We start from the raw sequence: 144,179 nt of genomic DNA on the forward strand, positions 1-144,179 counted from the left end.
ACTTCAGATCATGGCGCAAAAAATGAGCCCTCATACCGCCCTGTACGTGGAAAAATAAAAAAGTTATAGGGGTCAGAAGATGACATTTTTAAACGTATAAATTTTCCTGCATGTAGTTATGATTTTTTCCAGAAGTACGACAAAATCAAACCTACATAAGTAGGGTATCATTTTAACCATATGGACCTACAGAATAAAGATAAGGTGTCATTTTTACCAAAATATGCACTGCGTAGAAACGGAAGCCCCCAAAAGTTACAAAATGGCGTTTTTCTTCGATTTTGTCGCACAATTATTATTTTTTCCATTTCGCCGTGAATTTTTGGGTAAAATTACTAATGTCACTGCAAAGTAGAATTGGTGATGCAAAAAATAAGCCATAATATGGATTTTTAGGTGGAAAATGGAAAGGGTTATGATTTTTAAAAGTTAAGGAGGAAAAAACGAAAGTGCAAAAACGGAAAAAACCTGAGTCCTTAAGGGGTTAAAGAACATTTTGGGGTTAGTTTTACTCTCTTTGTCAATTAATCTTTCTGTCTCTATTTTTGCGGCTTTTATCTGTTTTTTTTTTGTTTGTTTTTTTTTTTTTTTTTACATATTTTACATTTTTCTCTATGGCTTTTTAATGCTTCTTCCCTGCTGTCCTACTTTAGTAGTTTAAATGCTTCATTTTTGTCATTTATTGTCCCCTTAAGATTTTTATTCATCCATATTGGTTTTCTTTTATTTTTGACCATTTTATTCCCATAAAGTATATACCTCTTACAGTGAGAATTTAAGATATTTTTAACCCCTTAACAATGCAGGATGTATATTTATGTCCTGCACCGGCTCCCGCGATATAACGCCATATCATCATAACGTCATATCGGGTTGATCCCAGCGGCCAGGACCCGTGGCTAATACCGGACAATACCGGCAGCTCAGTCGGCCTGATCGGGACCACAGTGGTGAAACGGACAGGAAGAGGATCCCTGCCTGCCTCCTGCGTGTCGAGTGGCGATTACACTGATCAATGTCATGCTATTGCATGCCAGTAATGAGTGTAGGAAATCAGTGTGTGCAATGTTATAGTCCCTTATGGGGGCTTTATGAAAATAAAGTGTTAATAAATGTGATTTAACCCCTTCCATAATAAAAGTCTGAATTACCCCCCTTTTCCCATAAAAAAAAACTATGTAAATAAAAATAAATATAAAAGCCTTCAGGGGTCTGGGCACGCTGGGAGTTGTAGTTTTGCAACAGCTGGAGTCACCCTGGTTGGGAAACACTGCCATAGCAAACCTGCAGGAGCTGTCCAGCGCTCTGGAACTCAGCTCTGGCCACGTTAGGGTGAACAAACCCCCAGCGCGTCAGGCCCGATGCTGACATCACTATGGCACATGCACAGATGATCCTCCGGAGCGAGGACCAACTGCACATGCGCCCATCACGGCATCCGATTCGCCAAAAGCAGCCCAATCCGCATTCAGCTTTGAAGAAGCTGAAAGTAAGGAGGGTGCGCGCTGATGACTGAGGATTCTGTCGCGCGGGAGGCGGGCACGTACGGAGCGAGGGGCAGGCCGGCCTCCAACACAACACCCTCCACGGTGACGTCCCGATGACAAGATGGTGGCGGGAGAAAAGAAACAAAATGGTCGAGGCAAGGCAGGAAGCAAATGAAGAAACCAGCTTCCGGGTCTGGAAAAAAGGTAAGTAAAACACCACATACAGAACCGTTAGCAACATGAAAAAAAGCCATAATAACATATAGCCACAGTACTAACTAACTGCCAAAAGTAGGTTAAGGCAGTGGAGAACCCCTTTAACTACTGGCTCAGGAATAGGAGCAGAAGGTGGGTATTAATGGAACTTACTCTGGTTGGGTGACAGTTACAAGTGGGGTCAGTGATGCATCAAGAGAGGCATAGAAGCTCGAGACAAGAACATGATTTTGCCTCGGCATAAATCATAAGTCAGACCACATATGGAGTATTGTGCCCAATTTTGGGTATATCAGAAGGACATTGCTGAACTGGAGAGGGTGCAGAGAGGTTGACAAAGGTAATTAATGGTATGGGAGGATTACAGTACCAAGACAGGTTATCAAGCTTGGGGTTATTTAGTTTGAGAAAATACGTTTTAGGGGCGATTTGATCACAATGTATAAATATTTGAATGGAGATCACAGAGATCTTTCTAGTGATTTTTTTTTTTTTTTTTTACCTAGGTGGGTAACCATGACAAGGGGGCATCCTCTATGTATAGAGGAAGGTTTCACCCTTCTCACAGTTGAAAATTCTTTACTGTAAGAGTAGTGAGACTACGAAACTCTCTGCCACATGATGTTGTGATGTCCTACTCAATACACAAGTTCAAGGGGGACCTGAATGTTTTTCTAGAAAAATATAATTTTACATGTTATGGATACTAGATTTATTGGGATAGAACATTGTTCAAAGCATTTATTCTGATTGCTATATTGGAGTCGGGAAGGAATTTTGCCTCTGTCATGTGGCAATTGAAATCAGCCTCATGTTTTTTTTTGTTTTCCTCTGGATCAACACAGTTGAGTTTTAAGTTGAACTTGGTGGACTCTTGTCTCTTTTTTAACCTTACAAAATATGGAAATATGTATATATAAACAATGAAAATTAGGTTTAACATGGTGATGTTCTCTTCCACTGTACTATTTAGCCAATAAGTGTGTTGTATGTATCAGAAGGAGCATAAAGGCTTAATAAATATGGTATTTCAGCACAATTGTGCTAGAAAACTAACATAATTGCATTCAGTCTGAGGCTCTTTGGTGAGACCATCAAACTTGCATAGGGAGATTCATAGGTCATGCAAAGCCATCAGGTAAAAAAAAAGTATATAAAGGAGCAGTATATCAGATATTAGAGATAGGTTTTCTATAGCAGCATTAATAAGTAATCCCTAGGTCAATTACCGTACCTTTTACCATTACCATTATACATATGGCAGTAGCTAGGGCTATATTTATCATTGGGCACTCGTGTGGAGGCTCTTTAGTAAGTAAATAAAAATGAGAATTTCTTTTAATGTAGCTGCTGCTGCCATGCTATGACCTGGAGAAAAACAAACAATTTCCCCCTTTGGGTTGTAAGCTGTAAATATGGCCCTGGCAGTAGCATACTATAAGTAAGTACCTTCTATGCAACAAGTTCTAAAGGACTAGTTAACGCACAGGATAAGTAAAACTATTCAAATTAAGATGTCTGGGAAGTAAATCTGTTGCAGTAAATAAGGGTACAGCTTAATCATTGGAGATTTATGTTTTGGTTTAAAATAGAATTTAAAAAATGTTTCCATGTATCAAACCTTATATTCCTCTGTGGACCTACAAAATATTTATGTCTTGTTTGTACATATTTCTCTTGGATAGACTGTAAAAAAGTTCCCTGCAGCAGGGAACGAGCAGGTTAGTCTCTAGGAGGCAGCCTCATGTCTACTGACAAAGCCAATGTCAAAAAGTGCTTCCCGATCTCATCTCTACTGCTTTTTATAGCTCACCAACAAATGACAACCTATCCAACAACACATAATCTTTGGTTCCACAGAGAAAAATGATAAATTACTGGTCTCAAATTTGCCTTTTAAGTGAATGTATGACCTATATATTTTAATGAATGAGGAAAAATACTCAAATATAATCTGTTTGTATTTTAAGTGTCATATTAACAATAGGAATAGTTTTCTTGGCATCCTCTTCGACCTGTGAAGAAGTCATTCCATTTTATTCCTGTCTGCAATAAGGAGGCCATTTCTGGAAAGTGATTGGTACAAAACAGGTTTTTAGAAAATGTTAGCTTATTAATGAAATACTTGTATTTCAGAATTATTTTTTTTTATCATTATACAATAATAATATAATAGAAACTAAAATGAAATATTAGAAACCAAAAATTCTTAAAATATGTTGTAAAATATTTTGTAAATTGTCAGATTCAAAAACTTTTTATATGTTGTGCATCTTGGCAAAACATTAACCTTTCTAATATACTTCATTAGAAATTTTATTTCCTTTTAATAGAAATCATGGCTTACAAATAACACTCCAAACCATCCAGAACACAATCCTGTCGGGCTGCAGCATCATCATTGTCCAAGCTGAAGCAAAGGCATGGTCAATGTCCAGTAAGTGAGGGTGGACTAGAATTCCTCTGTTCTCACTCCTGTCCTATCAGACTGTAGCAGAGAGGAGGTTGTTACAGAGCAACCTGCAGGGATTGGATGAAGAGACCCAGAACTGAGGGAGGAAGATGAGTCATGCAGAGGGACAAAGTCAAAGTACAGAATGATAAACCAAGTGAGCAACAAATATTTGAGAAGAACTATAGTTGCTAGAGACATAAAATTATATGTACATGACCAGGATTGGGTACTGAGTAACATATAACTTTTTTTGTGGGACATGACAGGGTTTTTGTTTATGATAACCACAAAAGAGAGAAGAATCCGGCACTGACACTTAATGAAACAGTGGTGATTTCGTGAAATAGCAATAGGTGTTCTAACGGTCTGGGTTTCTACGGGCGGTGCTAGACGCTAAAGAAGTAAACATGGAAAATGTAATCACAGAAAGATAAGCGTAGCGACTCACCCTTTGGTAGAAAGTTGTCAGCTGCAGATATGTCACTCCGGTGGCATCCGATAATCAAATGGAGGTAGGAGTTGGGAGGCAGAAGATGTTACGGGGGAATCAGGCATCGGGCCACAGCCGTATTGCACCGTAGGGGCCTGACAAAGCACCAAACCTGTGGCCCGAAGCCTGATTCCCCCGTAACATCTTCTGCCTCCCGCTCCTACCTCCATTTGGTTATCGGATACCACCGGATTGACACATCTGCAGCTGACAACATTCTACCAAAGGGTGAGTCGCTACGCTTATCTTTCTGTGATTACATAATATTTTTGTTTATTCCTCCTAAGCTTCTAAGAGCCATAACACTTTTATTTTTCAATCCACAGAGCCATATTAGGGCTTGTTTTTTTGCCGGACCAATTGTAAAGTGTAATGACATCTTTTGATTTATTTTTATTAATGCACAATACTGACCCCTATGTATGTGATCGTATTGCAGGGTGCTAAGGGCCATAAATACTGACCATATACAGAGTGATATTAATAGCAGTAAGTGGTTTAGATATATTGTAGTGTAATATGAACATAAAGACACTACCTGATATATTTATAGTATTGATGGGATTATTTGTTATCACAGCCACATCCAACTACTTTTATTGTCATCTACAATGTACACAATAAAATGTATATTGATATAATATCAATGATATCAAATAAAATTTGGGTACCTAGGTTAAATACAGTAGAGGTTGTCCTATGTGAAATCCACATGATCAGAATGTTTTTGTCTATTACCTTGTTTAATTATAATATCTATGTAATGCTGACTTCCGCTGACTGTTGCCACTCATCCCCATGCCCTCCTTTCCAGCAGCCATGCTTGTAATGCTGGCTGGTTGCTCTGGTCAACCTACATTTATTTTTAGTGCCTACTGCGTGTTTTTTCTTGACTTATCTGCATGTCTTCTCATCACTGCCTCCAGGTCTTCCTAAAGGGTACTCACTTATGGTGCTGGAAAAAGGCCAGCGCCTGTACTCCAAAATATATTCCCGCCAGTCATCTTTATCGTCACCATCTAAGGATCTCACTTCTGTCTCTTCCTTGCCTGAGTGTTATTGTGGTTCCATTGTGTCCACAGCAGAGGTGTGCTGAATCTGATACTGTTATCCATGTATGACCTGTGTCAGTCTCTGCTGACTTTGTTCCCTCCTGATCCTCCTGTACTTTATAGGGCATTTTAAGCTCAATCACTCCACACCCACTTTGGAACACATTTGCATAAGCCCTACCCTATTGAGATCTGTTTTGAAAGACAATTGCTACAAAAAAGAGATATTTGTGAGGTTGTTGTCTTCCCATCACCATCTATGAGTATTCTAGACGAATATTATCTTTTATACTTTCCGAAGTTTTCCCCTAAAACATTTAGTTTTTTTCTTCCATGCAGCATGGCTATGACACTGCCATATCTTCACGACAAAAGCAAACAGAGGCTTTCGAAAATGGAGAAAGAGTAGAAAATAATAGAAAGCAATATCCATAACTATTATGTGAAGTTACCATAGATCTGAGTTACATAGCTGCTAACACGGCTGCCATAAATTGCTCCTCACTGGATCCAGCTCCAACAGGAGAAGAAACAGCTGCCATAGTATAAAAAGGCACAACAGACAGAAATGTTCTCAGGGCTGCTCAGTTTTCATTTTAACTAGTTTAAGTACACTTAAGTTATAGAAGAATTCTTCCCCACCACCGCCATGAAAAACATACAAGATTACAATATAAAGACAATTTTATTGCCATTAAGCTCTTAAAGACTCAAAATTATTCTTATTTTTTATGTGTCAGTAGGATCTCATTTTCTCCTCCTGATGAAAAATCTGGTCATAGGCATCTTTCATTAAAAATAAAATTATTTGAAATAAATAAATATATAAAATAAATATCATATACATTTCATAAATAGTTTTCATCCTTATGCACAGTATCTATGCTTGCATCTATATAACGTTCCTTGAAAACAGGAGCACTGTGAGTTCAGGGGAAGGGGATTCCACAGATTAATATCTTCAGTTGAGCATTAACCAAATGATGAACAGGTCACCATCAGGATTGGTGGTGAAATCCTCTCTTTTATTAGTTTTCAAATCTTCTGCCATGGGAAGGCAATAGTTGTGTTCATCACCCATCCTAGTTGGTTACAGAAGTTGACATATGTATCTAATGTTCCAATAAACAACATTATTAACACTTGAAGAAGTAGCCTTAAGTGCCTATATCACATACATACATATATATATATATATATATATATATATATATATATATATATTATATATATGTGTGTGTGTGTGTGAAAGGTTAGTGGGTCTGTGATTTCTGGTTATATAAGGCACTAGATGGAGCACACTAAGGTTGGACTTCAAATCATCCTATTTGCTCCATATGTATCTATTTGTGTGCCTTAGGGATGTTTTTATGAAGCTGAGCTGAGCTGCTAGAGGGGTTGATACCATTTGCCAACCTTTATAGTAGTGTTACACACAAGTCTACTGTAACGTGTGCATGTCATCTGTATCATTCTCTATAAGCTCCCTACAGCTTCTAGTCGTGTGCTAATGCTTGTGGAAGATTTCAGTGATAGTTCACAGTCGTTTAGAATTTTACATGTGAATTTCTAACATGAGTTGATTTTTGGTTACATTATTCATAAGCCACAGGGCAGTGCAACTGTTTGCCATTTTGTAAGCCCACAGCACCAATATACCATGTTTCAAGGGATTCCAAAAAGAATCCCCTTTAAAGATTTTTTTTTCATTTATAATAGGAACAAATATAATGATCCCCTTAAAAGGATAATGCTCTCATACATTCAAGCACAGTACCATTACTCTCTGTCTAAAGCCTTCAGTACCAAAAAGACCACAAAGAGCCATTATTGCTGGCCTTTTATCTACTGAATGCTTTAACTCAACCAATGTCAGGAATGCTTATTAATAGTGGGTTCCAAAGACTGGTAACCAGTGGTATACGTTTGTTGGTAGAGAATGGTACAAAGTACCTATTGTCTTATCTATATTTACAAAAGTAAGTATCTCTTTTATATAAAAAGGAAAAGTGGTCTATATTGTGACGGCCATAACTCTTTTCTTCTAGAACACAAACCTTTTAAACAGGTCCTCTAACAACGGTTTAAAAGGATTGTGTCTTCAGGCCAAAGTAGCATTTCAAACAGCGCTCCAGCCACTGTAAGAGTCCCATGTATATACATTGGCATCAGTAGGTAGCGGAACATCACCTATAGTGAAAAAGGTCTCTGTACATAACCGGTATTTTAGAAGGATCCACAGGCCTTGGAAGAAAATGTGTGAACTTCTGGTGTCGTTTAGTCCTATATCCATCTCTTGGAGATCCATCTTTATTTAGGGCCACATAGAACTGTCTCTCGGTGTCTGTATGCTTATACAAGGTGGATGCATACGTGTTGTACCAATTTTCTTCAAACTGCTCCCGAAAAACACACTCCCTGTTCAGCTTTTTCTGTCAAACAAGAAGAAAAAACATTAATGAGATTCAAGTGAAGCTCAGTATTTATAGTACGGAACATCTTAATAAGAAAAAAATGTGTTTAACCCCTGAAATTTTGTTGTACAGGATACTCCCCCAAACGATTGGATTGAAAATAAATGTCATGTGAACAGAACAAAAGTGTCCAATGCTTATTACGGTGACAGAAAACCTCTGTCAAGTTCTTAACCCATTAAGGACGCAGGGTTTTTCCGTTTTTGCAATTTCATTTTTTGCTCATCACCATCTAAATATCATAACACTTTCAATTTTGTACCTAAAATTCCATATTATGGCTTATTTTTTGCGCCACCAATTCTACTTTGCAGTGACATTAGTCATTTTACCAAAATATCCACTACGAAGCGGCAAAAAATTTGGGGGCTTCTGTTTCTATGCAGTGCATTTTTCGGTTAAAATCACATCTTATCTTTATTCTGTAAGTCCATACGGTTAAAATGATACCCTACTTATATAGGTTTGATTTTGTCGTTCTAAAAAAAAAACATAACTACATGCAGGAAAATGCCGGGCCGGTATGGGGGTCATTATTTGCGCTGTGATCTGAAGTTTTTATCCTTACCATTTTTATATTGATCGGACTTTTTGATTGATTGTTATTCTTTTTTCATGATATAAAAAGTGACCAAAAATACGCTATTTTGGAGTTTGGATTTTTTTTGCGCGTACGCCATTAACCATGTGGTTTACTTAATTATATATTTTTATAGTTCAGACATTTCCACCTGCGGCAATACCACATATGTTTATTTTTATTTACACAGTTTTTTTTTATGGGAAAAGGGGGGGGGGGTGAATAAAACTTTTATTAGGGAAGGTGTTAAATGATCTTTATTAACTTTTTTTACACTTTTTTTTTGCTGTGTTATAGCCCCCCCCCTGGTTGCTATTTCACTGCACATACCCTCATACACAGATCATTGCCATACATTGACATGGCAAAGATCAGTGTAATTGGCAGTCCATTGCTCAAGCCTGGATTTCAGGCTTGGAGCAATCAATCGCCGATCGGACGCGACGGAGGCAGGTGAGGGGACCTCCGCTTGTGTTCTAAGTGATCGGGACATCACGATTTCATCGCGATGATCCCGATCAGCCCGACTGAGCTGCTGGGAAGCTTTTACTTTCAGTTTGGACGCGGCGATAAACTTTGAACGCCGCATCTATAGGATTAATAGTGCGCAGCACAATGATCAGTGCTGCACGCTATTAGCCCAGGGTCCCGGCTGTCATTAGCCGCCGGGACCGATCCGGTATGATGTGGGGTCACGGCGTGACACCTGGCATGACACGTCACGGCGTGACCCCGCGTTTTATACCGGGCGCAGGGCATACAGGTACGCCCTGCTTCCTTAAAAGGTTAAAGGGGTACTCTGGCGGAAAACTTTTTTTTTTTTTTTTTTCAAATCAACTGGTTCCAGAAAGTTAAACAGATTTGTAAATTACTTCTAATAAAAAAAATCTTAATCCTTCCAATACTGACACCTCTGTCCTTGTCAGGAATTGTCCAGAGTAGGAGCAAATCCCCATAGCAAACCTCTTCTGCTCTGGACAGTTCTTAAAATGGACACAGGTGTCAGCTGAGAGAACTTTGGTTAGACTGAAAAAAAATTTCCTCTGTAGAATACAGCAGCTGATAAGTACTGGAAGGATTAAGATTTTTTTTTATAAAAGTAATTTACAAATCTGTTTAACTTTCTGGCACCAGTTGATAAAAAAAAATAAAAAATTCCACCGGAGTACCCTTTTAAAGGGATAGTCTAGCCTTTAAAAATGTATCTCCCTATAGGAGCACCAGAGAAACCAAAGTGCTCAGGTTTCTCTAGAGCACACGTGTTCACGGATCGTCACACTGTGCTCAGCCTATCACTGGCTGCAGCGATCTCCCACCTCGGCCGGTGATAGGTTGTGCGCAGTGTGACGATTCATACACACGAAATAAGGAAGAAGACCGGACCCAAGGACCGAACAGCTGTAGCGGTAATACTGGGGAACGGTTGAAGGCGAGTTAAAGTTTGTTTGCTTGTTTTTTTGCAGCCTGGGCAAAACAGACTCGAAATACTTTTTAGTAGACTACTCCTTTAACCTCTTAAGGACCAAGGGCGTACCTGTAAGCCCTGAGTCCGCTCCCTTTCTATAACACAGGGCCACGAAATGCCTCTAACAACAACTGGGACCCGTGGCTAATAGCGCATGGCACTGATCGCGTTGCCGCACGCTATTAACCCATTAGACACGGCGTTCAAAGTTGATCACCGTGTCTAAAGTGAAAGTAAACTACCCCCAGATAGCTCAGTCGGCTGTTCGGGACCGCTACAACGTAATCGCGGCGTCCCAAACAGCTGGAGCACACAAGGAGGGCCGCTACCTTCCTCCCGTGTGTCCGATCGCCGAATGGCTGTTCCATGCCTGAGATCCAGGGGGCTATAACATTGCAAAAAAAAAAATTGCAAAACAAAGTGAGAAAAAAAAGTGAATAAAGATAATTTAACCCCTCCTCTAATAAAAGTTTGAATCACCCCCCTTTTCCCAATAAAAAAAAAACAAAACAGTGTAAATAAAAATAAACATATGTGGTATCACCGCATATGGAAATGTACGAATTATAAAAATATATAATTAATTAAACCGTACAGTCGATGGCGTATGCGCAAAATAATTCCAAAGTCCAAAATAGCTTATTTTTTGTAACCTGTTATAAAATGAAAAATTGAATAAAAAGCGATCAAAAAGTCCAATCAATAAAAATGGTACCTCTAAAAACTTCAGATCACGGTGCAAAAAATTATCCCTCATACCGCCCCATACGTGAAAAAAGTTAAAAAGTTATAGGGGTCAGAAGGTGACAATTTTAAACGTATCAATTTTTCTGCATGTAGTTATGATTTTTTTCCCAGAAGTACGACAAAATCAAACCTATATAAGTAGGGTATCATTTTAATCATATGGACCTACAGAATAAAGAGAATGTGTAATTTTGACAGAAAAATTTACTGCGTAGAAATGAAAGCCCCCAAAAAATTTTCTTCAATTTTGTCGCACACTGATTTTTTCCCCGTTTCATCGTAGATTTTTGGGTAAAATGACTGATGTCATTACAAAGTAGAATTAGTGGCTCTAAAAACAAGCCATCATATGAATTTTTAGGTGGAAAATTGAGTTATGATTTTTTTAAAGGTAAGGAGGAAAAAATGAAAGTGCAAAAATGGAAAAAACCCTGGTCCTTAAGGGGTTAAATTATCCCACAGACTTGAATAAGGGCCACTACGAGACCATGTTCATACACAGTAAAACTGGCCATTAAATACTCATAAAAACTTTTTACCACAATTAGCGATTTTTTAACAGCTACAAAAAACGCTGAAAAAACAGCATTTGCAACTGGCTGTAACTGTCTATACTAATGTTAACACTATAGTTGTGAACAGTGATGCACGGTCCATGGATCCTCTTCTCTACTAATCTATAAGATTTTAAGGTGTATTAGATTAAGAAATATAGAAATGAAGGTGGAAAAATCTAGTTAGTACTGTAATAATATTTGAGTGTTGTGAAAATGTGGTAAAAACCATCTTTCCTTAAATTTTTTTTTAATTTCTATCTGTATACAAGGCAAAATTAAAAAATAAGTATATTAAAGGGCTACTCTGTCCAAAGGATAGAGGATAAGATGTCTGATCTCGCCTACAGCATCCCAGACATCCGGTGACTGGCGATGCGGGGCAGAGGCTTGTGACCTCTCTGTTATGCTCCGCTCGTGACCTCACGGCCTGCATTGAGGGGGCGTGGCCGTGAGTTCAAGAGCAGAGCGCGGACATGACGTCACGAGCCTCCGGCGATACACCCGATGCTCAAAACGAATGTCGGGTGCAGCAGGGAGATGGCGGGGGTCCCCAGCAGCGGGATTCCCGTGATCAGTCATCTGATCCCCTATCCTTTCAATAGGGGATGAGATGTCGAGGGGCTGAGTACCCCTTTAAACACACACACACACACACACACACACACATATATATATATATATATATATATATATATATATACACCAAATAATTAAATTGCTAGTTGATATGTGTTAGAATAGATTGTAGTAGGTCTTAGAACCTAACTCATTAAACTTAATGTATGTAATTTTTGTAATCCGCCTTCGCTTCAAATATGTCTCTTAAAGGAGTTGTTTTAGGACATAAAACATTTTATATATACATGGGGTGGTGTTAAAAATATAAAAACAACTCATACCCCCCGATCCCCCACAGCTCCTGCTCTGATGTTCTCTGGTCCCTGCTCATCACCGCATCTCCTGCTTCCTAGATGAGCTCAGCAGGAAGCAGGAAGAGGCGGTGATGAGTAGGGACTGAAGGACATCATAGCAGCAGTTGCGGGGGATTGTAGGAGGTATAATTTACTTTTTACTTTTACACCACTCCATCCATATATAAAAAATTTTATGTCCCCAGACCCCATTAAGTCATTGCAAATGATTGCTGTGTTGCCTATCAGGTGGGGTTATAAACAGACCTTTGAAGGATCAGTATAAGTTGTAGTGCATGTGAGTCCAGGGTAATTTTGACCCTCTGCTTCTCATATGCAGATTGCATGAACATTTTTCACAGGCCTTCATAAAAATGAAAGAAGCAATCTGATTAGTTGCTATGGGCAACTGGGCAAGCTTTCCTCTGCACAGGTTTTGATAAATCTCCCCCATAGTGTGCAAATGGTGTTACAGAGGCTATTGAATCTGCTGTGCGTGAGTAACACCCTGCTGCAATTGGTATTTTTGTGCTACATAAAGTGTGTGTTACCCCAAGTTTACAGTTGTTCTGTAAGATATTTGTAGAACATTTGCTCAGCAAATTTATCAGTAGGGAAGTTTCATGAACGTTCCTTATTGAACCTGTCATCTAAGTCTCTGTATAGCAGCAGCCTGAAGTTCTCTGGTTCCACTTTTACTAGAACCTGGACTGGCCTTTTTTTGCTACAAATATAACACAACACATATAATTAGCGCAGTCATTGAGCATTTTAAATACATCTTAATCTATGGGAAAGACAGATGTGATTAATGTTTTAGCGTGACTTCACATGGAAGAAATGCTACTTTCCGTATGTTTCTTTTTTTTTACAAGCCATTTGGGGCCACATAGCCTTAGGGACCCTTGATGGATTTCCAGCAGCTTTAACAACCAGACTGATCCCTGCCTAGCCTAGGACTGAAGACACAGAAACACAGTCATTTATGAAGAGAAGAATCTGCAGTCCATTTGTCTTTCCTACCTACCCAGTACGGGTTTGTGTACCTTTCCTGTTCAAGATATTGGCATGACGAGGGTTAAATGTATAATTTTCTTTTCCTGTGTTCTCCCAGCTGGGCTTCTGGGAAGAAAAAAAAATCCTTGACTTTTTCCTTTGGATCAAGAATGTTTCTCTTTTAGCGTTGCTAATTGTGTCTTTGATCATTTTAATAGGAAAATCTCCACCTGTACATAGATTTTTTTTGAAGATTGTTCCCTTATGCCTTGGCACAGACAATATATGTTTTCAACATGAATTTTACAGCTTTGACATAAAAGAAGCTGGCTTGCAAGTGACACATCGCAGGGCCAGCTCAAATCCACAGAGGGAAGAGAGCAGGCTATTGTAGAAACACATTTTTAATCATGAAATGACTACCATATGTATATACGTTTGTGAAAAGCAAGAGAGCGCAGCAGAAAAATCTACCTTCTCCTACAGAAAAACCCATGCACTGTATAATACAGAATGAATATCTACAAACAGCCAAATGCCGCCCTGCATAGGGGATTTTTCTCCATTTGTGTTTTTTTTTTAATATATAATCTGGCAAGAATAAAACTGGAAGGTGAAATATAATGACTTATTTGGCAGAAGGTGATGAAAAAGGTACAGTAAATTAGGAAGAAAAGTCCTGCTTTCCCTTAGCACCTTAAGTAGCTCAGGTTGTGAACTTGTACGGGCACCATTAAATAACCCTTTTTGTGCCAAAAATAATCCTTTGTGAACAGTAGTTTAGCAAAACCCTGGGTTCAATGAAGGTAAAAAAGAAAATCTAAAGGCAAAGAAATATGAGAAATACTATTTGTGCTGCACTATAAAATTACAGAACATTAGTCTACAATTGTGAGACAGAAGCTAGTAAGGGGGGGCTCCTCTTCTGGAATGACACTTAATTTTATTGTTTAAATATCTTTTATTTTCTTTACAACAGTGGCTTGAAAAGCTTGGTGGTTGCACAGTAACATACATGGTTGAAGAACAAAATTAAAGGGGTATTCCAAGTAAGAAATTATTATTCCCTATTTACAACTGCTGGGACCCTGTGTGATCTCCAGAACAGGGCCCTGAGTCTCTGTTATGAATGGAGCGGTGTCACGCTATATCGGGCTGACGCTATGTCTATGGAGTTATCAAAGAAAGGTGAGCATAAAGCTCAGCTCTCTTCAGCAGCTCTATAGAGAATGAATCCTGTGTGGACCAGGATAAATATTTTTAACGGTGAACACGCACAACTTAAAGCGGTCTTATTATTGGAACCAGGGACTGTGAGATGCTCCAACAGCTCCACCATAGTTGCTTTTGTACTACCAACAAAGTATGGCCACTGGAGTTACCACAATTGGTTCACAAAACAAATATACACAAACAAAAAGAACCAACTATGTAAAATCATATACCTTTATTAAACATATATCATAAAAGACATACACTATAAAAAATAGAAAGAACATTAAAATCTGGGCACATTCAGTGACAAAAACAGATGACTGGAGATGGTACAGGAGGTACAACACTACATGGAATGCAGAGACAGAAACAGGAATATGATACAATAGACTCTCAGTAAAATGAAACCGTATGCATACGAGAGAAAAATAGAACTTTAAAGAGAATCAGAGAGAAATGATCATAACATGAAAAGACATCCTGTATAAATGAAGCTGCAATACAAAAGAGACAGCAGTCACCAAAAGACTATCCACCATGCATGCTACCACCTACCAAGTCCAACCCCAACGTACATTTCGTGTTGTGCTTCGTCAGGGGGTGTCGTTGTCCCTACAGTGCCACTGTGGGTCTTTTGGAGGCCCAGCATTGCATGTAGAGATACTCCAGTCACTTTGACTTAATCTGCCCTGAACCTATATGGGACCTAACTTTTGTTGTACACAAATACTTTTTAAGCGTACTGTAGCGCATTGTCCTCCCCTCATAAGTACATACCAGATACGTACATCTAAGTGGTGTACTATTTTGTACCTGTCAAAGTCTCGAGGGCCTATATACTGTGAAAGGCAAGGCAAAAGTACTCACCGTCTGGTGTTTTACACAAATACTTTTTTAGTGCCCAACGCACTAAGTATGTCAGGAAGAGAAGTGCCAGGATGTGCACAGAGGAGTAGCAGAGGCCTAAATTCATCAGGCAGAGGTCGCAGCAGACCCGGTATCAGCTAGCAGTCATGTCTTGACCAGCAACCCATCTGCCGTCATCAAATGGTTAACACGGTCATCCACTTCATCACAAGTGACATCTGACACCCCCAGTCAACAGTCGGTGGGTTCCTCAGACACAACTCTCAGTTGGCATGGCCCACGAGCAGTCCCTGTCCTCCCTCCCCCACAGAAGTGTTTTATGCTGTGTATTCAGCTCCACTTTTTAGTGAGGACAATCTAGAGGACAGTCAGCAGTTATTGCCCATCCAAGAATTGGAGGAGACATCCGCCGCTTCCTACGCTAGGCGGGCAAGTAGTGATGAGGAGAGTGACATGGGAGGTGGTGTTGCGAGCATTCAGGCTCCTGAAGCAGACACTGTTGAGGAACCTGAGGAGGACATCAGTGACGTGCAGACACAACTCGATGATGATGATGAAGCCGATCGCAATTGAGAGGCGGATGCAGAAGGGGCTTCATCAACATCAGGAGAAGAGGGTTGCAGGTTGCCCATGAGGCAGCAGCTGAGCCAGCAAGGTGGTAGCATAGTTGGCAGTCAGCATGGTGGCAGAAGTGGAAAGTCTGGAGCCAAACGTCCCCCTGGTAGACCACTTGCTTTGCCGCAGCCTAACTTCCCAGGAGGTAGTGAAACAGGGGTTCCTGGAGTTGGCAGAATCAGCAGTCAATCAGTATGGACTGTTGGTGGGAAAATCAGCTACTCGGTGGTGTGGCAGTTTTTCATCAAGCATCTGGAGGAGATTAACCTGGCCACATGCAAGATGTGTTGGCAGAAGGTGAAGCATGGCCAGGGTCGCAATGTGGGCACCACTGCCCTGCATCAACATATGCAGCGTAACCATAAAGCAACCTGGGAGAACCGTGGCTCTGATGTGGTGGTCAAGCCTGCTGCATCCCCCAGTGGCACGCCGCTCCCTGTTTCAGCCAGCCAAGGCTCCACCACCTCGGCTGAAGGGAGCTGTGTGTCATACCCATCTTCTGTCTCTCCAGATGCTCCTGCTCCTCCTACTTTGAGTCAGTCATTCCACCAGCAATCCATCTGCGAAGCCATGTCCAAGAGACAACAATATGCGCCCACTCATCGAACGGCGCAGAAGCTGAATTTGCTCCTGTCCAAGTTGCTGGTGCTGCAGTCCCTCTCTTTTCAAGTGGTTGACTCTGCACCTTTCAGAGAACTGATGGCTTGTGCCGAGCCGAGGTGGAGAGTGCCAAACAGCAATTTCTTTGCGAAGAAGGCAGTACCAACCCTGCAAAATTTTGTGGAACAGAAGGTGGGCCAGTCCTTGAGCCTTTTGATGTGTACCAAAGTGCATGGCAGCACAGACGTGTGGAGCTGTAACTACGGTCAGGGACAATACATGTCCTTTACAGCCTACTGGGTGAATGTGGTTCCTGCACAGCCACAACAACAGCAACTTGGACAGGTCACGCCGCCTCTGCCTCCACGCTCTCAGGCTGTTGGTCCTGTGAAAGTGTGCAACTCCGTCTCCTCCTCCGTGTCCTCAGCCTCCACTGCACGGACAAGTCTCAGTACCCCTCCAGCATACCATGTGTGCAGGGCACAGCGGTGTCATGCTGTTCTTCACATGGTTTGCCTTGGCGAACGGAGTCACACAGGGGAGGAACTGCTAAAAGTTATTCATCAATATATCGAATCGTGGCTTACTCCACAAAAACTGGAAATGGGAACAAACATCGGGAAGAACATCTTGTCTGCACTGCGACAAGGAAGCCTGAGACATGCACCCTGCATGGCACACGTGTTCAATCTGGTTGGCAAGAGGTTTCTGAAGTTTTCCCCCATCTGCAAGACATCCTAACAATGAAAAGGAAACTTTACATGCACTTCAGCCACTCATACACTGCAAAGCACACCCTCCTTGAGCTGCATCCCCCAACATAGTCTGACGTTTCCACACGTTGGAATTTGACTTCTAGGCAGACAAACTTGATTTGTGGCCACAATTAGCAGAGTTTCCCTGGAAAAGCTGTCCTGCCCGGCCAGTAGTGTGCCATTAGAGCGGGTGTTTAGTGCGGCGGGGCCATAGCAACCCCAAGGAGAACTCAACAGTCCACAAAAATGTGGAGAGACTGACCCACCCACCAATGCGTGATGCATCAGAGTAGATTGACCATGGTGCCACACCAACACTTCACAAATTTGGATAGTGCAAAACATGTTTAAGGGGCTGCTCCCCAGTTACAGACATTCCATGCCATCAGACCACAAGTAAGTATTGAGGATATGCATTAGCTAAAATGTAACTTTTCTTAGGATAAACTATACGTACTCAATTTTTTTTTTAAATCAAACAAAAGGAAAGGTGTGCAAAAAACACCATGTGCCACCTACACCACCAAGTATTGATGTGATGCAAAGACCTCTAAAGGTGCAAGGGAAGAACGTATGGTCCATTGTAAATCGGTGGGGGTAAAAACTTCCCCTGTAAGACCCTATTCTCGCATTATTAATTCCCTTCTTTGCAAGTGTTACTCGCTCTAAAAAGGTAAACATAGAAGACACTTCGAAAATGCAGGATTAAAGGTGCTGACCAAGGAGAAGAAGCTGGAGCCAGGTAGGTAACGAACAGGTTTATTCCCATGCGACGCGTTTCACCGCGCTTACGCGGTTTCATCAGGCATAGCACACACTTCTCAGGAAGGGGTTTATATACCCACAATGTAAAACACATATTACAATATAAATATATACACATACACGTAATGCATACATATATATAAAAAGACAAAGGACATAAAAAACTATATAAAAAATTTATTAAATAAATAAAAAATCATGCAAAAGTATATCAATCGAAATGTCGCAAGTTGTGTATACTGGTATAGGACCAATCGGCTTATTGTCAGATTGTTGCCTTCTCCGCATACTGCACCACTTCTCAGTGTAGCGGGGCACGGGAATACATATTTATCACATCGATAATAATACTCACTATAGCCTATGAAAAGGGACTTAAACAACTATATATAAAAAATAGTAATATTAATAAAAAATTATGCCTCAAAATATCACATAATATATATATATATATATATTTTGGCATAGAACGGGTTAACTTTTTACAAATTAATACTTTATCCACATACCGCATTACTTCTCAGTATAGTGCGGCATTGAATAACATATTATCACAACGTGTAAAAAAGAGAGGGCAGCAAAATCTTCACTTCGCCCTAAAAAGGGCAGCCCCACAGAGGAACTTCTCCCTATTTCCCCCTACAAACACTGCCATCTCCTAGGATTTTTAGGTGGAATAAGAGAGAGTTTCCTGTGTGGGGCTGCCCTTTTTAGGGTGAGTAACACTTGCCAAGAAGGGAATTAATAAAGGGAGAGTAGGGCCTTCAAGGGGAAGTTTTTACCTCCACCTGCTACAATGGACAATACGTTGTTCCCTTCCACATTTTCGAGGAAAGTGTAACTCGTCTTAAAAAGGGCGGCCCCACACAGGAACCAATCCCTATTTCCACCTAAAAACCCTGGGAAATGGCAGTGTTTGTCGATGGAAATAGGAAGAAGTTCCTGTGTGGACAAGTAACATTTACCAAGAAGGGAATTAATAATGCGATAGTAGGGCCTTACATGGGACGTGTTTACCCCCACTGCTGAGAGGCACAGGCTAGAACAGGTGGTAGCAGCACGATTCTCACCAGAATGGGTTCTCAAAAAATGTTAATAAATTCAAATTAAATAAAATAAAAATTACATGAAAAATCTATTTCTTATCTTTAATTTTGAGGCCATATGGTCTCCCTGCTGCCACATCCAGATGCTATGCGGCAGTTATTCTAATAGCGATACCTGTAATCTGCATGTCATACTGAATAACAGTATTATTTCACTTTCACAGCACACACCCTATGTGTGTTAGGACAAGGCAAAGTGTTCTACACCCCTATCGAGGCTCTCTGTAGGCCAAAAATAGCAATTTTTTTATAGCGATTTGCCGCAAATAAATTTGGAACCAAACAAAATTTTTCCGGAAAATTCAGCGAATTGGCCGAATCGAATTTTTTAAAAATCCGCTCATTTCTAGTTGTGACACCGGACACCAATGACATAAAGTCTAATCATTATAACAGAATCAGCGGACGAAGCTCCCTAACAGAGCATTAAATACTGATGTGAACATACCCTTAGAGTTAAGTTAGGAAGGATTAGATATTTATATATTTGGCAGGTTCAGGAGATCCATCACCTCCAGTTCTGCCTTTACAGCAGCAGAGGCAGGTAACTTGCCTGCCCACAATATCCTTAGACAGCATCTATTCTATGGTGGTTCTACAGCAATAGCCTAGAGCCATAGTTGAGCACTGTCTGTTATAGCATACCATAGTGGAATTGGTGTATTTACTTTCTATAGTCTGGTGTACCTCGAATGCACTTGGAGTGCATTTGCTATAACCCCATTAAGAGACTCTGTTACTATTATTATTGCCGCTACAATATGCTGATACATGTTTCTCTCCTTCAGCAATTGTTTTTGTTTATTATTAACAGTTTTCTAATATATACAATTACTTATATGTGGATACATGTACTGCTTTGGAATTAAACACATTGATACTTGCCAATTGACATCACGCTAGCCTGGTACACTAAGACATCCTCTCTATCCTTTTGGTTTGCTTTGTGGACATTTCTAGAATTTGATTTCTTTTTTTATTGTATGGATAGTAAACAAGGAACCATTTCATTGACTAGGAGCACCAGAGATACTTCTGCTACCAAAGTTCCAGTGTACATATTTCTAAATATACTCTTTGAGATATACAAAGTCAGCTACATTTACAAAGTCACTGGTAGGTATTTCTGTTACAGTGGTAGTTAACCTGAAACACTTACAGCTCTCCAACTGTTTTTGTTGCACAATGAGTTCATACTAGTTAAAGCACTCTTGTATTAGAGGTATATATTATGTAGTAAAAATTGCAACACTAACAGTTATAGTCCTTTTACTTGACATTATTCATTTTTATAAGCAGCTAATGTTAACAAAAAAATGTGTTAGTTATAGTCTTTCTTGGGTCTAAAGGAGTACTCGAGTGGAAATTTTTTTTTTCAAATGAACTGGTGCCAGAAAGTTATACAGATTTGTAAATTACTTACTTACTTATCCTTCCAGTACTTATCAGCTGCTGTATGTTCCAGAGGAAGTTGAGTTGTTCTTTTTAGTCCTACCAGAGTGCTCTCTGCTGACAAAGCAGAAGAAGTTTGCTGTGGGGATTTGTTTGTACTCCGGACAGTTTCTGATATGGACAGAGGTGTCAGCAGAGAGCACTGTGGTCAGACTGGAAAGAACTCCAGAAATAAATACAACTTCCTTTGTGGCATACAGCAGCTGATAAGTACTGGAAGGGTTAAGATTTTTAAATAGAAGTCATTTACAAATATGTTTGACTTTCTGGCACCAGTTGATACATTTTTTTATTTATTATATATATATATATATATATATATATATATATATATATATATATATATATATATATATATCGTTTTCCACTGGAGTACCCCTTTAAGACTGTGTATGTACCACAATCTTTGTCTAATTATTTAATATCACAAGAACCTGGGTGTGTAGATTGTTTACATCCACTGACTATAAACAGAGTAAAATGCAGACATGCATTGCTAAGTATTACTATTTATGATAGAAGGGTTAAAGGGTTACTCCGGTGGAATTTTTTTTTTTTTAATTAACTGGTGTCAGAAAGTTAAACAGATTTGTAAATTACTTCTATTAAAAAAATCTTAATCATTTTAGTACTTTTTAGCAGCTGTATGCTACAGGGAAAATTCTTTACTTTTTGAATTTCTTTTTTGTGTTGTCCACAGTGCTCTCTACTGACACCTCTGTCCGGGTCAGGAACTGTCCAGAGCAGCATAGGTTTGCTATGGGGATTTTCTCCTGCTCTGAACAGTTCCTGATATGGCATCAGGTGTCAGCAAAGAGAACTGTGGACAACACAAAAAAGAAATTAACAAAATAAAGATTTTCCTCTGTAGTAAACAGCTGCTAAAAAGTACTGAAAGGATTAAGATTTTTTAATAGAAGTAATTTACAAATCTGTTTAACTTTCTGGCACCAGTTCATTAAAAAAAAAAGTATTTATTAATTTTTAAGTATTTATTAATTTATATTATACAATTTTAGAATTTTTTGTTACTAGCCACCAGAGGCATTGTTTGTATATGTTCTGTAGATGTTACATAATCCATAAACATTTAGCTTACCTTGTTAATATGAATAAACAAGACATTTCTATTTGGGACATCTAAAGCAACATATTTGCAAAATGATTATAGAAACCTAAAACTTTGCATAGAAAATTAAAAATTTATTTTCTATGAGCTAGAAATGTTACTTGGTCTGGGTCACCTTGCAGGGATTAAATAGGAGGGTATATATATTTTCAACTGAACAACAAAGTAACGATTTCCAAATACCTACAAATGAACATCCCTTGGCCCTTGGGCATAACCCAATTACAGATCTTTTATCAACTTAAGAGATCGAGATTTATTCAAATTAACAATGTGATTATCCCAAGTCAACACTATTAAATGAAGTGAAAATTGGGTGAGGCTGTACTAACTTCTAGCAAAAGGGACATGGTGTTACAGTGCCTGGTTTCTGACGTTTCAATCTGCCTCACACTAGAAAGGATTTTAATATTTATGATGGTGCTTGGCATTGCTGCATGTATGCCACAGTTTATCAACAAGATAAATTGGGCTTATCTGACTCACAATGACTAACATGTAAGCAACATGCTTATTTAGGTTACAACACCTACTTGCTGCGGCCTATTAGGACTGTACTATAATATCCAACATATCATAAACAAAAGGCTTGTTTTGTTCTTGTCAGGTTTTACTATTCTAATTAGCATATTACATAAATAGCCATGCAGACCAGAGCCAGATACTATCATCAGACCTGACTGTGTATCATATATATACTAGACTGTCAAAACAAACAAAATGATGCTTCGTGGAGACCTTCATCCTCTTCTAGAGATTTTGTTAGTGTTTTGTCATAGATGCATAATGAGGTTTATGAGATACATGGAGGGGCGTGTCTGCAGTGGCGTCCTGCAGGATTCGGCATGGCGGTTCCTGGGGACTGCCTGGCCCCATACAGAAAATTGCGGGGGGCTCCAGCGTATGGACCCCCCGCAATCTATAACTTAATCCCTATCCTTCGGATAGAGGATACGTTATATTCCACTACAGTATTCCTTTGAATAACTGAATGATCCAACATGTCTTTACCCATCTTCATCTGCTTCAGTGATCGCCAACCTGCAGCTCTCCAGCTGTTGTGAAACTACAACTCCCAGTATGCTAGGAAAACAGTCTGGAGACCACTGATATACTTTATTAAAATGACAAAATCCCACTGTAAGAAGAATTTTATCAAGATCAAGGTCTCCCTTAGTTGAGGATATGGGTGTGGGCTGTTTATTGCCAAATTAAGGATATGATCTGTCTACTCATGATTAATATTTGGGACACTGGCTGCTGTCCAGCCTCGAATATTTGCTAAAGCACATGAACCCCTATGTGGCTGGCACCTGCGATTTATGCTCTCAGTACATACAGGCACATAATATTCCTTTTGGAAAGTGTTGGGGAGATAAAACTGCCTGAGCCAAAAATCTGGCCTTACATGACATGCACCACATTATCAAGATGTTTAATACATTTTTTCACTTTGCTTGTCAAAGGACCAGGGCTTTCTGGAATGTGGGTGTGGCTTTGACAGGAAAGGGGTGGGGCTTAGATGCTGCAAGACATGCATTTTTACACATATTTTTTTAATAAAACTGTAAGAAATCTGGTACATTTGCAGACTGTCTAGTCTACACTGTCTAGTTTACACTGTCTAAAATTAGGCACTTTTTATTTATCTCCCCCTGCATGTTTACTTATATCCTTGTTGATATTATCATTTACTTCTGGGTTTGTAAAATTGTAAATTTTGCAGATGTTCATACTCTTATTGATGATATGTCCTGTGTGTGCAATGACAATAATGATATTGATGCAATTAATAGTGGACTTCCAACCGTCAAAATAATTTCTCCTAATGGGCCTAAGGAACCTCAGTCTGATACTGTTTTCCATGCCAGGTTGTCATGATGTTTTCATTATGTATGACGACTTGTAATGCTTTCACATCTATTGTTTGATAAAGACACCTCATGGTATAAAGTACTTTCCAGAATCTGCTCATGTTCCTTAAACATTTTAAAAATGTCATAGTACTAGAACAAAACAATTTAACAAATAGGACAAATCCATTTAATGAAGTATAGAACTATAGAATTTTATTTGTACTCTACATCAGTTTGCAAGTATTCTGTTATAGTGGCCAGTATTAATAAAGAGAAAGTCCTCAAACTTACCGACCCATACAGTTCTCCTCTCTCATTCATGCCCAAGTACAGTCCAGAGTCCACACCACGGATGCTGACAAGACCAACAGCCAAGCTAATAAACTCCAAAATTCCTAAGATAAAAGATAAAAGAGCACAGAGTAAGCCAGTTCAGAATGCTGAAATCCAGTAAAGTACCCAGGACAAGTATGGCATATCATATTTTTATCATTTACAATTTTCCCAGCCTTTAATAGGAAACAATAAAAGAAAACAGAAAACACCAGAAAACTCCTTCAATAACATCTTCATTGAGACCGTATAATTTAACATTATTTTATTTGATATAGTTCAGTAGCTTATCGCCATATTATATTTTATTTGGAAATTTACTATCTTGGAGGAAAAGCAATTGACAGGCATCTGGCCATTTCTAGGTCAGTAGTGGCTGTAATAAGTCCTTGATGTCTACTTTAAGACAAAACCTCCCTGTCTTGTGCGTTACTGTCATTTGAAACAACTTTTTTTCCATTTAATACTTCCTTAAAAACTAAGCATTTTCCTAATATACTTCATAAAAAATAAAATAAATTGCTAAAGATGTGAAATAACGGTTTAAACACATGGCTACTAGGGGTCTCTGTCTTTTTAATTTTGGAAACAAACCCTGGTATCTAGAGCTCTTTGGTCTGCAATACCAGGAAAAGGACAACAATTCTGAAGGGAGGGGGAGTGTGGGTGTGGTTTTCTCTCTCCTCTGCTCACTCAGTACAGTGTATAATCCAGCTTTCACCTGTGAGGTCCATACAAGATGCAGACAGCTTGCAGTCTCTTCAGGAAAAACAAACATTCACATGCACAATGACAAGCAATTCAAGGTGCTAAACTATTATATAGAGCATGCATGGCTGCATTAGAGTTATATAGAGTATGCATTTAGGCAGAAACCTGTACAAGTGTAAAAATGTTTGTGCAGACCTCATGGCAAGGGAGAGGGGAGGTGGGAGGAGAGGAGCTCATCATACTCCAGGGGAAATGCCCCAAGCCTCTGAGAGGAATGCAGAAAGACTCAATACAGGAATACATAGATCAAAAGGTATTTCACATATTAACACATACATATTATATTATACATACAGGTCTTAGGGCACAATAATACACTGCATTATTTTAAACATTTCATACTAATGACAGTAACGTTTTAAGCCCCTATTATCTCTTTATCCCAGAAAGCACTTCCTAGCATGTCTTTTCTTTTAATGGATAATATACCCAAGACATAGTGCTAACTTTTGGGAGAATAAAGATCTATGGAGTCCTTCTTCACTCAGAACACAATGTCTTGTATCAAGCCATTCTTTCATTATGGAATTAGAATCTTTCAAACATAAAATATTTTTTTTTCATATATAAGATGTTAAATTTCAAGAAGCCAAACTGCTGCTGTCTTGACTGACTGTATCTTTATGGTCAAAGACTAGTAGTTGTACTCACTGGTGTGTGGGAGGTTAATGGCATAGTGGACACTTGTTTTTAGTCCACTTTCTGGGCCACAATCCGGTGACCGGGCATGACTTTTTCAGTGACATGATAAGAACCACTTCATTGTTACATAATGTAATATGAAGTGAAACTGCTAATTATACTTTTTGTGAAAACACATATAAAACAAAGAGGTTATGATCACAGCAAAATATCCCATAAGCTATTTTCCAGCTTTTGGTGCGTACATGACCACAAAAGAGCATTCTGTTCAGTGAACAGTCTGTCCTGGATGTGATATATAAGCTCATCACATTGTTTTACCTCAGAGTTATGTGCTTTATAGTGGATATAGAAACTAAAAACATTCTATGGAAAGTATTCTCTACTACTTTACATTCATTGGTCATAAAATATGTTCATGTACTAAAGATATTTGCCATTTACTGCTGTATTTGTGTGGAAAAACATTCAATTTTTTCCAATGCATAGTGAAAATAAGACTGCTTGTAAGACAGATCATTATTTGAAAAAATATATTTATTATAAATTGTGATAATAGCTTTGGCTACAGCAGTCTATATGTCACACTGATAACTCACAATCCCATTAAAGGGAACATGTAATTACTTTCTTGCTGTCTGAGCCAACATTCATGGGGAGGCCACCTGTGGCTTCTCCCTGCCCACCATCCTTGATTGATAGATCCCTACATGTTTAGTTATAGAGATATATCTATTAAACGAGGCCAATGGGGAAGGCAGAAACAACAGGGGACCTTCCCCATGACAAGTCATTCAGGCAGCAAGAAAATTATATGTTCCCTTAAAAAGGATTCTGAACTTTGGATAATGACATTTTGTTAGAAGCTCTGTTAGATGATGTTTTCTACTGCTGGGATCCACAGTGATCAGGTTTAAACTAGGAGAATCTGAAAAGTCTTAAAAAGGGAATTCAACAACATTTCTGTGGCCAGATCAAGCTAAATACGTAAACTGCACTTCCTTGGCCTTCCTTGAAAAATCCTGACAGGAAGTCATGTAGTCCTTTCATTTTCATAGTGATGTTGCCTCAGCGGCTCCTTGGCTCCACCCTCTCTCCCGAGAAGATGCATTATTTTCTGCTGTCTAAGCAGCCTGGATCTTGTCTCTGAGGTGTGTTTATAGCATGCTGCCTTGTGCTGAGAAATTCACCAGGCAGAGAAGTAGACAGGGAGTTTATACTGCTGCTACAGACTGTTCTGCTGTGATATACAATATACTGGACAGGGAACTAACAGAACTGCTATGAGAGAGGGGTAGTCAGGGTGGATGGGCTGTGATAGAGAGCTGAGAGGAAGCAAGGCATTTTGGAAATTGTAGTACTAAGTAACTCTCAACCAGGATAAAAGACCACATGGTAGTAAAAAAGATAACATACCCACAAAACAAATTGATTTAAGTGATTTCACTTAACTGGGGCAGATACAGTGATGGCAGTAAATGTTGGCACCCTTGAAATTTTTCAAGAAAATTAAGTATTTCTCACAGAAAAGAATTGCAGTAACACATGTTTTGCTATACACGTTTATTCCCTTTGTGAGTATTGAAACTAAATCAAAAAGGGAGGAAAAAAAGCAATTTGGACATAATGTCACACCAAACTCCGAAAATGGGCTGGACAAAATTATCGGCACCCTTAACCCCTTAAGGACTCAGGGTTTTTCCGTTTTTGCACTTTCGTTTTTTCCTCCTTACCTTTTAAAAATCATACCCCTTTCAATTTTCCACCTAAAAAGCCATATTATGGCTTATTTTTTGCGTCGCCAATTCTACTTTGCAGTGACATTAGTCATTTTACCCAAAAATGCACGGCGAAACGGAAAAAAAATTCATTGTGCGACAAAATCAAAGAAAAAACGCCATTTTGTAACTTTTGGGGGCTTCCATTTCTATGCAGTGCATATTTCGGTAAAAATTACACCTTATAATTTTTCTGTAGGTCCATAGGGTTAAAATGATACCCTACTTATATAGGTTTGATTTTGTCGCACTTCTGGAAAAAATCATAACTACATGCAGGAAAATTTATACGTTTAAAAATGTCATCTTTTGACCCCTATAACTTTTTTATAATTCCACGTACAGGGCGGTATGAGGACTCATTTTTTGCGCCGTGATCTGAAGTTTTTATCGGTAGGATTTTTGTTTTGATCTGACTTTTTGATCACTTTTTATTCATTTTTTAATGGTATAAAAAGTGACCAAAATAAGCTTTTTTGGACTTTGGAATATTTTTGCGCATACGCCATTGACCGTGCGGTTTAATTAATGATATATTTTTATAGTTCGGACATTTACACACGCAGCGATACCACATATGTTTATTTTCATATTTTTTTACACTGTTTTATTTTTTTTATGGGAAAAGGGGGGTGATTCAAACCTTTATTAGGGAAGGGGTTAAATGACCTTTATTAACACTTTTTTTTTGCAGTGTTATAGGTCCCAAAGGGACCTATAACACTGCACACACTGATCTTCTACACAGCTCACAGGCGTGTATTAACACCCCTGTGATCAGTGTTATCGGCGCTTGACTGCTCCTGCCTGGATCTCAGGCACGGAGCAGTCATTCTCCGATCGGACACCGAGCAGGTAAGGGCCCTCCTGCTGTCCTGCAAGCTGTTCGGGACGCTGCGATTTCACCGGGTCACTTTCACTTTCACTTTAGAAGCGGCGGTCAGCTTTGACCGCCGCTTCTAAAGGGTTAATACCGCACATCGCTGCGATCGGCGATGTGTGGTATTAGCCGCGGGTCCCGGCCGTTGATGAGCGCCGGGACCGACGCGATATGATGCGGGATCGCGGCGCGATCCCGCTTCATATCGCGGGAGCCGGCGCAGGACGTAAATATACGTCCTGCGTCGTTAAGGGGTTAACTTAATATTTGGTTGCACACCGTTTGGAAAAAATGTAGTCTTGCTTTTTAATGTCTCTGTGTCAGCAGTGGGGTCCTCATGGGTCTCCTGCCAAAGCGTTTCATTTCATTTAAATGTTGACGGATAGTTTGCGCTGACACTGATGCTCCCTGAGCCTACAGGAAAGCTTGAATATCTTTGGAACTTGTTTGGAGCTGCTTATCCACCATCCAGACTATCCTGCGTTGACACCTTTCATCAATTTCTCTCTTCCGTCCATGCCCAGGGAGATTAGCTACAGTGCCATGAGTTGCAAACTTCTTGATAATGTTGCGCACTGTGGACAAAGGCAAATCTAGATCTCTGGAGATGGACTTGTAACCTTGAGATTGTTGATATTTTTCCACAATTTTGGTTCTCAAGTCCTCAGACAGTTCTTTTTCTCCTCTTTCTGTTGTCCATGCTTAGTGTGGCACACACACACAGACACACAATGCAAAGACTAAGTTAACTTCTCTCCTTTTTATCTGCTTCCAGGTGTGCTTGAAACAATCTTATTTTCCCACAATTTTGAAAGGGGGCCAATAATTTTGTCCAGTTTTGGAGTTTGGTGTGACATTATGTCCAATTTGCGTTTTTTTCCTCCCTTTTTTTGTTTACTTTCAATACACACAAAGGGAATAAACATGTGTAAAGCAAAACGTGTTACTGCAATCCTTTTCTGTGAGAAATACTTCATTTTCTTAAAAAATGTCAGGGGTGCCAACATTTACGGCCATTACTGTATGCATGAATGTAAAAAAAAAAAAAAAACATGAATGTAAAGTGATTGTACATAGTCTGTTTTGTGACGTATATACACTGCTCAAAAAAAGGAAACACTAAGATAACACATCCTAGATCTGAATGAATGAACTAATTTGTATGAAATACTTTCATCTTTACATAAATGAATGTGCTGACAACAAAATCACACATAAATTAACAATGGAAATCTAATTTATCAACCCATGGAGGTCTGGATATGGAGTTACACTCAAAATCAAAGTGGGAAACCACACTACAAGCTGATCCAGATTTGATGTTATGTCCTTAAAACAAGTCAAAATGAGGGTCAGTAGTGTGTGGCCTTCTTGTGCCTGTATGACCTCCCTACAATGCCTGGGCATGCTCCTGATGAGGTGGTGGGTGGTCTCCTGAGGGATGTCCTCCCAGACCTGGGCGAAAGCATCCACCAACTCCTGGACAGTATTTGGTACAATGTGGTGTTGGTGGATGAAGCGAGACATGATGTCCCAGATGTGCTCAATCAGATTCAGGACTGGGGAATGGGCGGGCCTGTCCATAGCATCAATGCCTTCTTCTTGCAGGAACTGCTGACACACTTCAGCCACATGAGGTCTAGCATTGTCTTGCATTAGGAAGAACCCAGGGCCAACCGCACCAGCATATGGTCTCACAAGGTCTGAGGATCTCATCTCGGTACCTAATGGCAGTCAGGCTACCTCTGGCAAGCACATGAAGGGCTGTGCGGCCCCCAAAGGAATGCCACCCCACACCATTACTGACCCACCGCCAAACCAGTCATGCTGGAGGATGTTGCAGGCAGTAGAATGTTCTCCACGGCGTCTCCAGACTCTGTCACGTCTGTCACATGTGCTCAGTGTGAACCTGCTCTTCATTTGTGAAGAGCGCAGGCCACCATTGGTGAATTTGCCAATCTTGGTGTTCTCTGGCAAATGCCAAATGTCCTGCACGGTGTTGGGCTGTAAGCACAACCCCGACCTGTGGACATAGGACCCTCATACCAGCCTCATGGAGTCTGTTTCTGACTGTTTGAGTGCACACATGCCCATTTGTGGCCTACTGGAGGTCATTTGCAGAGCTCTGGCAGTGTTCCTCCTGCTCCTCCTTGCACATAGACAGAGGTAGCGGTCCTGCTGCTGGGTTGTTGCCCTCCTATGCCCTCCTCCATGTCTCCTGATATACAGTACTGGCCTGTCTCCTGGTAGTGCCTCCATGATCTGGACACTACACTGACAGACACAGAAAACTTTCTTGCCACAGTTCACATTGATGTGCCATCCTAGATGAGCTGCACTACCTGAGCCACTTGTGTGGTTGTAGACTCCATCTCATGCTACCACTAGAGTGATAGCACCGCTAGCATTCAAAAGTGACCAAAACATCAGCCAGGAAGCATAGGAACTGAGAAGTGGTCTGTGGTCACCACCTGCAGAAATATTCCTTTATATAGGGTGTCTTGCAAATTGCCTATAATTTCCACCTGTTGTCTGTTCCATTTGCACAACAGCATGTGAAATTGATTGTCAATCAGTGTTGCTTCCTGAGTGGACAGTGTGATTGTTTAAGTGTTCCAGAGCTACAAAATTTCAGAAATTTAGTGCAAAATTCTAATTTGTGAAAGAATTTGGTGGCTTTTTGTTGCTCTGCAGCGCACTCATTAAGTGTGCAGGACAGGAGCGTGGTTCTGTGTGAAGGGGTGCATGGCCTCTGCATCCATTAAATTATAACAATTTAGGCCTGAAACCAGGTGTAAATTGTAGTTGAAATATATGCTGAATCTGAGCTGGCACGTTTACAGAGGTTGCTACACAAGCAACCTCTTGTGTCAACTTTAGATGTGCTGGATTTATTGAGAGGTGTGCAACTCGACAAATCCAGCACCATATTAGTGGTGTTAGAGTAATTTCTCCCCTTTGTATGTGCAGTAGTGCTTTTTCTTTTTATAATTTACTATAAACTTAACTAAAGAAACAACTAACTATCATTTTGACATATAAAAAAATCTCCCAATGAATATACCATGAAAAATGCAGCAAAACACTATGGAGGAAATTTACTTAGACATAGCATTTGGCGGCTGTAGCATTTTGTTGATTCATTAGTGGCCTCCTAATGAATCGGTATTTGCTGCACATATCCCGCATGCAGCACTTTGAAATCTACACCTTCTCAGAGTTGCCCCCTATTACACCCAGAGACATCAACTTTTTTTTAAACAGGCACGAGTGTTGTAAAAGGGCAAAACGTCACCGAATTTTGTGCAAATAAGGGTTTGCGTAAAATGTGAGTTACAGTATGTTAAATCACTCATTCTTTGTAAATCCAATCTTATAGAAGAACTAAATCAATGGAGTAAGGAGCTTATGGTGAGCATTCTATTGAAGTGGTTTAATGATAGTTAACAGGCTTAAAATCCTGACTTTCCCACTACCTGAGATCGTGAATTTTGCATGTGCCTGACAGTGAGTACAGATCTATCCTCAACAGCATAACTAGGGGTTGAAGCATGGAGTCCTCATTTATTTTCTAACAGATGAAGAACAATTTGTGCCAGGGTGATGCTGTTCACCAAAATAGTAGCTGGCAATGTATCATTCAGACTTCTGTAACTGTTCACCTTTTAAGATTTAAAGCTTTTTAATGAGTATTCTGTACTTTGGCAGGGAACTTACTGTCTGAGGGCCAGGTGTGGAGAATAATTTGATCCCGTCTAGGATTCCTTTGGTTTTCCAAATGTACCTGCTGCCATACATTCATTGAAATGGGACACATCTGCTCTTTATTTCCGACTCTATCATTTCATCTCCAAGGTCAAGAAAACATGATAGCCACCAAAATTCATCAAACAGCCTTTTCTCAGAATACATCTTTACACTATTTGCTTTGTCAAAATGTAAAGCAATAGAAGGTTCCCTTTCACGCAGCTTGTTAAAAAAGCCGTTTGAACAATCTAACCGCTTTTTACTTCAAACATTACTTTTTGATGGGGATCAGCTTTCATCTGCTTAATCATAATGAAGACATATTATGTGTCACGGTAATATTTGTAACCTTAAGACCTTCTATTAATAAATACATGAATTTTTCAGACAGACTGCAGTGGCTATTTAATGCGGCACTGTGTCATTTACTGTACAGAAAAGTCCAGGGAGTCATCAGCTCCATATGGAAGCTGTTTATTGGTAGCAATTTCATTCCAAACACAGTATGTGAAGTCCTGGTCGTGCCCCTTTGTACTCATATTCACCAGATGGAGTAATTAGGCAGCGGTTTGGATGCAAATGTGCTTCCAGCCCTCAAACACAAGTGCCGGAGCTGGACTGATACTGACCTTTCAGTCGCCCCATTCAAAGGGAACTCTGTAATTTACTGCAGACAGGTGGAAAGTAAGAATACAAGTTGATAATAGCATGCTTCAAACTTTTCTAAAGTCTAAGGATTTTTCTCACTCAGTCTTATGTAACTAAAAGAGTACCTGTCACTAAATAGACTTTTCTAAACTTACTCAGGCTATGTTCCCTAACACCCCTCCCACCTTTAGAAAAAATGTCAGAGCTTTAAAAAGCTCTGTATCATACCTTTCTTCTTGCTTACATAGTGAAATCTTCCATCAGAAGAAAATGGGTGTTTCCCAGAAGGCATTATATCACTGAAGCCTGCTTAGGGTCCACTTCTGCCCTCACATCATTGCAATGCTGTGATGAATAGAGGACCTCAAGCTCTGTGCAGCAGCTTTCAGTTTGTGCTTCTTTCAGTGAGGCCCTGTTCAGCTTTTAGTCTGTGCAGCTGTCAGTGAGGCTCCTTGCAGCTGTCAATCAAGCTCAGTGCAGAGAAACGCTTCCTGAGTTTGGTCTCCTGCCATTACAAGCAGGAGACCAAATTTTGTCCAGACAGAATATGTTCTGGCCAAGAAGGCAGACCCCTGGTGACAGACGAAAAACTAACATAAAACGCCTTTTTTTTTTTATGGAAGCCAATTACAAAAGTTATTTATTTAACATAAGGAATCAAATATTAAAAATCATGTTTAATGACAGTGCCCATTTAAAAGTGATAGATTTATTAGGAAATCGGCATGATTGTAACGGATAAAAGGAAGATTAATCAAAACTTGTGCAGAGAAAAAGTGGACTAGTTGACTATAGCAACCAATCAGATTGCTTCATTCATTTTGCAGAGGCCTTTAAAAAAAATAAAGAAGCGATCTGATTGGTTGCTATGGGTGAATGGTCTACTTTACCTCTGCACAGGTTTTACTTAATCTCCTCCAAAGTGTTTATATTACGACAATATCTACTGCATTGCTGCATTTCCTGAACTGACCAAATTACATTGTGGGGAGGAGGATTGGGGGTCATAAATAAATAGCTACCAATTTGTGCCAAAAAATGGTTTACATGATTTGTGTTACATTTTTGTGTTGTAGACACTTTTTAGACACTTTATTACCTTGCTCAATAAAAGGTGGGGATTAATAGAAAGTGGTCAGGCTACAGGACAGGGCTTAAATGCAGCAAATGTTAGCACTCTATTTTATCATATAACTAAAAGATGGTGAAAGGGACAGGGTCTCAAGGAAAGATACCATTTACTTTTATTCCCTAACATCTATCCAATGGTGTCTGCAGCTCCTTGCAGCAAATACAGTGGGGCAAAAAAAGTATTTATTCAGCCACCAATTGTGAAAGTTCTCCCACTTAAAAAGATGGGAGAGGCATGTAATTATCATCATAGATATACCTCAACTATGAGAGACATTACAATGAGAAAAAAAAAATCCATAAGATCACATTGTCTGATTTTCAAAGAATTTTTTTGCAAACTATGGTGGAAAATTTGTATTTGGTCACCTACAAACAAGGAAGATATCTGGCTCTCACAGACCTGTAACTTCTTCTTTAAGAGTCTCCTCTGTCCTCCACTTGTTACCTGTATTAATGGCACCTGTTTGAACTTGTCCACACCTGTCCACAACCTCAAACAGTCACACTCCAAACTCCACTATGGCCAAGACCAAAGAGCTGTCGAAGGACACCAGAAACAAAATTGTAGACCTGCACCAGGCTGAGAAGACTGAATATGTAAAAGGCAAGCAGCTTGGTGTGAAGAAATCAACTGCGGGAGCAATTATTAGAAAATGGAAGACATTCAAGATCTCACCCTGTGGTGTCAAATTGATCACAAGAACGGTGAGCAAAAATCCCAGATCACACGGGGTGTTGGGGGGTGGGGACTTAGTGAAAGACCTGCAAATAGCTGGGACACAAGTAAAAAAGGCTACTAACAGTAACACACTACGACGCCAGGGACCCAAATCATGCAGTGCCAGACATGACCCCCTGCTTAAGCCAGTACATGTCCGGGCCCATCTAAAGTTTGCTGGAGAGCAATTGGATGATCCAGAAGAGGATTGGGAGAATGTCATATGGTGAGATGAAACCAAAGTAGAACTTTTTGGTAAAAATTCAACTCATCGTGTTTGGAGGAGAAAGAATGCTGAGTTGCATCCAAAGAACACCATACCTACTGTGAAGCATGGGGTGGAAACATAATGCTTTGGGGCTGGTTTTCTGCTATGGGACCAGGATGACTGATCCATTTAAAGGAAAGAATGAATAGAGCCATATATCGTGAGATTTTGATTGAAAACCTCCTTCCATCAGCAAGGGCACTGAAGATGAAACTGGGTGGCTGGGTCTTTCAGCATGACAATGATCCCAAACACACTGCCCGGGCAAGGAAGGAGTGGCTTTGTAAGAAGCATTTCAAGGTCCTGGAGTGGCCTAGCCAGTCCCCAGATCTCAACAACATAGAAAACCTTTGGAATGAGTTGAAAGTCCATGTTGCCCAGCGACAGCCCCAAAACATCACTGCTCTAGAGGAGATCTGAATGGAGGAATGGGCCAAAATACCAGAAACAGTGTGTGAAAACCTTGTGAAGACTTACTTAAAACGTTTGACCTCTGTCAATGCCAACAAAGGGTATATAACAAAGTATTGAGATGAACTTTTGTTATTGACCAAATACTTATTTGCCACCATAATTTGCAAATAAATTCTTCAATGAGTATCTGTCACCAAACTAAACTTTTAATATATAAGACGCTTCAAAATTCATAACCTTTATATGTTTTTAATGTGATTGAAAAAACGGTCACTAGATGGCTCTGCTCTGTTCCCTGTGCAAGTCAAACAGTTAGTTTGATCTCCTCCCGGCCTAGCAGAAGACCAAACTCAGGAAGTGCATGCGGAATATGGCGAGGCACAGCTTTCGCAGGCTTCAGTGATGTCGTGCCTTCTGGGGAACGTCTACTTTCTCCTACCGGGAGTTCACACAATGTGAGCAAGGGGAAAGGTATGATACAGAGCTTTTAAAGCTCTGAAATTTTTTTAAGGGCAGGAGGGGTGTTAGGAGTAGTTAGGGAATATAATCTGAGTTAGTTTAGAAAATATGGTTTGATGACAGGTACTCTTCAACCCCTTAAGGCCCATTTTCACCTTAAAGCATACCCGTCATATCCAACAAAAACATATTTTTTTAATATATCACTCAGTACCTAATCCTGACCAGGTACATCTAATTTGTATGTGTCTAGCACCTTTATTTATTTTTTTATTACACTTTTAATTTAGTTCACTAGTCTGAATTCCTCTCAAAGGGAGGGGGTGTGGCCTCACTGTGCAGGTATCCGCCCACTCCCTCAGTATGCGGTCTGCTCACATCTCCCCTAACATTAGGTAAACTAAAACACCCAGCTTGTCCTCACTGACAGTAGCAGGACACAAGCTGACAGTGGGAGATTTTTTCCTCCAGCTGTGAGCCCTGAGCTCACAGCTGTCAATCAAGGAAGTTTGTCCATGACATAGGTGATGATGCATGGACACAGCAGGACTAGTATGTGTCCAAGCAGGCAGGGGGGGGCAGTTGTTTGACTGGCTTTTTCAGTATGAAATGCTGAAAATTTTCTAATGAAAGCAATTGAAAAACCCATTGGTTTTGCATGCAGTAGCCTGCAGGTACTACTACTCCCAAAATGGAGCGCACTCTGCTCAGTGCAGGGAGCTGTGGAATGCGATCTGGCATTAATAGACAGATCGCAGCGAGTGTAACTTCTGACATCCGCTGCAATCTGGCCAATCTGAACCATTTGGCCAATCACAGCTCTCTGCAGGAAACATGAATAGGTGTATATATACGTCAGTGCAGGGGACCATAGAAGAGTGGCTGGCCGCATCTATACATTATACAGAAGGATCGCAATGGGCAATCTGTCTATTAGTAAAGGTTCTACTTCTCCCATCATGGAACAGTGTGTTACATGCTGGGAGTAGTAGTACTACCTAAAAAAATGAAAACCATTAAGTAAAAAAGTAAAAAAAACACACACTACTATAAATTTTGTTATAAAAAAAGATGAATTTCGTTAGATACAATTTTTTTCTTCACTACTGTATCTTTTTTATTTTATTTTTTTAATGGTACCCTACGAAATTTTATTAAAAAAGGTATCTCCATCACTTTTTTGGATCGTTAAAGTCCAAGAAAGAATAAAAACCGCCTGAAAAAACGCCAAAGTTAAAACCCACATATCGTTTTTCTTGGCGTTTTTTCACACCCATAGACTTCTATGGGAGAAAAATGCCACAATTTTGACAAAAAAATCGCCAGTGGCTCAACATGCTGTGATTTTGGAAAACCACCAAGGAGCTGAAAAACGCCAAAAAAGAGTGAAGAAACGCCAAAATTATTTAAAAAACGCCAAAGTGAAAAACGCCAAGTGGAATAAGAATTTTGCGATTTCTCATTAATTTACAGCTAACATCTGGCCGCAGCGTTTTTTGGCCCAAAAAACACCATAAGGCAGAATTGGCGTTTTTCTTGGCATTTCCCCCCCCCCCCCCAAAAAAAAAAACTAGTGGAAACTTAGCCTTAGGGTGCACACCCTAATGCAATAGGCTGTGCACGCCTATGGTCCTAATACGGGATATAGTCCCGTACAGTACTTAGGCCCTTTCAGGTTGAGTCCCTCTGTGTCCTGGGGGCCCTCCTGCAGTGTCTCCCCCATAGTAATATATATTATGTATAGTGTTATGTGTGTTATGTATAAAGGACCTTAAAGGACATTTGAGTTAATCACATGATAATGTGTTTACATGATGTGTTTGTTACCCAAAGAGCACCAGCTAACCAGGTGACCTGCAGCTTGACCTATGGGCTTCTGGCTGAGCTCCCCTTTATAAGAGTGGCAGCCATTACAATCTCTCTCTTAGAACCTGAGGCACATTAAAGACCAGACATCTCAGAGCTAGTGTCCAGCACAGTTCGCAGACACTTGTCCAGCTCACCAAAACCCCTCCAATGTGCACGGATCGGTGTCCAGCCAACACCCAATAGTAGAACAAAGAAGCAGAGGATCCAGCACTATTCTTCGCAGCTTTATTGAAACACAGCACACGGATAAAATCGGCCAACACATCAGACGCGTTTCGAGCGCATGCGCTCGAAACGCGTTTGATGTGTTGGCCGATTTTATCCGTGTGCTGTGTTTCAATAAAGCTGCGAAGAATAGTGCTGGATCCTCTGCTTCTTTGTTCTACTAGTGTCCAGCACATCTGGAGGCCTCAAGTCTACATACAGCCACGTGCCAGTAAGTCAAGTCTTCTATGTCTGCTGTCACTACCTATAGTCAAGTCTATTATAGTCAGCATGGCTGTCCTAAAGTCCGTCAAAGTCACTACAAGTCCCAGCAAGCTGCGAGGTCCTTCTGTGTTACTGGCCACCTCTCTGGGATCCTGACCTAGCTGTAAAGACTATTTCCATCTGTCTACTTCAGTAAAGCTACCGTTAACCCTAACCTGGTCTTGGAGTATCATTGCCCTGCCTAAACTTGGGATTACGGTGCTACCGTTTGGGTGGTTACTGGGAAAACCTTCCCCTGGGCTACAACATTTGCCCCATTCACCTCCGCATCCCAAGACACCACATATATGTGTATATCTATATATATATATATATATATATATATATATATATAAAACTCAATGTATGTGTGTTTGTTCCAGGATCACGTCTAAGTGGCTAAAGATATTAACATGAAAATTGGCACACGTTACTTATATATCAACAACAAACAAAGGATAGGTAATTTAAAGCGCAACTGTCACAAATTTGTACCCCCATAAACTAATCGCAGGGTAACAAAGTTCGTTAGAATTACTCTCCAGTTATACCTTTTACTGCTTTCTAGCAGCTTTTATCAGGCAAAAAAATGCTTTATAAGACAGCCAGCAACAGTTGGATAGGCCCGCGGCCGCCACGCCTATCTCCTGTATGTCATCGCTTGGACCGCTGTGTGATTAGTCCAAGCACATAGGCCCTTTTATTATCCTAATCTGTGGCGGCGAACATACAAATGTATAAGTAAAACAAGTGCCCGCTCTTCTATCAGTTTACAGTTCCCATTCTTCTATTCCCCTATTAGTTTACAGTGCCGTCACAGAGGGTTAGTTTGCATAGCAAGCAGCAGAGCATTACACTGCACACTGGGGCTGGAAGAGCTTGCTTGCTGTGAAAACTAGCCGCCCACAGCACCAGAGAAAACTGTCTCCTGGGTGCTGCAGGCCGCAAGCGCTCTCTCCTGATGGCACCAGTATGCTGTGATTACATCTCCGGTGCTGCGGGCGGCTAGTTTTCATAGCAAGCGCTCCCTCCCGGCCCCAGTGCACAGAGTAATGCTCTGCCGCTTGCTATGCACTGTAACCTAATAGGAGAATAGAAGAACAGGCACTTGTTTTACTTATACATTTGTATGTTCGCCGCCACAGATAAGGAAAATAAAGGGGCCTATGTGCTGGGACCAATCACACAGCGGTCCTAGCGATGACACACAGGAGACAGGAATGGCGGCCGCAGGCCATAGCCACGCCTATCCGACTGTTGCTGGCTGTCTTATAAAGCAATTTTTAGCCTGATAAAAGCTGCTAGAAAGCAGTAAAAGGTATACCTGGGGAGTAATTCTGAAGAACTTTGTTACCCTGTGATTAGTTTATGGGGGTACAAATTTGTGACAGTTGCGCTTTAACCCTTACTCACCCCCATTTGCCAGGTTCATTTTTTTTCTTTAAAGTCCCATACAAGTCTATGGGAAGTACATGTTACTGCATAACTTCCGTACGGCTGGAGATATTTCAATAATACCTGGAACACATATTACTTATATGTCAAATAAAAAGATAGGACAGTTCAATTAACCCTTACCTACACCCTTATATAAAATATGTGTTTTTGTTTCAAGTCCCATGCAAGTATATGGGAGTTCCAGTACCTTACTCCATAATCTCCTGGTGAATATGTAAATCCGGCTTGCAAGCCACACCCCATCTCACAAAGGCACGCCCACATTTTATGCCCCATCCCTTTTCATTGTCTACCTTTTTTGTGCATCGGTCTGGCTTGCAAATCACGTCCAATCCCACAAAGCCACGTCCCCTTCTATTTTCAGCTTACAATACTTTCATCACAAATCAGTCCCACCTGAGGACAGGATATGAGGATGGGACATAAGAACGGGATATGAGGTCAGGATATGAGGTTGGGACATGAGGATGGGATATGAGGACGGGATATGAGGTCGGAATATGAAAACGGGATGTGAGGACGGGATATGAGGACGGGATATGAGGTCGGGATATGAGGACAGGATATGAGTTCGACATAGGAGGACGGGAAATGAGCTCGAGATAGGAGGTCGGGATATGAGGACGGGATATGAGGATAGCATATGAGGATGGGATATGAGGAAGGGATATGAGGTTGAGATATGAGGACAGAATATAAGGACAGGATAGGAGGTCGGGATAGGAGGTCGAGATATGAGGATGAGATAGGAGGTCGGGATATGAGGACGGGATAGGAGGTCGGGAAGGAAGGTCGGGATAGAAGGTCGGGATAGAAAGTCAGGATATGAGGACGAGTTATGAGGACAGGATAGGAGGCCGGGATAGGAGGACAGGATATGAGGACGGGATAGGAGGACGGGATATGAGGTCGAGATAGGAGGTCGGGATAGGAGGTCGGGATAGGAGGTCGAGATAGGAGGACGGGATATGAGAGAAAAAAATGGGGGGAAATATCTCATAGGAAGTGCTTCTTAAAACATAACTTTCACTACTAATTTAAAATACACCAAAAATTGTGACTCATAAAAATGGATTAAATGTATATTGTGCACCAATATATATATAGTCCTAGCCCAATGCATTTCCACTGCGTTTTGCAGTTTCCTCAGGGGACAACTTATAAAGGCAAAGTCGCTCAAATGGTCATAGAGTATGCCAATGAGTCTATAGTAAGATATAGTATCAGTAACTAAGTCATAAGTATTAGACCACAGCTATGTACACCACATGCTGACAGGTAGATGATATTGCTATGGCAACCATCCAGTACAGATCGGACCACGGTATCTCCTGTGGAAACCTCGGAGGTCCACAGGATACGTTTAAGGTGTCCGGTGTCCATTGGAGTCGAGCGCAAACACATAGTGGTCGGGAGCTTATTACCAGACTACTGGTGCTATGAGGACAGGATATGAGGTTGAGATAGGAGGACGGGATATGAGGTTGAGATAGAAGGTCGGGATATGGGGACGGGATAGGAGGACGGGATATGAGGTCAAGATATGAGGACGGGATAGGAGGTCAAGATATGAGGTCGAGATATGATGATGGGATTTCTCAACAAAATATGAGGACAGGATATGAAGTCAAAAGCTTCCTCTGTTGATTTTCCTCCCCAAAAAGGATTAGGAAGGAAAAACCGGGCAACGCCGGGTACTCAGCTATATATATATATATATATATATATATATATATATATATATCACATTATTATATTATACAGTCATGGCCGTAAATGTTGATACCCTTTACGTTTTTCAAGAAAATGAAGTATTTCTCACAGAAAAAGATTGCAGTAACACATGTTTTGCTCTACATATGTTTATTCCCTTTGTGTGTATTGGAACTAAACAAAAAAAGGGAGGAAAAAAAGAAAATTGGACATAATGTCATACCAAACTCCAAATATGGGCTGGACAAAATTATTGGCATCCTTAACTCAATATTTGTTTGCACACCCTTTAGAAAAAATAACTGAAATCAGTCAGTTCCTATGACCATCAATAAGCTTCTTACACCTCTCAGCCAGAAAATTTAAATATTGGACCATTCTTACTTTGCAAACTGCCCCAGGTCTCTCTTATTGGAAGGGCGCCTTTTCCCAAAAGCAATTTTAAAGGGGTCCTCCACTGCCCTGTCTTCCGGAGCTCCGCTCGCAGCATCCGGAAGTTTATTACTCCGGACACTGTGTGCGAGCTTCCGTGTTCGAGGCTGCCCCTTGTGACGTCACGCCCGCCCCCTCATGACGTCACGAGGGGCGGCCTATAACACGGGAGCCCGCACACAGCATGACACAGACACACAATGCAAAGACTAAGTGAACCTCCTTTTTATCTGTTTTCAGGTGTGATTTTTATATTGCCCACACCTGTTACTTGCCTCAGGTGAATTTAAAGGAGCATCACGTGCTTGAAACAATCTTATTTTTCCGCAATCTTGAAAGGGTGCCAATAATTTTGTCCAGCCCATTTTTTGAGTTTGGTGTGACTAGGTCCAATTAGCTTTTTTTCCTTCCTTTTTTGGTTTAGTTCCAATACACACAAAGGGAATAAGCATGTGTATAGAAAAACATGTGTTACTGCAATCCTTTTCTGAGAGAAATACTTCATTTTCTTGAAAGATTTCAGGGGTGCCAACATTTACGGCCATGACTGTACATTAGTGGAATATATGCAACATTTAATTGCCACTGAATTGCATAAAATGCGCAAACATGAATTATTTTATTATAGTTTCCTACATTTGATTTTAACTGTTCATAGAAGTACCCCAAAAATGTTTGATCTTACTGGGAGTATCCACATTCAGATTCATCTACTGATCTCCACTATAGTCCATTGAGCTGGATATTGTTATGCCATGAAGCTTAATCCCGTATATCACATATTATAAGTATTTTTTACTATGGAACTTTATGTATATCGGATGCCATGAAGTGCTTGTCACAGTGTGAACCTCATTCTCATTTTGGACAACACCAGTATGAGTTGGATATACATTGGCCCAGATTTATCAAACTGTGTGAGAGAAAAAGGGGAGTGATTTTCCCACAGCAACCAATCACAGCTCAGCTTTCACTTTACCAGAGCTAATTAGCTAAGCTGTGATTGGTTGCTGTGGAAAAATCACTCAATTTTTTCTCTCACACAGTTTGATAAATCTGGGCCATTGTGTATAGTGCAACGATTCTGTGTAGTTCTTAGGCTGCATTCACACCACGTTTTGTACATACGGATACGGGTGCCGGATCCGGCGGGGGGAGGGGAAAACCGGGCGCTCCCGTACCCCAGCCGAATCAGCCCGTGACTCCATTTACTTTAATGAGCTGACCGGAGTCAAACGGTGACTCCGGTCGGCTCAGTTTTGACCCGTATGCGGTTTTGGACCGGACCTAAGATCGTAGTATACTACGGTTTTAGGTCTGGTCACAAAACCGCATACGGGTCAAAACTGAACCGACCGGAGTCACCGTTTGACTCCGGTGGGCTCATTAAAATAAATGGAGTCACGGGCTGATTCGGCTGGGGTACGGGATCGCCCGGTTTGCCCCTCCCCCGCCAGATCCGGCACCCGTATGTACAAAACTTGGTGTGAATGCAGCCTAAGTTCTGCTATTACTGTCCCAGGCTTTTTCTGGTACTGCTAAATGTTACACCCATAAAGCAATGGCCTGTACCATTGTTACAAGTTAAATAATAATAATATTTATTATTATTACATTATTGTTATTTCTGGCCATGTAAACAATATTTAAAGGGGTTTTCTAGCTAATAAAACTTATTCCCAATCCACAGGATAGGGGATAAGTGTCTTATTGCAGGGGGTCGGACTACTGGGAACCACCGCAATCTCCAGAACAGGGCCTTTCTCTTTCCACTGTGGCCCCCATCTTCTAAGTCGTACTAGTCTTGGCAGCGTCGGCCTTTTAGTTAGTCACCAGCTGCAGCCGCCTCAGCCGGTGATTGGCTGAATGAGCTGTCACTGCTGGAACCAGTTAATTTTGGAAGATGTGGTCCAGAGTGCGCAGCAGTAGCAGGCCTCATTCTAGAGATTGCTGGAAGATCTGTGGATAGGGATATGTTTTATTAACTGGACAACACCTTACATTTCATTCAGAGCTAGGCACACAGTTGTATGGGTCAATGCATTGTAAGGGAATGCATCCTACATTAGTAGCTATCACTCCCATTATTCATTTGCCATTGCCCAGCACCACTACCTTTGTCTTGGGTGAGAGCCAGTAAGTTATAATATGTCCATATGATGATTAATGAAAAAGTTAAATTAATTCTCCAGTGTAAATTGCCAGCAATCTTTAGTCCGAATTTCCACATTCTTTGTTTTTAGTAAAGGCTAGTCAACTGAGTTCTCAGAGAAAGTACCTCATATATACCTGCTGAACTGATCTCCTAATGGTAGAAAGAATATACTGTATGTAACGGAGAATGTACTTGCTGAATTATAGTTAAAATGCATACATCAAAACCTTTCCAAAATAAAATTTCTTTGAAAACACAACTCCTCACCTAGTCTCTGACTGTAATCTCTGGTGGATATTTGCTTATATCATCCAACATTTTCCAAGCATGTTCTAAATATACAATGGAATGAGTTCTTTAGTTAGAAGATTTTTTTCACATATGTTTTAATACTCTGTGGAAAGATATGGGGAAATATACCCTGTTTAATTTACTATATGAAATCATGGAAACTCTGACAACTATGGTCATGAATGTGATGAAACCCAAAATTTCACAAGAATGAAAAAGTAGCAGTTACACATCCAATGTGTGATTAATGGCAGCTTGTTGACAGAGTGATGGATATATTTCAATATTCCTACAATATTTCCTTTTCTATAAGACCCTGATGTACATGATACATTTTCAGATATTTATCAACTCCATCCTCTCTATTTAAGTTCTGACCCTTCAGAACTGGAGCTTTTGCCTAAAATCTACCTATATGGTAAGAAAGGGGCATAGTGATGGTATTATGACAAGGCATGTGATCTGAATGATTGGTATTGGGTTAGGGACTAATAAATTAATTCTGAATTCATGAATAAATTCCTTGCTTTCGGTGATGGAAAACCTAGCTATGACAGTTGTCACAAAGCAGGCTAAATAGGTTACCATCTATTTAAAATGTAACCAATAAGAACCAAGGGAAGTAAAATTACAGAATTACCCCAGTAAACATCAGTTATTATCTGAAAACTGATGTAACTATCTATTAACTGTGTAATATGGACAATATGGTTAACCAATCTCTACAGCAGAATTCATTGCCTGTTAAAAAAAAACCTACATTTTCTGATTGGGGTAAGTAGCAGTGGCCTAAATATAGGGGTTGAGGGGGTTGCAATTGTGACCATTTCCCATGGTCCAGACCTAAAAGGCCTAAAAGGAGATAGGGGAGAAAGACACAACAGAGTGCACTCCTAGTGAAGATAACGTGGATAGAGAAGCAAAGGAGAATAATGTAGGGTCCTTACCCTTAAAGGGAGCGGTATTCCGGTGGAAAACTTTTTTTTTTAAATCAACTGGTACCCCTTTAAGTGTTGCACTGAGGGCACAACACCTACAGTGGCTTGTGGAAGCAAAATTGCAGGATAGCCGCCAAGGGGAACTCCCGGGGATGACGTCAGTCGGTCCGTGGTAAATACATGGCAGTGGAAAAAGGAAAATGTTATCCCCTGAATGAAGGCGCTGGTCCCACTAAGTAGGATGAATATACTTTATTTAAAGTATATACATTTTACATAGCGGGACCAGTGCCTTCAATCAGGGGGGGAACATTTTCCTTTTTCCACTGCCATGCTTCTGCCACATAGGGCACAGAACAAGCAGGATCTCCACCACTTACAGCCATTTCAAAGAAAGGATGAGAGGAGTAATCTGCAGTCCTAGGAATCAATTATATCAGTATGTTCAAGGTGAAAAACTAAGTGCTGGCAGAACAAGAAAGCCCTAGGCTCCCTTTTCACCAGCACTAACGTTATGATGCAGATGGTGCCATTAGCACTACCTTTATTGTTCTGCTATGACTAGGCCTGACTACAAGAAGCCAGAGTGGAGCAGAACTGAGAGCCAAAACATAGTGTTAGAGTTCATTTTGGGTCAGTGGCATATTGAAGGGGAAAAGTAGTGCGGTTTATTTGGGGTCTCAGTGGCATAGTTCATTAGGGACCACTGACTAAATTTATTAAGGGTCAAATAGCATAATTCATTGTTTCAAGGGGCGCAGTAACATTATTATTTAGTTCCGAGCACAGCATGTTACAACATTGCATTCAATGTATTCAGGGGCACAGTATGTGGAAGCATTGTATTCAAGGCACGATATGTGTCAGATAGGGGACACCATGTGTAGTGGTCATATATTTTAACTACTGTGTGGCAGTAGTTAAAATAGTTAAATATTTCTAAATTACTTATATTTAAAAATTTAAACCTTCCAGTACTTATTAGCTGCTGTATTCTCCAGAGGGAGTTGTATAGTTCTTTTCTGTCTGACCGCAGTGCTCTCTGCTGACACCTCTGTCCATGTCAGGAACTGTCAGGAGCAGGAGAGGTGTGCTAAGGGGATTTGCCCCTGCTGTGGACAGCTCCTGACGCCGACAGATGTGTCAGCGCTGTGGTCAGACTGGAAAGAACTACATAACTTTCTCTGTAGTATACAGCAGCTGATAAGTAATGGAAGGCTCAAGATTTTTAAACAGAAGTAATTTACAAATCTATATAACTTTCTGGCACCAGTTGATTTGATAACATTTTTTTTTTCCTCCAGAGTACCCCTTCAAGACATAGCTGGATGATGTCTAAATGACAATTTGGGAGCAAACAAGGAAAGAGAATGACTTCAATTAGAGAAGGTATCTAGAATACCTTGATGTAAATGTTTATTTGGACTGCTGATGATGAGAGCTGTAGTTCCCAGGGCCGCTTTTAGACTTTAGTGGGGCCCCCAAATACTAAAACATTTCACTAACAACCCAGTCACATGTTGTTAATTGCATGCCAGGAGGGTTGGTTGTGCCTTAAAAGATCAGGGGCACAAACCACAAGACATATGTTACCCTATACACACAATGGGGGAAATATATCAAAACCTGTGTAGAGGAATTGTTGTCCAGTTGCCCATAGCAACCAATCAGATTGTTTCTTTCATTTTTAAAAAGGCCTCTACAAAATGAAACAATCAATCTGATTGGTTGCTATGGGCAACTGGGAAACTTGTCCTCTGCACAAGTTTTGATAAATCTTCCCCAATATATATATATTTGTATGGATAGTTATTACATCATACCACTATACCAGGACCAAATTCTACCTATACAAAGCGATTAACCCTTTAAAGAACAATGGGAGAGAGTTATTAAAGGGGTATTCCAGGCCAAAACTTTTTTTTATATATCAACTGGCTCCGGAAAATTAAACAGATTTGTAAATTACTTCGATTAAAAAATCTTAATCCTTGCAATAGTTATTAGCTTCGGAAGTTGAGTTGTTTTTTCTCTCTAACTGCTTTCTGATGACTCACGTCCCAGGAGCTGTGCAGTTCCTATGGGGATATTCTCCCATCATGCACAGCTCCCGGGACGTGACATCATCATTGAGCAGTTAGACAGAAAACTTCAGAAGCTAATAACTATTGGAAGGATTAAGATTTTTTAATAGAAGTAATTTACAAATCTGTTTAACTTTCTGGAGCCAGTTGATATATATATATATATATATATATATATATATATATATATATATATATATAGTTTTTGCCTGGAATACCCCTTTAAAACCTCTGTTAAGGAAAAGTTAACCAGTTGCCCATTTTTAACCCCTTAAGGACCAAGGGCGTACAGGTACGCCCTTGGTCCTGCTCTCCTGATATAACGCGGGGTTACACAGTAACCCCGCGTCATATCGCGGCGGGCCCGGCGTCATAGTGAAGCCGGGACCCGCCTCTAATAGCGCGCAGTGCCGATCGCGGCACCGCGCGCTATTAACCCTTTAGCCGCGCGCTCAGAGCTGAGCCGCGCGGCTAAAAGTGAAACCGAAAGTGGCCGGCTAGCTCAGTCGGGCTGTTCGGGATAGCCGCGGCTAATCGCGGCATCCCGAACAGCTGACAGGACAGCGGGAGGGCCCCTACCTGCCTCCTCGCTGTCCGATCGCCGAATGACTGCTCAGTGCCTGAGATCCAGGCATGAGCAGTCATGCGGCAGAATCGTTGATCACTGGTTTCTTATGAGAAACCAGTGATCAGCATAGAAGATCAGTGTGTGCAGCGTTATAGGTCCCTATGGGACCTATAACACTGCAAAAAAAAAGTGAAAAAAAAAAGTGAATAAATATCATTTAACTCCTCCCCTATTAAAAGTTTGAATCACCCCCCTTTTCCAATAAAAAAAAAAACACAGTGTAAATAAAAAGAAAAATGAACATATATGGTATCACCGCGTGCGGAAATGTCCGAATTATAAAAATATATCATTAATTAAACCGCTCGGTCAATGGCGTGCGCGCAAAAAAATTCCAAAGTCCAAAATAGTGCTTTTTTGGTCACTTTTTATATCATTTAAAAATGAATAAAAAGCGATCAATAAGTCCTATCAATGCAAAAATTGTACCGTTAAAAACTTCAGATCACGGCGCAAAAAATGAGCCCTCATACCGCCCCATACACGGAAAAATAAAAAAGTTATAGGGGTCAGAAGATGACAATTTTAAACGTATTAATTTTCCTGCATGTAGTTATGATTTTTTCCAGAAGTCTTAAAAAATCAAATCTATATAAGTAGGGTATCATTTTAATCGTATGGACCTACAGAATAAAGATAAGGTGTCATTTTTACCGAAAAATGTACTACGTAGAAACGGAAGCCCCCAAAAGTTACAAAACTGCGTTTTTTTTTCAATTTTGTCGCACAATGATTTTTTTTTCCGTTTCACCGTAGATTTTTGGGCAAAATGACTGACGTCATTACAAATTAGAATTGGTGGCGCAAAAAATAAGCCATCATATGGATTTTTAGGTGCAAAATTGAAAGAGTTATGATTTTTTAAAGGCAAGGAGCAAAAAACGAAAATGCAAAAACGGAAAAAACCCCGGTCCTTAAGGGGTTAAAGGGGTACTCCTGTGAAAAACATTATATATTTTTTTTAAATCAACTGATGCCAGAAAGTTAAACAGATTTGTAAATTACTTCTATTAAAAAAATCTTAATCCTTCCAGTACTTTTTAGGGGCTAAATACTACAGAGGAAATGCTTTACTTTTTAGATTTCTCTGATGTAATGACCACAGTGCTCTCTGCTGACCTCTGCTGTCCATTTTAGGAACTGTCCAGAGCAGCATATGTTTGCTATGGGGATTTTCTCCTGCTCTGGACAGTTCCTAAAATGGACAGAGATGCCAGCAGAGATCACTGTGGTCATGACATCAGAGAAATCACAAAAGTAAAGCATTTCCTCTGTAGTATTTAGCCCCTAAAAAGTACTGGAAAGATTAAGATTTTTTAATCGAAGTAATTTACAAATCTGTTTAACTTTCTGGCATCAGGGAATACCCCTTTAAATAGGCCTCTGAAAATTGAAAGAAGTGATCTGACTGATTGCTATGGACAACTGCGTCACTTTTCCTTTGCATAGGTTTTGATAAATCTCCCCCAATGTATGTAAATGTACGTCCTGGTGCCCTAGTACTTAATGCACCAGGACGTACACTCATGTCCTAAACGGTAGTCCGACTATGAAAAGAGAGCAGAGGGAGAACTATGATTTCGCTGTTCCCCGTCATTAACCCATTAAATGCTGTGATCAATAGTGCTGCACTAATTGTGCCCCTTACCAATATCCTGATCGGTTTGTTTGCCGGTTGGAGGTCCTCTCACTTGCTCCAAGCGGGTCCCGGCTCTGATCTGCTGATAGAGCCAGCATTCACACGATTTCGGAATTTGGCAGCCGACAGGAGAATTTTAAAACTGCCTGTTGCGGATCCGGCTGCGGTATGCTGAAATCGTGGTGTGAACGCACCCTTAGACATGATACCTCTGCCAGGCAGTTTACTTGGCACTGTGCAGAATGGTGTGCAGCAGCATCTCTCCATGCACAATGTAAGATTAGGCAAAAGAGAAAGGAGCTGCACAACCCTATAAATACTGAGAATGCAACACAATGTCCTAAAGTCCCCTCAGGTAGAGTCCATCAGGTCCACAGGGCTTTCCTGCAGGGTTCCCCCCTAAGTCATTATATGGTATTGTCTTGTATGTTAAGTATGTACATCTATTATATGTATTGTACAGTGAATGTAAGTAATATACAAAGTTTGTTAGGATGTTTAGACTGTATAGGACCTTCCTAAAGTCATGGGATATGTCATGTTTTATGGGATCACATGATATACCCAGAGTTCCAGAGGCACAGGTAACCACAGGCATCCAGCTACCAATGGGCTTTAGTCCAGCCCCCTGAAAAAGGGCTTAGTCTACACATTCTTGGAGTCCTGTATAAGTCTAGTCCAGCATATCTAGGCCAAAGCCTATACGTCTACAGCCACATCAAATCTGTGGGTACAAGTCAAGTTGTACAGTGGCCTGCATCATTATTATAGCAACTACCAGTCCAAGCAAGCCTGAGAGGTTCCTTGTATCCCAGTCACCTCTGTGGAAATTGGCTATTTTTAAAGACTGTTCTACTGTCTTCTTCAGTAAAGTTCCAGTTGCATCAAAACCCTGCTTTGGACTCTCCTTTACTATATGCCATTTTGGGTTGGTTGACGGCAGTGCCTTACACCAAACAACCACATCCTGGCGTCACGAACACTATGGGTTAACAACATCTTGCCCCAGGGGTTAATACCATCTGGCCCCGCTACCTACACCGCTACACCCCGTGGTTCCCGCCATAACACCGGTGTCTCACCACATATATACAGTGGGGCAAAAAAGTATTTAGTCAGCCACCAATTGTGCAAGTTCTCCCACTTAAAAAGATGAGAGAAGCCTGTCATTTTCATCATAGGTATACCTTAACTATGAGAAAAAAAAATCCATAAAATCCCATTGTCTGATTTTTAAAGAATTTATTTGGAAATTATGGTGGAAAATAAGTATTTGGTCAATAACAAAAGTTCATCTCAATACTTTGTTATATACCCTTCATTGGCAATGACAGAGGTCAAACGTTTTCTGTAAGTCTTCACAAGGTTTTCACACACTGTTTCTGGTATTTTGGCCCATTCCTTCATGCAGATCTCCTCTAGAGCAGTGATGTTTTGGGGCTGTCACTAGGCAACACCGACTTTCACCTCCCTCCAAAGGTTTTCTAAGGGGTTGAGATCTAGAGACTGGCTAGGCCACTCCAGGACCTTGAAATGCTTCTTTCAAAGCCACTCCTTCATTGCCTGGGCAGTGTGTTGGGATCATTGTCTTTCTGAAAGGCCCAGCCACGTTTCATCTTCAATGCCCTTGCTGATGGAAGGAGGTTTTCAATCAAAATCTGACGATACATGGCTCCATTCATTCTTTCCTTTACACAGATCAGTCTTCCTGGTCCCTTGGCAGAAAAACAGCCCCAAAGCATGATGTTTCCACACCCATGGTTAACAGTAGGTAAGGTGTTCAGTGGATTCAACTCAGCATTCTTTCTCCTCCAAGCATGACGAGTTGAGTTTTTACTCTGGTTTCATCCTACCATATGACATTCTCCCAATCCTCTTCTGCCAGCTGCTCTCTAGCAAACTTCAGCTCCCCGCAGGTCATTCACTAGGTCCCCCCGTGTGGTTCTGGGATTTTTGCTCACCGTTCTTGTGATCATTTTGACACCATGGGGTGAGATCTTGCATGGAACCCCAGATCGAGGGAGATTATCTGTGGTCTTGTATGTCTTCCATTTTCTAATAATTGCTCCCACAGTTGATTTCTTCACACCAAGCTGCTTGCCTATCCAGACACTTGTATAACTTGCAACCAAAAGATTCAGTCTTCCCAGCCTGGTTCAGGTCTACAATTTTGTTGCAGGTGTCCTTTGACAGCTCTTTGGTCTTTGCCATAGTGGAGTTTGGAGTGTGACTGTTTGAGGTTGTGGACAGGTGTCTTGTATACTGATAAGTTCAAACAGGAGCCATTAATACAGGTAACGTGTGGAGGACAGAGGAGACTCCTAAAGAAGAAGTTACAGGTCTGTGAGAGCCATAAATCTTTCTTGTTTGTAGGTGATCAAATACTTATTTTCCACCATAATTTGCAAATAAATTCTCTAAAAATCAGACAATGTGATTTTATGTATTTTTTTTCTCTCATTGTGTCTCTCATAGTTGAGGTATATCTATGATATATATATATATATATATATATATATATATATATATATATATATCACACACACACACACACACACACACACACACACACAGGTACATACATATTATCATAAACACACACTAAAGATGTGTATAAATATGCAGCACACTTAACACATATGCATGTAACACATACACAGATTGTATATTATACAAGTATACACATAGTGGGAGATTCATCAAAACGTGTGTAAAGGAAGGGTGGTGCAGTTGCCCATAGCAGTTCATCAGATTGCCTTGTTTTGTTTTTAAAAAGCAATCTTAAAAAATTCAAAAAGCGATCTGATTGGTTGTTATAGGCAACTGTACCACTCTGCAGGTTTTGCTATTTCTCCCCTGTTACATATACACATTAGACATAATAACACTTACTTTTTCCTAAAGCTAGCTGGTACAGTGGATTATTCAGCAGCTTGATTTTCATGCCAGGGGCATAACTTCATGGTGCTACTGATTCCCTCCCTGTCCTCTTCGTTCCGACTGCTAAGAGCTGTAAATTATTACACCACAGCAGTAATAGGACGGAGGATGGATCCTGTGTGAGGAGTAGCTAAGGGGATTGGTAAAGAAGCTCTTTTAGTGTTACTAAAGTGGCAGCAGCAGCTCCCTGTTGTAGCTATTTGATAGAACCTCTGCAGCGAGGCACAGTCCTAGACATGTGCAGGCAGCTGCCGCAGTCAGACCGCCCCTGCTCCTGAGCCACAAACAGCAGCTGCAAGGGTCACCCTGGGGGATGAAGACCCTGGAGTTGCCCTGTTTTTCTATAAATTTGTGCCGAATTTTCATGCAGAATTCCATGCAGAAATTCTGCCGTGTGAACATAGTCTTAGCTTTCTCCGCCCTAAGCCACCAAGTATTTAGATATTAAAGAGAATCTGACAGTTGGTTCACCAACACTAAACCCAGTATACTGAGTTATAGTGCATGTAAAGAGCTTTGAAATTAAAGGTCATCACATTTTTTGGTGGCTTCTGTGCAGTGTTTGGACTATTTATTTTCTTTTATGTAATGTAGAATGGATTCTTTTACCATCCTTTCCACCAGATAACCCCTTTAAACCCAACCCAACCACCATACTCCAGGCTCATACTGGAGAGGTGGCAGTGCAAGAGCATTGCTCTCTGTTTAGTCAATGGGATCTATGGAGACAACCAAGCATTCTCTCTCAGACATTAAAAGAGAGTCACAAGCATGGGAGGACTTTACTTCTCAATTGGACTGAAATGTTCTTCTCTTTACTTTGGCCCTGCTGCAGTGAAATAGGCTGTGATTCTGCCTCTGTTATCCAGACTTCTCTCTCATACAAAGGAAACAATGTAAGTCATAACTCAGCATTCTAATTTTAAATATCTAAATTACAGAATAAATTGATATATAAATGTATTCATGAATAACGATAAATACATATAGAAACACAAAGACAATATAAAAAGAAATCAAGGTTGTTTGTAAAGCTGCTAAAAGGAAATATAAAGTAAAGACATTATAGAATTAAAACATCATCTATAAATGAAACTGTATTTAAAGGGGTTATCCAGGAAAAAAAACTGTATTTTTTTAATATATTAACTGGCTCCAGAAAGTTAAACAGATTTGTAAGTTACTTCTATTAAAAAATCCTTTCAGTACTTATGAGCTGCTGAAGTTGAGTTGTTCTTTTCTGTCTAAGTGCTCTCTGATGACACCTGTCTCGGGAACTGTCCAGAGTAGAAGCAAATCCCCATAGCAAACCTGTTCTACTCTGTGCAGTTCCCAAGACAAGCAGAGATGTCAGCAGAGAGCACTGTTGCCAGACAGAAAAGAACAACTCAACTTCAACAACTGATAATTATTGGAAGGATTAAGATTTTTTAATAGAAGTAATTTACAAATCTGTTTAACTTTCTCGGGCCAGTTGATTTTATATATATATATATATATATATATATATATATATATATATATATAAATATTTTTTTTTCTCTAGGAATACCCCTTTAAAGATTTGAGCCGTTAAATCAAAGGATTCTTGTTGGCAGCTTTGAGTTTTTCACATTATATTCTGGTAAACTTTGAGGTTCATATGATGTGAATTAGTGACAAGTTTGGACAGGTTAACTGATCTAAAAGACATTGTAATGGTTGTGAAATGTTCTGAGAACTGCTTCTTGAAATGTCTATTTAGTGGTTTTAGAAAAAGCTATTTATATATAGATCTATAGTCAGTTAATCTTTTGAATGTCACAAAATGTATGTTGCTGATTAAAGGATATGTCCAATCCCTCCTGGATTTACAGTATGGCATATAAAGAAGCAAATAATTTCAAAGAAGAGTCATTTCTCAGGGGGACAAATCTTCCTTCAACTTTTTTTTCTCTCTATCCTTGTACCACTTTTCACTATTGATTAATCAAACTTTATGAAACATGTACACAGGTCATATTATGAATAGTCACTAATAATTTATTTGTGATCAGTCCACACAATCTTTAAAGGTCTGCCTTTGGCTGGACATTTGGAAACCATTTAAATGTTAGTACACGGGTCCACAAGAGGATCCACTTTTTTTGGGCCAGTGTGAATCTGTCTTCCCCTAATAGACAATCATAACAATGCCTTAGATATAATCTACTGTGATATAAACAAATTAACACGTTAAACTTAAATGAAGAATTAGGTTCTAGTGTATGCATGTTTAGAAGCAGTTTCTCATTTTCAGCTCTTTCATGCAAATGGCAGGGTAGTGCAGTGTGAAGCTACATCTCATAGGACACACTAGTGAATCTGCACATGGCACACACAGTAAGGACATTGAGTGAGAGTGAAGGTTGTTTTATAACTCTGCAGCTAATCAATGTGTGGGCTCACCTACGATAATACTGTAGTCCTTCACTCTTAGATTGAGCAGAAAAACAATTTAGCAGCACTCTGTGTAACCTACTTTATTACTGTCATCCTTCTCCCTTAGATTGAGCAGAAATGACAATTTAGCAGCACTCTGTGTATAGCGGTCTTTCCCCAATGGAGTACCTATGTTTTACATTCATATTCTGCTTTCATATCATTCATGAACATTTATTTATATTGTGGGAATACATGTGCTACTGCAAAGTTAGTAGGGTTGAAAGACATGTCCATCCAGTCCAACCAAGGTGGGAGGAGATAGATGAAGGGAAGAGGTATAGGTGGATGAAAGGGAGGGAATGGGATTTGATAGTTCAACATTGATGTTATTGTGTTCTCTAAATTTGCCTTTGCCTGTTGAATTTGTTGTGACCAGTTCCTCTGGGAGACTGGGCAATATCCATTATGTCAAATAAAGATTTAACAAAGAAAATTTAAATAAATTATTAACATGACTTGCCAAAAATATTATCCTATCCTTACCAAATTAGAGAAAAGTGTAATATCACATAGTTCTTAATAAGTCTTCTCTATCTTCTCCCTGAATTTAGCTCTATAATCAGTGCAGGAAGGCAACAGAAAGATCTAGCCAGGGCAACAATGAAGCCTAAAGAGGTAAGTAACCACTGGACCACCGGTATGTACTGTAGCATTAAACCATCCACTGCCTTCAACCATGGATCTTAAAATTAATTGTTTAACCACCCTAGAACACCAGGAAACCATAAATAAACCCCTTCACTGCCCTATTCCACCATACCATCAGAAATGCTGACATTAACCACTTCACTGCTCTAGACAACCAATGAAACTGACATTAAAGGGGTATTCCGGGCAAAAACATCTTATCCCTTATCAAAAGAATAGGGGATAAGATGTCTGATCGTGGGGGGCCCGCCGCTGGGACCCCCCCCCACGATCTCCCTGCAGCAACCCGCATTCTATGCGTAGCTGCGCCTGAAGTTTCGGAAACCTCCGGGCTTCCAAGACAGGCCACGCCCCATCACACCACGCCCTCTCCATTCATGTCTATGGAAGGGGGCGTTGCGGCCGTTACGCCCCCTCCCATAGAAATGAATGGAGGGGGCGTGGCATGACGTCAGGTCCCCATCTCGGAAGCCCGGAGGTTTCAAAACTTCAGATGCAGCTACGCATAGAATGCGGGCTTCTGCAGGGAGATCACGGGGGTCCCAGCGGCGGGCCCCCCGCAATCAGACATCTTATCCCCTATCCTTTCAATAAGGGATAAGATGTTTTTGCCCAGAATATCCCTTTTAGCCCTTCACTGTCTCAGACCATCTAGGCCTTAACTAACATCCTTACCATACAGATTTTTAGTAATAAATTGATTTGCAACATTGTATGGCATTGTTGGAGTACCTATGTGGGATCTGAGATGGAGGTAGCAGGCTCTTGGTCTGCAGAATGAGTGATATGTGGCTAAACCTGGACTGGGGAAGTGCAAATTACTCTATTCAACTGACCTGGATAGCATGCGGCGGGCATAAACAGCTGCACAAGAAAATATTGATAAATTACTCACGACCACCACGTTCAGGTCGTTCACCACGTTGAAGTTTTTCTTTTTATGCATATGTTATTTTCAGAATCATCACAATTTCATGGGGTACGATGGTTTACATCCCAAGTGGGCAAGATGACAAATGCCTCAGCTCCAGCCTGCCGCGCTATGTTGCGGGGAACAACCCCTTAATCATGCGCACAGGTGTGGAGTCTGAGCTGGATTAAATACACTGGTATGTTACAAAAGTTTAACTCTTTCAGCTCTTGTTGCATTCAAATATAACTCTTACATTTATAACGCCAGGTATTTTTTTTATATAACCTCAACTACTCATAAGAATACCTTATTACTGCACATTTCATTAATTCCTTTCAGTTCGATTGTCGCTAACTGCGTAATCCAATATGCCTCGGGCCTCAATAATGCTTTTTTATTTTCTTCTTTATTTGTTCTCCTTTCAACTTCTTCTATTATCTGCCATCTGAGATCTGTTGTAGTGTGTCCAAATTGTTTAAAGTGTCATGCTACACTCGTTTCTCCATGTTGCGTTTCTTTCATTCCTTATGGTTCCAAGCGGGAATACCGTCTTAACATAGATTTGTGCTCACCAAGCCTGACTTTGATTTGTCTTGTAGTCTGACCAACATAGGCTTTGCCACATGGACATTTGAATAGGTATGTCACATTGGAACTCAGACAGGAATAAAAACTTTAGTTTTTTATTTTAGTGGGATCATATATACAATTACTTATTATGATACTATGACATTGGGAACATGATAAACATGGATATGTCCCTTTCTTTTTTGTAGCCAAAAAATCTTGTTTTTTCATTTTTTTAGGTTTTATATCACTTCTTATAAGCCTATCTCCTATAGTTTTACCCTTTTAAAGGCAAACATAGGTAGATCTTTAAAAATGTTTCCATATTTTGGATCTGCTCTCAATACTTTCCAATATTTTTTCATTATATTTTGTATTATTTTTGAATGTTTATCAAATCTACCAGTGTACATTATTCTATCCATTTTACTTATTTTTTTCTGATCTCTGTCTAAATTTTTTTCTGGGTGTTTTTCCAACTTCCTCTGCTATTTTCTCAACTTCACTTTTCATCATTACTCGATATTCTTCATGCTCTAATAAATTGACTTTTTGGGAGCACTTTAAAAGTAGTAGGTGCATGATATGATGTACGGTGCAACATACTATTTCGATCTGTAGGTTTATTATATAAAGTTGTAACAATATTGGCTCCATTTTTGTGAATTTCTACATCTAAAAAAGTGTATAACATCTGCAATGTATGTAAGAGTAAACTGGATAGTCTCATGGCACTGATTTAATTTTTCCACAAATTCCAATAGTGATTTTTCATCATCCTCCCAATTCATGAAGACATTTTCAGGCCGCATGTACCAAACACATGTACTTCTTCATAATTTGCCATAAAGGCATTAGCTAAGCTAGGGGCTACGGATGATCCCATAGAAACTCCTCCTGCTTGGAGAAAGAAATCTTCATTGAATCGAAAACATTTTTTGGACAGAGTGAGATCCAAACATATACAAACTGCCTCCTCTACATGTTTCGTGACATCAGTCGAGTCTTCAGGGGCATCATATGCCTAAAACACCCCTGAAGACGTGACTGATGTCACGAAACATGTAGGGGAGGCAGTTTGCATATGTTTTAAATAGCAGCAGTACCCTCATTTAGTGACCCTGTAGCACTGCAGGCACAGGGTTCAATTCAGACCTCCGGCTGGAGGTTCATTAATGACGGAAAGTGTGTGGGAAGAACTGTTGGGTTTTTAAATCATTATTTTCTTTTTCCCTCACAAGATTTCCAATAGAATTTTAAAATAAATCAATAAAAGTGAAGTTTTAAAAGGGAGGGTCCACTATAAAAGGGGTTTTGTACCTCAACTTGGAATTATTTACAGGTGTGGGGTTTGGAATTTTTTTTGATTAATAATACCCAGCACCATCTCCTGGGCATTGGTATAAATTGTATAACCAGTAATTCATAATATACAAAAAATGTGGGAGCTCAACGTAAAAAAGAGGAAAAACCTATACCGTGGATACTGCGTTGCACATACCCATGTGCCAAAAAAGAGTACTAATAGTATAAAAAGGGAGGCAGTCCTGCTTGGCTAGGTAAGAGTAAAAGATATATGGTCAAAAATTAGAAAGAAGAGAAAGAGAAAACGTGTCTAAAATAGCATAAAATAATGACATTTATTTAGAAAATGATGTGAGGTCTGCGTCAAGGCCCTTGTCGCAGACTGGTCACTAGATAAAATGTTTACAATGGTATAAAATACTTAAAATATAAAATATATAATATAAAATATAAAATTATATTTTTTAGTATTTTATACCATTGTAAACATTTTATCTAGTGACCAGTCTGCGACAAGGGCCCTGACGCAGACCTCACATCATTTTCTAAATAAATGTAATTATTTTATGCTATTTTAGAGAAGTTTTCTCTTTCTCTTCTTTCTAATTTTTGACCGTATATCTTACCTAGCCTAGCAGGACTGCCTCCCCTTTTTATTATATTTGAATGCAACAAGCGCTGAAAGAGTTAAACTTTTGTAACATACCAGTGTATTTAACCCAGCTCAGACTCCACACCTGTGCGCATGATTAAGGGGTTGTTCCCTGCAACATAGCGCGGCAGGCTGGAGCTGAGGCATTTGTCATCTTGCCCACTTGGGATGTAAACCATCGTACCCCATTCATCTCTATAAGAAATTGTGATGATTCTGAAAATAACATATGAATAAAAAGAAAAACTTCAAGAAGACCTGAACGTGGTGGTCGTGAGTAATTCATCTAAATTTTCTTGTGCAGTTGTACATGCTCGCCGCATGTTATCCAGGTCAGTTGAATAGAGTTTGCAATGTTGGTGAACGATAGCACCACTTAACTGTGATGGACTTGGTATACATATACGGTATATATATATATATATATATATATATATCAATCAAAAATACCCATATACCTTCGTAACCTTTTGTTATTGAATGAAGGGCAAATTACTGCCACAACCCCCCACAGTAGAGTAAGTGGTTATCTTTATGTATTACTTGCCCTATACAGACCATGTGATACAAACCAACACCCTTTGAGAGCGGGAATTTTTTGACATTTTTTGACATTAAAGGGGTACTCCAGTGGAAAACTTTTTTATTTATTTAAATCAACTGATGCCAGAAAGTTAAACAGATTTGTAATTCTTTCAGTACTTATCATCTGCTGTATGCTCCACATGAAGTTCTTTTCTTTTTAAATGTCTTCTCTGTCTGGTCACAGTGCTCTTTGCTGACATCTCTGTCCATATCAGGTACTGTCCAGAGCAGGAGAAAATCCCCATAGCAAACATATGCTGCTCTGGACAGTTCCTAAAATGGACAGAGGTATCAGCAGAGAGCACTGTGGTTGTGACAGAAAAGAAATCCAGAAAGAAAAGAATTTCCTCTGTAGTATACAGTTGCTAATAAGTAATGGAAGGATTAAGATTTTTTTTAATAGAAATAATTTACAAATCTGTTTAATAGATGTCAGGGAGTTGTGGTGGTGAAACAGCTGGAGGCACCCTGTGTAGAAGAACTAAGGGCGGAAGTGTCGGCCCCAGCAGGCATCAGTGACATCGCGCCTGCTGGGGAAATCTGCCTGGTAGTGAGCACACTACCAGGCAGACAAAAAAGCATTTTTAATATAGTAAGAAAGAAAATTAAAGGCAGAGAGGGGGTTAGTGATAGATGAACAATAGGCAGGGACAGAAAAAAAAAAGGATGGTGGGAGCTACTCTTTAAGTATGTATTACTATAATGTAATGTATGTTTTCATCTGAGTCGTATGTAGCATAAGTTGTATGCACTAGATCTATGCAGCATTCATATATGTTATAGTATGGTCTTAACTTTGTAAGTAGTTATGCCAGGGTCCAGTGTGACACTTCTTGGTGTCTTTCCCCAACTTTTGTGGAATTTCTCTATGTGTTTAAATAAAATTATGGTTTTTGTATTTTGAATAAATTAGTCAATTTTTTTCTACAGTTTTGCTATGGTTAGTGGGAGTTCAAGATAGCAGTCTTTATTCTGCATTATATTTGATACTATCACTCTATATATATTTGGGCCCTATACCCTGTGTACTAATAATTTTTATAACTTATTAATTATTTATAACCCTTTTATGTGTTTGAGGTTTACACTTCGTGCTTTTGGGTGTAATTTCTCCTAACCTACAGTACACCAGAGCATTAGGGACAGACTGCTGAAAACATGACAAGTTCCCTATAAGGTAATATGTTCACACGGTGGAATCTCCGGCGGATTTCAATGGAATTCTGCTGCACTGTGCACACAGCAGAATTTCCAAAGCAGATGTTACCTCACGGAAATCCTGATACTGGCATCCACAGAAAGAATGCACATGTATATTCTTTCTGCAGATTCAGCTCGGAAATGCAATGCTGTCTATTAAATGGCGCATTTCCAAGTGGTCCTTGCGCCCGCCAGAACATTCAAATGTGCGGAATGTCCACCCGAGCGGACATCCCGCACATATTCGGCCGTGTGAGCATGGCCTAACTCTACCAAAGGAAATGCAAGACTTTAAAATAACAAGTGTACCTGTAGTAATATAATATGTGCAGTGAACAAGGCAGTTAACCCTGAGCTAAGAATAGAGGAGACATGTAAATTGTCCCTTTATGTCCCTGTAATTGACAAAGATCTTGATTCTGGATACAGGCTGTAAGTGCAGAACAATTTATTTCGACTAGACCTCAGCAGTATCTCACTTTTTAGTCCTCAGCAGTACAAGCGTTAATACTAGTAGTTCTAGATCTAAAATCATCCACATAGGTATAAAAGAATGTTTTTACTATAGTATTAAGTTTTACTATAGTATAGTTTTTACTATATATTTAAAAAAAAGTAACCTCTTTGCTTTAAGAATGAATGATGGGATTGATTTATGCATATTTTTAAATACAGACTAGGATAAGGCTTCGCTATCATTGTGCGTACTGCAAACTGCGCCTTCACAGATGAAGAAACTGCTCGAGGACTGGGCCGTGTAATTATTTGTAATGAACAGCTTGTTCCTTTGTCAATTGAAGAGTTAATAACATATGATCGTAGCATGTACATCATATTATAGGCTTGTACTGCATGATTCAGCTCCATTTTATTTACAGACACAGGTTTCCTATAAATACTATTGGGCTTCCTTTTGAAATGTTCTCTTAACACTGCCTTGGGGAGCTCTGTAATGTACAAACGCAGAATGTCTTATATTGGATGTCTAGACACATTCCCTTACATGAATAATGGGAAATGGAACAGAGGCTGCAAAGCTGAGCAGCATATGACAATGGCCAGGTTGAGAAGGTGGTAACAGCTGGGGCCTAATGTTTTAGCTTGTAGGTGAGGAGGGAGTTGTACCTAACGGTATGCTGGTTACACGAGTAGTTTCCCTTGTCTTTGCTCTTTTGCCCAGATTTTTCTTCACATCTGTTGAGTTGTTATTTTTTTCACAGCATTGTACAGTTAAATGGTGCAGGTGCAAGTCTTTTGTACTTTGAGACAAATTATATTTATCTGGCGATACTAAGGCCTCAGGCTTCTCTTGGTCTGCTACATCTCTGATGGCATCCATCCAATCATCTACATGAAAAAATACTCCTACTTCTAGATACAATGATGTCTAGAAAAAGGAGTACGTCGTTATATGATCATTATATAAGATCATTATTACACTTCATACAGACTATGTAAATTTTATGTGTAATTTTGTACAGTACATATGAAAATCTTCTCATCAACCATTTACTGAGTAGAACACCTTAACGCTCCACCTTTAAAATACCCAACATGCCTAGTGTACTTTATCTAGTCAACATGCATATATGGCATTCTGTTTATGGAATTTTGTGTAGAAAGAAATGTGTAGCTAATACACTTTCAATAACTAAACCCTTCTCTGCACTGACATCCTCTGTCGGGCAGCATTTATGAAGTGATCCTCCTATGGGATCAATGATACCAGTAAGATTGCTCTCTACTGGGTCAGGTGCTTAGTGATTCCAATGCTTAAATGCCTCTGTTGTTCACAGTGTAAGCAGCCAAGGTAAGAGCCTGACATTTAACATCTCTGCAAAGGATCCTACTGTTATCACATTAAGGGGTTGCAATCTATATATCATGAAAGAAGATCACATTATGTTAAACTCGGAAAATTTAGCAAAAGTGTCCAGAACATGTTTGTGAAGTTGCAATGGAGACATCAGTGGTGACATAAAAATCAGACTCTGTGAGTGAGTCCAGTATTTAACACCATTGTGAAGTGGCAGCTACACCTCCAGCAATTCAAACTGGAAGAATCCATAACAAAAAGAAAGAGGAAGAACAGTCCTTTTGATGATGAGATGTCATGTTGCCCAATAATATATTTCTGACTGAAGCAATATCCTATGGGCAGTGTTCACTTGTTTTCTTGATGGGTCAAATAAAGTTCTGGCCAAGCAGAAAAACATGAATCTATGGGTAGACCACTGAAACACATGAAATAAGTGGAGCAACAAATCACATGCTTAGAAGAAAGAATGTACTACAGTGAAAAACTGATATTTGGACATCCTCGGGGGCATATTAAATGCTGAAGAGTTTGTAATAATGTTAACCCCCATTGGATGACTTCTGTAACACAGGTGGGCAAAATGAAAAAGAAATTTGTTATCGCTGACTAGAGGATTTACAGTAAATTACTATACATTAGTCCATACAAATCAGATTAACAGCATCTTAACTTGCCAATTTCAATAGCAGGGAATTCAATAGCAGGGAATTTCAATACCAGGGAATTCTACTCCTGCTTCCACCTCCTCATCTTCTTTTTACAATTGCCCTCTCACTACAGATGCCACTCTAGCGTGCAATGCCAATTTGGATGTACGCTTACGCACGATCACCCAGTATTACCCCCTCATAAAGACATCAAATCGAACACAGTCTATAAAAAGAAAGGAAAACCCAGAGGTTGCAGAGGAGGTCAGAGAAAACGCCAACCCACCTCTACAATTATCTCAAAGACAGAAAAATTAATAACAAAAAAAGAAACTATAAAAAATTTTAATCTATCTAACTATATACTTTCCGAAAATGAAACGAATTTACTCGCGAAAGGACTGTCTTTTTGTCCTGCTGCACGTCCGAACGATTTTCAGTTATTTTTAGATCTAAACGATTTTATTCGTAGATTAACATTGAGCCGTCATTTCTTTATCCAGAACAGATCGGACCATCAAACTACTAATACCCCCCAAATTTCGAATTTGGGAGTTTGTAATTCTAATATTGATAATATTTCAATTCCTGTTACCACACTAGTTGACATGACTCCAGCTCGTCATGTACCAGTAAAACCCAAATCTTCGTTTTATCCTCTACACAATCGTGGCAGCCATCTTGAGACTTTTTATCATATGGTCATGCAAGATTTTTCAAATTTATGTGATAAATCTGTTATTTTTAAGGAAAATGATAATCTAACTTCTGCTGAGAGAATTGCAATTAAATCCATACAGAACAATAAATCTATTATTGTTCGCCCTGCAGATAAAGGTGGGGGGGTTGCTGTTTTGAATAGGGCTGATTATAAAAATGAAGCCCTTAGAATTTTATCAGACTTTGAATATTATACTCCGCTTTCTTATGACCCTTCCCCTCATATTTTTTCACAATATTGTTTGCTTATAGGTGGAGCTACAGAAAAACAATTGTTGGATAAAAGGGAGCACACATTTCTCAATATTAAAAATTATAATTTACCTATTTTTTATTATTTACCCAAATTACATAAATGTTTAACCAACCCCCCTGGTAGACCTATTATTTCAGGTATTGGTTCGATTACTGCAAACCTTTCTCACTTTATAGATCTATTCCTTCAACCTTTTGTTTTACAATTATCATCTTATTTGAGAGATTCAGCTCAACTTATTTCGGAATTACATGCCCTATCCCTACCCCCCTATTATAGTTTTCTTACCCTGGATGTGTGCTCCCTTTATTCTAACATCTCCACTGATTTAGGTGTTCCGGCAATTAAACATTTTTTACAAGAGGACCCTTCACTTAACCCCAGCCAGTCAGAATTTTTACTGGAGTCCATTAGATTTATTCTTCTTAATAATGTTTTCGAATTCAATCATACCATTTATCGGCAGAATAGGGGCTGTGCCATGGGGACTCGATTCGCCCCTAGTTACGCTAATTTGTTCATGGGGCGATTCGAGTCCCTTGTCATGGCACAGTCCCTGTTCTTTAAGTCCGTTTTTTTCTTTCGTCGTTATATAGACGACCTTTTTTTGATCTGGGTAGGTACCAAACATGAAGCTGACCTCTTTGTACAAGAGTTGAACACTAACACATGGGGTATTAAATTTACTATGCATTATGCAGAAAATTCCATCCAATTTTTAGACCTTGACATCCATAAAACAGTCGATGGCACTATTTCTACGAAGACTTTTTTCAAATCTGTCGATATTAACAGTTTTTTACAGTTCGACAGTGCACATTATCCAAGCTGGCTAAGAGGGGTGCCTTTCGGCCAATATTTACGAATTCGTAGAAATTGCACCTCTGATTCAGATTTTATCTCTCAAGCTGAGGTTTTAAAACAACGTTTTATACAAAAGGGCTATCCTAAATCGCTTCTTACTAAGGCATATATGAAGGTGAAAGATAAAAAACAATCTGATTTGGTTACCGTATATACTCGAGTATAAGCCGAGTTTTTCAGCACGATTTTTCGTGCTGAAAACACCCCCCTCGGCTTATACTCGAGTGAACTCCCCCACCCGCAGTGGTCTTCAACCTGCGGACTTCCAGAGGTTTCAAAACTACAACTCCCAGCAAGCCAGGGCAGCCATCGGCTGTCCGGGCTTGCTGGGAGTTGTAGTTTTGAAACCTCCGGAGGTCCGCAGGTTGAAGACCACTGCGGCCTTCAACATCATCCAGCCCCCTCTCACCCCCTTTAGTTCTGAGTACTCACCTCCGCTCGGCGCTGGTCCGGTCCTGCAGGACTGTCCGGTGAGGAGGTGGTCCGGTGAGGAGGTGGTCCGGGCTGCTATCTTCACCGGGGAGGCCTCTTCTAAGCGCTTCGGGCCCGGCCTCAGAATAGTCACGTTGCCTTGACAACGACGCAGATACGTCGTTGTCAAGGCAACGGCTCTATTCCGGGCCGGAAGCGCGGAGAAGAGGCGCCCCCGGTGAAGATAGCAGCCCGGACCACCTCCTCACCGGACCACCTCCTTACCGGACAGCCCTGCAGGACCGGACCAGCGCCGAGCGGAGGTGAGTACTCAGAACTAAAGGGGGTGAGAGGGGGCTGGATGATGTTGAAGGCCGCAGTGGTCTTCAACCTGCGGACCTCCGGAGGTTTCAAAACTACAACTCCCAGCAAGCCCGGACAGCCGATGGCTGCCCGGGCTTGCTGGGAGTTGTAGTTTTGAAACCTCTGGAGGTCCGCATGTTGAAGGCCGCAGTGGTCTTCAACCTGCGGACCTCCGGAGGTTTCAAAACTACAACTCCCAGCAAGCCCGGACAGCCGATGGCTGCCCGGGCTTGCTGGGAGTTGTAGTTTTGAAACCTCTGGAGGTCCGCAGGTTGAAGACCACTGAGGGCGAATGATGAGAAGAGGATGATGAAGGGGGGGGGGGTGTGGGGATGATGAAGGAGGGTGGGGATGATGAAGGGGGGGGGTGTGGGATGATTACAAGGGGATGATGAAGGGGGGATGTGTGGGATGATAAGGGGATGTGTGGGATGATGACAAGGGGATGATGAAGGGGGGATGTGTGGGATGATGACAAGGGGATGATGAAGGGGGGATGTGTGGGATAAGGGGATGTGTGGGATGATGACAAGGGGATGATGAAGGGGGGATGTGTGGGATAAGGGGATGTGTGGGATGATGACAAGGGGATGATGAAGGGGGGATGTGTGGGATGATGACAAGGGGATGATGAAGGGGGGATGTGTGGGATGATAAGGGGATGTGTGGGATGATGACAAGGGGATGATGAAGGGGGGATGTGTGGGATGATAAGGGGATGTGTGGGATGATGACAAGGGGATGATGAAGGGGGAATGTGTGGGATGATGACAAGGGGATGATGAGGATGTTAATGACGGGTCTGGATGATGACAGGGGGGGATGAGGTATTTCCCACCCTAGGCTTATACTCGAGTCAATAACTTTTCCTGGGATTTTGGGTTGAAATTAGGGGTCTCGGCTTATACTCGGGTCGGCTTATACTCGAGTATATACGGTACATCTATTTCTAAAAAATCCAGTTCTAATCAGCTTCTTAACCCCTTTAGATACAATTTTGTTACGAATTTCAATATTGAGGCATCTAATATTAGAAAAATATTAACTAAAAATTGGCCCATTATCCAAAATGATAAAATTTTAAACCAATTAATTCCCCCAGTCCCTAATGTCACCTACAGACGTTCCAAAAATCTCAGCAATTTATTAGCCCCTAGCAGATTTTCCGAATATCGTACACCACAGAATTCCTGTTCTATTAAACCATATTGTTTTCCTTGTAAAAAAAGTCGCTGCCTCTGTTGTGAATGGATTATCCAAACTGATACTTTTTCTTCCTTTTTTACACAACAAACATTCAAAATTAAGGATTCATTAAATTGCGACACCACTTTTGCTATCTATTTATTAACCTGTGGTTGCTATCGCCAATATGTTGGCCGTACCACACAAACGGTGCGCTCCAGGATGAACAAACACAGATGGAACATAAAACATGGTTTTTTGTTGCATAGTCTTTCCCGTCACTTCACTCTCTATCATCAAAAAAACACTGAAACTCTAAAATTAATTATTTTAGAAACTATCCCCATTCATTTACCTAATAGAATACAAAGACTTAATAATCGCGAATCCTTTTGGATTCACAAATTACATACTTTGCACCCTCAAGGTTTTAATGAATGTATTGATACAGTTAAATAATTTGATAATTTGGGATTTAAAAATTTCCCATCGTTCCATATGGATTAATTTTGAAAACATTATACCTTGATTTTTTCTTTGTTCCTTCTGTACTGTTCACCCTGGAGCGCCCCACGGTGTATTTATTTATTTTTTATGTTTTATTTTCTAAGTTTTGTTTATTTCCCCTTCTTCTTCTTTTTTACATATAAACATTTTTGTATTTTTAATTTATTTATTGTTTGTTAATCCGGATTCTTGTATGAATATTCACACCCTGCGTTTTCGCCGGTTGCTGTATTCAATACCGCATTAGTTAATTGAGTTTATCTTATTCTCTAAGTAGTATTCATACATTCCCTTCTGATCAGTTGCGGTTTGGTTTATCGCACTGTCACTTATTTTTTACTATTTTATTTTATTTTTTAATAAGGTAGCGATATACAATTAAATAATAATTTTTCTATCTCTTGAACCAATTGACATGACTCTTTATACCATATATATTTTTTTAAATAATATCCAACTTGTGTTGTTGAATGTCGCACCGGCGATTTAGCGGTGCGATTTCTTGAGTCGCTTTGGTGTCATATTCACATCACATGCGATAATTATAATCATGTTATATATATTTATATATATGTTTATAGGATTGCATTGTGCTTTCATATTGCTGTCTTATTACTATTTTTGTGATTTCTGTTTATATGTATTTATGTATCTTTTTTATATATTGTCATATGGATATGTAACTCTATGTAACAACTCTTTTCAAAAAGCACTCTAATGGTTAATTCCTGGAGGTATATATACCTGTTACTAGCCTCCCCTTGTCATGCCTGATGAAGCTGCGCATGCGCAGCGAAACGCGTTGCATCTAATAAATCCCTTGATTTTACTTGGCTGTCTGATGGTTCCTCTCTGCGCCAGACAAACTCCTGACTCCCTGGTCATTCGCTTTCAATTTCAATAGCAAATGACTGAGTAGGTATGGGGATAGCCTGACAGTCCCCAAATATAAGTCACTGGGAAAAAGAGGGATTGGCATGTAGGATCTCATTAATCGCTAAACTAAGTTCCTCAGGAGATAAGCTGCCATACACCCATTGTTTCCCTTGAAATAAACATACAGGCACTGACAAGTTAAGTGTTCAAATTTATAGGATGGTTCTAAAGAGATGTCTGGCAGCCGTTAGCTATCTAATATGTAAAGTTGGCTTTAGAGTAGTTAGTAATAGGGTTGTGCCAGCAGGATAATTTCCTTCCAATAAGCCTAATTAAAGTTTTTTTTCCCATGACTTTTTAAACAATTGATAGACTTTCCTCGGCATAGGCCATTAATATCTGATTGGTGGGGTGCCGGTATTGGCTGTGCTAAGTTACTGCAACACAGCTTCTATTCACTTCTGTGGAACCTAAGATCAATAACCTGGCATAGCCACAACACAATGAATGGAGCTGAGGCTTCTGGCTGCATTCACAGTGAAGATCAAGTCCTGCCTAACAGCTGACTGAGTCTCAGCACTATGATAGCCTATCCTGATCCAGCTTGGCCTCTCTTCTATTGGCCAGATGGACTTCAAAGTGTAACTCCTTCTCTGGATGACTCAGCCTGACCATGTGCTCTCCCATTCCCTTGTGGAATGAGCAGCAAGCAATTCAGTGAAGTTACTTCTGATATCATAGGCTAGTTTTATAATCATAAAGTAAATGACAAAAAGCAAGATGCGTGAGCTATATTTAGTGCTGGTATAGTGACTAACGTACTTATAGAAAGGGTTACATTTTAATGCTCCTTTGCATGCTGAGAGATAAAAATCTTTTCAGTGAAATTCCTATCTCTCCATTTATAGCTTGTGTTCCACAACAGTTCACATAATGGTAAATTGACACTGAAATAAAAAGGGAACAGTAATGAGGTAGGTGACCTTATAGGTAATGCTGCAACTGATAGCGAGATCCTTAACTCTCTCATTATGTTAAGTGGGCTCTGTGGATGACTAGCTCAATGCTTTCATGGTCTAGCGTTTCCTTATATATTAGGCTCCATCTAATACCGTATGCTGGTTTCAGAAATGTAACTATCGTAATATGTTTTTGCGGAATGTGTAAATGTAACCCAGAAGCATGCATGTTTTGTTTAAAGATCATGATCCTGCAAATGCATCTTTCTACTGTTGATCGCAACTTATCTTATCTCACTGATCTAAAAACTACTATACTAGTATGATCAATAATAAAGATACATTATATGAATGTCTCAAAGATAGAGATGCTAATGGCGCTTACTGTATTCAGATTATAGAGTGTGCAATTCTGTACAAATGCTTTCCACCATAAGCCCTTTACAGATATATCGTTGCCTCCAATACACTTTTTCCTCTTGAGTGTATCATATGTAACATACTTACCTGGCTTTGTTTCAACAGTGATCTCTCACGGTTTTCTTTAGTGCTGACGGCTTTACTCTATATCTATGGATTCCAGCCGCACTGATGGTGGGATTGGTTAGACTATCCGGAAGCTTGGACACCGGACCAATCATTCTGGGTGCCGGCATCCCACACTTACTGAACAGTGGAATATTTAAGCAGGTGCTCTGCTAGCTATAGATGCCTGTGTTTGGTTAATTCTGAGCCTCACATGTGTATGTACATTCTGGACCTCCAGGCTAGTTCCCTGAACACTGAGAGAGTTCCATATAGGAAGGTACAGTGGTGCGGTTGAAGTTCAGGGCTGCATATCCCTGTCCCCTACCACAATACCATTGCTGTCAAGAGATGTTCAGTGAATGTCCAACTTGAAACCCAGTTTTTGTTTTAATGTAAATAGGTACATAACTAAAGTGGTAATTTCTTAATATATAGTTGCAGGAATTTTGTCCCTCTAAAACATGGCAAAAGAAAACTGGTGTAATATATTAGACAGCGAGTGAACAGTTGATTCTTAAACTTGATGTGTAACAGGAAAAATTAACAACTGAGCAAATTTTACATGGGACAAATTGTGATGACAAGACAACTGGGTGGGAGAAGCATGGAAATGAAGGCTAACTCATTTGGTCCAGGCCTTCATTAGAGTTGCTATAGCACAAACTGCTGAAAAAGATAATGGTGACTATGATAGAAAGGTGTCAGAAGACGTAGGGGGAGATTTATCAAAACCTGTGCAGAGGAAGAGTGGTGTAGTTGCCCATAGCAACCAATCAGATTGCTCTTTAGAGGCCTGTGGAAAATGAAAGAAGCAATCTGATTGGTTGCTATGGGCAACTGCACCACTCTTCCTCTGCACAGGTTTTGATAAATCTCCCCCATAGTGCATCCTGGCTTGTGTACAGGACTGTATATTTATCAAGCAGTCAGTTTGACCATGCTGACACCTGTTCAGTGCCACAATTGTCTACAGTGTACACTTAAGTATCAAAACTTAAACATAGCAGTGGCAGTGACTTTTGTTTAGAAATGGATTGAAGAATATAATAAAGAGTTAAAGGAGTAGTCCAGTGGTGACTCAGTGGTGAACAACTTATTCCCTATCTTAAGGATAGGGGATAAGTTGCAGATCGCGGGGGGTCCGACCGCTGGGGCCCCCGCGATCTCCTGTACGGAGCCACGACAGCCCGCGGGAAAGGGGCGTGTCGACCTCCGCACGAAGCGGCGGCCGACACGCCCCCTCAATACAACTCTATGGCAGAGCCGAAGCGCTGCCTTCGGCAATCTCCGGCTCTGCCATAGAGATGTATTGAGGGGGCATGTCGGCCACTGCTTCGTGCGGGGGTCAACACCCGCTATCTGGCCGGAGAGTCTGGCCCCCGTACAGAGAGATCGCAGGGGGCCCCAGCGGTCGGACCCCCTGCGATCTCAAACTTATCCCCTATCCTTAGGATAGGGGATAAGTTTTTCACCACTGGACTACCCCTTTAAGGTGTTGAGCTCTCTGTATTTCATTCTATAGAATGGTATAGAAACACTAGTCCTATCCATGGAGGCCTCACAGTTTATAGGAAGGCTAATGTCTTGGTGAAGATACCACAGGACAACTCAATGATAGTCATAGCTGTTGTGGCCTACACAATTTCAGGCAGCTGTTTTCAATGTTATATCTGATTAATGTATATTAAAACATTATTTAGCATTTGATTTTAAACCTCAAAAAGTGCTAACAGGTGGACAGTTAAACATAAATTTCAGCATATAACAGTATTTTTAAAGGGGTACTCCAGAGGAAAACTTTTTTTTTTTTTTTAAATAAACTGGTGCCAGAAAGTTAAACAGATTTGTAAATTACTTCTATTACAAAATCTTAATCCTTCCAGTACTTATTAGCTGCTGAATACTACAGAGGAAATTATTTTCTTTTTGGAAAACAGAGCTCTCTGCTGCATCACGAGCACAGTACTCTCTGCTGACATCTCTGTCCATTTTAAGAACTGTCCTGAGTAGGAGAAAATCCCCATAGCAAACATATGCTGCTCTGGACAGTTCCTAAAATGTACAGAGATGTCAGCAGAGAGCACAGTGCTCATAATGTCAGCAGAGAGCACTGTGTTCCAAAAAGAAAATAATTTCCTCTGTAGTATTCAGCAGCTAATAGGTACGGAAAGGATTAAGATTTTTTATTAGAAGTAATTTACAAATCTGTTTAACTTTCTGGCACCAGTTGATTTAAAAAAAAAAAGAAAAAAAAAGTTTTCCACCGAAGTACCCCTTTAATCTTACAATCTCAGCACAAACCTGCAAAACCAGGTCCTTTTAGTATTAATCTGGGTGTATATGGTGGAGTAGGATGAGTAAAAGGCCAATCTACTAAATGTCTTTTTCTCTACTGTATTTACATAGAAAAATTTGTCAGATGACATAAGTAGAGATAATGGGAATTCTCCTGCATCTCAGCTGCTTAACCCAAAAAAAGTGTGTTGCCGCCATAAAAACATTCAAATACTGTGCAATAATCACAAGTTTGGCAGATATTAAGTACTGTGCTAGACAGACCCAGACCCTTATATTTAAAGATTCTATAATGACAGGGATTGTTCCACAGGACTGGTATTTAGCAAATGTGGTGTCAATATTAAAAGAGCGGTTAAAAAGTTATCCTAGAGACTAAATGTCTATAATTTTAACATCATTTAGTTATTTTGTGGCTAAAATATTTAAGGGCTTTCTGTTAGAGCTATCACTCCCATTAACCTGTTTATACATGGTAATAGTGCAGGTGACGCTGAATCTAATGTAGGTTACGTTTTTTCAATTCGGTTGCGTCATTCCTGAGGTTGTGGGGATTGTTTCCCACCTGACTAGTCCCTGTAAACTGGCCCCTTCATAAATATTTATCTTCTGCTCTCCAGCACAGTGCCGTTACATGCCATGTGCAAATCATGTATGGCCCGGACCACAAATACGCATTTGCTGCCACCCGCCTTTTGCTATAGAGCAGAAAGTGAATATTTATAAAGGAGCTTGATTATAGGGGTGGGCAGAGTCGTGCACCAGGGGTCTGGGAACATCTCCCATGGACCAAGACCAGCATTTGCATACTTGGATGTATTTATCTTTCTGGGGAACAATGCAACAGAATTGAAAAATGTAACCTGAATTACATTCAAAATAACCTGCACTATAACCATGTATAAACAGGTTAGTGCAAGTCAAGCTGCTGATAGATTCCCTTTAATGAAAAAAAAACAAAAACTCTGCTGTCTACACCTACTAGAAAGAGGGGGGGGGGGGGGATTTTGCTCTCTACACCTATTAGGGGGAGGGAGGAGGAAGAACTCTGCTGTCTACACATACTGGAGGGGGGGGGGGACTCTAACTCTGCTGCATACACCTAATGTGAGGGACTATGTACTAGTCCCTGTAAGGGACTATGTACTAGCCTAGCTAATATGGGGACAAACTACCAATCTAATAGGAGAGCTACCTACTAACTACATCGGAGGTTTTAATACAGGGGGCAGCTATCTGGGGGATTTACCTACTGGGGACATGACTACCTACCTGGGGGACATTAATTACTTGGGGGCATGATCTACTAGGGGCCACTACCTCCTAGGGACATCACCTACCTGTAACTTCCATAAGCAACATCTTATTTTCTGTCCGCTAACACAAAATACTCTGAAGTGCCCCTCCTGAGACTCGACTCTGGATCTGCCACTGGGTGGAGGGGGGTGCTAGCTACCTACTTGACTAACTTCCTGGCTACCTAACTTTATACCTGGATGCCTAACTACTTACCTACATACCTGGCTATCTAGCTATCTACATACCTGGCTTCCTAACTACCTACCTACATATCTTGCTACCTACCTACATACCTGGCTACCTAACTATGTACATACCTGGCCTTCATACATGGCTGCCTAACTATCTATCATGCAACCTACCTACCTTTCTAGTCACCTACCTACATATCTGGCTTCCTGATCTACCTACCTAGTTAACTATTTACCTGCCTACCTACCTACCTGCCCTTTTACTGTGCTGTTCTGTACAGAGCGAGCTTGCTCTGTGCAGTAATGAAAGCTGGATGCTGCAGACGAGGTCCTGGGGGTCCCCAGCGGTGGGACCCCCACGATCTGACATCTTTTCCCCTATGCTTAGGATAAGTGATAAGATGTCCTGGGGCGGAGTACCCCTTTAACCCTTCCAGTACTTATCAGCTGCTGTATGCTAAAGAGGAGGTTGTTTTCTTTTTGCATTTCCTTTCTGTCTGACCACAGTGCTCTCTACTGACACCTCTGTCCATTTTAGGAACTTTCCAGAGGTGTCAACAAAGAGCACTGTGGTCAGACAGAAAGGAATTTCAAAAAGAAAAGACCTTCCTGTGGAGCATACAGCAGCTGATAAGTACTGGAAGGATTACGATTTTTAAATAGAAGTAATTTACAAATTTGTTTAACTTTCTGGCAGTTGATTTGAAAAAAAAAAAGTTTTCCAGTGGAGTAACCCTTTAAGTCTAGTTTCCCATGAGCCTAAAACAGGTGCATATCTCTGGCAGCATTATGGCTAAGATTCCAAGAACAAATGCAGGTCTTCTGACCTGAACTAACAGTATCATAGTGATATAAATCATTGTATAATGGAAAGTTATGCAACATTCTAAAGTACTTTGAGTTTCAACATATCTGCTTGCTTTTGAATTGTCAGGGATTATTTCTATTTTTTTCAGTTTCTAAAAAAGCTTCCAGATATAAGTTAGCTGAGAATGTGGGTAAAATGTATGAGCCTGGAGTCTTTTCTGTAAAACTGACAAAGGATTGCTTAAATTAACTTGTGAAATATCACTATGAAGTCTATTCAGCCCCTGGATATATTTCCATTAAAGGGGTACTCCGATGAAAACCTTTTTTCTTTTAAATCAACTGGTGGCAGAAAGTTAAACATATTAGTAAATTACTTCTATTAAAAACTCTTAATCTTTCCAGTACTTATTAGCTGCTGAATGCTACAGAGGAAATTCCTTTCTTTTTGGAACACTGATGACATCACGAGCACAGTGCTCTATGCTGACATCTCTGTTCATTTTAGCAACCATGCATAGCAGATGTATGCTAAGGGCAGCATGGTGGCTCAGTGGTTAGCACTGCTGCCTTGTAGTGCTGGGGACTTGGGTTCAAATCCCACTAAGGACAACAATAAATAAAGTGTTATTATAATAACGTCAGCAGAGAGCACTATGCTTGTGATGTCATCAGAGAGCAGTCCGAAAAGAATTTCCTCTGTAGTATTCAGCAGCTAATAAGTACAGGAAGGATTAAGATTTTTTAATAGAAGTAATTTACAAATATGTTTAACTTTCTGCCACCAGTTGATTTAAAAGAAAAAAGGTTTTCACCGGAGTACCCCTTTAACGGACATCAGAGATCTTGAAAATGGCATTGGACTGAAACATAAAGTAAATTGTTATGGCTGAATATACATATTCACTGGACTATAGTTGTGTAGTGGAGTTGTAGTTTTGAAACATCTGGAGGTCCACAGGTTGAAGACCACTAGAGATGAGCGAACTTACAGTAAATTCGATTTGTCACGAACTTCTCGGCTCAGCAGTTGATGACTTATCCTGCGTAAATTAGTTCAGCCTTCAGGTGCTCCGGTGGGCTGGAAAAGGTGGATACATTCCTAGGAAAGAGTCTCCCAGGACTGTATCCACCTTTTCCAGCCCACCGGAGCACCAGAAAGGTGAACTAATTTATGCAGGAAAAGTCATCAACTGCCGAGCCGAGAAGTTCATGACGAATGGAATTTACTGTAAGTTCGCTCATCTCTAAAGACCACTGTTCTAGAACTAGACTAACCACTGGATCACATACGAATGGAGCAAACCAATAAATCATGGTTCAGGAGAAATATAGAAAGTTCATTACAGTGGATACACAGAAATCCTGGACCCTGCTCTGTGATTCCAGAAAGGAATCCATGGAGGGCAGGACCTGGGATGAGTTGACTAATCCCAGACATTCCTTAAAATGTTTTTTGTGCACCTGCAGAAAAAAAAGGGAAGTTGGAAAAAAAAAAAAAAAAGCAGCTGACATTTCTAGAAAATGAGCACATTTGTTTAGCATTTCAATTCTACCCAAGCGGAAACTGGAAAGGAGAGATGATTTATATTAATCGTGTAATTAGTTTTGTATGTGGCACTGGCAGTGGGGTTTTCTGGGCTGGTATGCAGGTTGGCAGACAAGGGGTTAACCCTTCCCTTACCAGACCAGGCCCACAAGGCTTCGCAGGACAGTGATGTGAGAACAGACATCTAGAGGAAGGACACCTGTTTCCTCTTGGGTGGGTCACAGACGATGGGAGCATGGGAGAGTGTCACCGCAAATTCTCTTTAATGAAGACACACCTTAAACGTAGGTTAACTGTTTCAACATTGTACAAACAGCAGAACTATCAGGATTATGCCGTACACATGTCCTGGGGGACCATTCCTATTACTTTCCTTAGCAATGTATATCTTAAGAAATGAATGAAATGTGAAACATGAGATTACAGATGTTTTTATAGAACATACGGATAGGGTAATTAGCTTCATAGTGTGTGTACTTCGCAGCAGAATATGTTGGTGTTATATAAGCAACATGACATAGAAATGAGGACTGGACAAAATGATTTCTTTAGGAGCAAGAAAAAGTAACAAGCGAAGTTAATAATAGAAGGGAAGCTCATTTTATCTTCAAATTTATGACAGCTAATGGTGAAAAGAAGGAAAAACGAAAAGATCAATGCTTTACTGCAGCAGGCCGCCCTCAGAGCATTGCCGGTGGAAGGATTTTTTTCTTCATATGCTATAATCCAGTGTTTCCCAACCAGTGTGCATCCAGCTAAACACTGCTATAACCTGATTTGAAATCACAGCTAGAGATGAGCGAACTTATAGTAAATTTGATTCGTCACAAACTTCTCGGCTCGGCGGTTGCTGACTTTAGCCTGCATAAATTAGTTCAGCTTTCAGGTGCTCCGGTGGGCTGGAAAAGGTGGATACAGTCCTGGGAGAGTCTTTCCTAGGACTGTATCCACCTTTTCCAGCCCACCGGAGAACCTGAAAGCTGAACTAATTTATGGAGGATAAGTCATCAACTGCCGAGCCGAGAAGTTCGTGATGAATCAAATTTACTGTAAGTTCGCTCATCTCTAATCAGAGCAAGTCCTATCTGTCCATCCGGCAGATTCCACCTGTACATCAGAATTTACTCAGATTTTCCCACTTAATAAAATATAACTCTTCATAGCTAATTCCTATAGATCCAAATGGTACACTATCTGAGGTCAATTGGCTTTCTATAACAGGCATAGGTGCATGGCAGAGACAGGGAGATTAGATTGGGAGTCACAGTTGAGGCAGACACTGATTTAGCTGTATCATTTGTGTACAGCGCTACAGAATATGTTGGTACAAAGAAACCTAAAATACCTAAGCAGAAAATGACCCGTCCAGAGGGAAAGTTGATGAGTTGCCTAGAGCAACCTATCAGATGGCTTCTTTCATTAAAAAAAAAAAAAGTCTGTGAAAAATGAAAGAAGCAATCTGATTGGTTGCTATGGGCAACTCAGCAACGTTTCCTCTGGACAGGTTTTGGTAAATCTCCCCCATAGTACCTTGCAGTGCAGGGCATGCCCTCTATTCTGCACTAATACTTCAGCTGAATTGGGCAACAAAACAAGGGAGAATTATAGCAATAACTAAATAAACTTCCACTACAGAATGCTGGCATGTTACTGCAATGCCAGGAGTATTTCTTTGTATAGGAACATGCAAGGGGATCTCTCTATAGCAGAACTAGGATCCACCTATATACTACTAAATGCCAGGATATTTCTCTGTATATCAGAACTAGGATCCACCTATATACTACTAAATGCCAGGATATTTCTCTGTATATCAGAACTAGGATCCACCTATATACTACTAAATGCCAGGATATCTCTCTGTATATCAGAACTAGGATCCACCTATATACTACTAAATGCCAGGATATTTCTCTGTATAGGAACATGCAAGGGGATCTCTCTATATCAGAACCAGGATCCACCTATATACTACTAAATGCCAGGATATCTCTCTGTATATCAGAACTAGGATCCACCTATATACTACTAAATGCCAGGATATTTCTCTGTATAAGAACATGTAAGGGGATCTCTCTATATCAGAACCAGGATCCACCTATATACTACTAAATGCCAGGATATTTCTCTGTATAGGAACATGCAAGGGGATCTCTATATCGGAACCAAAATGCCAGGGTATTTCTCTGAACCAGGGATATCCCCCTATATCAGAACATATCAGGAGATTCCTTTATATCAGAATATGCCAGGATATTTCTCTATACCAGAACATGCCATTATATCGCTCTATATCAGAACATGCCAGGATATTCCTCTATATCACCAAATGCCAGGATATTCCTCTATATCACTAAATGCCAGGATATTCCTCTATATCACTAAATGCCAGGATATTCCTCTATATCACTAAATGCCAGGATATTCCTCTATATCACCAAATGCCAGGATATTCCTCTATATCACAAAATGCCAGGATATACCTATATATCACTAAATGCCAGGATATTCCTCTATATCACCAAATGCCAGGATATTCCTCTATATCACTAAATGCCAGGATATTCCTATATATCACCAAATGCCAGGATATACCTCTATATCACTAAATGCCAGGATATTCCTCTATGTCACCAAATGCCAGGATATACTTCTATATCACTAAATGCCAGGATATTCCTCTATATCACTAAATGCCAGGATATTCCTCTATGTCACCAAATGCCAGGATATACCTCTATATCACTAAATGCCAGGATATACCTCTATATCACAAAATGCCAGTATATTCCTCTATATCACTAAATGCCAGGATATTCCTCTATATCACCAAATGCCAGGATATTCCTCTATATCACCAAATGCCAGGATATTCCTCTATATCACTAAATGCCAGGATATACCTCTATATCACCAAATGCCAGGATATACCTCTATATCACTAAATGCCAGGATATACCTCTATATCACTAAATGCCAGGATATTCCTCTATATCACTAAATGCCAGGATATTCCTCTATATCACTAAATGCCAGGATATTCCTCTATATCACCAAATGCCAGGATATTCTTCTATATCACTAAATGCCAGGATATTCCTCTATATCACTAAATGCCAGGATATTCCTCTATATCACTAAATGCCAGGATATACCTCTATATCACTAAATGCCAGGATATTCCTCTATATCACTAAATACCAGGATATACCTCTATATCACTAAATGCCAGGATATACCTCTATATCACAAAATGCCAGGATATTCCTCTATATCACTAAATGCCAGGATATTCCTCTATATCACTAAATGCCAGGATATTCCTCTATATCACTAAATGCCAGGATATACCTCTATATCACTAAATGCCAGGATATTCCTCTATATCACTAAATACCAGGATATACCTCTATATCACTAAATGCCAGGATATACCTCTATATCACAAAATGCCAGGATATTCCTCTATATCACTAAATGCCAGGATATTCCTCTAGACCACCAAATGCCAGGATATACCTCTATATCACTAAATGCCAGGATATTCCTCTATATCACTAAATGCCAGGATATTCCTCTATATCACTAAATGCCAGGATATTCCTCTATATCACCAAATGCCAGGATATACCTCTATATCACTAAATGCCAGGATATTCCTCTATATCACTAAATGCCAGGATATTCCTATATATCACCAAATGCCAGGATATACCTCTATATCACTAAATGCCAGGATATTCCTCTATGTCACCAAATGCCAGGATATACCTCTATATCACTAAATGCCAGGATATTCCTCTATGTCACCAAATGCCAGGATATACTTCTATATCACTAAATGCCAGGATATTCCTCTATATCACTAAATGCCAGGATATTCCTCTATGTCACCAAATGCCAGGATATACCTCTATATCACTAAATGCCAGGATATACCTCTATATCACAAAATGCCAGGATATTCCTCTATATCACTAAATGCCAGGATATTCCTCTATATCACCAAATGCCAGGATATTCCTCTATATCACCAAATGCCAGGATATTCCTCTATATCACTAAATGCCAGGATATACCTCTATATCACCAAATGCCAGGATATACCTCTATATCACTAAATGCCAGGATATACCTCTATATCACTAAATGCCAGGATATTCCTCTATATCACTAAATGCCAGGATATTCCTCTATATCACTAAATGCCAGGATATTCCTCTATATCACCAAATGCCAGGATATTCTTCTATATCACTAAATGCCAGGATATTCCTCTATATCACTAAATGCCAGGATATTCCTCTATATCACTAAATGCCAGGATATACCTCTATATCACTAAATGCCAGGATATTCCTCTATATCACTAAATACCAGGATATACCTCTATATCACTAAATGCCAGGATATACCTCTATATCACAAAATGCCAGGATATTCCTCTATATCACTAAATGCCAGGATATTCCTCTATATCACTAAATGCCAGGATATTCCTCTATATCACTAAATGCCAGGATATACCTCTATATCACTAAATGCCAGGATATTCCTCTATATCACTAAATACCAGGATATACCTCTATATCACTAAATGCCAGGATATACCTCTATATCACAAAATGCCAGGATATTCCTCTATATCACTAAATGCCAGGATATTCCTCTAGACCACCAAATGCCAGGATATACCTCTATATCACTAAATGCCAGGATATTCCTCTATATCACTAAATGCCAGGATATTCCTCTATATCACTAAATGCCAGGATATTCCTCTATATCACCAAATGCCAGGATATACCTCTATATCACTAAATGCCAGGATATTCCTCTATATCACTAAATGCCAGGATATTCCTCTATGTCACCAAATGCCAGGATATACCTCTATATCACTAAATGCCAGGATATACCTCTATATCACCAAATGCCAGGATATTCCTCTATATCACCAAATGCCAGGATATTCTTCTATATCACTAAATGCCAGGATATTCCTCTATATCACTAAATGCCAGGATATTCCTCTATATCACTAAATGCCAGGATATTCCTCTATATCACTTAATGCCAGGATATTCCTCTATATCACCAAATGCCAGGATATTCCTCTATATCACCAAATGCCAGGATATACCTCTATATCACTAAATGCCAGGATATTCCTCTATATCACCAAATGCCAGGATATTCCTCTATATCACTAAATGCCAGGATATTCCTCTATATCACCAAATGCCAGGATATACCTATATATCACTAAATGCCAGGATATACCTCTACATCACCAAATGCCAGGATATACCTCTATATCACTAAATGCCAGGATATTCCTCTATATCACCAAATGCCAGGATATTCCTCTATATCACTAAATGCCAGGATATACCTCTATATCACCAAATGCCAGGATATACCTCTATATCACCAAATGCCAGGATATTCCTCTATATCACTAAATGCCAGGATATTCCTCTATATCACCAAATGCCAGGATATTCCTCTATATCACTAAATGCCAGGATATTCCTCTATATCACCAAATGCCAGGATATTCCTCTATATCACCAAATGCCAGGATATACCTCTAAACTGGAACATGTCTGAATATTCCTCTATGCCAGGAAATGTCTCAAACGCAGTAAGTGCCAGGATATTCATGCCAGAATATCCTTCTACACCAAAACATGCCAGAATATCCTTCTATACCAGAACATGCCAGAATATTCCTCTATACCATTTAATGCCAAGAATTTCCTCTATATCTCTAATTGCCAGGATATTTCTCTGAACTGCAACATACCAGCATATTTCTCTATACTGCGAAATACCAGGATTTTCCTTTACACTAGAGCGCCAGCATGTTTCTCAATACCAGTAGGTGCCACAATATTTCCCTGTATCACCACATGCCAGGACATTCCTTTTTACCAGGATATACCAGGATTTCCTTTTAGACCAGAGAATACCAAGATATTCTTCCATAACAGAAGAGCAGGGTATTTTTCTAAACCACAACACACCCAGAGATTAATATGTACTATAAAGCAAAGTACTAACAGCATAGTTATAAAGCAAACACTAACAAACTTATAAACTAATGAAATGAAGCTGCTGATGAAGCTAGATGGGAATATATATATATATATATATATATATATATATATATATATATATATATGTATGGGGAAAGACCAAAAGTTCTAAAAATATCTAAAAATGTCCCTTCTTGTTATGTTATCTGACACATCAATATTTGTCATGTATTCCTCCCCATAATATATATATATATATATATATATATATATATATATATATATACACACATATACATCATGTTGTAACACTATACAGTTTTCAGTATTACTGACTGCACTAGATGTAGACTGAAAAATCCAAAATATCTAATAAAGAACTTTTAACATTATTAATATTATAATTATTATTATTATATATTATTTTTTATTTTATCAATAACACCAAACCATATATTTCTTTAAGTGCTTATCAATAGTCTGTAAAGATGAAAATCAAATATAATAATAATATTTCTAGAAATGACAGAGGAATCTTACCAAATCTGCTGTGGTCCTGTCTTGTGCCATGTACTGTCCCATTGGGGAAGATCTCTAGGTGAAACCCAGTTCTGCAGTAGAGCTGCCTTCTCCTCAGGATGCCCTTTAGGTGAGCAAAATCAGTGGGTGAACCTCTTTGCAGCCTCCCTTCTATCTGACCCAGTCTTTCATTCAGAAACCCAGGAGAGTCAGCTAAAGGAACATTCCCAAGAGATGAGGAAAATCCATGCAAATCTATATCCAGAGATGCCAAAAAGCCTCCAACTTCAGCCATTGCAAGAGATGACAGGGATGGGCAGAGTGCTGTCAGTTCAAGTCCCTCAGACTTTCTAGGGAAAGCAAGAAGAGAACTTTGTGGATGGTCAGATTCGGAATTTGCTGTTGATGTCCACCAACTTGTCAATGCCTCTAGGCTGCAGCAGCCCCTCTGTGTAGATGAGTCCACGAGTGACCTTGTTCCAGTGGGGAATTGAAGTCTTGTCCCTCTTCATTAATCTCCTCTTGCTTTTCATAGCTGGGTCTGTCTAGCTAAGAGATGAAAACTGCACTTTATATACATAACACACTCCCCTTAACATTGACTTACTGGATATTTAAATACAAGCCACACCTCATTATTATTCCCCCTGGCTAAAGCTTTTTTTTCCCCTCTGATCCATTTAGTTCTTTTTGGAGAAAAAAAAAAGATGTTGCACTCCCTCCTTTATTATAAGAAAGGAAAATGTGCACATGGCAGTGAGGCAGAACAGTTTCTGGCAAGGTCCCTGATGAAATCATGAGTGAGTGTGTGTGAGTGTGTGTGTGACCTGAGTGTTGTACACCAAGCAGTCTGCACTCACATAGGTGTCTGCTCACACAGTGCCAGCAGCTAAGTAGCCCAATAACTGCATAGTGCGGGGCACAGGCTCACTGCAGCTCAATGGGGGGAAAGGAGCTTTTGAAAAATGATACAGCAAAGTTTATGGCTTGATATTTTACAAGCCACTAGAGCAGTGTTTCCCAACCAGGGTGCCTCCAGCTGTTGCAAAACTACAACTCCCAGCAGGGCCTTTCTAGAAGCTTCTGCATAGAAACTGGCTGGGAAGTGTCATGTGGCCAACAATCCATTTATCTTCCACAAAGCATCCAGTAGGCTGGTGTTTCCCAACCAGGGTGCCTCCTGCTGTTGCCAAACTACAACTTCCATGTCTGTGAGTTGTAGTTTTGCAACAGCTAGAGGCACCCTGGTTGGGAAACACTGCACTAGAGAGAAGGGCATATGTATATACATATATACTGTATATGTCAGCTAGTCTGATGTCTGTCCACCTTTTTTTTCATGTTGAGAACAGGTGTTTCCCCAAATCATTTGTTCTCTGTGATACTGTGGCTGGAATTGCAGCTGTCAAGGGAAACTCAAGAAAAAGATTGAGGACAGAAGGGAAACTGATTGATCCTATGGGGTGATGGAACAATTCTGACTCCACTTAAATAATGCACATGCTAAGAAATAGGCTACATAAGTTGGCTCTCATACACTACCTATACACTGCCATGTCTGTCACTGGGGCCTGCATTTCTGCTGGGCACATCCAGGTAGGTAGCATGCTAGTTATAGGTACAGTACATCAGATGAAACGCAATCCACAAACCCACCTATCCATTCAGTGCACACTCAAGCGTTTGCCTGGAGCTAAGCTACAATCTCACCAGTGAGAGTGTGAGACGAGGATGCGGCCACTAGAAGGCGCTGTTGCTTGTCGGTTGGATAGTTCACCTGCAGACGTCTTGAAGGAGCTGCCGTTCTGGAGGAGCTGAACCGCTTCACATGAGAAGGCTTGTCTGCCTTACTCGGCGCTTTCGGGAACTGCTTGGGTCCTGTTGCAGTCAGGTGTCAGCCCCTATGCAAAACTGAGACTGAAGGGCAGGCACACTGGTCTCTAGAGAGGAGTTCCACAACATTCCATAGTCTGGGGAAATGTAATTTACATGCTGAACATAGCATTTCTACACCCACATCCATGAGAAAATACAGGGAGTGAGGAATAGTGCTAGTTGCACTTGTTTAAAATATGACCAGATGCCTGCTTCTTACTGCGAAATCTGCTGAGCCTCAGTTCTCTATTAGCCATAACAGTGTTTACCAACCAGGGTGCCTCCAGCTGTTGCAAAACCTCAAATCCCAGCATGCATCCTGGTTTGGGAAACATTGATCTATAACCTGATCACTGTTCTAAACAATTCAAGTATGAATAAAATCACGTTATTAGGAGCTTCCTGGAAGAAGCATCTCCATTGTCCTAGACTGGGACTGCACACAGACAATGTATAATCCATCTCATCAGGACAAGATGTGAACAGCTCATCAGAAGTTACCATTGTACTTACACAGCCTTTTTTTGTGTACATTTGCCACACGGTTTTTGTAGGTAGCGTGATTTTACAACATTTTGGGACTTTTTCGCTCAAGTTATTTTACTGAAACTCTCAGCCTGTGTTCACACGGGCGATGTCCGCATGGAAAATTTCTGTGCGGACTTTCCCTCGACAGCGGAGCGCCACCAGAACATGTCGACGCAAGGACTACTCGGAGATGTGCCGTCTCATAGACGGCAATGCATTTCCGTGCAGACTCCACAGAAAGATTAGACATGACTTGGACCAGACTTTGAAACTTACTTAGATCTAAGCTATTTAGTTATTTATGAAGAACGTGCACCTTTTAAAAAAAATACATTTGGGATAAGTACACATGACATACGCACTGGTAAACACTGTGAAAAGTAACTTGATGTACACATTGTTACATACAATGGTACCTGGGCTGGTTTTACACTGCAATATTTGGCTCAGTATTTTGCACCAGTATTTGTAAGCCAAAACATGAAGAGGGCCCAAAACATGGAAAAGGTGCAAATCTTTACATTCTGTTTTTTTTTTTCCTCTTTCGGTTCCACCCCTAGTTTTGACTTACAAATATTGATGGAAAATACTGTGCCAAAAACTGCTATAAGAAACCAAACTAAGGAGTTGCAGGTCTTTCTGCTAAATCCGCTGAGCCTCAGTTCTCTATTAGCCATAACAGTGTTTCCAAACCAGGGTGCCTACAGCTGTTGCAAACCTTCAAATCTCAGCATGCCCGGGCAGCCAAGGGCTGTCTGGGCATGCTGGGAATTGTAGTTTTGCCACAGCTGGAGGCACCCATGTTGGGAAACATTGAGCAATTTTGATTTCTGCGAGTTCCTTTCCAATAAAATGGGCAGTCATAGAAATTTCTGCAACAAAACCTGCCCCATGTAACTCCTCCCTTAGGGGGAGATTTATCAAAACCTGTGCAGAGGAAAAGTTGCTGAGTTGCCCATAGCAACCAATCAGATCGCTTCTTTCATTTTAACAAGGCCTCTGCAAAATGAAAGAAGCGAGATGATTGGTTGCTATGGGCAACTGGGCAACTTTTCCTTTGCACAGGTTTTGATAAATCTCCCCCAAAGTGTATGTGTAAATAGCGATCATTAGAAAAGACTCTAAGGATGCGTTCACACGCTATTACTACCAGCGGGTTTCATGCTGCGGGAAACCTGCTGCGAGTTACACTACCATTGATTTGAATGGGTCCACAGACAGTCTGCAATAGTGTCAGATTTGAAACTCGCTGCTAGCTACAAGCCTGTAAACGCACCCTAAAATGGAGTGCTTCCTGTGTTAAAGGTCAGCACATGTATTGTTTGCTCAGCAAATCAGCTGCTGAGGTGAAAGACCACTGTGACCAATGATTGGCTGAGTGGGCAATACATGTGCCCAAACACAAGAAACGTTGTGAAACAGGACTGGCACCTGGAGAATGGTGCCAGCAGACTGAAGAAAATAGGTAGCAGAAAACAACTGTGTGGGAACCTAGCATGATAGATAAAATTTACTTAGAACACAAGGCCTAAGGCAGCGGTCTTCAAACTGTGGCCCTCCAGATGTTGCAAAACTACAACTCCCAGCATGCCCGGACAGCCAACGGCTGTCCGGGCATGCTGGGAATTGTAGTTTTGCAACATCTGGAGGGCCACAGTTTGTAGACCACTGGCCTAAGGGAAGGAACAAACCTTACAGATACTCTTCAGCAATTACAGGAACAAAATTGGGGTTTTCTGGAGGAACTGTGAGAATAGATTCTGTGTTACACTATCAGTGTGTATGAATATTTTCAATTTATTTATTTCTATCTATCAAAAGCTGGTCATTTACCTATATATAACTTCAAACCAAAATTGAATAAATAAAACATATTATGTGCCCCAAAAGTGTGTTCTACCTGCTCATCTAGGAAACCCTCATTTTCTTCCTGTATTTGCTACGTATTGGTAGTACCATGCGGACAATGTCAGTGTTTTACTTGCTGAAATTCCTATTCAATCGCTTTCACATGGCAGTAAATATGATAAAACCTAGAGCAGAAGACAGACAAAAAAGTATACTGGAAATATTGATCCAAAGTGTTGCCGTGTTAAAGTTCCTCACAATACAGAATGACTGCACATGGTCACCTAGTAGCCACTGATCTTTGGGACTGCAGTCAGTCTATTTTCAGGATTAAAGGGGTACTCCGCTGGAAACTGGTGCCAGAAAGTTAAACAGATTTGTAAATGACTTCTATTAAAAAATCTTAATCCTTCTAGTACTTCTAAGCTTCTGTATGCTCCACTGGAAGTTCTTTTCTTTTTGAATTTCCTTTCTGTCTGACCACAGTGCCCTCTGATGACACCTCTGTCCATTTTAGGAACTGTCCAGAGTAGGAGCAAATCCCCATAGCAAACCTATCCTGCTCTGGACAGTTCCTGACATGGACAGAGGTGTCAGCAGAGAGCACTGTGGTCAGATAGAAAGGAAATTCAAAAAGAAAAGAACTTCCTGTGGAGCATACAGCAGCTTAGAAGTACTAGAAGGATTAAGATTTGTTTTAATAGAAGTAATTTACAAATCTGTTTAACTTTCTGTCATCAGTTGATTAAAGTACCCCTTTAATGAGAATCCCAGAAACTGGATTTGCTTTGATCACAGATAACACATTCTATGAGCATGTAACTCAGCATTAAGTAACACGAACTATAAAAACAGTTTCAAAACTAACATTGGACACTGGACATGGCGATTTTATAAAAACTACTCGTTCTGCGGAGATACTGTCATATGGCTGCCCAGGCCACACACCTTGTGCTAGAATCATGTGTGCATTCCTTTTTTCACTTCATATCTTCATAACTTTTTAGTATGGCAGACACACAAAAGTTACATGAAAAAATCATGCACATACGTCTGTTGAGTGACTTAATGCAGTCTGTGGCCTGAGTCAAATGGCAGTTGCCATTGCAGCTGTCATGCAACAAAAGGTCTGTTCCCCAGCCATACTGGGCCACTTACTAATTTCAACCCTGAATATATTTAATAAGATACTAAACTTACAGATACAATACAGTGGTCCTAGAGAATATGCTACGAAAGTCAAGTTGACGCCATTGGATCAATCAGCAATGCTGTAACAACTGTAAAGACATCACAGCAAGGGAAATGAACTGGGTGTCTGGTGTCCCCCTCCCCCATATGTAAATATAGTCCAGGCCTGGGAGAATCTCTGTACTACACTTCTGTGATCACAGGGAACTAGAAAATTGATCACTTTACATTTTAAATAGGCAAAAACAGTAAATAGACTCTCCATTGTGCTGTTTCCTACATGAATGTAACAAAATTAGTCAGATTTGAGGGGAAAAATAAACATCAACATAACAAACACCAAAAAAGTTCTGTCTTGATGAGATAGTACTGGTGACACTGGAGTTTACAAAAAAAAAAAGCAAAACCTGCCAATCCGCAATATCCGGATCAGCTAAGAGGAAAGAGGAAGGGCCCTTACCTGCCTCCTCACCATCTGATCGGTGATCCTCTGCTGCCTTCAGCCTCGGCAGGCTGGAGCAGCAGAGCACCGATAACACTGATCAATGCTATGCTATGGCATAGCACTGAACAGTGTATGCAATTGAAAAAAAGTAAAATGTGTACAAAAAAGTTAGTAAATGTGAATAAGCCCCTCCCTAAATATAGGTTTAAATCACCCTCCTTTTCCCATTTTTTAAAATAAAATAATGTAATAAAAAATGAACATAAACATAAGTGTTATCACCAAGTGCGTAAATGTCCAAAATATTAAAATATAAGGTTAGTTAAACCGCTCGGTCAATGGCATACAGATAAAAAAAAAAAAAGTCCCAAATTGTGCATTTTTGGTCACTTCATACATCATAAAGTCCCATCAAAACAAAAATGGTACCGATAAAAACTACAGACCACAGGGCAAAAAAAAAAATTAGCCCTCAAATAGCCTTATATGCGGAAAAAAATGTTATAGGGGTTAGAAGAGGACAATGACAAGATGGCAAACATATTCATTTTGGTGCAGTAGTAAAAGCTACATAAATATCCTTGTAACCGTATGGACCTGCAGAATAAAGATAAGGTGTTATTTTTAGCGAAAGGTGCACTATGTGGAAATGGAAGCCCCCAAAAGTTACAAAAATTGCGTTTTTTTTATTTTTTATTTTACCCCACTAATAAGTTTTTTTGGGGTTTTGCCACAGATTCTGTTATAAAATAACTTAAGTCATTAGAAAGTACAATTGACACAAAAAGCAAGCATCATATGGGTCTGTAGGTCACTGGTTAAACTTCTGTTTATTTTTTCATGACAACATAAAATGCCACTACATGCCAGTTGTGGAATAACCAATGTTTTTCCAGAATGTTAAGTCCCTTTAATCATAGTCACATTCCTTTACAACACATTTATATAATCTAATCTATAATCTGCAGAAATTGAATATTAGGGTATGCTGACACAACAAAATTTCAGAGTGAAATTACGATTCCGTTCTCTGCAGGCAGAATGCGCTCAGAGACAGCACCTTGGAACATGCTATTTGCGGAATGTTCTCCAGTGTTTTCTGCAAACAATAATTTTACGACATAGAGCCTGATCGAAAGGGGTATGCTCGCCGATCTTATACTATTAACTGCTGAGAATTTAGTCCATGATGTGAGTATTAAACTGTGTCTGTTTTAAATGAAAAACATGTCATAAGAATATAACGATGGTGGGATGGGGGAGGGGGCAGGGAAATATCAAAGGACAAAGTTACTATTGCAAATGCATCAGAAATGCAAAAAAAAAAAAAGGGCTTACATGACTGGTTTCAGACACTTTTTAGACAACCCCTCCCCCACCCCCCTTGTTCGGACAAAATGGCCAGGTCTTAATGCTATGTGCACATGTCGGAATACATGCACTCCGGACACTGTGGGGGCTCCGGTATAATAGGAATGTGCTATCTCAGAGACGGCTATGCATTCTGCGCAGTCTCCGCACAAATAATAATGAACTTGTTCATTCTTTGTGCAAACATGGAAAATGGAATTTCCGTGCCGGAAACATCTGGCACTGAAATTCCACCATTTACACAGTGCAGCAGACTCCAGTTGAATTCAACAGGACTCTGCTGCCATGGAATCTCTGTGCCATATTCCAATGCGGAATCCGGCATGGAAATTCAGAGGTGTGAACATGGCCTAAGATGTGACACCATGCTTCAAAAATGCGCCAGAATTCTACTGCAAGATTCTGGCACAGTTCTTGCCAGCTTATAGTTGATCTAAAACTATATTCACACATTCTTTTTGAAGACATATTTATTTGGTTAATATTTTTCTGCCATATGCAGCTCAAAATTAGGCTAAAATAATGGTGTGTGAACATTGCCTAAGAATGCAATGGAATCATCAAACAGCATTATAGACTGTGGTAAATTTGGTGCATTCTTAGATGTCTGGTCAGAGTTTACATTGTCTAAGAATTAGTAAATCTGGCCTCAAGTCTCAGAAACAAATTTTAACATGAGTCAACAAAAGCTGCATGTAAATGTATGAATTTTACTGCTGTGTATTGAAAATCAATGTCACTAGAAAATTTGAGCAGCTGCTGGAGGATTAGGCTCAAATGTTCACTACATGCAAGGTCCTCATAACTCAGAATTTGGGTTAACAGCATCTGTGAAGTATCTCTGTTTATTACCAAAATCTAGCTTGTACAGGAAATCCGAACTCTTATTCATCCAAGCAACGGTGAGAGGTAAAATTACTTAGTACCAGTAATGAAATGAGCCAGTCACTCAAGGGAGCTCAGTGTGTCATGTCTTTCTCTTGCTGTTCATCCTGATGGTTTTGATGTGGTTACATTTCTCCGAGGAAAATGTCCTGGATTACAGAAAATCTTTGTCCACGTTCATAAGAAGAGTTGATACTGGGAATTTAGCTGGATCAGCCACTTCAAAGTAGAGCCTTACTTCCTTTGGCTATTGAAAGAAGCCTGCATGAACATTTCCAATCCACTTTGAGATGCAAGAAGTCCAGATGTCCAGAACTTAAATCATCATATTGTTTTATATTCTTTCTATTTTTTTTTTATTTTTTAGTAATGCCATTTGACAAGGTAGTGAAGCAGTGGGGTCAGTTAGAGGCTACATTAGTGTTAGTATTTGTGATAATAGAAGTTGTGCCCCAGAGCAATTTCCTCTTCTATCTTCAGTGAATTGCACACTGAAGGCGGGCCCGCCTGGTGAATTTGAATATTCATGGGCGCTGGTCAAGTGAGCACTCAGTAGGCACAAGTGCTCATGTGACCAGCATGCATGAATATTCAAATTCACCTGGCGGGTCTGCCTCCTGTGTGCGATTCACCGAAGAAAGAATTGTTCCTTCAGAGGGACACCTGCGCCGGGCTGAAGGTACGTATCCTAGTCAGAGACCCCACTTTGGTCTCCTGTTCACCCACACTATAACCCAGTGTATTGGGTTTTGTGTGGGTGAACAGGATGACCATTTTCCTTTAACTATCTTATTGTATATAGATCCTATACAACATAACATGATATCCTGTAGGGCGGGATGTGGTGGTTGGTTAAAGCTCTGTTTGCAGCTTCAATGGTTTGAAGTGTCATATGTGATCGTAAATAAGTTATTTTCTGTTCATATGGTTGGGCTATTTGTATTCTGTGAACTTTCTCTGTCTATTTACATCTTAGTGAAACAGATTTCTAGATAGACAGGTAAATTATTACAAAGTTCAATTACAAATAATGCGTACGGCACTGTGGAAATAAGGAGAACTATGCAATCTCTCTGGGAAATGCTTGTTGTAGCTGTGGTGCTTTGGCTAAATTTAGAGTGTCTATAAATTCAACTGAGAAAGATGTAGAATAATAGCCGGCACTCACCAATCTTCTTTTTCTTCTTGCTTTATTAAATACTCACATAAATAGTGGGGTAGGGCACAGACATAGGGGGGTTACAGAGACGACAAAGCTCCGTTTCGTGCAACAGGTGCACTTCCTCCGGCCATCACTCCTTGACTAATAGTACACACTTTATACTAGGTAAGCCTACCTGTTCACCAATCACCTTTCTTCTCACCCTTACATGTGACTATGATGACTAGACTCAGGGATAGAAGGGTGTCAGTGATTCTAAAAACAAGATGATAGTTCTATCCTATCATTAAGGCCAAGTACACCTGTCGCGTCGGTTTTTATTATCCATTGCGTTTCTGTGTAGTGATTCTTTCCAGTCCTGCAAATTTAAGAACTTCTGGATCGTTATCATGAGCCTCTTTTATGTAGGACATGAGTCTCGCTGCTCCTTGTTTACCCGTGCAAATAGCATAGAAGTGTTCTCTTATGCGCACGCGGAGCTGCCTACTCATCTGTCCAACATAATAATAACCGCAAGGACAGTGAAGTGCGTAAATTACCTGATCTGTCTTGCAGGTCATTAGTTTCTGGACTGCATGAGTAATGGCTCCTAATCGTAAGTACTTTGCCTCCATATTGAACTTACAAAAATTACAGTTCTTACATTTCTTGTTACCTTTCGGTAACACATCACCTAACCATGTTTTTCAAGAGTTTTTCTCTTTTTCTCTCTGTTGGTCTGCCTCAGACTCTAGAATATACCATTTTTTTCTTATGGCTCGTTTCGCTATTTTGTTCATAGGATTATTTTCTAGGACAAAAGTAAATCTTTTTGTTGATTTCTCTTTTAATAGATCTATTCTATTTTTCTTATCTGCTTTCTGTCTGGCTAATGCAATTATTTTATCGGGGTAGGCTCATTCTTTTAGACGTGTTTCTAATTCTGCTGCTTGTTTTCTATACGTTGTTTCTGTGGAATTATTACGCTTTAACCTTATATACTGTCCGTATGGTATGGCGTTTTTCACGGACGGTTTATGTGAACTACGGTAGTGTAATAATGTATTCTTTGCTACCTCTTTGCGAAATCCTTCCGATATTATATGTCCCTGTTCTATGACTAATTTGACATCTAGGAATTCGAGTGTTGGACCTCCGAACTGATCGGTGAACTCCATATTAAATTTATTTTCTGTGATGAGATATGAAACAAAGTCTATAAACTGTTCTTTTGTCCCTGTCCATGTTATTAAAATATTGTCAACATAACGATAAGTTTTCATGTATTTAATATATAGGTTTAGACTGGTATAGATGTAATAGTTTTCAAATATGGCCATGTACAGGTTGGCATATGTGCAGGAGACCGGGGTCCCCATCGGGGTCCCCGTCTCCTGCTTGTACCATTTTTCTCCTGACATGAAAGTATTATTTGTTAGGACGAATCTTAGACCTTCTCATACAAAGTCTATCATTTCAGATGTTATACCTGCAACTTGAATATACTCTCTTACAGCCTGTATACCCGTATCATGTGGGATACGGGTATACAGGCTGACTACTAGTGTTGCTCGCGAATATTCGCAATGCAAATTTTATTTGCGAATATCGCATATTCGCGAATTCACGAATATTCGCGAATATAGCACTATATATTCTTAATTACGAATATTCATTTTTTTTTCTCACAGTACACATCACAGTGATCACCCCTCTCTGCTTCTAGCTTGTGTGGTGTAAAGAAGGCTCTAATACTACTGTGTGAGACTGGCGTGTGAATTTTCGCATATGCGAAAATTTGCATATGCGAATTTTCCCTTATGTTAATTTTTGTATATGCTAACTTCTGCATATGCTAATTTTCGTATACGCGAATTTTCGCGTATGCGAAAATAAAACGCGAATATTATGAATATGCGAATTTAGCGAATATATGATGTATATTCGTCCATATATTCACGAAATATCGCAAATTCGAATATGGCCTATGCCGCTCAACACTACTAACTACATCAATGGAGCACAATGCAAGTCCCTCTGCCCATTGTATTCCGTCTACAATTTGTAATAAGTGACGGGTGTCCTTAATATAAGAAGGAATGGACCCCCTGTAATGGGTTCAGGACCCAATCTAGGTACTAAGAAAGGAACTCAGTCACCGAGCCGATCCCCGCCACTATGGGTCTACCAGGGGGTCGGCTCAGTGACTTATGGACCTTCGGAAGGTGATACCAATATGCTGGTCTAGGTACCTCTGGGATTAATTTCTCTGCTGTTTTACGACTGATTAATCCCCCCTCAGGTAAATTAATACATCTACTTATGAAACCTATGTACATGTTTGATTTTTTTCAGCATCATGACCTGGAAAAGTTATCCTTTAATATCAACCAAGACAGAGGTAACTCCTTTTCCAGATGTTTGTCTATCTTAGCTTGTACTGAAATAATATACCAAAATAAATCAAATGTCCTTTTAAATGAAAATAGAACCCACTAACAATGGGCATGCATATATTGTGTCTGTATATATATATATATATATATATATGTAATGTCCCAGTACATGACATGGTCCTATACTACCCTGGGGGTTCCCCTGCAAGGTCTCCCCCTGTTTCCAGAATGTTTTGTATATCACTTTACTGTCTAGACAGTATCCTTATGTATAGGTAGTACAAAGGACCTGTGAGAGGTCTAAAGGACCTGTGTAAGTTTGTCACATGTTATGTAGTCACATGAGTCACACTCGTGGGTCACTGCAATCTTGGCAACACAAACAGGATAAGGGTGTGTGCCTTAACGACTCAGCCACCCAGTCAAATCAAGTCAGGCCACCCATCAACAGTATGCGGGTTTGTTGCAAAGTCTGAACTGTGTAATTGCAAAAAAGTGTGTGCCAGCAAAGTGTTTAGGACTGTGTCATTGTAATAAGTTTATGTGTTGGTGCTGAAGAAGTAGTGGGGGAAGTGAAAATTACAGTATTTTCGGTGGCAAAGAAGTCTGCAAAAGTTGGATTTACAATGTGCAAGATTAGAACAGAAGCCATGTTGAGCGCCAAAACGTCTGTTGTGCCTGAAAGGGTTAAAGATGTGCCGGAAAAGCGTGCCGTGTACTAGTATCAGAACCTTGTATGCAGCCAGGGCCGCCATTAGAGGGGGTACAGCCAGTACTCCAGTAAGGGGCCCGGGCCCCCGCTGCACCCCTCTGCAGATGCCACAGCACAGAAGCAGGGGACCGCTGTATACACAGCAGTCTCCTGCTTCCATGGCCGGTCCAGGTTACAGACGTGCCTATAGTTCAATGCGGCGCTCGGGCTCGGCTGATTGACAGAGCGAAGAGCCATTGGCTCCTCACCCTGTCAATCACTCTTGTAGGCCGCCCACATTGTGCAGGCGCCGACAAGAGGCCCGGGCTTCCGTCCTCTGCGCTCTGGCACGTGAATGACGTCATCATCATGTGCCAGATTACAGACTGGTGAAGAAGACAGAAGAGAAGAGGCCATGGACCACGCGGGAGCCAGGTAAATATGTTTTTTCTCTTCTATTCCTTCCTAAGGGGGCTACTTATAATCACCTAAGGGGGGTTCTGCTGGCTACCACTACATAAAGGGGGCACTGCTGGCTACCACTACATAAAGGGGGCACTGCTGGCTACCACTATATAAAGGGGGCACTGCTGGTTACCACTACCTAAAGGGGGCACTGCTGGCTATCACTACCTAAAGGGGGCTGCTGCTGGCTATCACTACCTAAAGGGGGCTGCTGCTGGCTATCACTACATAAAGGGGGCTACTGCTGGCTATCACTACCAAGAGGGGGCTGCTGCTGGCTATCACTACCTAAAGGGGGCTGCTGCTGGCTATTACTACCTAAAGGGGACTGCTGCTGGCTATCACTACCTAAAGGGGGCTACTGCTGGCTATCACTACCTAAAGGGGGATGCTGCTGGCTATTACTACCTAAAGGGGGATGCTGCTGGCTATTACTACCTAAAAGGGAGGATAATACTGTATATGGGGGACTGCAACTATATACAGGGGGATCTAATCTACATACAGGGAGTAACCCCTACTTATAGGGGGCTGCTACTGCATACAGGGTGTAGCTATTTACAGGGGGCAGCTATGTACACAGGGACCTACCTACAGGTCGTACCTCCGTACTCCGGGCATCTGTGTAATGAGGGAAACTATGTGAAGGGATCTGTCTTCTTTCTGGAGCGACCTAACTACCTAATGGATGGGGAACGGACCTAACTACTCTTCCCCAATACACTTATCTAACCACGCTAATATTACTGTATGGAACGTTATAGGTGCTGGAAAGTGTGGAGCCTAAAATGTTTGTCTGGCAGGTCCTGTGGATACGAATTGTGAAAGGAAGAAGTCGTCATTATGGTCTGAGCCGGAAGGAGAAGAAAATGGAAAGTGAATGCCTCCAATCAGAGAAGACGTCACCTGATGTAACTATAAGTAATCCCTTATATGGTCTGCAGAGCCTGTGTAGAGCTAATATCTACCACTATATGGTCACTGTATTGGGGGAATATTTCCTCCTTGTATACTGGTAATATTGATCTAAGTATACAGGATTTGGTCAGTAACAGTATGATGGTAATTTGTATAGTTGTAATATTCCTCCTTGTATACTGATATTATTGGTCTCAGTATACAGGATTTGGTGAGTAACAGTATGATGGAAATATGTATGGTGATAATATTCCTCCTTGTATACTGGTATTATTGGTCTCACTATACAGTATTTGGTTAGTAACAGTATGATGGTAATATGAATGGTGATAATATTCCTTTTTGTACACTGGTATTATTGGTAACATTGGTCTCAGTATACAGTATTTGGTTAGTAACCGTATGATGGTAATATGTATGGTGATAATATTTCCTCCGTCTTTCTCCATTGAACTAAAGGGCTCTTGTTTTTCTTGTCCTGTGGTTTACATTTGTTTTTATTGATAATTGGGGAAAACAGCGGGCAAGACCTTGGGGGGGGGGGGGGGGGGGGGTTGGAGTCAAGTGGAGGGGCCCATGCTTTAAGCTGTGAAAGGGGGCCCCAAAATTTCTGATGGCAGCCCTGGCGGCAGCTGCCACAGTGCCACAATGCTGTGGGGCTGGTAGGAAATTATTTCCAGGGCTGCTTTTTATCCCCAGTCCGGCCCTGGCGCCGACACGCTACAGTAGTTAAATTTGACTGTGTCCGGGGATTCAGCACCATCATGGACTGTCACATGGAGGCATTCCCCTAGTCAACAGGAGAGCTGCACAGAGAGACTATCTCCCCCCAGAAAAACATTCTCTAAGGAGCAGGAGATTGTTGATGACATTTTAGTGAAGAGCTTGCGAGGGGAATGGGCAGCTGCTGTCATCAGACCGGAACACCATATTAAATTCTGTTTGCCTATTTCCCTTCCAAAGATTGGGATGCAGATCCCTTCGGTCTCCTCCCTCCAAGTGTTAAAGGAGCAGCCATCCAGGAGGAGTATCCTGATCCACCAGCGATGGATCCCAAGTACCAAAGTCAACATTCCAGTACAGATGTGCCCAGGCCTACTCCTATGAGCGAGGAGGTTTAGCCTGACCACTGGGCACCAACTCATGTACCCAGGCCTACTCCAACTGTAAAGGAGGTTTGGCCTAACCAACGGGTACCCACGAAAGTGCCTGGGCCTACTCCTGCAGTGGCGGAGGTTTGGCCTGAAGAGCAGGCACCAACTAGCAATCCCTCTGTGGCGCAAACCGCTGCAGTGCAGGTGGTGGTTACTGTCAGTCCCACCATCACCAATTCCAGCCTGTCCCATGTGTCCTGGGATACCCATGTTGACCCTATGCAAAGGGAAAGAAATAAGGTTGTTTAAGTACCTTGTGTACAGTAAAATACCAGGCTTGGTCGCAAGACTGACTGTCGTGCAGTAGCACACTTTGTTGTCTCAGGTTCTGCAACGGTTCAAGATTTGTGCCAGATATTATAAGACTAAGATATAAGACTTTGTCAAGAAAAGTTCTTCTGTTTCCAACAAACCCTACTAAGTCATGTGCCCGGCTTCAGCCGAGAGACTCCTTGAGGTAGGAGATTCTATATAAGTACATACCAGTCCTCTGGAATGTTATGGTCCTACATTGTGTTGTCAATGTCAAATAAAATGTATATAAGTTATGGTACGCTAAAAGTCATTGTGTACAGTCATTTATGATGTCTGGTTGTCTCCTTACAGGGGTTTGTCATGATACCATCGGGAGGAGCACATATCGCCCCTTCACCAGCATCTTGTACATATTCAGCACACAATGAACAGTATGTGTAATACTCCAAAGTACACATTGTCGTGTACACAATAAAAGTACACAGTCATGTACACATAAGTAATGTATACCTCAGTCACATACAGTAGTACTGTATCACTCACATTACACAGTCTACTAACAGTCATATGTCAAAGGTATATGATGTCATGTATAATTATGTTCGTGCCCAGGATACTTTCCTGGCCAGAAAATACTCCTGATACTCACCTAAATGTACAGTCAATACAAGGTAACGTGAATGTCAAAATGTTATCTGTGTCAGTTATCTAGCATTAAAATGTCTAGAATAAACTAATAATAGTGTTCTGGGGAGATGTATTTTAAATACCAAGGGACCTCAGTAGCCAAGGCATTGGGCAGAGAGCCTCAGGCAACTAATGTGCCAATGTGTAATTATAGTCATAGTTGTGGACTCTCATTTCACTACTAGCAGCTGGGATAGCGGAGAAGCCGGGCGTGTGGTGTTCTGGAACCCTAAAACCAAACTGGCGTCACAAACACTAGGGGTTAACAACACTTTGCCCCCGGGGTTAATACCATCTGATCCCACCACTCACACCGTTACACCCGTGGTCCCGCCATACACCCGTGGGTCACTCACCACATATATATGTATATATATATATATATATATATATATATATATACTAGCTGAGCACCCGGCATTGCCCGGTTTTTCCTTCCTAATCCTTGTTGGGGAAGAAAATAAACAAAGGAGGAAGCTTTTGACTTCATATGCAGTCCTTATATATTGTTGTCATATCCCAACCCCACATCCCGACCTCCTATCCCGTCCTCCTGTCCCGACCTCCTATACCGTCCTCCTGTCCCGACCTCCTATCCCGACCTCCTGTCCCGACCTCCTGTCCCGACCTCCTATCCCGACCTTCTATCCCGTCCTCCTATCCCGTCCTCCTTTCCCGTCCTCCTTTCCCGTCCTCCTTTCCCGTCCTCCTTTCCCGTCGTCCTATCTCGTCCTCCTATCCAGACCTCCTATCCCGTCCTCCTATCCTGTCCTCCCATCCCGACCTCCCATCCCGACCTCCCATCCCGACCTCCCATCCCGACCTCCCATCCCGACCTCATATCCTGACCCGTAATATGTGTACCAAGTATTGAAATAGCTCCAGCCGTACGGAAATTATATGGGAACATATATTTCCCATTGATTTCCATGGGACCTTAAACAAAGACCCCGACCCTCACAAATGGGGGTAGTTAAGGGTTAAATTAACTATCCTATATTTGAAGTGGACATATAAGTAACATGTGACCAAGTATTATTGAAATATCTCCAGCCATTTGGAAGTTATGTGGTAACATATATTTCCCTTTGACTTGCATGGGACTTTAAACATAAGCCCCGCCCCTTGTAATGGGGGTGAGTGAGGGTTAAATTACCTATCCTATGTTTGTTGTTGACATATAAGTAACATGTGTGCCAAGTTTCATGTTAGTATCTTTAGCCGTTTGAAAGTTTTTGTGGAACATACACACATACATACATACATACACACACACATTGAGTTTTATATATATATATAGATACACATATACATATACACAAACAGAACAAAACAATGGTCAGCACATCCAAAACAATTGTTATAAATACGCTGGTGAATACTGCTATTGCTGCCACACAGATGCAAACAATCAAAGTATACCGCAGCTCACTGCAAGCGCTCATATATATGTATAATATGAATCATTTTGACCTACATATGATTTAGTTTTTTTCATACTTTTGGATGGATCTGAATGTACTAAAGTTAATGAAAAATATACACTGCTCAAAAAATAAAGGGAACACTTAAACAACACAATGTAACTCCAAGTCAATCACACTTCTGTGAAATCACACTGTCCACTCAGGAAGCAACACTGATTGACAATCAATTTCACATGCTGTTGTGCAAATGGAACAGACAACATGTGGAAATTATAGGCAATTAGCAAGACACCCCCAACAAAGGAGTGGTTCTGCAGGTGGTGACCACAGACCACTTCTCAGTTCCTCTGCTTCATGGCTGATGTTTTGGTCACTTTTGAATGCTGGTGGGGCTTTCACTCGATTGGTAGCATGAGACGGAGTCTACAACCCACACAAGTGGCTCAGGTAGTGCAGCTCATCCAGGGAGACACATCAATGCGAGTTGTGGCAAGAAGGTTTACTTTGTCTGTCAGCGTAGTGTCCAGAGCATCGAGGTGATACAAGGAGACACGCCAGTACATCAGGAGACGTGGAAGAGGCCGTAGGACGGCAACAAGCGCTGCCAGAGTCCTGCAAAATGACCTCCAACAGGCCACAAATGTGCATGTGTCCACTCAAACGGTCAGAAACAGACTCCATGAGGGTGGTATTAGGGCCCAACGTCCACAGGTGGGGGTTGTGCTTACAACCCAACACCGTGCAGGACGTTTGGCATTTGCCAGAGAACACCAATATTGGCTAATTTGACAATGGCGCCCTGTGCTCTTCACAGATGAAAGCAGGTTCACACTGAGCACATGTGACAGACGTGACAGAGTCTGGAGACGCAGTGAAGAACATTCTGCTGCCTGCAACATCCTCCAACATGACCGGTTTGGCGGTGGGTCAGTAATGGTGTAAGGTGGCATTTCTTTGGGGGCCGCACAGCCCTCCATGTGCTTTCCAGAGGTAGCCTGACTTCCATGAAGGACCGAGATAAGATCCCCAGACCCCTTGTGAGACCATATGCTGGTGCGGTTGGCCCTGGGTTCTTCCTAATGCAAGACAATGCTAGATCTCATGTGGCTGGAGTGTGTCAGCAGTTCCTGCAAGAGGAAGGCATTGATGCTACCCTGCCCTTTCCCCAGGCCTAAATGCGATTGAGTACATCTGGGACATCATGTCTCGCTCCATCCACCAATGCCACGTTGCACCACAGGAGCATGCCCAGGCATTGTAGGGAGGTCATACGGGCACGTGGAGGCCACACACACTACTGACTCATTTTGACTTGTTTTAACCCCTTAAGGACTCAGCCCATTTTGGCCTTAAGGACTCAGACAATAAAATTTTTACGTTTTCATTTTTTCCTCCTCGCCTTCTAAAAATCATAACTCTTTTATATTTTCATCCACAAACTAGTATGAGGGCTTGTTTTTTGCGCGACCAGTTGTCCTTTGTAATGACATCCCTCATTATATCATAAAATGTATGGCGCAACCAAAAAACACTATTTTTGTGGGGAAATTAAAACGAAAAACGCAATTTTGCTCATTTTGGAAGGTTTCGTTTTCACGCCGTACAATTTATGGTAAAAATGAAGTGTGTTCTTTATTCTGAGGGTCAATACGATTAAAATGATACCCATTATTACATACTTTTATATTATTGTTGCGCTTAAAAAAAATCACAAACTTTTTAACCAAATTAGTACGTTTATAATCCCTTTATTTTGATGACCTATAACTTTTTTATTTTTCCGTATAAGCGGCGGTATGGGGGCTTCTTTTTTGCGCCATGATCTGTACTTTTTTTTGATACCACATTTGCATATAAAAAACTTTTAATACATTTTTTATAATTTTTTTTAATAAAATGTATTAAAAAAGTAGGAATTTTGGACTTTTTTTTTCGCTCACGCCGTTAACCGTACGGGATCATTAACATTTTATTTTAATAGTTCGGACATTTACGCACGCGGCGATACCAAACATGTGTATAAAAAATTTTTTTTACGCTTTTTGGGGGTAAAATAGGAAAAAACGGACGTTTTACTTTTTTATTGGGGGAGGGGATTTTTCACTTTTTTTTTTACTTTTACTTTAAAATTTTTTTACATTTTTTTTTACACTTGAATAGTCCCCATAGGGGACTATTCATAGCAATACCATGATTGCTAATACTGATCTGTTCTATGTATAGGACATAGAACAGATCAGTGTTTTCGGTGATCTTCTGCTCTGGTCTGCTCGATCACAGACCAGAGCAGGAGACGCTGGGAGCCGCACGGAGGAAGGAGGGGGGACCTCCGTGCGGCGTTATGAATGATCGGATCCCCGCAGCAGCGCTGCGGGCGATCCGATCATTCATTCAAATCGCGCACTGCCGCAGATGCCGGGATCTGTATTGATCCTGGCACCTGAGGGGTTAATGGCGGACGCCCGCGAGATCGCGGGCGTCGGCCATTGCCGGCGGGTCCCTGGCTGCGATCAGCAGCCGGGATCAGCCGCGCATGACACGGGCATCGCTCCGATGCCCGCTGTTATGCTTAGGACGTAAATGTACGTCCTGGTGCGGTAAGTACCACCGCACCAGGATGTACATTTACGTCCTGCGTCCTTAAGGGATTAAGGACATTACATCAAAGTTGGATCAGCCTGTAGTGTGGTTATTCACTTTGATTTTGAGTGTGACTCCATATCCAGACCTCCATGGGTTGATAAATTTGATTTCCATTGAAAATTTTAGTGTGATTTTGTTGTCAGCACATTCATCTATGTAAAAGATGAAAGTATTTCATACAATTAGCTCATTCATTCAGATCTAGGATGTGCTATCTTAGTGTTCCCTTAATTTTTTTGAGCAGTGTATATTGTTTTACTAAACAAATTGCATATGTCTAATTTATATTACTACTTGTTGTAGAAATTGTTTTACAATCATTGTCCAGGTATTAAGGTGTGCACCCTATGTTTATCATTATCAATAACATGTAAATTGTCCAATACATGCAAAATAAAAGCAGAACAATATATGGAAATTCTCAGAAGGAGTTGACCATGTCCCAAAAAGATGTGCAGGAGGTGCAGGATGTATATAAACAATTAGATTTGGCACATAGAATACTAGAAATAATGTTTCTACATTTGGAGCAGTGAGTACATCATGTCCTAATGTGAGAACACTGCTAGTATTTATTAAATCCCTCCTTCACTTCCTTAACCCATTCTGTTCTTAAGTTGGTTATCAGCAACAATGCCTGGGAAATTTCAATATTCTTTTGACTTTTAAACTAAATGTGCTTTATGGACTAACATTTCCAGATGTAATGATGTATAATTATTAGAACTACTAGTGGATGGACAAAATAAAAGACACCTTGTTACAAGTAAATAAGTGATCCAAATGTATTGCAGGCTGCATAGGCAATTGGCTCTAAATAATACAGAGCTCATGGTGGTCAGTTTAGAGCTATAAGTATCTCAAGGCCTATACTTGGATATAAAGATTTCTCTCTGATGGGGATATGTTTTCTTCATTTGTAATTGTAAAGCCCAACAGTGGACCAAAATATTTTTTTTACTTGACCATACAAGAGTCCAATAGAAGAGAAGTACATGGACCTGACTTTGGAGTCAATTATTTTCCCTTAGGATAAATCTCCTATGAGTTAATTCATGAATACTGGAGACATGAGTAACCGTTTAGACCTTATTAGTCATATGTCCTGTATATAGAAAAAAATTCAGTGCTAAACATGGATGTACACATGTTCTGTATAGATGGAAGGTGGACCATAAGAATCAAGAAATCCTATCCCTGTTCAATACTGCTGAGTTCTTTTTAACCTACTGTGTAAACAATATAATTTATTATTACTAATATTATTATTATGCCTCACAGACATGTCAAAAGTTTCGATCGGTCGGGGTCTGGGTGCTCCAATCCGCATCGATCTCTAAAGTGAGCCAAGAGAAGACTGTAGCTGTGTGTGTCATTTCCTGGCTAGCTGCAATCTCTGTCTCACTGTAGGGACAAACCTCCTGATAAGATATAGAGATTGTCTCGTGCAGTAAGACTGAGAGTAAAGCACACATCTGCATGCTTCTTCTGGCACATTTTAGAAATCAATGGGGTCTGAGCACTGCGAAATGTCAAAGGTTTTTTCTAGTAACAGGAACACTTATCAAATATCAAACACTCTAGTGAGCTTTAAAACAGTACCAAGTTTGATAAGCCTAAAATGATAATTTTATTTCAATGTAGCAGCCCCCTGTAGATGATAGTAGTCCCCTGTTAGTAACGGCCCACTTGTAGATAGTAACAGCCCCCCATATGTGGTTTCTGCCCCCCCGAACATAGTAGCAGCCTGCAAGTTAGTAACAGCCCCCCATAGGTAGTAACAGCCAACCTGTTGGTAGTAACAGCCCCCCTAGTAGGTAGTAGTATCCTTCCTGTTAGTAACAGCTCCTCTGTAAGTAATAACATCCCCCATAGGCAGTATACTCCCCCTGTAGATAGTAGAATACCCCTGTAGGTAGTAACAGCCCCTTTTGTAGGTAGTAACAGCCCCCCTTAGGTAATAATAACCCTCTGTAGATACTAGTAGCCACCTCTGTAAATAGTAACAGGCCCCCAATAGGTAATATCAGCCCCCTGTAGATACTAGTAGCCCCCCCTGTAGGTAGTAACACCCCCCCCCCCCGGCACTTACTGATATACTACATTACACCCTTTCTTTCTCTGTTAATATTGCTGCTCCATAGGATGTCATATTATGGATGCGGTAGAGGAACGGCAGCATTTACAGAAAACAGGTGTAATGCAGTATATCAGTAAGTGCCAGGGGTACTAGGACCAAAGTAATTGTTGTACCCGCTGGATTGTGGAAATTTTGAACAGAAAAGTTTTTGGTTCTATTTCAGAGCTGGGTCCACAGATCTATAAGGTTTTACAGCTGAAGTCACAGGTGTCATTTGGAATTTACACCCTAGGTGACAAGTGTTCTAATTGTGTGAGAATACAGCTCACACCTCAATTTCACAACCTCTTTTCACAACATTGTATTCCTTTTCCACCATGATTTGTGTATGTAACACTTTTAGTTTTGTTACATGGCAGAACCACCGTGCAATACACACTTGTACAGAAACAGATTCGATGCTAACGGTTACATTCTGATATTATCTATCACATAGTTTGTCTTTTCTAAAAGCATTTCAAATTGTTGCCCACCCAACTTTCACTGTTAGGAATAATGAAAAAAAAAATAAAAAAAAAGAAAACCTTCTGCTTTAGGTCAGTCAACTGTTCAATCAGAATAATGTTCCAAATGGCTACATGTGCCAAGAAATAACCATTTGCTAACAGTCTAATCTATTAATTTCACAGCTTTTTAAGTTCATTTCGTTCGTCTCATCTTACCTGTCACCTGTCAGGCCTGGGAAATGAAATTAAATTAGCACATGTTAAACACGTACTCCATTAGGAATAATTTGTAGGATTTTCGTTCCTGTGTGGTGGCTGATTTGCTAAGTGCTTTGGTAAAATGCTGATTCTTAATGTTTTAACACATACTTGAAAGGCTTATTCCTTAGGTGCTAGGAAAACGATGTATCACAATAGAGTGTGAAAAAGAAAAACATGTTTGTACTGCCTTCCCTGTGCTATTCCTACCAGCAACAGACTCACTTTTGCATATTTTGTATATTTGTCATTGAGCTTCTATGTATTGGTGTAAGACTGATGTACTTAATATAAGCACTGTTGCTCTAACTATATTATTTCAACATAAGGACAATAACATAGCTCCATAATCTCTAAAATAATGTTGCAATAAAGGATATGTCCACCACTAATTGAATGGTTACATTTGAATAATATATTTAAAACACAATAGACAATTTTATATTTACCAATCTAAATCTCTATACTGTATATTGCATTTCCAACTTTTCTAGATTAAAAATCTAGATAAAAAAGTATAGATATTCAAACCAAATAAACCTAGAAGACCCGTAAAAAGTATATTCCTACAACACTAGCAATAAAATAAAGAGCAATCACCATCAATTAAAACAACATTAAGCCTTTCTAAAAGATATATAATGCACAATAACCCTAAATAGAGAAAGCATGTAAAAAAGAAAAAACTTAAAAATCCAGTCAAATATTTGAAACTAGAAAAAGGAGTACAATCTTTTCTGTTTAATCTGAAACCTGAATACTGTATTTCCCATACACTCAGTCCTGCATTGACTTCCAATCATTGATTCTAGAAGCAGGCATTGTATTTTATGGCTCTCTAAAGGCCGAAATAGGGTGCTATTTAGTAGTAAAAGAGTTACTTACTTGAAGGGGGTGATATAAGCAATCGAGGTAAAGTCAGGAAAATGTCCATCAGGGAAAGTAATAATTTTGTTGAACGGGTTACTATGGTATATCAACAAACAGTGGGTAAAAAGCCCCATCCCAGAATCAAAAGACACACCCATGAGTCACTTAGACTTACTCCCATTTTAAAAAAGCATTTTGCTACCACCCTACTGTTGTCTTCAGGGTTTCAGATTCATAATGGGCTTATGCTGTAGACATTCATCTTTGAAAACAATCCAAACTATGAACCATGTATAAAGATACAAATCTGATGGGTCAGCTATAACATTTAAACAGTACAAGGAGCTTAATAAAATCTGTAAAAATGTAATAAAAACAGCAAAAATTCAAAATGAGAGACAGGTGGCCGAAGAAAGCAAAACTAATCCTAAATATTTTTTTAGATATATAAATACAAAAAAACCAAGGACAGAGCATGTAGGACCCCTTAATAATGATAATGGGGAGGTTGTCACGGGCGATCAAGAGAAGGCGGAGCTACTGAATGGGTTCTTTAGTTCTGTATATACTATGGAAGAAGGAGCTGACATTGGTCAGGTCAGTGCTGGTAACACATCATATAATGTATTGAACTGGCTTAATGTAGAGATGGTACAAGGTAAGTTAAGTAAAGTAAATGTAAGCAAATCTCCAGGGCCGGATGGACTACACCCAAGAGTTCTTAGAGAGGTAAGTTCAGTAATATCTGTACCCTTGTTCATGATATTTAGAGATTCTCTGGTGTCTGGTATTGTGCCAAGGGACTGGCGCAAGGCTAATGTGGTACCAATCTTCAAGAAGGGCTCTAGGTCTTCGCCAGGCAATTATAGACCGGTAAGTCTAACGTGCATTGTGGGTAAATTGTTTGAAGGACTTATAAAGGATTACATACAGGAATACATAGGGGATAATAGTATTATAAGTGATAGCCAGCATGGGTTTACTAAGGATAGAAGTTGTCAAACCAATCTAATTTGCTTTTATGAAGAGGTGAGTAGAAGCCTTGACAGAGGAATGGCTGTGGATATAGTGTTTCTGGATTTTGCCAAAGCGTTTGATACTGTCCCTCACAGACATCTGACAGGTAAGTTAAGGTCCTTGGGCTTGGAAACTTTAGTTTGTAACTGGATTGAACACTGGCTCATGGATCGTACCCAGAGAGTGGTGGTAAATGATTCGTACTCTGATTGGTCCCCGGTTATTAGTGGTGTACCCCAAGGTTCAGTACTGGGCCCGCTGCTGTTTAATTTATTTATCAATGATATAGAGGATGGTATTAACAGCTCTGTTTCTATCTTTGCAGATGACACCAAGCTTTGTAGCACGGTACAGTCTATAGAGGATGTGCATAAGTTACAAGATGACTTGGATAGACTAAGTGTCTGGGCATCCACTTGGCAAATGAGGTTCAATGTGGATAAATGTAAAGTTATGCATCTGGGTACTAATAACCTGCATGCGTCGTATGTCTTAGGGGGGATTAAACTGGCAGAGTCACTGGTAGAGAAGGATCTGGGTGTACTTGTAGATCACAGACTACAAAATAGCATGCAATGTCAGGCTGCTGCTTCCAAAGCCGGCAGGATATTGTCATGTATAAAAAGAGGCATGGACTCGAGGGGCAGGGACATAATACTCCCCCTTTATAAAGCATTGGTACGGCCTCACCTGGAATATGCTGTTCAGTTTTGGTCGCCTGTTCATAAAAGGGACACTGCGGAGTTGGAAAGGGTGCAGAGACGCGCGACTAAACTAATATGGGGCATGGAACATCTTAGCTATGAGGAGCGATTAAAGGAGTTACAATTGTTTAGTCTTAAGAAGAGACGTTTAAGGGGGGATATGATAAACGTATATAAGTATATAAATGGCCCATACAAAACATATGGAGAAAAACTGTTCCAGGTTAAACCCCCCCAAAGGACGAGGGGGCACTCCCTCCGTCTGGAGAAGAAAAGGTTTAGTCTAAAGGGGCGGCACGCCTTCTTTACCGTGAGGACTGTGAATTTATGGAACGGTCTACCTCAGGAACTGGTCACAGCAGGAACAATTAACAGCTTTAAAGCAGGGTTAGATACATTCCTGGAACAAAATAACATTAATGCTTATGCAGAATTATAAAACTACATCCCTTTCCCTTATCCCCTTACATCCTTCCCTTCAATCCCCTGGTTGGACTTGATGGACGTATGTCTTTTTTCAACCATACTATGTACATATGTACTATGTACATATTAATAGTAAAGTATTCTGCAGCACTTTACAATACAAAGGGTACATAAACACAGCCAGAGGCGTAGCTTGTAGCTTCTGGGCCCTGATGTAAAATCTGCAACAGGGCCCCATATGCCAATTATATTACTGGCCTCTAATGGAGCAGATGTGCTATGGGTCCCCTAAGGCACCAGGGCCCCGGTGCGACTGCTACCTCTATAGCTACGCACCTGAACAGAGCCAGAAAAGCACTATTTACTGCACAGTGGTGTGGCTTAGGTGGTGGCCCATGAGTTGGTGTTTCCTTGTTTCAATAAGGGATCAGGAAGTGATGATCAGCGGGGCCTCAGTGAGCATTAGAACAGCAGTGAAACTAGGAAGATGAGTTATGCTTTATGATTTTACCCCACTTGGCTTCTATAATAAAAAAAAAGACAACCCCTTTCAATATTGTATAAGGCATTAATAATAACAACAGACAGGGTTGTTAAACTAGTGAATCCCATTAAAGGGGTATTCTCATTTTGTAAAGTTACCCACCATTCACAGGACATATGTCTTCTGTTCATGGGATTGGTGGGGGTCCCAACAGTCAAACCCCCACCGCTCCCTTTCCGCTAGTCATCCCCTATCCTGTAGGGGATTACATTGCGAAATAAAAACACCCCTTTAAGTTAAAGGTTCATTATGAGCAATCAGCATTGATCACCTCTCCATAGAAACCATAAAACTATACACATACAAATGACATAACAGAGTCTATTCACAAAATAATGCAGGACACATATCAAAAAAATCATAAAGCCTTATAAATCAAATAATAGACATTAAAAACTATTGAAAAAAAATATGAACACCACTAGACAAACATCCTCATTTTTTTTTTGCATTTTTTGCGTTATGCATTTTTCAATAATTGTTTTTATTCCTTCCAAACAATGAAGGTAAATGTATGTCCTGGCAGCATTGCACTTAGTGCACCAGGACCTAGATTTACATCCTGCAGTGCATTCTGTCTATGAGGAGAGCACAGGAGATATACTGGCTTCATAGTATCACATAGTTTGTAAGGTTGAAATAAAATCCATCAAGTATAACCTAAAACCCTACTGTACCAATTGTTTCCTGGCTCCAATATGGCAATCAAATTTAATTTCTGGATCAACCTTCTATCCACATAAATCTAATATCCATAACTTGTAATATTATATTTTCCCTACTATTAATTACCTTAGTCGCCCCTCCTTTGCTCCTTCTACAGTTCAGTTATGTCCTTCATATATACTAGTGCCCAAAATGGCATGCAATACTCCATATGTTTTCTGAATAATGAGTCATACAGAGTCAAACTATGTCCCTGTCACGAGCCTCTATGCCTCTCTTGGTACATCCCATGACTTTGTTATCCCTGGCAGCAGCTGCCTGGCACCACTGAAGTTGAGCTTACCATCCTCTAGTACTCTCAGTCCTTTTCAGTAGTAGTTTTACCTAATGGTCGGCATTTATCATTGTCTTTAGACTGTTTTTTGTGTCTAGAAAAGACGCAAAAAGGCTCAAGCATGGTTTATTTGCGCCTTTTTTGTGCCTTTTTGGTTTACACATTTCTGCTGATTTTGAGTTGCAATCCACAGATTTTGATAATACACATGATATGGAAGGGTTTTATGAACTGCGCCTTTTGGTGAAAAGGCGCAAAAAAAGTGCATAGCCACTGAAAAGTCTCTAAAACTAAACCAGACTTAGCTTAGCTTTTTGGTGTATGTGAAGAGAGAAATTTCAGAAAATGTGACCTGCACAAAATGTATCAAATGCTGTGTGACCATTTAAAGGAGATGTCCGGTGTGGACTATTCTTATTCCATCCTGCCCGGGCTGCAAAAAAAGAGAAAACAAACTTTTGCTTACCTTCCTACGTTCCCCCGGAGCTTCGCAGCACCTGATCGGTCGTCCGGGATGTCTACTTACTACTTCCCCTAGCCTGGGAGATCACACGGCGCTTCAGCCTATCCCCGGCCGAGGTGGGACATCGCTGCGGCCGGTGATAGGCTGAAGCGCTGTGTGATGTCCCGGGCTAAAGGAAGCAGACAGCCCGGCCGACTGATCAGCTGTTGCGGAGCTCCGGGGGAACGTAGGAAGGTAAGTAAAAGTTTGTTTTCTCTTTTCTTGCAGCCCAGGCAGGGTGGAATAAGAATAGTCCGCACCGGACATCTCCTTTAATAAATTTGGCGCTCCTACACATTACCAGCACACACAAAAAAGGTGTAGAAAAATGCTTCACTTACACCTACAATGATAAATGCTGGCCAATGTTTTTATTAAATTATTTAGTACATTGTATATTTTGCTTTTAAGTCCATAACCTGACATTTATTCACATTAAACTACATTTACCATGTCTGTACCATGCCTCCAGCAGCAGAATTTCTGCAGCGGAAAATCAGCAGGAGATTGTGTTGATTTAATTGGGGTCTACTGTTGAAATTCCAGCGTGGCTAAAACCTGCAGCAGAAAATTCACAAAAGATACGCCTGTGTGAATGTGCCCTAACAGTAAGTTAGCACATTACCAGGGTCAAATAAAAAAATGCAGAATGTTCTGTACTGTATATAAGAATGGGGGTTTCCTTAGAAACATCAGTTCACATTCACTATGCCTGATGTGCCAGAAGTTTAGATCCACATATGCCAAAATAGTGGCTCACAATGATTGAGATACATTTCTTATGTTGTGTACACCAACAAGTACAGGAAAATAGGGGCTGTAGACTAAAATGGGACTGTATTGGAGAAGCACATGTGGCCTAAATGTTATGCTCTAAAATAATGCTCCAAAATTTGGGTGCATTACCTTTTGTCTGAATAATGGTTGGTGTAATAATGTATATAAGAAGGACATGGCTTAACTGGAGAGGGTGCAGAGGAGGGCAACAAAGATAATTAATGGTATGGGAGGATTACAAGACCAAGACAGGTTATCAAGCTTGGGGCTATTTAATTTGGAGAAAAGGCGTCTTAGGGGCGATCTGATCACAACGTACAAATACAATACAAATACAAATGGACAGTACAGAGATCTTTCTAGTGATGTTTTTATAAATAGGCCGGTAACCATGACAAGTGGACATCCTCTACGTCTAGAGGAAAGAAGGTTTCACCATCATCACAGACAGAGATTTTTTTTTTTATTCCAAAACTTTAATTTTTTTATTTTATGAAATAAGAATACATCATTACATGACACAAATAAATATACATATAATCCTAAAAAATCTATTACCTTCCCCTCCTACCCCTCCCTTCCCCCACCCACTACCAGCTAAGCTACCTCCTCCCATTTCTTCCATTCCTTTTCTATTTTTGGGCCCAGCATTCTCCCTCTATAATAGATATCCTCAAATCTTCTAATTTTTTCTACTTCTCTCTGCCATTCAGCACAGTTTGGACCCTCGGGTGCAAACCATCTCCTAAGAATAAATATTCTGGCTAAACCAAGGACTTTTATAATAACACTATTCTTCTCCTGCTCCCTTAGTCCCATCCCTAAAACCGCAATTTTAATATCAAATGTTATTTTTACTCTCAATTTCATCTCTACTGTACAGACAGAGATTCTTTACTGTAACAGCAATGAGACATTATGATGTCTGACTCAATAACCAAGTTCAAGGGGGATGGATGTTTTTCTGGAATAATATATTACAGGTTATGGATACTAGATTTATGGGGTTAGAACGTTGATCCAAGAACTTATTCTGATTGGAGTTGGAAAGGAATTTTTTCTGTTATGGGGCAAATTATATCTTCCTCATGGTAGGTTTTGGTCGTCCTTTGAATCAACACAGTAGGATTTTAGGTTAAGCCAGATGCATTCTTGTCTTTTTTTTAACCTTATAAACTATGCAACGACATAACTATATGTAACTTTGTTTTATGCTGCTGATTTTTGGCTGCAGATTTTGCTATCTATTGAAATCACTGGAATCACTACCAGAAAGTAAGGGAGGTAATTTGAAGCTTTTTTGTTTAATAATACAATAATGGTCTTGGCTAGATCATTTTTGTTGTTTGTCTAGATGCGTTTTGTTTGGCGGTGCTGCTCCAAATTTATCATATTGTTGCAATGACCATGATAAATTTCGCGCAGATCTGCACCCAGATCGTTTTCTACCTCCGCTTTCAGATCATGTCTACCCTGATTCTGAGGAGCTTGTTTGTCTGTGTGTTTGGCTTTATTTGTTTTAGTTTCAATTTCAAGGCAAATTAATGTCTAAAAGAAGGTCTGCAAAGAGAGTCTCCCTCACATTTGAATAGTGGTTTACCTTTCCACAGGCCAGGAAAAAAAAAACTTTATTGTACAAGAGACTGAGGTTTTAGTTGGACAGGTATTTACATTTTTTTTACCTTTCATTTTATTATTATTTTTTTTAATTATGTTATCATTTTATCTGATATTTTTTTTTAACTTGGGCACATGAAATTGTGAGATTTGGCCATTGCTAACAATCTTATTGTTTCTTACATTTTTACCATTCCCTTTTTGTACCTTAAAAAATATATCTGATTGGACAATTGCTTTTCTTTTCCTTTGCATGTTTTTTCTTATTCTCTCTCTCTCTCTCTCTCTCTCTCTCTCTCTCTCTCTCTCTCTCTCTCTCTCTCTCTCTGGCTGTTTTTTTTCGTCAAACAGACAGAGTAATCTTTTTTAGACCTGGTCAGGAGGTGGTCTAGATTTGTGGCAAAATTTGCGCAAAAATCAATAACATGAACATAATAAATTTGTGACCACTGCATCCGTCACTTGAAAAAATGGTCTAGCAACACCAAAAGGTCAAAATGACGGATTTTAGAACTTTGAAAAAAAAATAAACGCCAAAAAAACTCGCAATTAACGCAAAATAAAAATAAATGTGCAAATGTAGAACAAAAAAAGCAATAGAACACAATGATAAATAACCCCCATTGTTTAAACATATTTCCCCCCTGTTAACCCCTTTAATAGATTTAAGACTAGCATATAGCATCACTACAGATTTTTGTCTGACTTCTTGGAGTTGTGGTTTTTTATCTGTTTAAATTACTCATTTACAATATAGTAAGTTAGATCTATTTGAGAACCACCGAGACAGTAACATTTTATTTCTACTAGTTCTCCAAAACAAATCCCTAGCAAAGGTCTCAAGTGACGCATTCAAGACCTCCCACTGATATGGAGCTAAACGCCTGGAAGGTTCCAATAATTCAGTTTACATCACAAGGAAAATTCATTGTTGAACCCAAGAAGAAAAGCGGTGCTAAGGCAAACAGCATCTAATCATGTTAGACAAAGCTTTGGCTTGTGATGCAACACAAACAACATGAACATTGCCAAATGAAAGACACACTACATCTCATTTATTAAGAGCGAGTGAAAACGTAGTTTATATGTAGAAAAAGAAAGATAGGATGGAAGAGTTTTCATTACAATAATCTCTTTAGGAGATATAGACCTTGTATAATTTTGCATGGTAATTCTTGAGGAAATTGAATATGCATTCACAGCTTTAAAGGAAAACTATCACTAAACTCCCCCCGCACTAACCAGAGGTACAGGCTGGCAGGCCCAGACTGGCCTACCGGGATACCAGGATCTATCCCGGTGGGCCTGGGGCCGCTTTGGGGCCGGATTAACGTAGGGGCTCCAGGCCCCTACATGAAAATAGGACCAGCGGGCTGCACAGGCGGCCTGGCTCTATAACTAGGCGGACCAAGCGCCCGCTTAGGGGCGGCCAGGTCTGCAGTCCAGGGGGGGGGCGGAAAATTTGCTGCCCGCTCCGGTCTGTGTCCGCCCGCTCTGTCTGCCACCCTGTCCACTCTGTCTGTCCGTACTCCGAGCCGTACTCCGTAGCCCTGGGAGCGCAGGGGAGTCACGTGCGGCGTCATTCCCCCCTGCGTCTTCATGGCATGGCATTGTTATATTCAGGGCGCAGTGTATGGCATTATTATATTCAGGGCGCAGTGTATGGCAGTATTATATTCAGGGCGCAGTGTATGGCAGTATTATATTCAGGGCGCAGTGTATGGCATTATTATATTCAGGGCGCAGTGTATGGCAGTATTATATTCAGGGCGCAGTGCATGGCATTATTATATTCAGAGCGCAGTGTATGGCAGTATTATATTCAGGGCGCAGTGTATGGCAGTATTATATTGAGGGCGCAGTGTGTGGCAGTATTATATTCAGGGTACAGTGTATGCCAGTATTATATTCAGGGCGCAGTGCATGGCATTATTATATTCAGGGCGCAGCATATGGCATTATTATATTCAGGGCGCAGTGTATGGCATTATTATATTCAGGGCGCAGTGTATGGCAGTATTATATTCAGGGCGCAGTGTATGGCAGTATTATATTCAGGGCGCAGTGTATAGCAGTATTATATTCAGGGCGCAGTGTATGGCAGTATTATATTCAGGGCACAGTGTATGGCAGTATTATATTCAGGGAGCAGTGTATGGCAGTATTATATTCAGGGCACAGTGTATGCCAGTATTATATTTGGGGCGCAGTGTATGCCAGTATTATATTTGGGGCGCAGTGTATGCCAGTATTATATTCGGGGCTCAGTGTATGGCAGTATTATATTTGGGGCGCAGTGTATGCCAGTATTATATTCAGGGCACAGTGTATGGCAGTATTATATTCAGGGCACAGTGTATGCCAGTATTATATTCAGGGCTCAGTGTATGGCAGTATTATATTTGGGGCACAGTGTATGCCAGTATTATATTCAGGGCTCAGTGTATGGCATTATTATATTCAGGGCACAGTGCATGGCAGTATTATATTCAGGGCTCAGTGTATGCCAGTATTATATTTGGGGCACAGTGTATGGCAGTATTATATTCAGGGCTCAGTGTATGGCAGTATTATATTTGGGGCGCAGTGTATGGCAGTATTATATTCAGGGCTCAGTGTATGGCTGTATTATATTCAGTGGGTACAGTGTGTGGCAGTATTACATTCAGTGGGTGCAGTGTGTGGCAGTATTTTATTTAGGGCATAGTATCTGGCAGTATTATAATGATTATTGTCGTCATACAGAGGATGAGGATCTGCTGACATAGTGAGGAGACAATGAGGTTTGGGCCTCAGACTCTGCAGAGAAGATGGAGCTGGAAGAAGACCTGGCGTCTGGACCAGAGGAAAAGGAACAACTACAGAGAAGACATCACTCAGGTCAGTGATATCATTGTGTATTCTCCTGATTGTCCCATCACTGCTGTAATTTGTAAGTTCTGCAGTGATGATTAGTGTTGAGCGGCATAGGCCATATTCGAATTCGCGAATATTCGCGAATATATGGACGAATATTCGTCATATATTCGCGAATATTCGCATATTCGTTATATTCTCGTTTTATTTTCGCATATGCGAAAATTCGCGTATACGCAAAATTAACATGTGAAAATTAGCATATACAAAATTCGCATGCGTGAATATTCGCATATGTGAAAATCAGTATGCGCTAATATTCGCATATGCGAATTTTCGCACGCCAGTCTCACACAGTAGTATTACAGCCTTCTTTACACCACACAAGCTGGAAGCAGAGAGGGGTGATCACTGTGATGTGTACTGTGAAGAAAAAAAAAACAAAAAAATGAATATTCGTAATTACGAATATATAGCGCTATATTCACGAAATTCGCGAATTCGTGAATATGCGATATTCGCAAATAATATTCGAATTGCGAATATTCGCGAGCAACACTAGTGATGATGGAGACACTGTACTCCAATCTGTGGCCTTCAGCTGTTACAAAACTGCATACCATAATGCCTGAGGCTCCAGACATGATGGGAGTTGTAGCTTTGCAACAGCTGGAGAGCAACTTGAAGCAAGGTGATTGGTGGAGGTCCCAGCATTCAGACCCCACTAAAAAAAAAAAAAATGGACTGCTTATTCTTAAATATCAGGGTGTATTTTTGGTCCCAGTCCAAACCCCCTTAAAAAAAGTCGCAAATTCAAGCCAGGTCAGACCTATCTTACAAAACGTGCTGTAGCATTTTTAAAAAAAAAGGTGCACAAAAAGTTGCAAACTGCTACTTTTTGTACAACTTTTTGTGAAGCTCCGCTCCCCGGCCATCTGCCCGCATCTACCTCCCACTGGCTAGCTGGTAGAACTACAACTCCTAGCATGTCCTCACTGTAAGAGAATGCTGGGAGTTTAGTCTTCCAACAGCTAGCTGGCAGGTGGGAGATGCGGGCGGGGTGTGTGGCTTTGTTTTTCTACTTGAGGATGGGGGGGGGGCTGTCCTCAGTGTACAGAGCCCTGCTTGTCCTCAGTGGACAGAGCCCTGATTGTCCTCAGGTACAGAGCCCTGCTTGTCCTCAGTGTACAGAGCCCTGCTTGTCCTCAGTGTACAGAGCCCTGCTTGTCCTCAGTGTACAGAGCCCTGCTTGTCCTCAGTGTACAGAGCCCTGCTTGTCCTCAGTGTACAGAGCCCTGCTTGTCCTCAGTGTACAGAGCCCTGCTTGTCTTCAGTGTACAGAGCCCTGCTTGTCCTTAGTGTACAGGGCCCTGATTGTCCTCAGGGTACAGAGCCCCGCTTGTCCTCAGGGTACAGAGCCCAGCTTGTCCTCAGGGTACAGAGCCACGCTTGTCCTCAGGGTACAGAGCCACGCTTGTCCTCAGTGTACAGAGCCCCGCTTGTCCTCAGTGTACAGAGCCCCGCTTGTCCTCAGTGTACAGAGCCCCGCTTGTCCTCAGTGTACAGAGCCCCGCTTGTCCTCAGGTACAGAGCCCCGCTTGTCCTCAGGTACAGAGCCCCGCTTAACCTCAGGTACAGCGCCCCGGTTGTCCTCAGGGTACAGAGCCCTGCTTGTCCTCAGTGTACAGAGACTTCTTGTCCTCAAGTACAGAGCCGTGCTTGTCCTCCGTGTACAGAGCCCTGCTTGTCCTCAGTGGACAGAGCCCTGATTGTCCTCAGGTACAGAGCCCCGCTTGTCCTCAGGTACAGAGCCCCGCTTGTCCTCAGTGTACAGAACCCCGCTTGTCCTCAGTGTACAGAGCACTGCTTGCCCTAATGTGGGGAACTATACTGCACCTAATAGGGGGATTGTACTGAACCTAATGTGGGGAACTATACTGCACCTAATGTGGGGAAACTGTACTGCACCTAATGTGGGGAGCTATACTGCACCTAATGAGGGGGAACTATACTGCACCTAATGTGGGGGAACTATACTTCACTTTAATGTGGGGGGAACTATACTGCACCTAATGTGGGGGAACTATACTGCACCTAATGTGGGGGGAACTATACTGCACCTAATGTGGGGGGAACTATACTGCACCTAATGTGGGGGGAACTATACTGCACCTAATGTGGGGGAAACTAATAGGCTTTAAAATGCATGATTTTACCTTTTATGAACAAGAAAATGACGACGTGCTGGTATAATGACGCAATACTGTGGGGCTGGTATGTAATTTTTTCCAGGGCTGGTTTTCACACCCAGTCCGGCCCTGCTGGCTGGTAGTGCGGGGGACGTTGATCAATATGCTGCCTAACATGCCCAGATCCATCCCGCCGTTCGCCCGTTATCTTTATTATTCTTGATATGCAAATGATCTTCTAACTGGCACGGGCGGGGTTACAAGGCTCCATCTGGCACTGTGACGACAGAGCCGCTCGTCCGCAGCATCGCCCGGCTTATGAATATTCGTCCCCTCCCTCCGCCTCTCCCTCTCCTCCCCGCTCTGTACAGGACTCCACTGTGCTGAGGCCGTTTCCGGGTGTACACAGGAAGCGGTACATGCGCAGCGGAGTCCTGTACAGAGCGGGGAGGAGAGGGAGAGGTGCCGGGAGGTGCTGCGGACGAGCAGCACTGACGTCATAGTGTCAGATGGAGCCTTGTAATCCCGTCTGTGCCAGTTAGATCATTTGCATATCAAGAATAATGAAGATAGCGGGCGAACGGCAGGACGGATCCGGGCATGGCAGGCAGCATATTGATCAGCGTCCCCCGTACTACCAGCCAATTCCTCTCTGGTTAATGCGGGGAGAGTTTAGTGACAGTTTTCCTTTAACAGTTTACATGTAAAGTCAGGTCCTGCATGGCATTATAGTGTTTTTTTTTTTATTACCATTTAGAGATTTTTTTTTATAAATTAATAACTTGTTTAGATGGAAGACTGTGTTCACACTATCGTCACGGATTTCTTTGATGAATCCATCATCCATCAAACCCAAGGGTCACTGACAGAACTCATTGACTACTGCTACAAACTGTACTATTCTTGTTATCAGAAGTGACAAATACTTAAGTAACCCCTAAAAGAGACTTAAAGGGGTAGTCCAGTGGTGAAAAACTTATCCCCTATTCTAAGGATAGGGGATAAGTTTGAGATCGCGGGGGGTCCGACCGCTGGGGCCCCCTGCGATCTCTCTGTACGGGGCCCCGGCTCTCGGCCCAGATAGCGGTTGTCGACCCCCCGCACGAAGCGGCGGCCGACACGCCCCCTCAATACATCTCTATGGCAGAGGCGGAGATTGCCGAAGGCAGCGCTTCGGCTCTGCCATAGAGTTGTATTGAGGGGGCGTGTCGGCCGCCGCCTCGTGCGGAGTTCGACACGCCCCCTTCCCTCGGGCTGTCGGGGCTCCGTACAGGAGATCGCAGGGGGCCCTAGCGGTCGGACCCCCGCGATCTGCAACTTATCCCCTATCCTTAGGATAGGGGATAAGTTGCTCACCACTGAGTCACCACTGGACTACTCCTTTAAGGACGCAGGGTTTTTCCGTTTTTGCATTTTCAATTTTTCCTCATCACCTTCTAAAAATCATAACGCTTTAAATTTTGCATATAAAATTCCATATGATGGCTTATTTTTTGCGCCACCAATTCTACTTTGCAGTGACATTAGTAATTTTACCCAAAAATCCACGGCAAAACAGAAAAAAAATTAATTGTGCGACAAAATTTTGGAAAAAATTTCATTTTGTAACTTTTGGGGCTTCCATTTCTACGCAGTGCATTTGTCGGTAAAAATACCACCTTATCTTTATTCTTTAGGTCCATGAGATTAAAATGATATCCTACTTATATAGGTTGGATATTGTCGTTCTTCGTAAAAAAATCATAACTACATGCAGGAAAATTTATATGTTAAAAATTCTCATCTTCTAACCCCTATAACTTTTTAATTTTTCCGCGTACGGGCCGGTATGAGGACTCATTTTTGTATTGATCGGACTTTTTGCTCGCTTTTTATTCATTTTTTCATGATATAAAAATTGACCAAAAATACACTATTCTGGACTTTGGAATTTTTTTGCGCGCACGCCATTGACCGTGCGATTTAATTAACGATATATTTTTATAGTTCTGACATTTTCGCACGTGGCGATACCACATATGTTTATTATTATTTTTATTTACACAGTTTTTTTAATGGGAAAAGGGTTGTGATTCAAACTTTTATTAGGGAAGGGGTTAAATGACCTTTGTTGACTTTTTTTTTAACTTTTTTTTTTGCAGTGCTATAGCTCCCATAGGGACCTATAACACTGCACACACTGATCTCTTATGCTGATCCCTGCAAAGTCATAGCTTTGCACGGATCAGTCAGATAGGGACTCGATCGCTCAAGCCTGTAGCTCGGGCTTGGAGCAATCAATCGACGATCGGACGCCGCGGAGACAGGTAACAAGACCTCCGCCTGCGTCCCAGCTGATTGGAACATCGCGATTTTATCGCGATGTCCCGATCAGCCCGACTGAGCTGCCGGGAAGCGTTTAATTTCACTTTCAGACGCGGCGGTCAACTTTGATCGCCACGTCTGAAGGGTTAATAGCGTTAGCCCAGGGTCCCGGCTATGATTAGCAGCCGGGACCGACCCGGTGTGATGCAGGGTCACGGCATGACCCCGTTTTAAACACCGGGACCGGGTGCAGGGCATACAGGTACGCCCTATGTCCTTAAGGAGTTAAATAAGTAAGACAAACATAAGAACAAAGTAAATAGTGAAGAGTGTGAAACAATAACAACAATAAAAAAATTCCACAATAGCTACTGGTGAGAACATTCACACTAAGGAATTTCAGCAGACTTCCCCATACATACTGCTGACTCCGCCGACAGAATTAGCATGTTCATTCTTTCTGTGGAATCCACTCAGATATATATTGCTGTCAATGGTGACGGCGCATGTCTGAGCAGTCCTAGAACCAACTGAAAACACCTTGAAGGAGATTTATCATTCTTTTCAAACGTATGGCTTTTATATGACAATTTTTTTTATTTATCAAATAGTCGCACAACCTTGATAAATAAATCACATGGAAGCAAAACCTGGGAAACCCACTTACAAAAGCATTTTTTAAAGCAGAAAAGTATTCCCTTATGTTAATAGCCAAAGTTCTTTATCTACCCTTTATTACCAGTAGCGTTGCTAGAGAGTGACGGGGAGGGGGGCATACTGCATCGGGTGACACCCTGAATGGCTGCACTCCAACTATCTAGAAACAACCCATCCACCCTCCTCAGAAATTAAAAAAATATTAAAAACATACTATGCCGCACCATGAATATCCGTACTCTGGAGGCTTTTTTGTTTAATATTGAGCCCGCATTTTGTGATTTGGGTGGGCGGAGTCTTACCCACCCCAAAATGTGCATGAAGCTGTATTACTATGGATGTTTCTTTTTTTTTTTAAGGAAAAATTTTAGTGCTACATATGGGTTATTTACATTGTCTGAAAAAATTCTTACACAATTATTTTGTACCTTATTCTATTTTAACACAGTGGGTATGCCAGCATGTACATGTCCTAAAATTAGCAAGGTGTGCAGTGTGTAATTTCAACCTTAAAAATAAAAGTTATTACAATATAATAATTTTTTTCTATAATTAACATTAAAGGGGTGCTCCGGGTCTGATTACTGGCGATCAGGGGGCCAGAGCATTGTGATGTCACGGCCCCGCACCCGTGTGACATCACGTTCCGCCCCCTCAATGCTAGCTTATGGGAAGGGGTGTGACAGTTGCTACGCCCCTCCCATAGGCTTGCATTGAGGGGGCAGAGCGTGATGTCACACGGGGGCAGGGCTGTGATGTCATAATAATCCGGCCCCGTGATCGCCAGTAATCAGACCCGGAGCGAACATGCTCCAGGGACTGATTGTAATGGGGTGCTGGGTGTAAGATCACGGGGGTCCCCAGCGGCAGGACCCCGCGATCAGGCATCTTATCCCCTATCCTTTGGATTGGGGATAAGATGTCTTAGTGCCAGAGTACCCCTTTAACATTAATGTAGTTGCTTTGTTTCATGATGCAGAACAAGAACAGTTGTTAAAGTGGGTGTTATGGTCCTTTTCTGCAGATGTATGCACTTTCTGTAAGGTAGGTTGGACTTGGAATACATTTAAATTGTACGACTTTTAAATTGAGATGTGACTTTTTTCTTCATAAATAACGACTCTCGCATTTGATAAATACATGACCATTGCAAAGTAAAAAGAAAAATTACTACGTGAGCAGATTTCAGAAATGTGCTTTGGAATAAGCAAAAATCAAAAAGTCGCAGAATGTATAGAAAAGAGCTTGATATATCTCCATCCTTATTTTTCCAAGAGCCTGGCATGTGGTGGTCAGTCCGTCACAGAGGCATCATTGTCTGTACATTAGGCAGGCTTAACACAAGCGTATTATGGCCACATATAGATGCCCCTACTATGCCCCTAAGTTTTAGCCTCATCATTATCTCCAAGTCAGTAGGGAACTGCAAATTGCCATATCCACTTAGCATTTTTCAGTTTGGCTTTTTTTTAAATCCTTTTGGCTTTCTTTTTTTTTTTTTTGCAATTTCAGGGTCTCTGACAGTTTTTGAAAAATGACCTCATGGAAGTCATGTTGAGTCATAGAAGTCTATGGGAGTGAAAAAACACCCCCAAAAAAGTGGGTTTTAACATTGGTGTTTTTGCAGGCATTTTTTTTTTTTACTTTAGCAATCCAAAAAAGGGATGGAGTTACCTTTTTTAAAATAAGATTTCATAGGTTACCATTTAAAAAAAATTTAATTGTAGGGAACAAAATTTATTTTTTTTTAGAACAAAATTTTTTTATCATTTTTCAATCAAGGACCAATTTATGACAGCAGGCAGGGTAAAAAAAATGTAGCGGCAATATTAAAAATGAGTAAAGGGGCCATTAAATTGTAAAACTAATATTTTACTTTTAATATATTAATTTTGCAAATTTTTTTATCATTAATGTATTTTACTGCGGAGGAAGGGGGGGGGGGTGGAGCATATGTGAGCGGCATGCGTGTGAGACGCCGCTCTGACCACCCAGCCTAGACAGCGGGTTTAATTAAGATGATCCCAGGCACCTGAATCTATGTGCGGAGACTGAGTCTGAGAAGGAGCGCTACAGTGGAGGTGAGGATCGTGGTATGGGCTGGCATTGATTTCAGGGAGTAGGAGTTTGTGCAGAGGAGATGTGACTGATTGCAGTGGTGATACGGCGGTGAAAGGCGGAGAGGAGCGGAGGAGGCTGTGGAGGAGGCCAGGAATACGTGGGACGCCTTGCATCCAGGATAGTGAGCCGGGACTGGTGAGAGGAGTGGAGCTCCAAATGTAGCTGGAAGTGAGACTGTGACTTAATATGATTAGAACTGCCGAGACTGGAAAACTATAATTCAGATGAACTCAGCCTCACTTTGCTTTCCTTCTCTATTTCTCTTTTTTTGGATCCAAATTGGTTCAAGGGGGGCAAAAATCTGCATAGTTTAAAGACTTCTTTTTTTTCCAGAAGTGGAAACTCTAGATTTGTGGGGGGTCTTGTTGTAAATTGGTGAAGTAGGGGACTGTCTTACTTGAAAAACTGTGGAATACCAAGAATCTCCTCATTACCATCAATATTACTCTACTGCTCTTTCTGCTTTTTTTTGGAACTGCTCTGCAGTATTACTATCTTTCTCCGGTGCTCCAGCAAAGCATGGGGCTTTAACAGTTGTCTTTTATTGCTTGGCTATAATATATAATATCTGAGTAGGGACTCTAAATTAACAGCTTAACTCTGAATTTTTGTGCTTTCAGGTGGTAACATTTAATATTAGATCTTGATGCTTTGCTATTCTTCAGTTGCTTGGCTATTATATTTAACTTTCATTTAAGTGCTTTAACCATCTACTAACCCTGGAATTGCTGCACCTAAATTTCTAATAATTTGCTTTATCTCCTGTATTTTAATATCTGACATTAGATTTTGATGTTCTAGGACTTATTTCTGAGCATAACGGGCTCTGGTATATAAGAAGAATGGGGTGTAAAAAGAATGCAGAGAAAGATGACCCAGGGCCCAGCCGTATATCAGGGGGTTGGGCATCAACTCACCAGAAGGAAAAGGGAGATGGGGCGGTGGGCGGAAATTCAATGGAAACATTTTTTAGAACCCCGGGGGTTATGGGTGGAAAAATGAACCAACAAGAGATAGAAAAAAAAAAAAAGAAGATAGTAGTTGAGAATTCGGAGGACAAAATAGAAGAAGAAAATCAGGAAGAAGAAGAAGGGACAAAAATAATGTTGAACAAAATACTGGAGGGCGTAGAAAAAAACAAATGAAGCAATTAGGGAGGTACAACGCCAGATAGGAGATACTGTAATCTTAAGACAACATTTCCAGAAAATTAGGGAAAGGCTACTTGAAGTAGAGGGAAAAAACTAAAGGGATGGAACAAAAGATGAGTGAGACAGAGAAAGAGGTGGGGAAGCTCACAAAGATGTTCCAGGAACTGTGTGTTAAAGTAAGGGATCTAGAAGATAGAGGGAGAAGATCCAACATAAGAATGGTTGTGATAACGGGAAAAAATGGAAGGCAATGATTGTCGAGAATTCCTTAAAAAATGGGTATTGGAGAATTTCGACAAGAAATGCCTCTCCCCTTTATTTGAAATAGAGAGGGCACATAGGGTCCCCTCAAAGCCTCCTCCACCAAGTGCTTAACCAAAAACAATTTTACTCAAGTTGCTATCAGCAACAGACAGAGATTCAATATTGAGGGTAGCAAGAGGAGCGGATAAAGAGATGGGTTGGCAACAAAATAAGGCTGTATTCAGATTATTCAAGGTCAAATCAGCAGGCCAGGTTCAATTTTTTACAGGTTAAAAAAAGGCTAAGAGAATCAAATATTAAGTATTTATTGTTGTTTCCAGCCAAAGGAAGAGTGATATTTAAAAGATAAGTCACATTTTTTTCCCCTCAGTTGAGGAGGTAAATGAGTGGTTGGAAAAAGAGGGGATCAAATAAATGTAATCAATTTTAATCTTCCTTTTTGGATAAATACTGATACATAATGTATGTACGAAGATATTAAGCTTGCTGGATGGAGGGCTCAAGATAGAGGAATTGTCGGAAAATGTGTTTTGGCAATTTCAGAGGGTGTGCGTGTGTGTGTGTGTGTGGGGGGGGGTTGGTGGGAGGGAAGGCAGAAGTTTTTTTTTTGAAGGTTTCTACTCTTTCTTTTCTCTCTTGAATGAGGATACTAATATGGACTGTAAGGTGATAGATAAACATCTACCAGGTATTATCTGTTTATTGGAGACACATTTAACGGGTGACAAAACATCAAATTTGATGAAGAAAATAGATTGTATAGCAATTTCACTCAATACACACTGGCTACTCAAGAGGAGTAAGTGTGTTAATTCATAGAAGTTTAGAGGTGGAGGTTCTGAATTCAAAAGTAAATAAAGAAGGCAGATATGTGTTTTTGGTATTAAATTGGGAAGGGAGAAAGCTGATGCTCATCTTCTATGTGCCACCCCCTTCTCACTGGGAGTATTTAACCCAGTGATTCCCAACCGCGGTGCCCCGGCACACATGTGTGCCGTTCGGCACTGCCCGTGGTGCCGCGGGATTTTGGCGTGATTTTTTTTCTTTTTTAAATGTCCCGCCCCAGCTTGACAGCGCAGGGGGGGAAGGGAAGCCTCCGTGTGCACTGCGCATACAGCGTCCCCCTGCGTACCCCCCGTCCCCCTCTTCCTTGCAGCACAGTGAGCCAAAAATGGTGCCCTGGAGCGGAACGAGTTGCATCTGCGCCGGACTCCCGTGCCTGCGGTGGAACTGCATGTTGCGCGGGCCGGCTTGCTTAAGGTACCGTACCCTTTCCAACCCTTTGTTACCCCTTCTCAACCCTGTCCGAACCCCCCCACCACCATCACCCAGGTCCACCCTCTGCCCCACGTCACTCATGTCCACCCCCCTGTCATCCATGTCCGTCTTGTCCACATCCCTGTCCATCCCTGTCACCCACGTCCACCCCACCTGTCACCCATGTCCATCCTCCCTGTCACCCATTCCCACCCCCCGTCACCCATTTCCCCTCCCTGTCACCCATGTCCACCCCCCCGTCACCCATGTCCACCTCCCCGTCACCCATGTCCATCCCCCCGTCACCAATGTCCACCCCCCGTCACCCATGTCCACCTCCCCTGTCACCCATTTTCACCCCCCCGTCACCCAGGTCACTCCTGTACACTCCTCTACACCCCTCTATCACCCATGTACACTCCTATATACCCCTCTGTCACCCATGTACACCCCTCTATCACCCATGTACACTCCTCTACACCCCTCTGTCACCCATGTACACTCCTCTACACCCATCTGTCACCCATGTACACTTCTCTACACACCTCTGTCACCCATGTACACTCCTCTACACCCCTCTGTCACCAATGTACACTCCTCTACACCCCTCTGTCACCCATGTACACTCCTCTACACCCCCGTCACCCATGTACACTCCTCTACACCCCCGTCACCCATGTTCACTCCTCTACACCCCTCTGTCACCCATGTACACTCCTCTACACTCCTCTGTCACCCATGTTCACTCTTCTACACCCATCTGTCACCCTTGTACACCTCCTTACACCCCTCTGTACACTTCTCTACACCCCTCTGTCATCCATGTACACTCCTCTTCACCCCTCTGTCACCCATGTACACTCCTCTACAACCCTCTGTCACCCATGTTCACTCTTCTACGCCCATCTGTCACCCTTGTACACCTCCTTACACCCCTCTGTACACTCCTCTACACCCCTCTGTCACCCATATACACCCATCTGTCACCCATGTACACTCCTCTACACCCCTTTGTCACCCATGTACACTCCTCTACACCCCTCTGTCACCCATGTACACGTTTCTACACCCCTCTGTACACTCCTCTACACCCCTCTGTACAATCCTCTACACCCCTCTGTACACCCCTCTACACCCCTCTGTCACCCATGTCCACTCCTCTACACCCCTCTGTCACCCATGTACACTCTTCTACACCCCTCTGTCACCCATGTAAAAAAAAAAGAAAAAAAAAGTGCGACACCTAATAGGTTTGTTTTGCAGGTTTAACGGTGAAGAACTGTGTGTGGAAGAAATTATGATGATGGCCTGGACCAGTTGGAGAAGAGAAGGCAACGATGCAAATTTGAGAAGACGTCATTTCTGAGTTGCGCTATAAAGCAGCACTTTAAACTACATACCCACTGATAAATAGATATAGTGCATTGCGTTTTTTAACATTCTTTTTTTCCGAGGTGTGCCCCGACCAGAAAAAGGTTGGGAAACACTGATTTAATCACTTAGGGACCACGGGCATACAGGTACACCCTGATGCCCCGGTACTTAAGGATCAAGGACAAACCTGTATGTGGCAGGGCCAACGGCACGCAGCAGGGACAGGATCGGGATGACTGCTGATATCTATCAGCAGGCATCCCGTGCAAATGCCCAGGGGGCTCCTGAATTCAAACTGGTCATACGGGTAACATGTGACCCAATGACCCGGAGATACATGGTGATCAGGGGTGTAGAATACACCCCTAATCCCCTCCTGTATCTATGGGGAGGAGGCGATTCCATCAAACCCCCCTCCCCCCTTCAAGAGCGCAGCTGGCAGAGGAGGGGTTAACGTTCCCTTCTCGCAGCTCTGCTAGCCCACCGAGTTTAGTCAGCGGGCACAGCTGTGAGAAGGAGCCAGGGACCCCCTCCTCTGCCGAGATCTGTGCCCCTCAGGACAGTCCTCCAGTGTCATTAGGAGTTTAAACATGCATGGGATAAGCATAAGGCTATCCTTCATATAAAATAGGGCCAGGGACTATTGATAGGATTCAGATTATTGGGCAGACTAGATGGGCCAAATGGTTCTTATCTGCCGACACATTCTATGTTTCTATTAGTGCAGGGTGAGTTTTATCTGCAGGGACAGGTAGGAGTTAAAAAAAAAAAAGGAAAAAACTAAATCCCCCCCCAACCCCCTAATAGGTCCTCAAGGGTCCGCCGCAGATTTTTAGGGGTTCAGGGTGCTGCATTTGGCCCCCCCCATTTTGTTTTGTCCGTAGCATTTTTTCCCCATATAACTGTGTGTGATTTATAATCACACACCGTTATATATAGGCCCTGATTTACTAAGAGTGGAGTGTTTATTCTGGAGTGATTTCAATATCACTCATCTTTATTTCAGGCATATTTACTATTCTGTCGCGCATTTCATTTTTTTTGTGTCGCACGTTTTTTTGTGTCGCACTAGTCAATTGTGTCGCACAAACTCTGAGCTAAAGAAATTAGTTGTGTGAGTCAAAATGGTTTAGACTTTGTTTAAAAATGTTTTCATGAATCAAAAGTATTCATGTGTTATAATTTTTCAAACATTACAGCAATTATCCTTGTTTATCAGCTTGGGTGTTAAGTTAATTTAAACCTAATATTGCAAATGTGTTAAAAGAAAAAAAAATGATACATTAACTATCACAAAAGCATTCAATATTTTATTCATAAAAGTGTTGAACTGTACAAAATGTTTTCAGGTTAGAAAACAAGTTACTTTCACACAAAACACAATGGCAAACAGTCCCTTGTTAGAAATCACTCCATTTTTGGAATTTCACTCGGCCTCTTGGCTGTCGGTTATTGTGTGAGGCACTTTTTCTCGAGTGATTTTGGAAGTAATCAGAGTATTTTTTACTTTTTGTTGGTAAAACGCCCATTTTTGCATAAAACACGCCCATTTCAGAGTGAAAAAAAAACACTCCGAGTGTTTTCTAAAGTGTCGGAGAAAGGAAATAGGTGTTCCTCTCAATGACGGCGCTGGTCCAGGGATGAATGAAATTATTTTATTATATAAAGTGCAACGCGTTTCGACCCCGAACAGGGATCTTCATCAGGATCTTCATTGATGCCTGATGAAGATCCCTGTACGGGGTCGAAACGCGTTGCACTTTATATAATAAAATAATTTCATTCATCCCTGGACCAGCGCCGTCATTGAGAGGAACACCTTTTTCATTTCTCCTATACCTTGCTACCGGTGAGACTGACGTCACCCCAGGAAGTTCCTTGTGGCAGCTGTCCGGCTTCTCATTCACTCCAGACACTACTGTAGGTGTTGTGCTCTGAGCACAACACCTAAGGGTAAGGAACTATCTTTCTTTTCACCCTGTTTTATCTCCTCAAACGGTCCTCACTAGGAGCGCACCTCTTGTGTTTTTATTATTCCTCTGCATTATTTTCTAAAGTGTCGGTTGTGCGACTAAAATTTGGTCGCATAAATAGTCGCACAGACGTTGCGGCAAAAATTTAGGCGCAATAACTGAGAAAAAGAGTCGGTTGGACTTTAGTAAATGAGGGCCATAAAGTTTAAACCAAGCACACATACTTCCCTGCCACCCCCCCCCCCCCCCACACACATCTTCCCCCGCCACCCGCCACCGCTCCCCCGCCACTGTAGAAAAAAGGTGATGGCTCACCGGGCATTTTCATTGGAGGAGGCATGCGCTTTACTTGCCTCCGACTCTGCCAGTGAGGACGAGGAAGAACCTACTTTTCTGCGTTCTTCCTCGTCCTCCTCCTCATCTATCACTCGTACCGTCAGGCGAGGCCAGGAATCCCCCATGAAAGTGACCCAGTGGTTGACACTAGTACGAGCGTTCAAGCCGCTCGTAATAGGAGTCTGATCCCCCAGACAAGCGTACCGGAGCCCATTCCAGTGACCCTATCTGGAGACCCCCAGAGGGTTATCAGCCACAGATTCCTGAGTTTGTTGGCGATTCATGAATCCGGATTGACACAGCCGGATACACTGAAATAAACAATTTTAGTTATTTTTTCAGTGACGGCTTTGTCAATCTAATGGTGGAGCAGACGAATCTGTATGCCCAGCAGTTCATCACCCACCACCCAGATTTGCTTTTGGCTAGGCCCAGTGAATGGTACGCCATTGATGCAGCTTAAATTAGGACATTTTGGGGCCTCATGCTGCATATGGGCCTGGTCAAAAAACCCAGTGTAAGGAAGTACTGGAGCCGGGACATCCTCTACCAGACCCCGCTTTACAGTATGGTCAGGGCACAGAGGCGGTTCAAGGCCATTCAGAAATGCCTGCATTATGCTTATAATGCGGCATGTCCCCCCAAAGTGATCCCACCTATGACCGGCTTTACAAAGTGAGGCAGGTCATAGATCACTTTGGGGCCAAATATTTGGAGGCCTATACATCCCTCAGGGAGCTCTCGGTAGATGAGTCTCTTATCAGTTTTAAGAGGAGACTCATCTTCCGCCAGTATATTCCCTCAAAGCGGGTTTGGTATGGTGTGAAACTCTACAAACTTTGTGAGAGTACCTCCGGGTACACTTACAAGTTAAGAGTATATGAGGGACAAGATTCCCGTATTGAACCCCAAGAATGTCCCCCCACTCTGGGTGTTAGCGGGAAAATTGTTAGGGACCTTGTGCACCCATTGCTGGATAAGGGTTACCACCTTTATGTGGACAACTTTTATACCAGCATCCCTCTGTTCACATCCCTTGCAGCCAGATCCACATCCACTCGTGGGACCGTGTGGAAGAACTAGAGAGGCCTCCCTCTAAATTTGATCCAGACACCTATGCCCAAGGGTGAGTCCCATAATTGGACCCCAATGTACCAAGTCCAGAGTACATTCCAAGTTTTAACCCCATAAAATTGCCTAAAAAACTCTTATGAAAATTTTTTTTGATAAGATCTCTGGGGGTATTCTTTCCAAAAATGGGTCATGGGTCAGCGCCACACACATCAAATGCGCAGTGCCACACACATCACATTTCCAGAATGATGATTCAGAGCATATGGTTTGGGGTGGGCATTTTTTTTTTTTGGCTATGCTCTGGGTCATCATTGGGGGAACATAACCTGTTTTATAATTTGACATTCCACTGTACCCCATTTTAGTTATTAACCCCATGTAACGCTCCTTGAGGAGGGGTCCCGCTGTTCTGGCTCCATAGGCAGCTATGTAGAAGCTCAAGGCCATTGACTGCGCTCCTGCTCTTCCGAGACCAGTGTGCACCCACAGAGCTGTTTACGTCCAGATATGAGGTATGTCTTTACTCCAAAGAACTTATGAAATGGTATCCCCAGCATTTTAGTGTAAATAATTAAAAAAATTTCATTTTCACATCCCACTTTAATGAACATTTATCAAACACCTGTGGGGTGTACTGCTTGTTATGTTCCTTGAGTGGTGTAGTTTCAAAAATAGTATGCCATGTGTTTTTTTTTCTATGCTGGCACCATAGGGGCTGTCTAAATATGACATGCCCCCCCCCCCATTTCAGCAAAATTTGCAAATGTGACTCCTCTTTTGAGCATTGTAGTGCACTTGATGTCCACACATGGGGTCCTTCACACTCAAAAGAGATGGGGTTACAAATTTTGGGAGGGAATTTTCTCCTATTACCCCTTGTAAAATTTAACATTTGGAGAAAAAACCAGCATTTTAGTGAAAATTTTTTTTTATTTACATATCCAAAGTCATCAAACACCTGTGTGGTGTTAAGGCTCACTGTACCGCTTGTTACGTTCCTTGAGGGGTGTACTTTCCAAAATAAGTACACCCCTGTTCTGGCACCATAGGGGCTTCCTAAATGCGACATACCCCCCCCCTCCCCTTTTCAGCAGACTCCTTCTCTTCTGGGCATTGTAGTGCACCCGCAGTGCACCCAATGTCCACACATGGGGTATTTCCATAATCAGAAGAGATGGGGGTAATACATTTTGGGGGCATTTTCTCCTATTACCCCTTGTAAAAATGTAAAATTTGGGAGAAAGCCAGCATTTTAGTGAGAGAAAAAATATATATAATTTACACATCCAACTTTAACGAAAACTCGACAAACACCTGTTGGGTGTCAAGGCTCCCTGTACCCCTTGTTACGTTCCTTGAGGGCTGTAGTTTCCAAAATAGTATGCCATGTGGTTTCTTTTTTTTCTGTCCTGGCACCATAGGGGCTTCCTAAATGGGACATGCCCCCCGAAAACCATTTCAGCAAAATTTGCTTTCCAAAAGCCAAATGTGACTCCTTCTCTTCTGAGCATTGTAGTGTGCCTGCAGTGCACCTGACGTCCACACTTGGGGTATTACCATACTCAGAGAGATGAGGGAGAGATGGGGGTTACAAATTTTGGGGGGCATTTTCTCCTATTACCTGTTGTAAAATTGAAAAATGTTGGGGAAAACCAGCATTTTTGTGAAAGAAATAAATAAATCATTTACACATCCAACTTTAACAAAAAATCATCAAACCCCTGTGGGGTATTAAGGTTCACTGTACCGCTTGTTACGTTCCTTTAGGGGTGTAGTTTCCAAAAATTCCATGTGTTTTTTTTTTTTTTTTGCTGTCCTGGCACCATAGGGGCTTCCTAAATGGGACATGACCAAAAAATCTATTTCAGCAAAATTTGCTTTCCAAAAGCCAAATGTGACTCCTTCTCTTCTGAGCATTGTAGTGCTCCCACAGTGCACTTGACGTCCACACATGAGGTATTTTCATACTCAGAAAAGATGGGGTTACAAATTTTGGGGGGCATTTTCTCCTATTTTGCCTTGTAAAAATGTAAAATTTGGGGGAAAACCAGCATTTTAGTGAAAAAAAATTTCATTTACACATCCAATTTTAACAAAAAGTCGTCAAACACCTGTGGGGTGTTAAAGCTCACTGTACCTCTTTTTACGTTCCTTAAGGGGTGTAGTTTCCAAAATAGTATGCCATGTTTTTTTGTTTTTTTTTGCTGTTCTGGCACCATAGAGGCTTCCTAAATGTCCCATTGTCGCTCCTTCCCTTCTGAGCCTTGTAGTGCACCTGCAGAGCACTTGACATACACATATGAGGTATTTCCTTACTCGAGAGAAATTGGGTTACAAATTTTAGGAAGATGTCTCTCCTTTTACCCCTTGTAAAAATTCAAAGACTGGGTCTACAAGAAGATGCAAGTGTAAAAAATTAAGATTTAGAATTTTCTCCTTCACTTTGCTGCTATTCCTGGGAAACACCTAAAGGGTCAACACACTTACTGAATGTCATTTTGAATACTTTTAGGGGTGCAGTTTTTATAATGGGGTAATTTGTGGGGTATTTCTTATATGAAGGCCCTTCAAATCCACTTTAAAACTGAACTGGTCCCTGAAAAATTTCGACTGAAAATTTTTTGAAAAATTGGAAAATTGCTGCGGAAGCCCTCTGATGTCTTCCAAAAGTAAAAACATGTCAACTTTATGATGCAAAGATAAAGTAGACATATTGTATATGTGAATCAATACATAATTTATTTGGAATATCTATTTTCCTTACAAGCAGAGAGCTTCAAAGTTAGAAAAATGCTAAATTTTTTATTTTTTTGCCAAATATTTGAATTTTTCACACAGAAATGATTGACGATTGACGAAAATTTACCACTAATATAAAGAAGAATATGTCACGAAAAAACATTCTCGGAATCAGAATGAAAAGTAAAAGCATCCCAGAGTTATTAACGCTTAAAGTGACAGTGGTCAGATGTGCAAAAAACGCTCTGGTCCTTAAGGTGAAAATGGGCTTGGTCCTTAAGGGGTTGAAGAACTATGTTGGTACGCTAAGGATAAAGGAGGTATTCCAATTATGATGGGTGATATTAATGCAGTAGTGAATGAAGAAAGTGATAGGTTAAGATTAGGGAAACAGTATCTTAAAGGGGTACTCCGCCCATAGCATCTTATCCTCTTTCCAAAGTAGAGCTGTCCCGATACCGATACTAGTATCGGTATCGGGACCGACACTAGCCATTTCCCTGGTATTGGGGACTCGTTCAATGTCCCCGATACCAAATCCGATACCTGCTGCTGCTCCGCTGCCCCATTCTCCCGTCCGCATAATGGCGTTCTATGGAGGAGCATGTGACACACACGTCACTCCACCTCCTCCATGCTCCTCCACAGAATGCCATTATGCGGATGGGAGGATGGGAGAATGGGGCAGTAGCACCTGTCAGAGTACAGCCGCAGGTGAGCTGTTTACAAGGGTGGGGGCTGCGGTCTATAGGGGGCCTGCTACTAATGTCTAAAGGGGGGCCCTGCTGTTTACAAGGGGGGCTGCGGTCTACAGGAGGGCAGCTACTAACATCTGCAGGGGGGCTGTTGTCTAAAGGGGGGGCTATGCTTTCTACAAGGGGGGCTGCAGTCTACAGGAGGGCTGCTACTAAAATCTGCAGGGGGCTGAGGTCTAAACAAGGGTGGGGGCTGCGGTCTATAGGGGGCCTGCTACTAATGTCTAAAGGGGGGCCCTGCTGTCTACAAGGGGGTTGCGGTCTACAGGGGGGGGGGGGTGCTACTAAGATCTGCAGTGGGCTGCTGTCTAAAGGGGGCTTGCTGTCTACAAGGGGGGCTGCAGTCTACAGGGGGGCTGCTACTAATGTCTACAGGGGCTGCCTGAGGTCTACAAGGGGGGGCACTGTCTTCAAGGGGGGGCTGCGTTCTACAGGGGGGCTGCTACTAATGTCTACAGGGGGCTGCCGCTAGTGTCTGCAAGGGGATACTATCTAATATTAAAGGCAATCTTACAGCACCTGCACTAATTTCAATTTATAGGTAGATAGTGCAGGTGACCCGGTTGCTACCGCTGCTCACCATGTGGTCATCGGTCTCGCCCATAATGCAAATTTTTTGTTCTGCCCAATGGAGAAGAGAGAACTCTTGGCTCATATTACAGCAGCCGCCTCCATTGCGCACAACAAGGAACCCACATATCAGAACAGTAAGCAGCGCCAGAGACCGGGTCACCCTGGTGTCAGATTCCCTTTAAAATAAAAGTACTCATACTCGTATCGGCGAGTACTAGAATTAAAGTATTGGTACTCGTACATCCCTAATCCAAAGGACAGGGGATAAGATGTCAGATCGCAGGGGTCCCGCCGCTGGGGACTTCCGGGATCTCCGCTGCAGCACCCCGCTATCATTGCTGCACAGAGCAAACTCGCTCTGTGTGTATTGACCAGCGATACAGGGGCCAGAGCATCGCAATGTCACAGCTCCGCCCCCTCGTGATGTCATGGCCTGCCCCCTTAATGCAAGGGAGGGGGCGTGATGGCTGCCACGCCCCCTCCCATAGACTTGTATTGAGGGGGCGGGCTGTGAGGTCACAATGCTCCAGCCCCTGTATTGCCCATCATTACGCACAGAGCAAGTTTGCTCTGTGCAGTAATGATAGCGGGGTGCTGCAGCAAAAATCCCCCAGCAATCTGACATCTTATCCTCTATCCTTGGGATAGGGGATAAGATGCTAGGGGCGGAGAACCCTTTTAATGTGGCATCAAGAGGTTTAAAAAAAAATGATGGAGGAATTAGGATGGGTGGACTATTGGAGGGAGAGAAACCCAGAACTTAAGGTGTATTCATATTATAATAAATCCAGGAAAACACTATCCTGTATAGATATGGTTATAAGATATAAAAAGGTTATGCCATGGTTTAAAGATATAAAATATACACCGGAATATATCCGACCATGCCCCACTGATTTTATAAATGGACACCCAGAAGGAAAGACATAAAATATGAGGATAGACCCCTTTTGGATAGAGGTATGGGGAGAAGATAGAGAAATAATGGATAAGATCCAGGTATACTTTGATACTAATGAGGGATCAGCTCCAGAGGTTATGGTTTGGGACGCCTTTAAGGCGGTATTGCGAGGCGTCTGGAAAAAAAATTGTGAGGGTGAGAAGGAAAGCTGAGACAGAAGAAAAGGAAGTTAGAAGGGAAGTAGAGAAAGCAGAACAGAGCTTTATAGAAACAAGATTAAAAAAAGAGAGTGGGAGGATGCAACAGGGAGATATAAAGAGTTATTAGCAGCAAAGGCAAGAAAAGTAATATCTCAGTCTGAACAGAGAAGGTATCTAGAAGGAGGAAAGCCGGGAAGATGGCAGCCAAGTTGACAAAAGAAGTGAAAGATAAAACGTTGATAATAATTATTAAGGATAAAGAGGGATGGATAGTAAAAGAACAGGAACAAATGATTAAGGTTTTCTCTGACTTCCATAGAAAACTATATACCACACAACTGTCAGTAGAACAGGATGAACTACAGAAATACATGGATAAATGTGTATAACCAAATTAATAAAGGAAGAGACGTTTAAGGGGGGATATGATAAATGTATATAAGTATATAAATGGCCCATACAAAAAATATGGAGAAAAACTGTTCCAGGTTAAACCCCCCCAAAGGACGAGGGGGCACTCCCTCCGTCTGGAGAAGAAAAGGTTTAGTCTAAAGGGGCGACACGCCTTCTTTACCGTGAGGACTGTGAATTTATGGAACGGTCTACCTCAGGAACTGCTCACAGCAGGAACAATTAACAGCTTTAAAACAGGGTTAGATACATTCCTGAAACAAAATAACATTAATGCTTATGCAGAATTATAAAACTACATCCCTTTCCCTTATCCCCTTACACCCTTCCCTTCAATTCCCTGGTTGGACTTGATGGACGTATGTCTTTTTTCAACCATACTAACTATGTAACTATGTAAGATGTAGAAATATTAGATAAGGAAATCCTAGAAAGTGAGGTGTGGAATGTAGTTAAGGAAGCACCTAGATCTAAAGCCCCAGGCCCAAACGGGCTACCATATGAATTGTATAGAAAGTATGGTGCAATTCTTGTCCCCCGATTGGTGAAACTGTACAGGGAAATTTTTAAGAGCAGAAATTTACCCCCTCGATGAGTGAAGCAGTGATAACAATAATTTTGAAGCCTGCGAAAGATGAACACAAGCCTGATTCTTATAGGCCAATCTCACTGCTAAATACAGATGTGAAGATACTGGCTAAAATCTTGGCAGTGAGATTGGCAAAGGTAATGCCCTCATTGATATCAAATGACCAATGTGGATTTATGAGCGATAGAACAACAACGGATAATGTAAGAAGATTGTTCGGGAATCTGCAGGTGGAGGAGGGGGGGGGGGGGCGCTCCATCCTGTCACTGGCCGCAGTTAAGGCCTTTAACAGGGTGGAGTGGTCCTTTCTTTGGACTGTCTTGAGGGGATATGGATTTAGAGAAGGGATCATGAGGTGGATGGAAATTCTACTTGGCGCTCCAAGGTCAGTGGTCTTGGTGACCACCAAGTCACCAAAGGTCAGTGGTCTTGGTGACCACCAATTGAAGGTTTTCAATTAACAAGGGGAGCCAGACAGGGCTGCCTTCTGTCCCCCCCATATCTTTGCCCTTTATATCGAACCATTGGCAATAAGAATAAGAAATATGGTAGCGATGGAGGGGTTTGGATGTCAGGGGACAGAATATCACTGTGGTGTCCCGGCACCGTATTTCATACTGTGCCTTGTTTATTAGTCCCCCAAATCAGAGACCCTAGGACTGTTGGGGTTTGCTTCCCTAATTAACCCCTAGTCACCCCTTAGTAACTTGATATTTATAGGTATTATCTATTTAAAAACATGTATATGGTGCTACTCACTTGTTTTAGCGTTGCAGGACCTGCGGGTCATGTGACATGGTTCAGAACTCTATGGTATGTGTCAGGCTTCGGCAGGCTGGAGGTGGATCCTATGTGTCAGAGAGGGATTGGCGTGGACCGTGCCAGCGGACCGGTTCTAAGCAGCGGCGGTAGCAACCAGGTCGTATCCACTGGCAACGGCTCAACCTCTCAGACTGCTGAGATAGGCGCGGTACAAGGGATTAAGCAAGAGCAAGGTAGGACGTAGCAGAAGGGCAGGCAGCAAGGATCGTAGTCAGGGGCAACTGCAAGAGGTCTGGAACACTGGCTTGGGATACACAAGGAACGCTTTCACTGGCACAATGGCAACAAGATCCGGCAAGGAAGTGAAGGGGAAGTGAGGTAATATAGGGAAGTGCACAGGTGAACACACTAATTAAAACCATGCGCCAATCAGTGGCGCACTGGCCCTTTAAATCGCAAAGAGCCGGCGCGCGCGCGCCCTAGGGAGCGGAGCCACGCGTGCCGGGACAGCACAGACAGGGAACGAGTCTGGTAAGCTGGTCGGGATGCGCACCGCGAGCGGGCGCGTCCCGCATGGCGAATCGCATCCCGGCTGGGGACATTATCGCAGCGCACCCGGTCAGCGGGTTTGACCGGGGCGCTGCGAACAGGAGAACGCTGCGAGCGCTCCGGGGAGGAGCGGGGACCCGGAGCGCTCGGCATAACAGTACTCCCCCCTTGGGTCTCCCCCTCTTTTTTTAACCTGAAAATTTGTAGATAAGGTCCTTGTCGAGGATGTTATCCTCGGGTTCCCATGACCTCTCCTCCGGACCGCAATTCTCCCAATCTACAAGAATTTTTTTTTTACCTCTGACCGTCTTGGATGCAAGAATTTCTTTAACCGAGAAGACATCTGAGGACCCGGAGACAGGAGTAGGAGCAACAACCTTGGGAGAGAAGCGGTTAAGGATAAGCGGTTTAAGGAGAGAGACATGAAAATCATTGTGAATACGGAGAGAAGGGGGAAGAAGGAGTTTGTAGGAGACAGGGTTGATTTGGCACTTGATTTTTAAGGGTCCAAGATAACGTGGTCCCAGTTTATAACTGGGGACATGGAAGCGGATATATTTGGCGGAGAGCCACACTTTGTCTCCAGGAGCAAAGACAGGAGGAGTTCTTCTTTTTTTGTCGGCATGTTTCTTCATCAGGGATGAGGCCTGAATGAGGGATTTTTGAGTCTCTTTCCAGATGGTGGAGAAGTCCCGGGTCACCGACATCAACAGCGGGCAAACCAGAAGGCGTGGGAGTGGGGAGGGGGGGGAGGGGGGGAAGAGGGTGACGGCCGTACACCACAAAGAACGGGGATTTAGCGGAGGACACAGAGACTTTGAAATTGTACGAGAATTCGGCCCATGGTAGAAGATCGGCCCAATCATCCTGGCGGGAGGAAACAAAATGTCGCAAATAGTCACCAAGAACCTGATTAACTCTCTCCACTTGCCCATTGGATTGGGGATGATAGGAAGACGAGAAGTTTAATTTGATTTTAAGCTGATTACAGAGGGCCCTCCAGAATTTCTACACAAATTGAACGCCTCTATCCGAGACGATATGCGTAGGAAGCCCGTGAAGGTGAAAAATGTGCACAAAAAATTGTTTCGCCAACTGTGGTGCAGAAGGAAGACCTGGAAGTGGAATAAAATGTGCCATCTTGGAGAAACGATCAACGACCACCCAAATAACTGTGTTGCCATGGGATAAAGGCAGGTCTGTAATAAAGTCCATAGCAATCTGAGACCATGGTAGCTCAGGAACAGAATGGAGGAGATCGGCAGGCTTCTGACGAGGAGTTTTGTCCTGGGCACAGACTGTACAAGCCCGAACAAAATCAGCAACATCTGCTTCCAGGGTAGGCCACCAATAAAAACAAGAGATGAGCTGGATGGACTTTTTGACGCCAGCATGGCCGGCGAGGTGTGAGGAGTGTCCCCACCTGAGAATCCTGAGGCGCTGGCGTGGAGGGACGAAGGTCTTTCCAGGATGAGTTTGTCTGATGGAAGCTGGGGAAGCAGAGATCAGACACTCAGGAGGAATAATGTGTTGCAGGGAGGCTTCCATTTCAGAGGCATCCGAGGAACGAGAGAGGGCGTCAGCCCTGATGTTCTTGTCAGCAGGTCGAAAATGAATCTCAAAGTTAAAACGGGCAAAAAACAACGACCACCTAGCCTGGCGAGGATTCAGCCGTTGGGCAGACTGAAGATAAGAGAGATTCTTGTGATCAGTGTATATAATAATTGGGTATTTAGACCCCTCCAGCAGGTGCCTCCATTCCTCGAGGGCCAGTTTTATGGCCAGTAGTTCTCGATCACCAATGGAGTCGTTTTATTTCTTCCCGCTGTGTGGTCTAATTTAGGAGTTCTAGCCGCATTGGTCATTTACTGTAGCTGATTAAAATCTAAGATTAGAGGCAATAGGGAGAAATTATGCAGCCTCGTGTAAACAAAAACCCCCCTTTCTCTGGCTCACTGTGAAACGCTTATCAAGCTCACAAGGCTAAGCATTCCAAAACATGTGAAATGCACTGTTTAATAAGATTCCTTCAGATTTTTTTTCAATGGCAGGGAAAACCTAACAAGACATTCTAGAATACAGAGAATGCTTTGCAAGGATTTAAATTTTGATTTTTGACATTTTTAAATCTACTCAGTGGATACGGTCAAGGGAAAAAAGTGCTGTAGATTTTTGAGATTTTTTTCTATTCTCTGGTATCAGAAGTGTATCTGGTAAATTTTCCACGGGATACTCCTGAATACTGAATTGAGAGAGAGAGAGAGAGAGAGAGAGAGAGAAAGATGTGTTGTATCAGTTAGAGTCAGTTAGACATACCAGAGGGCAACCGTGTACTGCTATGGGGATATGCCAGTTAAGTAAATGTACCAAGGGATAATTATTGTGCAAAGTACTGCTGTTAGCCCAGTATCCTCTCTATGGCATCCTTGGTAAATTTTTAGCGTCCTGCTGATTATATATATCAGTTCCGTGTACTTGAGTACCAGAGATTAGCATCAGGAGGCAAACTTTGGTTGACAAAACTTTTTGTCTAGTTCTGGATACCAATTTGTGTACGGCCAGTCCACTGAGAGATTTTGATAATAGGGTAATTTGCAACCCTTACTCTGCCTGGGACTTTAAAAGCTTTGGAACTGTTTATTTCCTGCACTGGTTAACTTTTTAAAGGGTAAACTATGAGCCGTTTGCAAACTCCCTCCCTCCCTGGGGATGAAGAGCCACGTGACATAGTGATGCACCGTAAGGGAAAGAAGTGTCTTGACAAAATGAAAAAAATAATATCTATATGCAATTTGCCTGAAAAGGGTAGATTACACCAAGATTTATGGTCTGAGGCTCTTAAACAGCTGTAAGGATTCCTCCTTGGGGATAGCTCCGGGATCATCCTGGACACTGCCACGGGACACGTTTCCACTCAATAAACCCGCAGACAATGGTTATTCATGCAAGTCTGGCACCTTGCCAGCTTTATTTAGACAGGTTTCAGGGGAAATACAAACATAACGCAGGAACAAAATAAAATCCTAGACCGTCTGGTCACTGACTACACATATCAGCATGCCCTGACTACTAAATGGTGAGCTACCCTCAGCCAGTTAAACATGTGACTCCTGCAATCTGCTACTCACAGTTCACACCACTTCTTGGACCACTCACAGCTCCAGCTGTGTGCTTCCTCAACAGAGTCCGAGTGTCACCTCCTACAGAGACATGCTGTTTTCCAGGGAGAGCTCCAACTATTCTGTTTCATTTTCTTTTAAACACACTTCCCATTCCTGATACCTCATTAATCAGGCCACAGGTGGAACATTCTCCAGAGTTAGCAAGGGAAATACACCCTTTCCTTGCCACACTGCCACATAGCATAAAGGGATTTTAGAAGATAATGATTTGCTGGCATCTGCCCAGGCATGGCACCGTGCTTCATTCGCTATTGCTAAAGAAAGATATGTGGAGGACGAATACAGAGATAGGAAGAGAAATGTGATTATGTATCTGTATTACAAAGACGTATCATTGCTCGATAATGATGATGATTCGAACTGTTGGTTGTGTCCCCATTGTGGTCAGCAAAACCTGCCCTCAGTAAAAGACTGTGTTTCCTGTGGCAAAGCCTGGCCTGTAAATGCTCCACCATGTACTGCCACAGCATCTCCGTATGCTGCAAAAATGGAACCCCCCAAAATGCACCCACCCCACTATATCCCGTTCTACCTTCTTCTTGTGGTGGCCATGTTACTGCATCAACTTCCTGTGCTGTCAGCCATCTTGGATTACCAGGAAGTGCTGCTCAACCCACTTCCTGTGCTGTCAGCCATCTTGGAGTACCAGGAAGTGCTGTTCCATCCACTTCATGTGCTGTCAGCCATCTTGGAGGACCAGGAAGTACTGCCTCATCCACTTCCTCTACAGTCAGCCATCTTGGCTTACCCAATCTAGTTACTCCCTGTAATGAGCCCTCATCCAGTACATCCAAACAGGACTTGCCAGTTGTTGGAAGGTTTCCAAACAGAACTTCCTCTAGCAGATTGCAAAAGTACCCCAATATTCTCTAAGAGACAATCAAGAAGCTTCTCTATCTGAACAAATTACAACTCTTCTCAAGGATGGAGCGTTAATCAAATGCGTTTCACCAGCAAACACCCCTTTGTTTCCGGTAAAGAAGACCCCAAGAGGACAACCTGAGAAGTTCTGCACGGTACATGATCTTCGTGCCATTAATGCTGCCACAATTCTAGATACTCCCATTGTTCCCAATCATTTTTCTCAAGCCTTATCCACCTGTCTGGATCCATGGGTAGGAGCCCATCATAATGTAACTTTACTTCAATAGGTGGATGACCCTCTACTCTGTGCCACATCGCAAGATGAGTGTGCCACCACTTCAGTTGATCTACTATCTTTCCTTGCCTCAATCAACTGCAAGATGTCCCTTGAATAAGTTCAATAGGCACAACAAAAAGTTGTCTTCCTAAGACATTGTATCTCTCAGAATGTTAAACACCTGACAGAAGTCAGGAAGCAAGCCATCCTTGGCAAGCCACGCAAGAGATTCCTATACCCACAACTTTCAAGCAACTACAGGCTTTCCTTGGTATGATCACATACTGCCGACAATGGATTCTGGATGCCTTAGCACTGATGCAACCTCTGTATAGTGTTGCTCGCGAATATTCGCAATTCGAATTTTATTCGCGCATATCGCATATTCGCGAATATTCACGAATATAGCACTATATATTTGAAATTACGAATATTCGCTTTTTAAAAAAAAAATTTCACAGTACACATCACAGTGATCATCCCTCTCTGCTTCCAGCTTGGTCTAAAGAAGGCTCTAATACTACTGTGTGAGACCTCCAGGCGAATATTCACATATGCGAATATTCGCGAATATTGATCCCTCCCTTCTTTTAGCTTGTTGGCCAATGAGAATGATGCAAATACAGTTGTCGGAGATTAGCAACATACCCAGCAACCAATAGGAAAGTATCCCACCCCTTCGCTATGTGTGGGTTCACACCACGTTTTTACCCATACGGGAGCGCATACGGCTGGGGGAAGCTAAAACTGTGCGATCCCGTTTCCCGGCCGTACGCGCCTTATGGTAATTCATTTTAATGAGCTGACCAGAGTAAAACGTTCGCTCCGGTCGGTTCATTTGTGCCCCGTTTGTGCTTTTACAACCGGACCCAAAACCGTGGTCAACTATACAGTGGTCTCCAAACTGTAGCCCTCCAGATGTTGCACAACTACAATTTCCAGCATGCCCAGGCAGTCAGTGCATTCTGAAAGTTGTAGTTTTGCCACAGCTGGAGGCACACGGGTTGGAATCAATGAGCTAGAGTCTGTTTCCTAACTCAATGGTTTCCAACCAGTGTGCCTACAGCTGTTGCAAAACTACAACTTCCAGCATGTATGGTCTGTCAGTGAATGCTGGGAGTTGTAGTTTTGCAACAGCTGGAGGCACACTGGTTGGAAAACCTTCAGTTAGGTTCTGTTACCTGATTCAGTATTCTCCAACCAGTGTGCCTCCAGCTGTTGCAAAACTGCAACTCCCAGCATGTACTGGGAGATGTAGTTATGCAGCAGCTGGAGGTACGCAACTACAACTCCCAGCATGCCGAGACAGCTGTTTGTTGTTTGGGCATGCTGGGATTTGCAGTTTTGCAACAGTTGGAGGGCTACAGTTTCTCCAAACTGTGGCCCTCCAGATTTTGCAAAACTACAACTCCCAGCATGCCCAGACAGCTGTTTGCTGTCTGGGCATGCTGGGAGTTGTAGTTTTGCAAGTTTTTCTCATGCACGAATATATCATAAATAAATTCACAAGATACAACTACAAAAGTAATGCGAAAATACTTACACTGATGATGATTCTTTCTTCCTTCCTCACAAATTGGCTGCGAACCATGTTGATAGATGATACTTGTATGACTTGTACTTCTACTTCTATCAATTTACTCTGGTATACTTAATATTAAGTTAATACATTTTTACATATGCATATTTTAACAAATGCGAATTTTCGCCTATGCTAAAAAAAAACGTGAATATTACGAATAGGCGAATTTAGCGAATATATGATGAATATTTGTCCATATATTCGCCTACAAGACCTTATCATGTCCGCTCCAGCACTTGACATCCCAAACTATGAACTACCATTTTATCTGTTTCTCTCTGAAACAAAGGGCCATGCCTCTGGAGTCCTTGCACAAAAACATGGAGACGAATTGAGACCTTTGGGATACTACTCATGCAGACTAGATCCTGTTGCACGAACTGCACCCACCTGCCTTCGAACTGTGATAGCTGCTAAAAACCTTTTGGACAAGACTTCGGACATCATTCTTGGACATTCTATGATGAAGAAAAAGAAACTCAACAAAATGATGAAGACCTCGGTGACCCTAAGCACAATTGTTTAGAGGTTATGGAATTGGAGACATTGAATCTACCAACGGTCCAAGAAAACCATTGGACAATTGTGCTTAGGGTCACCGAGGTCTTCATCATTTTGTCTGTAGAGAAAGTAGATTTCTTTGGCATTGAGT

General features: G+C 41.3%; 1 protein-coding gene across 10 annotated transcripts; it reads right to left on the reverse strand.

The window, feature by feature from the left end:
• Nucleotides 1-6,912: 6,912 nt before the first annotated feature.
• Nucleotides 6,913-87,835, reverse strand: FGF16 (fibroblast growth factor 16). 10 transcript variants are annotated; one of them, XM_056538539.1, is made up of 5 exons: nucleotides 85,697-85,711; nucleotides 84,077-84,336; nucleotides 82,388-82,915; nucleotides 24,082-24,185; nucleotides 6,913-8,132 (listed from the first exon to the last, which is right to left on the reverse strand). In XM_056538539.1, exons 3-5 carry the CDS (start codon nucleotides 82,659-82,661, stop codon nucleotides 7,887-7,889), a joined length of 624 nt encoding a protein of 207 aa, XP_056394514.1. In that variant the 5' UTR covers nucleotides 82,662-82,915; nucleotides 84,077-84,336; nucleotides 85,697-85,711; the 3' UTR covers nucleotides 6,913-7,886. The 10 variants fall into 10 exon arrangements, with proteins under 10 accessions (XP_056394514.1, XP_056394522.1, XP_056394520.1 ...); XM_056538547.1 differs by lacking the exons at nucleotides 84,077-84,336; nucleotides 85,697-85,711 and adding an exon at nucleotides 87,818-87,835; XM_056538545.1 differs by lacking the exons at nucleotides 84,077-84,336; nucleotides 85,697-85,711 and adding an exon at nucleotides 87,566-87,688 and having other exon boundaries at nucleotides 82,388-82,911.
• Between the last annotated feature and the right edge of the window lie 56,344 nt (nucleotides 87,836-144,179).

Source organism: Hyla sarda, chromosome 9 (genome assembly GCF_029499605.1).
Source record: "Hyla sarda isolate aHylSar1 chromosome 9, aHylSar1.hap1, whole genome shotgun sequence".
NCBI classification, from domain to species: Eukaryota; Metazoa; Chordata; class Amphibia; order Anura; family Hylidae; genus Hyla; species Hyla sarda.

Excerpts from the sequence above, each read along its gene's own strand:
- FGF16 (XM_056538547.1), bottom strand. The coding sequence starts at position 82,661 with ATGGCTGAAGTTGGAGGCTTTTTGGCATCTCTGGATATAGATTTGCAT. Across the intron at positions 24,186-82,387 it reads ACAGGACCACAGCAGATTTG|GAATTTTGGAGTTTATTAGC; the intron begins GTAAGATTCCTC and ends CTTTTATCTTAG. Across the intron at positions 8,133-24,081 it reads GAGGAGAACTGTATGGGTCG|AAAAAGCTGAACAGGGAGTG; the intron begins GTAAGTTTGAGG and ends CTTGTTTGACAG.